Source organism: the organism of the source record quoted next, unplaced genomic scaffold (assembly GCF_019419815.1).
Source record: "Pyrus x bretschneideri cultivar Hongxiangsu unplaced genomic scaffold, Pyrus_bretschneideri_v1 Contig72, whole genome shotgun sequence".
NCBI lineage: Eukaryota > Viridiplantae > Streptophyta > Magnoliopsida > Rosales > Rosaceae > Pyrus > Pyrus x bretschneideri.
The window spans coordinates 1913919-2058097 of NW_025999812.1; the positions used below are offsets into that span (position 1 = coordinate 1913919).

Genomic DNA, 144179 nt, shown 5'->3' on the forward strand with positions numbered 1-144179 from the left:
GATTAATTCTTGAATATTTAATCTTACTAGTATTATGGCTGCATCTAACGTCTCGTTAGACTGCCTACATACCCTAAACAGGAATCAAGCCATTCGTAGCTCACAAATTCCAATTCAATTAAACTTTGATATCTCTACACATAACTAACAATCACCATCTAGCTTCAAACAAATGTATTACATTAAATGCTTAAAAAATTTAATTCCAGAACAACAATATTAGCCTAAAAATACGGCGTCGGCCCCCTGACCACACACCGCCGCCGGTGGCAATCAACCGCCCCGATTCACCGGAAAATATCAACTATCTCCAAAAATTACCAAATTTTACTGGAAAGTAGATTTCGGTGAGAGGAACAACTTTCATACCTGCGCCCAAGCCCAATTTGTCCGGAAAACACCTCAAATCGGCCACGAACCGCTGGAAACCCTTGAATTTGGGTGTGTTCAATTCGACCTCAAAGTAACTCCGACACCCCTAAAATTGTTTAGACTTTGTTCCACACCTCAAAGGGAGTCTAATGGTGGTAGTAATTTGATGGAAACATTTCAAAATTTGGGGAATCTCGAGCAATGACTGTCGCACCCCTCAGTGCGTTTTTCCTAATTTCAAGGCCAAATCTATTATTTTGGGGTGTACTAGGAAGAGGGAACGATTGGGTTTGAAGTAAGGATCAATTTGACACCCTTCATGTCGTCTAAGGTGGTTGAAATCAAAAGATTCGACTGGGTCGGGTCGTGGGTATGACTAGGTCGAAGGATTCCCTCCTTCTCCCCTCTCTCCTTTCCTCTCCTTCCACTCTACCCCCATTGGCCATCCCCCCTTGATTCCTTCCTCCTTATCTCCTTCTTATGCTTTTCTTTCACTCACAACCGTCCATTTTTATTTCTTCCTTTCATCTCAGCCACATATGTGGCATGTCACATGGCTCCAGATTTTCTGGAGCCTTCTAAAGATCTTTAAAATTACCAATTTATCCCCGACTTTAAACATTAATAACTTCTTCATTAAAACACCGTTTCACGAACGGTTTGTGCCTACGCATTCGTGAGATCGAGCTCTATTCAAAAATATAAATTTTGACGTTGAAAGGTCTACGTATTTTAAATAATTAATGTCCAAACTTTAAACCCTATAACTAGTTTAATTTAAAGCTAAACTTTTATGAATTAATATAAATTCTCAATTCTTTTCGCATATTCATGATTATGAATATCCAATTCATATATTTAAATTTTCCAGGGTATTACAATGCTATTCAATAGACTTTAGGAGAGAATTTAATTTCTAGTTTTTATTATTTCCGTTTATTTTTTTCTTTTATTTAATAAGGATTTAAAGGTCCATTAGAGCTAAGATTAGTGGTAATTTATTTGACCATTTCTACTTGGTATTTTCAATGCTTGCCATTGGTTTTATATATGGACATTGGTTCTCCATTGTAAAAAGACTAAGCCACAACACAAAACCAAAAATTAGTTATTTACATAGGCGGCTACGGCAATGAAGGCCAAGAGGAGAGCTACTTTGGAGTTCTTCTTTGCTAGGGCTATGATGTAGCCTAGTCATGAATACTTATTGCCTTGTGGCATAGTTATTATCAAGTTTTTCATCTTTATTGAGTATCTTTTGCTAATCGTAATGCGCTTAATTTTTATTTAGATGCTTGATCACCATCTAGGTTTAAATTAGGTTGACTTGATGCAAGTTAGAGTAGATGCCATACTTAACTTGGGTTTAGCTTCTTGCAATTGATACCATAACCATCTATTTGTAGATGCCATGCAATTAGGGTTTGTGAAAATTTCCAACGATTTCCATAGAGCTTAATGGGTTCATACTTGTTTAAATTCATCTAGATACCATAGAGGGTTAACATGTAAAGATACTTTTGATGCAACCAGATGCCATGGCCATTGAATAATTTAGGAAAAATCGATCATCAATATTGGGGAACTAATTGAGCATAACATATAAAGGGAATTAAGTAGAATTGGTTATGGTGAATTTGGATGCCCTAGGTTTTATTTTCTCATGTTTTTAATTTTATTATTTCATGCATTTTATTTTAAAGTCATATTTCATTTTTAGCTTAATTCAAATCTTCTATCTTTTCCGTGAAAGCTTCTCCACTATAATTTGTTTCGATTTAGTTATTAAGATTTTAGAATCAATTCAATCTATGTGGGACGATATCCGTGCTTATATGTTATACAATCATCTTATTTGTATACTTGCGAGCACTAAAATTTGAGACTTAATGAATTTAATTTTTATTATCTAATTTACGCAATAATAGGTTGGGTGGCAATAGGCCTCAAGGCGGACCAACATAGTTGTGCACAAGATTGCACAGCCCTAGGCAGAAATCGAAAACTTGGTGCGTTCACTAAGGTCCGAGTGATCATTTAAAATGCGCTTTATGATCATTATGCGAGGCTGTTTTGGGATGAACATGGGAATTTGATGTCCAATTATAAACCCAAAAGACATCCAATACTTTATCGAAAATCATCGATATAAACTCTTCGGCATTATCTAGTCTTCCAAACTTTATGGGATAAGTAGGGTAGTGCACCCTTAAAATTGGCCAAAAGGTTTAGCAGTAACGTATGTGGACAAACATGTGACCAGTTTGTCGATTCATTAACCAAAACAATAAATACTTATATGGTCCGCATTTTGGTTGGATTAGTCCACATATATTCCCTTGAATCCACTGTGAAAAGAGGGTCGTTTTGTATCTTTGCTAAGGATGATGTAGAAAATCAATTTCTCCAACGAGCAAGCTTGGAAATTTGTGCTTGTAAGCACAAGATCCTTACTTCGAGTAAGGAGAAGCATCGTAGCATCATTGTTCCCGGTCGTGCCAAGGCAAGCAAACTGCTCGAATCATCAGGCTCTAGGCTGGCCACATGTGGCATTCCTAATCGAGAAGTAGCCCATTGGCCCTAAAATAAAGCTTCAGGCTCATTTTTCAAGGTGGTGCAAAGATATTTCACTCTATTTTCCATTAGTGGTTTCATTCATGATCATTGTCATCTCGAATATCCTTAATGCTCAATGACGTTCTTCCAGAATGAAAAGAATATAAGGTTTCTGAAATGGTAATTTAGTACCATTCATGCAATGAGAAACGTGCCAATACTCTTAATCAGGTTGGATAAACTTGAAGTCATTGCTAGAGATGTGATTTAGGTATAAAGTTAGTGTGCATACTATCGCATTCATCTAGACAACTAACTTTCCCACATTCATACATAATCACGTATTTAATTGAATTCGGCCACATGTTTTAAGAAACATGATTCAATTAACTCATATTCGAGGACAATATCAATAAGATTATCCATAACTAAAACAAACACCAAATGTGAATCCAAGAACATAAAAAAAATGTTCACAAAGTAAATGGTTTACTAAAGGGATTTGGCCAACAAGGCCATCCATGTCAAAATTCTGCTCTTCCAACGATGTTTGGTGAAGCAAAATTAGTCTCACATATTGGCTATAAGAATGGTACTCCTCAACGACATTGGTTGGGGCATGAACATATGCATAACCAATGATCAATTCCATTAAGACGAGAAGAGATTTTGCAGGATTAACGTTTGAAAATATTATCCTTTATTCTTGAAGTTTTAGGTCTTAGGTGCCAAAGATCATGCTTCGGGCATGATGCCACACCTTGGCATGCCTTGATTCTACCATATGTTGTAAAAACAAACTCGAAATTGGATTATGAGAGACACAAACCCAAACTTAGGTTCGGTGGCTCCAACCGAAGTTGGAAGGGTGTGTTCAGTAAGCCTCTGCTGAAGCAAAGCAATACCGTTCGGTGCATCTCTGTCGAAGCAGAACATGTCTTTCGATGCATCCCTGTCGAAGCAAGGCATCACCATTCGATAGACTCCAGCCGAAGCTGAGTTTATACCGTTTTCTCACATTTATGGTAGTAATCAGATCCAAGAATTTGGTACTTTTGTTCTCCACACCGTTTCTTCGAGAGCGAGTTAGAAACAAGGAACGACGAGAAAGGTATTCTGCAACCAAAATTCGATCGGATTTATAAACTTCATAATCGTACTCATTTATGGACGTAATCATGGTATGTTTCAGGAAATATCTTGCATGATTAGACAGTTCGTATGGGCGAGCCAAAGTGCCATGGAATCTTCGTTCGGGAGGTATTTCCGTTTGTAATGCTTCGAGCATAAGTCTTCGAATGAAGATCATGGCAGAGGCTTATTCAGCTCTTCCATGCTATTGTTGGCTTCAATAGTTTATCAGCTTCTTGAAAGTCAAGTAGAGATTCACGTCTTATACCCCACATAAAGTGGTTTCTATTAGAAACGTCCAAATCAGGAAAAGCAAACTTGTTACGGTATGACAATCCACTAAATGGAGGGAACAAGATTGTGATTGTTGATATAGAAAATAAAATATCCATAAGTGTCAAAGTTAGAACATTCGAGTTCTAAGACATCGTTTACATGAAAAACGTTGGGTTTTCATGGGTATATTGTTTTAAGGAAAGTTCGGGTTTCAAAGGCACTAAATTTGAAACTACAAGTTCAATTTAGTTTATGAATGTTTAGTTCATAAAAGAGAGGTTCCTGCAAGAACACAAAATACAATATGCTGATTTAAGTGTATTGGATTTGAGTTGCTTCGGGAACTCAAGTGTGAGCGCTTCGGGACTATGAAAGGATGTCAACGGTTCAAAGAAGAAAAACAAATTATTGAATCGTTAATGTCCAAAAGTGATATTCGGGCCAATAATTGTCTTGTCAGATTAATGGACTGCTGGTCACTTTTAATTAATTCAATAGATCGGGACCATACGGGATCGATCGTGGAAGCAAAATAATGACATGCGGGTCTTATTAGCTTCAATTGGCGGCGAGCCAAGTGACAAGTGAATTATAGCTTAATTAGTGTTAACCAAAATATCTCAAAAATTAAATGGGTATGGTTATGAAGCGGGAATGCCAAAAATTAACATTGGGTCGAAAAAACAACACATCCCAGCTTAATTAGGCTGGCTGTAATGCATGGGCAGGGCCCTACAGCATGGCTGCAGGCCTTTAGGGGCCACAAAAAGGCTGTATGCTTTTAGGCAATGGGTTTGGACAATCCCATTAGTTCAAAGTTGCTGGAATTAGGCCAAAAACAAGTGTAGGGAAGGAATCCTAGCTTGGCTGGCTTGGGCTGGTGCAAGATGAAGCCTAGCATGAGTTGGCTTCGGTTTTAGGCCAGAACGATGCGAGCCTAGCAACTCAGAGGTTGCTGGCAAGCGGGCCAAGACACAGAGGCCAACCTAGCAACACATGGGCAGTAAGCGGGCCATATGTTTATGGACAAGGCCCAACAAGCATTTAGGAGTGGGCCAGGGTGCAAGTACAAGCCCAACATGGCTACATGCCTGCTGTAATAGGCTAAAGGCTTTAGGCCCGTGGGAACCCTACCCATGCCAAAAGGCACGGTTGTCAGTGTATGCATTGCAAGCCTAAAGAGCTGTTATTATTGGTCCAGACGTCAAAACGACGTCATTCAATCATGACTGAAATGCGGTGTGGAGTCACAAAAAATCCCAATATTTTTTTATCTTTTTTGTTTTTTCGACCTAGGGCTTGAAAACCCCTAATTGCTTCTAATTTATTTCAATGCTTTTACTCACAAATTCCACATAGCAAAAATTGCATAATGCATGAAACATATATATATTGACAAATATATGAAACATATACAATATATATTGGAAGGTAAATGTAAATGTAGGGGTTCATGCATCATGGGGAATTTTTTCATGCTTCATGGTCGTTTCAAATATCTTACTTTATTTTAAAAGAACTTGATTGGCAGAAAACAATTGAGCCTTTGAATTTGTAGAAGATCCTTCTCGGAAAGCCGGAATTGCATCTCCAATGCGTTGTATTACGTTCAACAAAGAAAAATTAAATTGAATCAATAGCATGTATATCAATTTAATGAAATAATAAATTAACCATAAAAAGAATGATTAAAATATAATACTCCCCTGATTGAATATCAAACTCTCTTTAGCACAGCGTCAAGAGCGTGCTGATAACGTGTTGTAGACATAATTTACTGAACAATTATGGAGGCCAGAGAGAGGGGGCGGCACATAGAGAGAAAAGAGAGAGATGTGTAATTGTGAGGTGTGTGTTGTATCACCCCATTGTGCCTTTATTTATGGTAGTAGGGAAGGTTAAATCCTTACCCTAATAGGATTATAACTCTAATAGGATTAGGGGTGGAAAAAAATACCGAAAATTCCAAACCGAATCGAAAAAATCCCTAAACCGAGTCAAAAAAATCCCAAATCGAAATTTTTTATACCTAATCCCGAACCGATCCTAAAATTTCGGTATGAGAATTGATCTCATATTTTCATTCGTTCGGTAATCCCGAACCGAACCAAAATAATAAAAAAATATATATATATATATATTATTTAATTTTAAATATATATTTAGAATTGTAACAGCCGTTGGATTTGGTTGAGATTTAATCTCAACCGTTGAATCCAAATAAAACCTTCACTTAGTCACTCCCTCTTTCAACCTCACTCACCCTTCTTGCCAATTTCTCTCGATTTCTCTCCTCCTCCTTATTTCCCATCTTCGATTCCAGCCACACCTACATCACATAAATAACTCACCTTTCTCTCAACTAACCTCTCTAATCTCTCTTTCTTGACTTATCATCCCTTACTGTGGAGCCTTCCTTCACCACATAATTGAAGTGTGAGGTATGTATTTTAGCCAAAAGTCATTGTGCTTCATTCCCTTCAAATATGAACAGAAGGTCATTTCTATTTGCTCTAAAACACTCTAATATGTAGGGTCCTTCCCCTGTTAGTACTACTTCGAGAATTTAGTGGTTTGTTACTTTCGTGGATGATTGCACCCATATGACGTGGTTGTATGTATTGAAAAACAAAAGTGAGGTTTTGTGATGTGTTTCGTCTGTTTCATCAAATGGTTAAAACTCAGCATTTCTCTGATATTAAAGTTTTGCGTTCTGACAATGATGGAGGGTACATAAATTGTGAGTTATCCCGGTTTCTACAAGATCGTGGGATTGTTCATAAAACTACATGTCCGCATACTCCACAACACAACGGGGTGGCGAAAAGGAAGAATCGTCATATCTTGGAGATAGCTCCTGTTTTGCTTATTGGTGCATTTGTTCCAAAAGGTTCCTAGCCTAAAGCAATTGTATATGTAATTTATGTTATGAATTGTATACCTTCTTGGGTCTTGAGTTACCAAATACTACTTCAGAAGCTTACTCAAACATTATGTCACCTTTAGCTCAAAATTATTAGAGTAGAAAAATTATTTTTGGATTAAAACTTAAATTTTCTAAATTAAAAATTTTAAATTTTAAAAATGTGGGAGAAAAAATCTCAATTCTAAAATAATGTCCTATTTTTTTTAAAGTGATGTTATTCTCACCGCAATGTCTTATCTTCCCACCCATCTTTTAATAAATTTTTTAATTACAAATTTGTCCATTTGCAAAAAAATTGATAAGGACATTAATTATCTTGTTTTGCTTAATTCAAAAAAAAAAAAAAAAAAAAGGTTGGGCAAGAGAGACAATGTGACAGCCCGTCCCGGATATTTCGTACCGTAGGGGTGAAATGACGGTTTTTCCCCTAGTATGTATGTTTCGTTGTGTGGTTGTTTTTGGGTTTTGTTTGGCTGATTTTGGACCACACACACACTCCTACACTCCCTCACCCCTTCCCTGTCCCGTATCACCGTCCCTTTCCCTCTCTCTCCCCTTTTCCTATCTCCATATGTACGGACAACACCAAAACAAGTCAAAATCGTGGTAGATCGAGGAAACAAATTACATATTCATGCTCATGAGATCCTTAGGAGTTCAACCATACCCATTTCAGGTAAGATACCTTCGTTTTCACGTTGAACTCGGGGATCCCCGATTTTGGTCACTGTTCATGCACACGTTAATTCTTGTGTTTTTGGGAATTTCAAGCTTGTAGGAAGCTTGGTGAGGTCTTTAGGAGGCTCGGGGTGGTTTGTTTGAAGGTTTTCGACGTCGGGATCGTGAGTTGCAGGTTTGGCCGAAGTTGGTGGTGTTTTCCCGATGAGATTCCGTTGGTTTTGGTGCTTGAAAGTGGTATGGATTTATTCCTCTTGTTGTAAGCTTCATTTTGGTACCAATTTTGTGAAATTTGGTTGAAAAACGAAGAAGATACAAGGTTTTGAAAATTTCCCGATTTTTCGGCGCCGGAGAAGACGACGGAATATTTTGTCAGTTTGGACGGAATATTCCTAACGGCGTTAACAGCATCAGTTAGATTTAACATAATATTCCTGACAGCGTTAACTGACGCCGTAAGTGTGCCAGGTACGTGCCTGCGCGTGGGGGCGCGTGCGGCGGTGCGTGGGGGCGCGTGCGGCGTCGAAAATTTTTTCTAAAAATATGGAGATGTTCGTGAGGTTGAATAGATCACGTTGGTGTATTCATACACCCCATTTGAGCATTGTATGAGAAGTTATTTCGTGTTGTTGGTTATGTGCTTTAAAATTAACATATTTATAGTTGTTTCGCATATAGGTGAGATATATCCCGAGGATGAGCGCGGTCACTCGAGGCAATGGGGTTACGACCCTTCTACATATCAGTGAGTGGGCTTTTGGTTTTCCGTATATACCTATATACTTATGTTTTTCCCAGAAAATGAAATGAAACGTTTATACGTTTATATGCCATGCATATTGTTTGCCATTTATTTATGCATTATTAGTTGCATATGTATTATGTGTTGGTGCTGCGGACGCACAGGTAAATGCCAGGTGAGTTATGGTTTATGTTTATGTTTAGTAGTGATTTGAGATGCATAGAGAGCTCATAACCTGCACCCCCGGTGTTAGTGCTCCCGCCCAGAGTTAGGCATAATCTTTCACGTGATGTTCACCTCCCGCACCACACGCTCATCTTGGATCCAAGTTAGGTGCACAGTCCTGTCGTACAGACCACTTTAGATGGTTCCGACTCGTAGGTGACCCGTGATTATTCGCCCAGTCTTCACGTGATCGTAGCACTTGAGCGTACTTATTATACACTCAGTTCTGTCGTACGACCACTTTAGGTGGTTCTGACTCGTGTGTAGGTATAGTTAGTGAGATGGAGATTTGAGCTCTAGATTCAGCCGTATAGGTCACGTTAGGTCACTTCGGCTGACAGGTTACATGGCATTGTTTTGGCGTTACCTGAGTACTTGCATTTTATTTCGAGACATTTGGCATGGCATATTTCTGAGCATGACTTATATATATGTATATATTCTATTTTCTAGGAAGTATACAGGTTTTACGGCGAGGGGTTAGAACTTTGTTATGAAATGGTTTTTGAATAGCTTTGTTTTTGCCCACTCACGTTTTCTGTTTTGCGCTCCTCCAGGTTCTAGTTTGGCTAGCCTTTTTGGTGGCTCCCCAGAGGATTTTCCCGGCATATCTGACAGATTATCACCAATGTAAGACCACCTTTGGGTGTGTTTATGTAGTGTTGTTTCTCCCGGACTGCACTAGGTATTCCGTGCTCTGAACTTTGTTTTTCACACTTACGCTTGCACATATATGTTCTTACTTTGTGTATAGCTGGTTTTTATTTATTTGTACTTTTATTATTATTTATTAGCTTCCGCACTGTGCACATGGTTACGTCACTTCCACGTGACGGCCAACATGCCCTGATCTCGGTCGGGGTGTGTCAGTTTGGTATCAGAGCATAGGTTTGGCAGTCCTGTACTTTTGTGAGTATTCTAATGGTTTTGGTGTCTTCTCTCAGAATTACGCCGCCTCATCGGGAACCACGTCGCTCTGCTGAGCCTAGTTTCCTCCATGTAGCTCAGCTGGGGGAAGTTATCGCTACAACTATTCATTCGGCGCTCCGCCCTCCCTAGAGGACTCCTCTGGAGACTATGTACAATCTGAAGTTGGATAAATTTGAGGGCCACGAGGGCTTTAAGGGTGTGGAGCGGTGGCTAGAACATATTGAGAAGACCTTTCGTGTTCTGCATAATCAGGGGAATCTCTCTGTTGAGAAGTGGGTTGAGATAACATCGTGGTTTTTGGGTAAGGATTCTGCATCCTAGTGCTAACAGGAGGTTTGTCATTTATCTCCAGCGGAGAGGACTGATTGGGATGTATTCAGAGAGTTGTTCAGGAGAAGGTTTGTGCCTCCTGAGTATATTGACCGCAAAAAGCAGGAATTCACTGAGTTGAGATAGGGGAAGTTGACAGCAAACGAGTACTACTAGAGGTTTACTGATCTATCTCGCTATCATCTAGATGTTGCTGGCAATCCGACAGAGATGCTTCGTCGTTTCCGTTTGGGCACTAAGAAGAAGTGGCGTTCGATGGCGACCACTACCCCTTGTGACACCTACTAGGAATTTTATGAGATTCTGTTGAAAATTGAGGATTCTGAGAATATGCACAGCGAGAGTGATGAGGAAGAAAAAGACGGCAACCAGAGGAAAGATGACAAGGGCAAGGGTCAGGCGTCGCTCGGACCTCGCAAGTCCCAGAGCTTTAAGAGGGGTGGCACTAGTTCTAGCTCTTCTTGCGATGGTTTTAGCGCCACTGGTCAGGGTCGTGGTGGTAGGTTTGCTGGTGGTGCTAGAGGCCAGAGGCAGGGTGATGCTGGTAGAGGCAGGGCCCCAGTTTGCCGCAGGTGTAATAATCAACATTTTGGTGAGTGCAGACGAGGCAACAGTGGTTGCTTTACTTGTGGGCAGATGGGACATCGGACCGCAAATTGTCCCCAGAGTCAGCAGAGGCCCCAGCAGACTTTCTTACCGCCAACTGCACCGATTCAGCAGGTTCTTGGTCCTGGTAGTTACGGGCAGACGGGTCGAGGTGGTGCCTATTACTATCAGGGCGATGCTGTTCCTTATGCCTCTGGATAGTATCCATATCCCATGATCCATATTCTCATGGTGGTTATCCCCAGTATTTTGGTGGCTATATGTCATATCCTTCAGTTCCAGCTGGCGGGTCTCAGTGGTTTTAAGGAGGACAGTCTCAGCAGGGGGAGATTGCTGCGAGTAGTGCAGGGTCTTCGAGGCAGTCTGGTCAGCCCAGTCAGGGGCGTGGTGCATAGAGTTGTGGTGGCCAGACGAGTAGAGGTCGTGGTGGACAGCAGCAGACCCAGGGGCGTATTCACAATATCTCTCTGCAGGACGCTCAAAACAATCCAGACTTAAATCATGGGTACGTTAAATATCCTTGGTTATTTTGCTAGAGTATTAATTGACTGTGGTGCTACATATTCTGTGATTTCTCATACCTTTGCTCAAGTGACGCAACCTCGCCCTACACCTCTAGGGTATGATTTAGAGTTTGCTATGCCTAAAGGGGAGAGATGTATTGTAGATTGTGTGTACCCAGGATGTCCAGTGATGGTAGAGGATGTTATTATGCCAGCTGATCTTATTCCGTTGGATATTGTTGACTTTGATGTGATTCTGGGTACGGATTGGTTACATTTCAATCGTGCCAATATTGATTGTTACGGGAAAATAGTTACTTTCCATCGTCCTAGACTACCTGTGGTTACTTTTGTGAGTGAGTAGAGTGGAGTGAGACATAACGTTATTTCAGCTGTGCGAGCGAAAAGGTTGTTATCTAAAGGTTGCCAGGGGTACTTAGCTCATGTGGTGTTGGACGATGTTGTTCCTAGTAGTGTGGAGGATGTACGGGTAGTCAGACATTTTTCTGATGTTTTCCCTGAGGATTTACCTTGTTTGCCGCCAGACCGAGACATGAAGCTCACCATTGAGTTGTTTCCAGGTACTAATCCTATATCTTTGACTCCCTATCGTATGGCTCGTGCTGAGTTGAGGGAATTGAAAGTTCAGTTGCAGGAATTATTGGATAAGGGTTTTATTCAGCCTAGTACTTCACCTTGGTGAACTCCAGTGTTGTTTGTGAGAAAGAAAGACGGAACTTTGAGGCTATGTATTGATTACCGACAATTGAATCGGGTAACGATTAAGAACTGTTATCCGTTGCCGCGTATTGATGATTTATTTGATCAGCTTCAGGGTGCTTGTGTATTCTCCAAGATTGACTTGAGGTCTGGATATTATCAGCTGAAGATTAGTAGGGATGATGTTCTTAAGACGGCTTTCAGGACTCGTTATGGTCATTACGAGTTTTTGGTTATGCCATTTGGTTTAACGAATGCACCAGCTACTTTTATGGATTTGATGAACCGAGTATTCTAGCCATTTTTGGATAGGTTTGTTATTGTTTTCATTGATGACATTCTGGTGTACTCTAAGTCTAAGTCAGAGCATGTTCAAGGTTGAGGGAACACCAATTGTATGCTAAGTTTAGCAAGTGCCAGTTTTGGTTAGACCAAGTTGCATTTTTGGGGCACGTTATTTCAGCTCAGGGTACCTTTGTGGATCCTCAAAAGGTGGCAGCTATAGAGAAGTGGGAGCAACCACGAACCGTCACTGAGGTGAGGAGTTTCCTTGCTTTAGCAGGGTATTATCGACGGTTTGTTAAGGATTTTTCTGTGTTTGCTTTACCATTGACAAGGTTAACGAGGAAAGATGTTAAATTTGAGTAGGATAATAAGTGTTTCCAGCAGTTGAAGTATTGTCTCACTCATGCACCTGTTTTGGCGCTCCTGGACGATAGTGGTGATTTCGAGGTCTATAGTGATGCTTCTTTGAATGGTCTGGGTTGTGTGTTAATGCAGCATGGTGAGGTAATTGCTTATGCTTCACGACAATTGAAACCTCATGAGTTGAATTACCCTACACATGATTTGGAGTTAGCCGCTATTATTTTTGCGTTGAAGTTGTGGAGACATTACCTTTATGGAGAGAAATGCAAGATCTTTACAGATCATAAGAGTCTTCAATATCTTTTTACGCAGAGGGATCTTAATCTTCGTCAGCGGAGGTGGTTGGAACTTCTTAGTGATTATGGTTGCACGATTGATTATCATCCTGGTCGTGCAAATGTAGTGGCTAATGCACTTAGCAAGAAGTCTCAGGGCCGTATCAATGCGTTGTACGCTAGCCGCGTTCCTCTTTTGGCAGACTTAAGATCCACAGGAGTGAGGTTGGAGGCAGAAGATCAAGAAGTGGCTTTACTTGCTAATTTTCAAGTTAGGCCAATTTTAGTTGATCGGGTGCTTGAAGCTCAGGTAGCTGATGAGGAAACTTAAGAAATAATCCAAGCACGAGATCAAGGGAGGAGGAAAGACCTCAGAGTTCGTGATTCGGATGGCATGTTGATGCAGGAGGGTAGGATGTTTGTGCCTAATAATTTGGATTTAAAGAAAGCAATTCTCAATGAAGCACATATCTCGGCTTATGCTATGCATCCAGGAGCTACTAAAATGTATCATACCATTCGACCATTTTATTATTGGCCGGGTATGAAGAGGAAGATAGCTGAGTATGTGAGTAGGTGTGCTGTTTGTCAGCAAGTTAAAGCGGAAAGGAAGAAGCTGTTTGGGTTATTGCAGCCGCTTCCCGTTCCCGAGTGGAAATGGGAAAATATTACTATGGATTTTGTTTACAAGCTTCCGCGTACACATAATGGTTTTGACGGCATTTGGGTGATTGTTATGATCGGCTTACTAAGTCAGCACATTTCATTCCAATGAGGGAGAAGTATTCTTTGGGCCGATTAGCTGAGTTGTTCATCTCGAAGATCGTGAACTACCATGGTGTCCCTGTGAGTATTGTCTCAGATCGTGACCCAAGATTTACATCTAAATTCTAGGTGGCGTTTCAGGAAACGTTGGGTACAAGACTACTTTATAGTACGGCATATCATCCTCAGACGGACAAACAGTCAGAGAGAACCATTCAGACATTGGAGGACATGTTGTGATCTTCGGTGTTACAGTTTGGTGATGTTTGGCACAAGAGGTTGGATTTAATGGAATTTGCCTACAATAACAGCTTTCATTCGAGTATCGGCATGGCACCATTTGAGGCGTTGTATGGTAGATCTTGTCGCACACCCTTGTGTTGGTCGGAGGTCGGAGAAAGAAGTTTTGGTCGGCCCGGAGATTGTTGAGGAGACTACTCAAAATGTTTAGGTAATCAAGTCTAACATGAAGGCAGCCTAGGATCGGCAAAAGAGTTTAGCAGACCGGCATACTACTGACAGAGTGTATGAGGTTGGCGATTAGGTATTTCTGAAGCTTTCACTGTGGAGAGGCGTTGTACGGTTTGGAAAGAAAGGTAAACTAAGTCCCAGGTATATTGGACCATACATGATCACCGAGCGAGTTGGTGAGGTGGCTTACAGGCTGGAGTTGCCTCCTAAGCTAGCTAAAGTACATAACGTTTTTCACGTGTCTATGCTTCAACATTATGTTGCAGATCCGTCCCGTGTGATACCTCCTTAACCCTTGGAAATCAATCCGGATTTGACTTATGATGAGAACCAGTGACGATTCTTGATTGGAAAGAAAAGGTTCTGAGGAACAAGACAGTGAATTTGGTGAAAGTTTTGTAGAGGAATCATTCTGTGGAGGAGGCTACTTGGGAAACTGAAGATCGGATGAGAGATTTGTATCCTGGGTTGTTCTTTGATTGCTAGGGGTTGCTGTGAGTGGTTATTTTGAATTTCGGGATGAAATTATATTAAGGTGGGTAGGTTATGATAGCCCGTCCTGGACTTTTCGTACCGTATGGGTGAAATGACGGTTTTGCCCCTAGTATGTTTGTTTCATTGTGTGGTTGTTTTTGGGTTTTGTTTGGCTGATTTTGGACAACACACACACACTCCACACTCCTCACCACTTCCCTGTCCCGTATCACTGTCCCTTTCCCTCTCTCTCCCCCTTTCCTATCTCCATATATACGAACAACACCAAAATAAGTCAAAATCGTGGTAGATCGAGGAAACAAATTACATATTCGTGCTCGTGAGATCCTTAGGAGTTCAACCATACCCATTTTAGGTAAGGGAACCTTCGTTTTCACGTTGAACTCGGGATCCCCGATTTTGGTCACTGTTTATGCACACGTTAATTCTTGTGTTTTTGAAAATTTCAAGCTTGTAGGAAGCTTGGTGAGGTCCTTAGGAGGCTCGGGATGGTTCGTTTGAAGGATTTGGATGTCAGGATTGTGAGTTGCAGGTTTGGCCAAAGTTGGTGGTGTTTTCTCGGCAAGATTCCGTTGGTTTTGGTGCTTGAAGTGGTATGGATTTGTTCCTCTTGTTGTAAGCTTCATTTTGGTACCAATTTTGTGAAATTTTGTGAAATTCGGCGTTGGCGCCGGAGTTTGGCTGGAGAAGATGACGGAATATTCCGTCAATTTGGATGGAATATTCCTAATGGCGTTAACAGCATCAGTTAGATTTAACGGAATATTCCTGACGGCGTTAACTGACGCCGTCAGTGTGCCAGGCACGTGTGGCCGTGCCTTGGCCGACGTGTGGGGGCGCATGCGGCGTCGGAAAATTTTTCTAAAAATATGGGGATGTTCGTGAAGTTGAGTAGATCACGTTGGTGTATTCATACACCCCATTTGAGCATTGTATGAGAAGTTATTTCGTGTTGTTGGTTATGTGCTTTAAAATTAACGTATTTATAGTTGTTTTGCATATAGGTGAGATCTATCCTGAGGACGAGCGCGGTCACTCGAGGTAAGGAGGTTACGACCCTTCTATATATCAGGGAGTGGGCTTTTGGTTTTCCGTATATACCTATATACTTATGTTTTTCCCAGAAAATGAAATGAAACGTTTATATGTTTATATGCCATGTATATTGTTTGCCATTTATTTATGCATTATTAGTTGCATATGTATTATGTGTTGGTGCTGGGGACGCACAGGTAAGTGGCAGGTGAGTTATGGTTTATGTTTATGTTTAGTAATGATTTGAGATGCATAGAGAGCTCATAACCTGCACCCCCGGTGTTAGTGCTTCTGCCCAGAGTTGGGCACAGTCCTTCACGTGATGTTCACCTCCCGCACCACAAGCTCATCTTGGATCCAAGTTAGGTGCACAGCTCTGTCGTACAGACCACTTTAGGTGGTTCCGACTCGTAGGTGACCCGCGATTATTCGCCCAGTCTTCACGTGATCGTAGCACTTAAGCGTACTTATTATACACCCAGTCCTGTCGTGCAGACCACTTTAGGTGGTTCCAACTCGTGTGCAGGTATAGTTAGTGAGATAGAGATTTGAGCTCTAGATTCAGCCGTACAGGTCACGTTAGGTGACTTCGGCTGACAGATTACATGGCATTGTTTTGGCGTTACCTGAGTACTTGCATTTTATTTCGAGACATTTGGCATGACATATTTCTGAGCATTACTTATATATATGTATATATTCTATTTTCTGGGAAGTATACAGGTTTTACGGCGAGGGATTAGAACTTTGTTTATGAAATGGTTTTTGAATAGCTTTGTTTTTGCCCACTCACGCTTTCTGTTTTGCGCCCCTCCAGGTTCTAGTTTGGCTAGCACTTTTGGTGGCTCCCCAGAGGATTTTCACGGCATATCTGACAGATTATCACTAGTGTAGGACCACCTTTGGGTGTGTTTATGTAGTGTTGTTTCTCCTGGACTGCACTAGGTCTTCTGTGCTCTGAACTTTGTTTTTCACACTTACGCTTGCACATGTATGTTCTTACTTTGTGTATAGCTGGTTTTTATTTATTCGTACTTTTATTATTATTTATTAGCTTGCACACTGTGCACATGGTTACGTCACTTCCACGTGACGGCCAGCATGCCTTGATCTCGGTCGAGGTGTGTCAGACAATTTGTCTACATTAAACCCTAACTCATATTTTCATCTCCTTTCATTCAAAGAAAGTAAAAAAAAATATCAATGAACTTAGAATATGACTTTTTCATTGAAGAGGTGGAAGATAACGCTTCTATGGAAGAGGTAGAAGATTATATTTCCATTGAAAATGTAGAAGAATAATTTGTGTGTGGGTCATTTGAATTTGTCCATCGTATTTTTGAATTTGTCGTTGTCGAATTCTTTTGAAATTGGATACTTCTGTCGTTTCCATTTGAATTTGCAGATCTTAGTGGTTTTCATTGATATATTATTTGTTTATATTTTTTAAGAGACAATTTTATAATTTCACATGTATGTATATATTAAAGGTTATTTTGAGAATAATAATGAGTGGAGAAATAGCATTTTTTGCAATCATATTAGATTAGAAATGTGATTGTATAAATCCTAGTATATCTTGGAATATCTCTTATATTCTTATTAGGAGTATATTACCTATTAAATGTTGTAATCCTAAAGGCAAAAGTTTTACCTATCCCACTATTATAAATAAAGGCCCAATGGGATGGAATAATAGACACCCTCAATTACACATCTCTCTCTTTCTCTCTATCTATGCCGCAACCCTCTCTCTCTGATCTCCATAATTGTTCAGTAAATTATGCTTACAACACGTTATCAACACGCTCTTGATGCTGCGCTAAAGAGAGTTTATTGTTCAATCAAGGGAGTATTACGTTTTAATCATTCTTTTTATGATTAATTCATTATTTTGAATTGATCTACATGTTAGTGATTCAATTTAATTTTTCTTTGTTGAACGTGATACAACGCATTGGAGATGCAATTCTGGTTTTCTGAGAAAGATCTTCTACAAATTCAAAGGCTTTTGTTGTTTTCTGTCAATCAGGTACGCTTAAAATAAAGGAAGATATTTGAAACGACCTTTAATCATGAAAACATTTCCCATGATGCATGAACCCCCTACATTTATATTTACCATCTGATATATATATATATATATATATATATGTTTCTTTTTAATCAACCTGAGTTCTTTTTAATTCAATATATTGATATGCTACTTTGTATTTATATGTTTTACTTCCGCACTCTGAATTCTATGGACGGCTTTGCCGCCTGCTGTTGTTAGTTCTGCCCCATTTGGTATCAGAGCCAAGTGGTTGGTAATTGCTTTAGCATCTATTTGATCTATTTCTAATTCATACATTCTTATATTCTATCTGCATTTCTTAATCGTCAGTCCTCAGTTCTTCTTTCTTCCAGCCAAAAAGTAAGGCGTGGTCCAAACATATTAAATCCCAGGAGAGGCATGAGCAGGGGAAGAGTCTAGACATACGAGGAAGGTGAATCTTTTAAGTCTTGCATATAGCATATTTGTTTTTGTGTGCATCATGAGTAGATTATTTAGATCTAATTCAATAGCCAACACTAGCTCTAGATCCAACTTAGGAACTATACCTGACATTGTCAACGAAGAACAAAAATTAGATTTTCAAACAGACGAAAGTATTGATTTTTCTGAGTGGAACATTCCAAAGGTTTCAACCCAAAATATTTACAAGAAAAAATGGTCTTTGACCTCTTTTAAATTAGAACATCACGTCAAAACAGTTGAGAAGGCTTATGCTCTTAGCAAAGAACATGAGACTTGTCAATTATTTTCTCCGGAACAAATCAAAGCGCATCGCAAAAATGGTCATAATTATCTTCATATTGGTTTAGTTCAAATCGCAGTTAAACCATTAACTCGAAAAGGTCTTAACACTTCTATCCTTTTATGCCTACGCGACGCTAGATTTACTGATTTCAACGATAGTATACTCGGAATGATCGAATCTAGTCTTTACAACGGACCTATCCATTTTGATTGTTTTCCCAATCTCACAATAAGTCTTTCAGATCCACATGTTTTAAAAGCTCTTACTCTTAATATCAAAACCTCCGGGTACCAAGTCCTGGAAGGAACACAACCTTTGGCACTTATTTTTAGAATTTATTACAAAGTCACTAGCACAAACATGAATTTTCAAGCTTTGAACAAAAGTCCTCGCGACCACACTCTTTTGATCCAAACAACTCAAGAAAGCGCAAACATAAGAGCACCAAGAACCATTAGATGGTCAGACATTAGTCTCCCTTCAGATTGGTGTTTATTTAATGAAAGTAAGCCGGTTTCCGTCCAAAACAGTCTTGTTAATCTTGACAACATTGAACAATATTTTGACGGCACTGTAAAAATCAATTTTGATAAACCAGCAAGAAAATCTTGTGAATCAGTACATTCACATAAATCTTTTACTCCAAGCAGACAGTCTTTTTCTGGATCCACGTCAACCGATAGACTGGGTCGAGATCAAGATTTAATCAAATCTTTAGTGAACAAAAAGTTAAAAGAGCAGGAAACTGCACAACAAGATTTAATCAATGATTTGCTCAAATTAAAGTCTGTCGACACTTCTTCACAAGTTGCACATCCTGTTTATCATCCTCCAAACCAAGAAGAACCCACTTCTCCAACTGCTTCTGATTTTGAAACAACATCGGTGAATCACCCATTACTTGTTTTAAACAAACTACATAAAATCCGATGGAGGAAGCTTAAAGCTGACATCGCTTCTGAGGAAAACATCCCCAGAAGAAATATTTTTCGAAAAAAGTATTGTGATGAAGAAAAGCTAGCCATTTATGCTGAATAGAAAGCTTTTGTAGAACAATACCAATTTGAAATATCTTTCTTTGATTTCATTGAAAAACATTATGAAACCAAAAATAAAGTTACGGTTGTTACCAAAGAAAATTGGGTTAGGAAAGACAAAACTTTGGTTTCCTCTAGTCATCCTCCCAAAAAAACTATTTTAATTTCTACTGGTAATACCAACATTCCCGCAACCCCTTTCAAAATTCCAAAAGAGGATTCTGGTTTTAAACCTGTCATCGAGCAGAATAATTTTACAAACCAAAGCCTTCACACTATTGGAAAACAGTTAGATAAAATTGAAACAAAAATTGACAAATTGTCTCAACCAAAATCTTCTCAAAAAGAAAAACCTTTAGTAAATTTTATTGATACCGCTTCAAGTTCCACTGCTTTAAAGTCTATGACTACTTTCCAAAAAATTGTTCATATGCTCACTGAGCTCAAAAAAGAGAAAGTTGTCAATGTTTTGCAAAACAATGATGTTTCTGTTGAAGAAGAAAACACATATGGCCCAGATTCTTCTCAGGACACGGAAACTAGTTCTGCTATCCAAAATATTGAAAATGCTTTTCAAAACATTGATCTTCAGCCAACTTTTGATTTAAAACGCATTCATACTCATCCTGTCAACTCAACTTCTCTTACAAAAAACTGGTATCCCAGGCCAACTCCCCCTGATCTTCAGTTTGAAGAAAGAAATATCCAAAATCAATTTTCAGTCTCTGCTGACAAACTCTATGAATGGAATATAGATGGATTATCAGAACAAGAACTTTTGAACAAACTCCAACATATGTCCATGGTTGCTAATAGCTACATTTCAAATCACAATTTTACACAAACACAAATCGTTGATCTTCTCGTCACTGGTTTCACTGGAATGCTTCATTCTTGGTGGGAGAAGCACTTAACTTCTCAGTCCAGAGATGAAATACATTTTGATGAAACGATAGGACAATGAATACCCGACGGAGTAAATACTTTACTTTATACGATTATAGAACACTTTATAGGAACACCCAACAATGTCACTACTCGTATTCACGACCAACTGAGTAATTTAAGGTGTCCAACCTTAAGTGATTTCAGATGGTATAAAGATGTTTTCCTATCCAGAGTTATGCTTAAAGAAGATAGTAATCAACCCTTTTGGAAAGAAAAATTTATCAATGGTTTACCAAATCTTTTTGCTCACAAAATCCGAAATGTTTTAGTAAACGAAGAAGGTGTCATACCTTATCATACCCTTACTTATGGTAACATAGTTAATGTTATACAAAAGGAAGGATTGAAAATGTGTATTGACATGAAGATTTCAAAACAAGTTAATAAGGATAAATCTATTGCTAAATACGAATTTGGAACATTTTGTGAACAATATGGTTTACCTCCGGTAGCTCCTTCGAATAAAAAGAAAAAAGCCCAACAAACCAGCAAATTTTCTAAATATCAATCCAGATTTTATAAAAACAAAAAATCTTCCAACAAACCTTTTCAAACAAATAAATTTTATGAAAAACCATCTCCAAACAAAAAATCTTTTCGAAAGCCTAAAAAGGATTTTCAAAATAAAAAGGGAAAATGGCAAATTGGTCATTATGCAAATGAGTGTAGGGTTAAAAAGGTTATTAACCAACTAAAAATCTCTGAAGAGGAGAAGGTTCAACTTATTCAGGCTTTAGAAATTAGAAATACCGACTCTAGTCAATCTGATAAAAATCCCGATTTTTCCGTCTCTGACTCTAGCAGTTCTAGCGAAGTCTCCTCGCCAAACATTAAGTTTGGGTGAATAGACACTTGTTGTAATAAAATTTCAGTGCTTAATAAGCAAGAAGAACAAGAAGAGTTTTTAATAGAATTAATTAGTAAAATCGATGACCCTGATTTAAAATCTTTTTATTTGAAAAAACTCAAAAATTTGATTTCTTCTCATGAACCTGGCACTAGTCAAACTTCTTCTCAAAAGATTTCTCTCAGCACCACTTTGGAACGGTTTAATAAACCAAAAAAGGATTTAACCATCAAGGATTTACAAAAAGAAATTAACCAAATTAAATCAGAAATTAAGTTTTTAAAATCCGTAAATACCGAAATTCGTTCACAACTCAGTAGAGCACGCACACAAGCACTTGTAGAAGAACAGGGCAATTCTTCTTCACATTCCGATTCTGATGCCCAATCAAGCAAATCCTCTTCTTCAAAAGATCTTGTTTTAAGTCTTTTAGACAAAATTAGAATTAGAAAATGGTATTCTAAAATCAAAATAGTAATTGACGATTTTTCTTTAGAAACTATCGCTTTAATCGATTCAGGCGCAGATTTAAATTGCATTCAAGAAGGGTTAATACCTACAAAGTATTATCACAAATCAATTGAGGTACTTAGCGCTGCTAATCAATCCCCAATGAATTTAAAATATGAAATTCTCAAAGCTCATGTTTGCCAACAAAATGTTTGCTTTAAAACTTCATTTGTTTTAATTAAAAATATTTTTGATCCAGTTATTTTAGGACTCCCTTTCATCGCATTAATTTATCCTTTCAAAGTTCATCATAACTGTATTACAACTGAGGTTTTTGGCCAAGAAATTACTTTTGAATTTTGCATTGAAACAGATCTTAAAAAGTTAAAACAACTACAAAAGGATAGTGTTTCAAAAACTCTCAACCAAATTACTGCAAAATCCCAACAAATTGCTTTTTTACAGGAAGAAATTCTTCACAAAAGAATTTAAGAACAGTTAACAATCAAGTCTTTATTAGATTCTATTCGCCACTTTTCTGATAAGCTTACTAAAGAAATTTGTTCAGATCTTCCAAATGCTTTTTGGCATAGAAAACAACATATTGTTAAACTCCTTTATGTTAAAGATTTTGTTGAATCAAAAATCCCCACCAAAGCACGACCGATTCAAATGAACCAAGAAATTTTAGAGTTTTGTAAAACCGAAATTAATCAACTTTTAGAAAAGGGAATTATCCGTAAAAGCAAATCTCCACGGTCTTGCCCTGCTTTTTACGTCCAGAAAAATGCAGAATTAGAACGCGGCGTTCCACGATTAGTTATTAACTACAAACCATTGAATGATGTTTTAGAATGGATCCGATATCCAATCCCCAACAAAAGAGATTTGATAAAAAGACTTTCTCAAGCAACTGTTTTTTCCAAATTTGATATGAAATCCGGCTTTTGGCAAATTCAAATTCATGAATCTGATAAGTACAAAACCGCTTTTGTAACTCCTTTCGGACACTATGAATGGAATGTAATGCCTTTCGGCTTGAAAAATGCACCAAGTGAATTTCAAAATATCATGAATGAGATTTTTAATCAATACAGCCATTTTTCGATTGTTTATATTGATGATGTATTAATTTTCTCAAAATCAATAGATGAGCATTGGAAACATTTGCATGCATTTGTTAGGATCATTAGGTCTAATGGGTTAGTCGTCTCGGCATCTAAGATTAAGTTATTTCAAACCAAAGTTAGATTTTTAGGATACCATATTTACAGGTCTACCATTCAACCAATTGATCGAGTCATCCAGTTTGCTGATAAGTTTCCAAACCAAATTATAGACAAAACCCAGCTTCAGCGATTCCTTGGATCTCTCAATTATGTTTCAGAATTTTATCCTCATCTTCGTCAACAATGTAAACCTTTGTTTGATCGTCTCAAGGAGAATCCTCCATCATGGACTCAAAATCATACTTCCATTGTCAAACAAATAAAGAATTATGTCAAGACTTTACCTTGCCTTGGCATTCCAACTCCCGGCTCTCTCAAAATAGTCGAGACCGATGCTTCTAATATCGGTTATGGAGGTATCCTCAAACAAAAAACTTCTTCCAAATCTCCTGAACAAATTGTTCGTTTCCATTCAGGAATTTGGAATCTGGCTCAAAGTAACTATAGTACTATTAAAAAAGAGATTTTATCAATTGTATTATGTATTAGCAAATTCCAAGATGATTTATTAAATCAAAAATTTTTAGTTCGTGTTGATTGCAAATCTGCAAAACATGTTTTACAAAAGGATGTTCAAAATATTGCATCAAAACAAATTTTTGCACGCTGACAAGCCATATTAAGTATTCTTTATTTTGATATTGAATACATTAAAGGCAGCCAGAATTGCATACCAGATTTTCTGACCAGAGAATTTTTGCAGGGGAAGAATGGGTTTCAACCCTAATCAAAGAAGGCTTCCAGCCACTTTCACCTAAACCCCAGCACCAGTAAAACAAGAGTCTATTCCCGACTCTTCATCGGCCCTCGCCATTACAAACAGATTCACTCCATTAGGATCCACAGTAGGAAATATCCGACCAAATTACCAAACAGCTTTAGCTACTCCTTTTGATCCCTACTCTTCAGTACGTTCTCCAGCACCTTCATAACCTAAAACACCTAGCTATGCTAAAACTTCTCCATATATCCAAAACCCCACTACTGAAAAACTTTTTTGCATACCTCTTGACATTGATAAAAATCAACCTCCAGAACGCATTGCTAAACTGCTTTTGCCCCCAAATTCTCACTATCTCCCAGCAGCACCATACAAAAGCCTCAAATACTACCAGGCCATTCTCTCTGAGACCGAAAGCATTGCTATTAAACCAATCTACAGCACCACTCACCAAAATAAAATTTTGTACCATTCACTTCATATTGGAAAATTTCTCATTGAACAAGATTGGGGTCTCCCCCTTTATCATACCAAACCCCTTCACACCCAGCATGTTTTCATCCTGAACAACAATTATAATTATTATGATTACATTCAAGCGTGGACTAATATTTTTCTTCATCAAACGGAAGATTTTAGTCATTCATGGTTCGTGACCTTTGATAAAAGTTTCAGATTGAGATTCCCAGCATGGTTTCCAGACTGGTGGGCTACTCATGGCCCAAATATTTCACTTGTCCCTGATGATCTTCGTCAAGCACTAAACAATAGTTTCAAGACTGGTTTTGACCGCAGCCGTTTTGACAGCAGAGTTTCCTTATTCTCTTTATTCATGGCCAAGTACAAAGTTCCATGGATCTTAAAATGGAATTTCCAGTTAGACAACGGAGGAATTTTCAGGACCCAGTGGGTGAAATGGTGGGACAAATTCAACTACCAAAAGATTATTGATCTAGTTCGTGCAGAATTTCCCCAGAGTTCGTCCCCAACAATTGCTGTATCTTCTTCGCAGGCCTTGCCAGACACTCAGCAATTTCCTGAACTCCCGAAAGCTCAAGAACCAGTTTAATCTCTATCAGACATTAGTCTATCCTCCTCCCTTAAAGGAAAATCCAAGTCAGCCAAATCCTCTAGCTCGAAGAAAGAAAAATCTTCAAAGACTACCCAGCTTCTGGACATGGCCCATCAGCTCATGGCCGAAGCAGCAATGCTCCAGAAAAAGAAAGGTTCCGATTCGGACTCTGACGCTTCTGATGCAGGGTCTCAGCCTCCCGCCAATTGGGCTGATCAAGTAGATCTTCAAGATGCACAAGATCCGTTTGATTTTTGAAACTGCTTTATTTGCCCATGTGATTGTGTCAGCCAAACAACATCATCAGCAGTAGCTGCTTTCATCTCTTCCGCAAAAGACAAGACATTATTCTTCAATAGTGAAAAACAAAAAGGTCACTGTTCATCTAGCTTTTATAAAAGTAACAATCGTGATTCCACAGTAAAGGCATCATCAACAGTGAAAAACAAAAAAGTCACTATTCATTCAGCTTTTGTAAAAGTAGCATCATGACTCCACAATAAGGATTCTTCAGTCAGCCAGCTTTGCCAGCTTTCTCCTTATGCCAGCGGGATTCCCGGATTAAAATTGCATTCCTCAATCATTCTCTTCCCTCTATAAAAGAGGAATTCATCTTCAGAAGAAGGACATGGGTTTTTAAACTCAATAGCTCAATTCAATATCATCTCTCTGCTTATCCACAAAGGACAGAGATTATTTTCCAAACACTTGTAATATCTATATTATTCAGGATGCCTGCGAGCTCCACCTTGTTTACTTGTTTCATCTGCCATTAGGCAACATCTGTTTGTAATCTGCATTGCAGTAAGTTTTCAATAAAACTTATTTTCAAAATATATTCATATCATTACATTTAATTCATTTTTTTCATGGAATTATCTTCTATGATTAATTTAATCCTTTCTTTTCATGTTATTATCAGTCATCCTTGGATGTTTCTTTTTAATCAACCTGAGTTCTTTTTAATTCAATACATTGATATGCTACTCTGTATTTATATGTTTTACTTCCGCACTCTGAATTCTATGGACGGCTTTGCCGCCTGCTGTTGTTATATATATATATATATATATATATATATTGTATATGTTTCATATATTTGTCAATATATATATTTGTTTCATGCATTACGCATTTTTTGCTATGCGGAATTTGTGAGTCTAAGAATCAAAAGAAAATAGAAGCATGATTTTTTTTGGGTTTTGAAAACCATAAAAAAGGGCTAAAAAAAAAAAAACAAAAATTGAAGTGGGGGTGGGAAATAGTCGCATTGACCTCTATGTGCGTCATTGTGACGTCAATGTGAGGCAGCACCTTTTATAGGATTTGTTGCATGCTTGGACCAGGCCCCTGGCCTGCGTTTGACTTGCTGGGCTTATTGCCCTTCCATACCCACAGAGCCAGCACCTTTTTTATTCGTTGGGCTCCCTCACGATCCAGCTCGCACTAGACCAAGCCAGCCAGGCTTGTCCCGTGAACTCGGCCCAACCAACTCGCCTACAAACTTTTGTTTACTAGGCTTGTATGGCGCCGAACTGAAGCCAGCGAAGCTGGGCTTCCTTCGCACCGTGGTCCAAAGCAGCAGCTTAACGCTGTCGAGCTCTAACCCCTTCCCTTGGCCCGCTAAACCTGTAGCCACTATAGACTACACAGCATTCCATTCGAAGACTTATGCCCGAAGCATTATCAATGGAAATACCTCCCGAACAAGGATTTCATGGCTCTTTGGCTCGCTCCTACGGACCGTGTGATCATGCGACATATTGCCCGAAGCACACCATGATTACGTCCATGAATGAGTACAATTCTGAAGTTCATAAATCCGATCAAATTTTGACTAGAGAATATTTTTCTTGTCCTTCCATATTTTTAACTCACCCCTGAAGCAGCAGTGTAGAAAGCGGAAGTTTACCTCATAAGCGGAAGTTTACCCCATTCTCGGATCTGATTACTATCACAAACGTGAGAGAAAGGTATGGACCTAGTTCGACTGGAGTCTACCGAATAGCTCGACCCAGTTCGGTCAAAGCCTACCGAATGGTGATGCACTGCTTCAGCAGGGATACACCAAATGGCATATTCTCTCGCAATCCAATTTCGAGTTTGTTTTTACAACATATGGTAGAATCAGGGCCTGCCAAGGAATGACATTATGCCTGAAGCATGATCATTGGTACCTAAGACCTAAAACTTTAAGAATAAGGGATAGTATTCCTAAACTTCAACCCTGCAAAATCTACTTCTGTCTTGATGGAATAGATCATTGGTTATGCACATGTTCGTGCCTCTACCAATGTTGTTAAGGAGTACCATTCTAGTAGTCAATATAGGAGACTAATTTTGCTCCACCAAACATCGTTGGAAAAGCAGAATTTGACATGGATGGCCTTGTTGGCCGAATCCCCTTGTAAACCATTTACTTTGTGAACATTTTTCCATGTTCTTGGACTCAAGTTTGGGTATGTTTTACTTATGGATAATCTTATTGATATTGTCCTCGAATATGAGTTAATTGAATCATGTTTCTTAATACATGTGACCGATTTAATTAAACACGTGATTAGGTTGGAATGTGGGAAAGTTAGTTGTCTGGATGAATGCGTACTACGCACACTAACTTTACACCTAAATCACATCTCTAACAACGACTTTAGGTATATCCAACCTGATTAAGAGCATTTGGCACGCTCCTCGTTGTATGGTACTGAATTACCATTTAAGGGACCTTAAATTCTCCCTAACATTGAGTTTTTAAGGATATTTGAGATGACAATGATCATAAATGAAACCACCAAAGAAAATAGAGTAAAATATCATTGCACCACCTCCAAAAATGAGCCTGAAGCTTTGATTTGGGGTCAATGGGTTGTCTCCTAACTGGGAATACACCACATGTGGCCGGCTTGGAGCCTGGTGATTGAGCAGTTTACTTGCTTTGGCACAACCTTTTGGGACAATGCATCTCCTTATCTGAAGTAAGGATATTGTGTCTACAAGCACATTTTGCCAAGCATGCTCATTAAGGAAACTGATTTTCTATATCATTCCTCGCAAAGATACCACACGACTCTCTTTTCACAGTGGATTCAAGGGAATATATGTGGATTAATCCAACCAAAATGCAGACCATATAAATACTTATGGTTTTGGTTGATGAATCAACAAACTGGTCATATGTTTGTCCACATACATTGCTACTAAACCTCATGGTCGAATAAAGGCTCACCACCCTACTTATCCCTTAAGGTCCGAAAGACTGGATAATGCCAGAGAGTTTGTACCGACGGTTTTCAATAAAGTATTGCATGTGTTTTGGGTTTATAATTTGAACATCAAATTCCCATGTTCACCCCAAATAGCCTCGCCTAGCGATCATAAAGCTCAATTTAAATGATCGTCCGAATTTTGGTAAACGTATCAAGTTTTCGATTTTTGCCTATGGCTATGCAATTTTGTACGCAACTATGTTGGTCCGCCTTGAGGCCCATTGCCACCCAACCTATATGAGTTACAGTTGGTTACTGGGTAGGAACCTGACGATTTTCGTATTTACGCATTTGGGTGTGCATTCTATGTGCCAAGTTGTGCCGCCGCAATGTACCACCATAGGTCCTCAAAGAAGGATTTGTATTTTTTATCAATCATAATTCTCCTTCACACTAGCTCTCTTAGAGCCCTTGCACACAATCTCTTTACCGCTCATTTGCAGGTTGTCACTTTAATGAGACAGTTTTCCCGCTGTTAGTGGGAGATAAGAACATCAACATTTCTGGAGAATGGCGCGAATTTGCGTAGACGTTACCCACTATGTCTCATCTTGATCCCCATACCGCACAAGTGTAATAAGCAAGTGCGATGAATTCTAGCTTTCAGAATGTTGCCCCAGACGCATTCCTCTAATCTAGTTAAGGTGACGAGATCATATACCAGCTGCAAACATGCCTGTAAGGATAGACGTACTTAACGGACGTTGAGTCAACATCCCTGGAGGGTGTGTTGGATAATTTGGACCCTCCTGTTGGATGGTCCGGTACACCGGCGGATAACCAATCAATCTATCTTGGCCTGGAGCACGACAGATAATTCGGTTCGTAGGATTCACTTCCCTGGAAGAGGAAGACATGGCACAACAATGAATCTAAACTCGATCGCTGTCTCAATCATTTCCATCTCATGAGATTAATCCGGATTTCTCCCAAAACTTAAAGTTCTTGGCCCAGTATACTAGTTTGAATGAGCTAAATGGAATTGAAATGAGATTATCATCGATGATGTTTTCACTTATATGGTAGCTACCGACATAAATGAAAAGCGACGATATCGAACCATGTTCTGTTGATTAAGTGACAACGTAGAATTGATTGGACAACTAAAGTTACAATCCAGGTCAAATTCCTTACCAAAGTGTGTATTGGACCTACCGTTCCTACACAGCCCAAGGTAACCCTGTTGTGTTAGAAGTGGGAAAGGAAGCGTTATGAGATGAATGAAATAGTGCGATATGATGCACGCCTTATGGCGCAAGGTTTATCTCAAAACGTCATGTGATTAATAGCAGCATTATGAAATATAGGTTAGTGTTTTCTCCATAGAGGTATAAATATGAAGATTTACATGTAAGTTCTCGAAGAATTACATGGACTGGTTTAAATAGGTCCAAAACCACGGAACGCCCTCTTAAACTTGTTTTGAGGAGTTCACTTATGGTTGAAAAATCTGACGGATGTGGTATACCTATCTAAGTGATTATTTGATCAGTCAGGGATATGAATTATGCCCTTACGTGTTAAACTATGAAGTCTTATTCCAAATTGCTAGAGTTACAGTTTATGTCGTTAACACGAATCTCACTAAGACTCCAGAAGAGCTTAAGAAAACTACCTCACACCTGAAGATGGAATTTGAGATGAAGGATCTTGGGAAACTTGTTTATGCCTTAACCTGAAGTTGAAGCATTGTTCTGACTGGTATTTTGGTCTATTAGTCGAACTGCACTCCGAATGTGTCACCTTTGAGTATACCTTTGATCGTCCATACGTTATATGCAAATGAGACTCTTGAAGAGGTTATGGAATCCGAAATTCATATCTAAGTTCAACTTTGCACTTCGTTGTAATTAGCTCATTATATTTAGACAGGGCATCTTCTTTGCTGTTGATCTCAGTAAAGATGCAGCACCGCACCTACACGCAACCACTGAATTAGTATTAAAGACGTACCCTAAAGGTACTATAAGGGCAAATCCCAACGCATCTCGAGCGGATCCAACCCCCTAATCCTCGAAATGATGTTTGCCTTGTTGTTATGCTGATGCAAGTTACTTATCAAACCCGCACAAGGCAAAATCCCCAAATGGTTATATCAAACCTGCACAAGGCAAAATCCCAAATGGTTATGTCTTTACCTTGAGGGATATCGCAATATCTTGGAGGTCCACGATATGACCTTAGTTGTGAAATCTTTGAATCGTTCCAAGACTTACCTCACTTCACTACGCCACAAATGAGACATGGTTAGGAGTTCTTGTTGAGCATATTTGAAGTACTTACTGTGTTTTCATCCATCGTTGAGTCCCGACAACTATCCATAAAGACTATGTCGCATGTATCCACCCGACCAAGACATGATACATCAATGAAGTCAACGCCAAGACATATTGCACCTACATTTACATCAACAAAGCATCAAGGATTGAAGTCATGCAAGCCGATCCCAAACAACATTGCCGACCTCTACATGACGTCATTGCCGAAGTCAACCTTCCAGAAGCTTGTCCGAGGAATTGATATGCTTAACTATTCATATGCAATGCTTGTAGTTCTCATTTGGAAGTTATGTCAAACTCAGGGGGAGTATCCAGAAGTATACTCACTTGATCTTAATGTACTCTTTTTCCCTATGATTAGGAGTATTTTTCCCACTGGGTTTTTGCTACCTAACTAGGTTTTAACGAGGCACCCATCCTGGGATGATCATACCCTTGAGAGCTCTTCTACTTACGTCCAAAAGACATATAATTTTGACTTAATGCAACTTCTCACTTTTCTCCTTAGACTATGGGTTTTTCCCCACCATGGGTTTTACCATAGCGAGGTTTTGTGAGTTTTACTTTTTATGCATTCTTCCGTTGATTTGAGAGTCGCACTCGCTCATTATGTCGACGACTTCATCAAATGTACTTGTTTCATCACTGAAGACCTAATGCGCCATTTACTTGAGTATTTACACACTCAAGGGGAGTGTTGCAGTCATATTAGATTAGGAATGTGATTGTGTAAATCTTAGTATATCTTGGAATATCTCTTATATTCCTATTAGAAGTAAATTACCTATTAAATGTTGTATTCCTAAAGGGAAATGTTTTACCTATCCTACTACTATAAATAAAGGCACAATGAGATAGAATAATAGACACCCTCAAGTACACATCTCTCTCTTTCTCTCTATCTATGCCGCACCCCTCTCTCTGGCCTCCATAATTGTTCAGTAAATTATGCCTACAATACATTTTAATTTTTTAACTTTTTAAGATAAATGAGATTATAACGTGGATGAGAAAATAAGATAATTTGATGGGTCAAGTTTTTTTTTTTTTATTGTTCATACAATAAAAACTGAAAGGAGTTTGACAGTGGCCCCGTCAAGCCCCAAAAGTAATCCGAAGCTAAGCGCTAGTTAGAAAAGCATTTTTCCAGTCTACCCGTCTCCTTGTATGAAGTCGGCTCCAGAGTTCCTCCATTGCTTCCAATTCCTCTTCTTTTAAGGTTCAATCTCTCTCTCTCTCTCTCTCTCTCTCTCTTCAATTGGGTTAATTAGTTCATTTTGTCTCCACTATTTCCCCAAAATTCTTGTATTTTGCATATTATCAAGCCCTTAAATTGTTCTCGTTCTTACTTGTTCCTGTTATGTTGGCTCACATAAGCATCCTGCTAATAAGTTCTTGATATTTCTGCAATGTTATTACATAATTGTACCGAACGTACTGTTTGGAAGACAATGTACACTATTGGTTCTGCAGATTTTCATGGTGGTTTGTGTTTCCATTGTCGAAATATAGTCTTTTAAGTCAAGGGATTCTATACTTATGGTGATTTACGACGAATTCGAGCCAAATGGGAGTGAAATTTAGTGAAGCCTCTTTCTTATTCAGTATCAACAGTATCAAATTTTGCTTCTTTTAGGCTACATAAGTTGTTATTGTTAAGTTACAAAATCGACATTACCTGGTAGAGATGTTACCATAAAATAAAAATGTGAAATAGGGAAAAAAATCACTAAAATTCAGAATTTAACCAAAGTGAAAGATGTAATCTTGCCAAGATTCTAATTGTTAATGCCAACCTTCTTTGGATTTGGAACTCTGCTAGACATATGTGGCCCAAAAATTTCTTGTTGTGCCACACTGAATTTGGAACATTCAAGCAAGAATCAACTTGATCAGGAAGTCCGGATTCATACCATTTCCGGCACTTACATATATGTATAGAGTTTTAATTCTTTGTACTCTATGCAGACTTGTACTATCTCACTTTGCACCGCAGGTATTGTAATATCTCCCGTTTTGGTGGTGTATATTATACTCTAGCATTGTGTATACACTATTGACAATGCAATTATATTTTTTATTCTCCCAATTTAATTTTTAACACTATTTCTTTAAAGGACATTTTTACTTGTTTTCATTGAGGTTTGAACTGTACACATGCATTGTGCAGGGGAGTGTGGATTGATTCGTACAAGTAAACACCCAATCAAGGATAACCAAAGGAAATGTAAATTCTTTCTCCTTCACTCTTTGTAACTCACAAAATTAACCTGGATAGTTTTCCCACATCTATATGGATTTTTATTTGTTTCCATTTATGTTATTTCCTGGATTACCTGCAATTTCTATGGAGCGGTATTTAGTATCACACGATCATACAGTAACAGTAGTAGTAGACATATTCACCGTTTAATTTTTCCAAACCTGGAATGTGGTCTTCCAGCACAAGTGCTTTTTCGGAAAAGGAATATACCATAGATTAATATTATTGTTTTGTGTTTTAGAGAACGTTTATCCTTTAGTTCAGAAGTTAAATTAAACTATATCCCTCCCTAGTGTTGATCAACCGGATTTTGATGTTACTGCACCCTTAAAATGTCAACTTGCTTGGAAAGCACAAATTGCAAGATTCGTTTTTTTGTTTCTTAATATGTAAATTTTTAGGATTCGTTTTTTTATTCTTAAGATGTAAATTTTTAGTTGCATAATTGCATTAACAGAGATTTTCGTTCAATTCGTTGAGACAATACTTTTGTTTTTCATTAATCATTTTGTCCTTCATTTGGGTAGTCCTTACCAAGTTTGGTGATTAATGGTTAGATTATCTTCTATTACTTATCTTGGTTTAAAATTCTATTTCAGAGCTATCACTTATTTGGGGTACATAGTTGGCCAATCTTTCATAAATTTTTTAACATGCTATTTAGAATTTTGTTTTTGTTTTGTTTTCAGTTTATTCTTTATGCTTGTGTTCTTTCTCTTTTGTCAGTTTATCTACATCTATTTTTTGGTTTATTAAGAATGTTTTATTTCTTAAAATTGAATTAGTTATTGAGGTATTGCTCTTGCATGAATTTGTATTTCTAAAATTCTCCTTGCTTGTTAGCTTGCTTTAACATTTTAGGTATTGTATTTAATTTGTATTGATTGGGTATGGTTGTGGTATTTGGTTCAGCACTGTTATTTCCGTTCTCATGTTTTTTTTTTTCGATTTTGTTGTTCCACAACAGTTTTACAGGTACTGTTATGTTGTGGTCAATAGATTGTATAATGTTGCATCCTAGTGCCAAGAAAATATGGAAAACTCTTGGTTACAGGTTGTTACAGTAGACTGTTTCAAAAGTATTATTGCATTAAGTTTAAGATGGTTGCATTCAATTACATTGTGTCCTTTTTTTTTTTTTGACAAATGATATGATAATTACACTAAATTCATCTAAACTACGGGGGGTGGGATTCGAATTTGGGTGTCGATGGTGGAGCATACTGCCCTAGCCAACTTGGTTAAACCCATGTCTGCCAATTACATTGTGTTTGGTTTGTCTTTTGATAGGACTCATAGGAGTACTTGTTAACGTAGTGGTTTAATGTTTGATTTTGTTGAGAAGCTTGATATTTACTATGGAACGGTTACTTTTAGTTATATGGTAGTTGTAGTTACTGGTTTTTCTTTTTTTTTTTTTTTTTTTGGTTATACTTACTGTTTATCTCTGGCTTTCCTTTTTGCATGTAGAGGAATGGAGAGTGCTAGAATAGCAAGGTGTAGTTATCGTGCAGTTACTGTTGTCATTGCTTTGTTGGAACACAGTAAATATGCAGATATCTGTAAAGAGATATGTTTAAGGTTTAAACAACTGACAGTAGGGAGTTTTGAGCTGACATATTCTCTTCCTGAGCATCCTAATTGCTTGCTGCAATCAGATATGGATGTGCATTTGATGCTTATGTGTTTATCTATGTTGAAGAGTAGTTTTGTTGACATTTCGGTCAAGGATCTTGTAAGTTCAAATAATGAGGATGGCAATATTGCAGCGCCTAATCCTCCACCTCAGTGTCGGGCTGTTTGTAATTATGCAGCGTCTGATCAGACACCTCATAGTCATAGTCATGCAGTTTCTAATCATGCAGCTTCTGATCATGATGCAACTAATCATGCAACACCTGATCATCTAGCTTCTGATCAGGCAGCGTCTAATCATGCAACGCCTGGAGCACCTAATCATGCGACACCTGGAGCTCCGAATCGTACATTGTCTGATGATGCAACATCTAATCGGGCAGCTTCTAATAATGCAACATCTAGTGATGCAACTTCTAATCATGCAGCTTCTCACCATGCAGTGTTTATTGATGTAATATCTAACCATGATGCGTCCAATCATGAAGTATCCAATCATGTAGCGTTTGATGATGTGATATCTAATCATGCATCGTGTGATGATGTAATATCTAATCATTTAGCATCTTCATCATGCATGTTAGATAGCATCTCCAGATTTCAGGAAAGTGATACACACTTGTCTCAGGGTTGGAAGGAATACATTGATCATGTAGGCCAGAAGTTTGAAGGGGGTGCAAATGAATTTCGTACGAAGTTGTGTATGTATGCCTTTGCGATGGGATTTCGTTTTGCTTATGTAAAGAATGATAAGGACCGTGTTATTGCTGAATGTTTTAAGAAGATTTCAGATGGCTGTAATTGGCGTGTATATGCTTCAGGTTGTCGGTTGAATGGTTTTTTCTACATAAAGACTCTAAATAATGTTCACACTTGCACGGGTGTTAACCGTGAGGAGAAAAGTAAGATGATGAATGCAAAGATCGTATCTTCTATTTTGGTGGATCAAATCCGGGGGAAACCGTCTATTAAGCCAGTAGATATTGTCAAGGATTTTAAGCAGAATTATGGTCTTGATATCCCTTACCATACTGCATGGTACGCAAAAGAAATGGCTAAGAGTGAAGTTCATGGTGATGAATCCTCATCGTATAGTCGATTGGTTGGTTATAATAATGTTTTAATGTCAAGTAATCCCGGGTCGCATTGTGTCTTGGATTGTGATCCCGAGACTTCTCGCTTTCGGAGATTGTTTATTTGTTATGGTGCTTGCATTGAAGGTTTTCAGTGGTGCAGACCGTTGTTGTTCATAGATGTGACTGTTCTAGAAAGTAAGCATGAAGGCCAACTAATTGGTGCCACCGGGAAGAATGGAAATCAAGGTATAAGTTTAAGTGATTGTTGACATGTATCTGTGAGATGAAGAAAGGCACTTTCATGGAGCTATTAGTAAAACTGGTTGACAATTACATCTCTATGTTGTATTTATTGGTGATTGACATTATGTTAAATGTATTTGTCAACAGCTATCTTTAAAAATATTGGAATACTCATCATCAATTCTGTTTTTATGTTATTCGTTTGCAGGATCGTTCCCCTTTGCGTTTGCTATTGTGGACTCAGAAAATGAGGAAAATTGGAGCTGGTTCTTTGAAAATTTAGCTAAAGTTTTGACCCCGCAAGGTAGGACAATTACATTTGTATCTGATCAGAACAAAGGTCTCGTTGAAGCTGTTTCAAACATATTTCCAACATCCCATCATGCATTTTGCTTGCAAAATTTGAAACAGAACCTTTTATCTAAATTTCCATCTACTTATGGTAAATTTTTGCGGGATCGAATTGTTGATCTTTTTTCAAAATGCGCTCGTGCTCCCACTAAAGCTGCTTTTGAGGTTAATTTGAGAAATTTGAAACATGAGGGTGGTGCTCCTGTTATGACCTTTCTCGAGGATCTTCCTAAGGAGAAGTGGTCATATGCCTACTTTAAGGGTTATCAATATGGTGAAACATGCAACAATGTTTCAGAAACATTTAATTCTTGGATTTTGGAGCTATGTGGCTTGCCCATCTTTCATATGGTTGATGGCATCAGGATTAAACTCATGAGAATGATGGCTGAGTTGAGTCGTGAAGCAGAGCAATGGTCTTCTGTTCTATGCCCTGAGATGGAGAAAACCTTGAACGAAATATTGATGCTTGGTAGGAATTGGAATGTCAGTCGTTCTACTGCTTCTGTGTATGAGGTGCATGCTGATTATTCTGTTATGGTTGATCTGCATAATCGTCTGTGCACCTGCCATGAGTGGCAAATTAAAGGCTTTCCATGTGTTCATGCACTTGTTGCTGTACAAAAACATTCTGGTAGCATTTATGAATATATTGATGACCTCTTCACGTCAAGCTACTTTCGAAGTTCATACGGGTTTCGTATCTCTCCTGTACCTGACACTAAGAACGCGATGGATGATGGTTCAGAAGATGTTATCATGCCTCCACCTACTAAGAAGAGACGAGGTAGACCAAGGACTAAAATGCCAAAATCTCTTGGTGAAGTTTAAAAGGTTAGTAAATGTGGGTTCTGCTGGAGTACATAAGAAGTTTGTCACAAATATAGTGGTTTATATTTTCATGTTTTTATTGAGGAAACTGTCGTGCTATATTACTTTACTAGCTGTCAATCAAATACAAGATATTGTGCAACACAATTAAAAGGTAGCACAAAAATGAAGAGCCACAAAGATCAGAGAACTTTACGTGATATACTCTTGTATCATACATAAACAATATAACAAACTATACTCTGCATACTTGTCTTACGACTTGATCTTTTTCTTTGTGGAACCAAAACAGGGGTAAATTAATTGTTTTGGCTGCTGAATGAAGATAATAGCTTTTGGAGAACACAGGATGAACTGAGTTTACCGAATCAGTGTAAATTTTAAGAATAACTAAAGGATTTTTTCAGTAAAGTAATCAATTTAGAAACAGAAAAGTAAGGACTCTTCGAGCTCTCTCTTCTTGCAACCCTCAACAATATCCTTCAGTGATAATATTTTCCAACAAACCAGGTAGATGTGCTATACTAGTCTCCTTCTTTACTTCTTAGATCTATATAGTTAGATTCATTCTGGATCTGACATCTTGTTTATTTATTTAGGTGTGTTGATTGATTAAATCAGGTCTCTCTGGCTCTCTCCTAGTCTGGTTTTATTTCTTTTTTTTTTTTAAATATTTTGTGAATAATAACTCGAAATATAGGTTGAATGTATCGTATTTGTTAATTCTTTAGGATTCAATTTCTCACTGATCTTTGTTTCATTTCTGGTGATAGGAGCCATATATATATTTGTACCCCTTGTTTTGTTTGCTGAGAAAATGAAGGAGAATAAGAACAAAACTATGGCCTTAGGATACTTATTCGTTTTGTTTCCTGTGTGAATGGACCTTTTTAGTTCATCCACGCCCTAAAGTTTGTCCTTGTCAGTCAAATGGAGTATGTATTTTTTCAAGTTTCTGAGATAAGAAATATGGATATTAAATTCGAGCTTCTCACTTCACCCGTTGGATCATGGATCTGTTTAGTCGTACACCTGATGCTATGCTTGTATGTCGGGTTAGTGTTCGTTAAGGGGAATTGGATGATAAGTCACGTTTGTTGAGGGTATCAAATGAAATACTTGTGGCATAATTCTTCATATATGTACATTGTTCGATTGATCTGTTAATCACATTCCTTGCTTTCTTCCTGCCAGGTGGGATAAATATTCAAATAATGTGCTGGGACTTGAATAAACTCGAAGCTTATAAGTTTTCGTCTTGTTGGATGGATGATATGTAAATTGTATTTTTCGTTATTCTTATAATCAATTAGAACGCATTGGGGGTCGATTTGGTTTTATGGCCGGTGCAGTACATCCAAGGTAAGATTGAATTCATTCTGTTCGTATTGCTGTAGGTTCCCAGATCCTTCGGAATCTCGTAAACTAGTATTTCAGAACTTGACTTGAGATGGATAGTGTTCATGTTATATTAGCTTTCAACAATCTGGATTTTACCAATTTCGTTGTTGGGGTCATGAACCAGAATGGAGTTTTTCTTTTCCTTATGATTTTCTGTGACTTGTTTATAGCTTCATTGGAAGCTCTCAGAATCTTATTTTAGCAGAATCTCCCACATTTCTTTTGTTTCGGTACTGTCATAAACACATAGAAGCCTTTGTGTGAATGTCAGCAAGTTGATTTTGACTGGGAACATGCTGAACTTGTAGAAGATGAGCATGAACCAATTCACAAATGTAGTGGTAATCAATTTCCACATGTTTAGTACGATCATGGAAAACTGGATTTGATGCCGGCGAAATCACAGACACATTGTCACCCCACATAGTAGGAACTTTGGATAAAGGAAATCCAATGTCTCTGAAGATTTAACGAATCCAGGTGATTTCAGCTGCATTATGAGCTAATAATCGATATTCTACCTCAGTGGAGGATCGAGTAACTGTAGTTTGTTTTTATTACATGACAATATATTGTTGGATCAAGACGTCGTGTAACGGTAAACACTAGTTGAGGATTGGAAGAGCAGGAGAGTAGCAATTCCGCTGTTGCGGATTCTAATCAATTGACGTGTCTGCCAGAACAGTTCTTAGTGTTGTCCAACACTCGTACACGTGTCATGTACACATTTCCACATATCTGTGCCATATTTGGAAGGTTATAACTGAACCAAAATAAAAAGCAATGAGTTCATCTATTTACATGAACTCATTCTAGATGAAGTCATTGCCTTTTTAGATAATCTTTGATCATACTTTAGCCGGAGAGCTTTGTGCTCGAAACATCTGAATTCCACAATGAGGATGCTAGCAACCATTTTACTTGGATCTTATCGTTTTATTTTTTGGTTCTCATTTTTACTTTGTAGTGTTATTTGATGATTGGAATCGTTTACTTTCTAAATTATCCTTTATCAAATATGTTAATCACTAAATCAAAAATCAGTTAACCATTCAATTAACTTGGTTAGAAAACATGATTCGTTTATTTATTCTATAACCGTTTGAAGACTAAATGATTTTAGATTTAATTAATTTTTTGCAAAAACGATATTTTAAGGGTGACGTAGAAGACAAACGGTTCAAATTATCACATGACATTGCAAGATAAGGAAGAGACCCCCCCCCAATAATATCATCATGTTCCTTTTCTATATATATAGAAATCGATTTAATGATGCTGACTTTCGTGCTTTGGTGGGTCTCCGAGATCCTTTCAATGACCTATGTTGTGTGAAAAAAAAAAAGGGAGAAGGTCCAGATAAAAAAGTTGATAGCTGTCACATCCAAGCTCGGGCCCTCATCACATCCCAGGCTCAGCTCCACCGCAACACGATATTGCTCTCTTTGGGCCCCTACCACACCCTCACGGTTTTATTTCTGGGAACTCACACGAGAACTTCCCAACACGATATTGCTCTCTTTGGGCCCCTACCACACCCTCACGGTTTTATTTCTGGGAACTCACACGAGAACTTCCCAGTGGATAGCTCCACCGCAACACGATATTGCTCTCCTTGGGCCCCTACCACACCCTCACGGTTTTATTTCTAGGAACTCACACGAGAACTTCCCAGTGGATTACCCATCCGGGGATTGCTCTCGAGAGAACTCGCTTAATTATTGAGTTCATACGAAACCCAAGCCGGTGAGCTCCCAAAAGGCCTTGTACTAGGTAGAGATGAGCATATACATATAAGGCTTACAGGATCCACTCCCCTGAACGATGTGGGATGTTACAAAAGCATTCCGCATTCAGTAAACTGTAAATTCAATTTCTAATTCATCCAAGTTAATTTACAATATATACCAGACGTAATGGTTAGGACACACGAAAAATGTTGTTGCATTTTATAGGTTACTAAATAAGTATAGTTTATAACAGCATCAAGTGGAATTTATTTCTTGTGTTGCCATTCACATCCCCCTCATAAAATAATAGTGACTAAATTAAGTATAATATTATAACAATCCTACTCAGTTGTTGTCATCTTATGTTTGTCGATATAAGAATATGCGTGATCATTGCCTGACTGCTAAGCTTTTGTGGCTTATGAATTACCTAATACGTCAATACCCACAATCGCCAATGCATCAAATTACTGCTGAATATTTGAGATATATACATTGATGCATTCTATATCATCTTGATCTTCTATATTTTAATTCATCATAAATAAATTATCATTACGAAAAAATAAACTAAATCTAAAATTATTAAGACATTCATACGAAATGAAGAAATTAAATGTATGATGTTATGCAAATAACACTAAAATGACTACCATTAATTAAATGGTTATATGTTTTGTAATTTGAGTGATTTTTGTAGACACGACGTTTGAGAGAATACTTAAAAGATAAATGATTGAATTATCAAAATACATTACAAAGTGGACCATATAATATGAAAAAATATGTATCCATCACTATGTAAGTAAAAATTTAACAAGACGAATATTTAATTTAAAGATCATATTTCTCCTTCTTTTTGTAACGGAAATTGCTTTGCTCCTTCGATGTAAAAAAAGAATTCTTGCGCAATAATCTTGGATGTGATGGATTGAAAAACGTAGAGAGAGAAAAATAAACAAAGAAACAAGAAAATGACGTGCGATGACAGATAACCTACTAGTGTCGTGTACTAGTAGTACATAAGAAAGTTGCAATCAAATGTATACAATGATTTGGTCATCACAATTATCTTGAATTTTCTAATGAAATTCTATTTTGTTTTTCGAAAGGGACATATTGCTTTTCTTTTTGTTTTGGGTAACCAAAAAAGGGACATTTTCCATTAAATTAAAGGAAAAAGAAATTTTATCTTTTGGTGTCGATTTCGATAGATATCTTTGTGGCAAAGGATCGTCAAATGGTCTGCTTAGTTCGACCACATGATCACCATTGCTATGTCATCGCGTATGACATAGCATTTTTGCTCACTTTCAGAATTATAATGTATGTTTCTCGTACGACTAATTATCTTTTACTATTATTTTATTTAATTTTAGTTAACTTTCATATTAATAGTTTTTTTTTTTAATTTAAAAAAGATCAAGATTAAGTGACTAGAAGCATACGCCATAGTTTATAGTGGTAAGTAAAAATGCACCCACGTTATCATACGTGAGACCAGTGCTGAATGAATCGAATACGAGAGAATTTGGAGTGTTTTACTGCAGTGGCGGAAAGTAATCAAGTGCGTGCATATTAGTGTGGATTCATTTCTTATTGATCCTCTCTTGACAATTAACTATTTAACATACTAACATTATGTTGTACTAAAAACAAGAAAAAAATTAATTGTAATAAGGATAAAAACAAAAAAGTGAGCCTCAATTTAATAAAACCTGCAACTAGATTAAAAAAATATAATACCACACATACATCTTAAGTATGAGAGTTACGTGAGAAGTTAAAATAACCAGCTACCATATATTGAGTTTTTTCGGTCCATATAAACACTTGTTTGGATGAAACATTATCAATTAGCAAGAGATTTAGACAACAGTAGTAAAATATGCACCACAAAACATCAGATAAAGAAATTTGAAATGACTAAATACAATGCTTTTAAATAAATTTATAAATAACTACTTGAAAATGAGTCATTAAAGAATTTTTATTTAGTGTCACTTAGTATTACGGTCTAGTGATATTTCTTTTCACTTGTAAGTGAGAGGTCTTAGGTTCAATTCTCGCCAAATGCGAGTTTAAACCATATTATTACTAGCACAACTAGCACATTGTGAGGCTAAACACACCCCTTCCCTTAGTAGTAGATAATAATATTATTTATTAAAAAAAAAACTTTTATTTAGTGGCTTTTTAACGCTTATGCAATACATTTTTCAAGCATCCTATCTAATACTTTACACGCGAAATCGAATTAATACAAAAGTGAGATTTCGTCAAATCTTGGTTGGATGTAGGGATAAACATGTCCAACGCTTTTATCTCTCTCTGCATATCTTTCTCAAAGCCGACTTTCTTTCTTCTCAAATTCATCGTTAATAAATCGACATTCAAGACCAGTCTCATGTCTTCGCTCCCAACGACCTACCATTTTACACTCTCAAGGCCTGCAATCTCTGATTTCATTCTTCTCCAACCAAGTACTAAATTCAATGCTTTTAAATAAAGTTGGCCAGTGGAGTCATAAGGGAAGGCCCATTTTTTGCAATTTGGTTGGAGAAGAATTTTCATGGAACAATGTTATTGTTACGTAGAGTTTTTTATTAAATTGTATATTATCATGTGTAAATTATTTATACATGATAATATATTATTGAATCGAAATGTCTATAGCGATGAACATGTGTTATGTATTAGTTGAGGATTGGAAGAGCTGGAGAGTATCAATTATGCTGATACAGATTCTAATCAATTCACGTGTCTGCCACATCAGTTCTTAGTGATGTCCTAACACTCATCCACGTGTCATGTATTATTTCCACATATATATGCAAGATTTGGAGAGATTTTTTATTGTGATCACTGATCAGCTCGTGAGATAGTACATCACGTATTACTATATAAATTATAGGATATATGTGTTAAAAAGTTAGTAACTTAAACAATAAAATTTCTTGCCACTTACATAAAAACATCATCCATATTCCTGTCACGATAAAAATTTTCTCTCAAATTTGAAAGTTTTAATCGAACCAAAATAAATTGCACTGAGTCCATCTATTTCTTTTTAGAGAAACTCATTGATTTTTTTTTAGATAATCACTGATCACTATAACTATAATTTGGCCGGAGAGGTTTGTGCTCGAAATATCTGAATTCCACGATGAGGATGATATCAATTTTTGTATTTGGATCTTATCATTTTACTTTTTGGGCTTTTATTTTTATTTTACAATGTTGTTTGATGAACGAAACTATCTATTTTTCAAATCACTGTTTAAAAATCAATTATGTTAATCACTAAATCAAAAATCATTTAACCGTTCGACTAATGTGATTAGTAAACATGGTTCACTTATTTATTAGCAAACGTGGTCAATATGCATTCCTCATTTAGTAAAGTGTAATTTTGAATTCTAACTCATCCAAGTTTGTTCACAATATATATACTAGACATAGTGATTAGGACACAAGGATGAATGTTGTCGTTTTGATAGTTACTAAATTAAGTATATTGTATAGCACTATCAAGTGAACCACCATGGGATGGTCCAGTGGTTACGATGAATTTCAGGTTCGTATTTCACACGGCACGTCCTAAATTCGATTCCTGATGCTGGTGAATCGCACAATGGTGACCAGAAAGAGGCTGAAATGCCTATGTGAATCTTTCCAACCCCAAAAAAAATAGACTGTTATATCAAAGCCACCAACTGGTACCTTTAAAAGTAAAAAATAAAAAATTAATAACACTATCAAGTGGAATTTATTTATTGTGTTGGCATTCACATCCCCACATAAAATGATAGTGACTCAGATGTTATCATTTTATATTTGTCGATAAAAGTATATGCGTGCACATTGCTGACTGCTAATAATCGCCACTTTTGTGGCTTATGAATTACCTAATACGTCAATACCCACGATCACATATGCATCAAATTGCAACTAATTTTCAGTTGCATGTTAAATTTAACAAAAATTTGATGATGCACTTTAGTGTGTCTCTTAGAATTTTCACACGATTACATCAGTTGTTTTAATCTTTGAGATATTTTTAATGCATTCCGTATCATCTTGATCAACCATATATTTTCTGTAGAGACCAAATCTTCTGCACTTTGAGCAAATGCAGCCTTATTCTTTGTTTGGATTCAAAATTACATCATCAATCCGTACGATTGATGCCATTGGATGAGCCGAATTCTAGACCGTTGGATGGCAGAGTAATTGGATGATTTTAATTATTATTAAAGGATATATTGTGGTGTTAATCATGATATTATCTTTTAATAATATAAGTTATCTAAACTGAATACGATCAATATCCTAGCGGTTTGTTTGGAATTGGAGTCTTCTATTTGTGGTGCATGGGATAACAGTAAATGGACAATACTTGGTACTGATTGTTCAGTACCCAAAATACTAACCCAATGACATGGCCCAGTAATATTAAAACACCTGTCATTTAAAATTCTTCCCAAACACTTATTATCTTGTTACCCATACACCCATCTTCTTCCTTCTTTCCCAGAGCCGGCACCCCAACCGCTTTCCGTCAATCTCATCCCCACACCTCCTCCCTCAACCTCTCATTTGTCCATCCCAACCGCATTTCCTTCCCCGTCGATCCCACTCCCACCCCCTCCTTCGTCGTCCCGACCGTAATCTCTTCTTCGAGTCTCCTCCGGACCTCTGTTAATCCCATTCCCAAACCACAAACATGGAGAAAAGAAGACCCATCCCCACGGATCTGGAATTATACGTTATTGATTGTGAATGAAAAATATATCAGTAGTAAAGAGATCTAAGGCCCCTGGGGTTGGTAAGAGGAGGATGGTGCCAAAGGGCAACAAAGAGGGAAGGTGCGAAACTTGCCTTCTGGGAGGTAGGCCATTAAAGTGGTCTGTAAAAATGGGCCTGTGTTTCTCCATGGTTGAAATCAGAGAGATGATAGCTGTTTGGTTTGCTATCTTTGTAACCAAACGCAAACCAACCCTTTTAAACCCAATACCAAACAGAACTCTTCTTCTCCGATGTCTGTTAATCTTACATGCCAGGGCTATGGTTTCTTCTTCAGCCCATCTTCTTTCCTCCATCTTCTCTCCTCCATTGATCCCACCCCCGCCCTAATTTCTCTTCCAACCATTGATTCCACCGCTGCAATGAGATTGACGGAGCCCAGCTATGTGGGTTTGACGTGGATGCCGCCGACTTGTGACGACAAGATTACAAATCGTCGATGATCGAGCTTGGCATGGCTGTGGAGGACAAGATTGGTGAAGTCTTGAAGATGATGCCGGAGCCGAGGAGGTCACGGTGGCCGATCTTCACAGACTTGTTGGACAAGAGGAAGATTATTGTTTGGTCACGGGTTTAAAGCATGAATTTGTGTTTGGTTACAGAGATCGCAAGTTCCGTAGATTGACAGATGGTTTAAACTTATTGGGCACCATAGGTGGTCAGTAAAATTCTCTAATGACTGTTCAGTATCTAAGAGCAGTTTGATTGCGTGAAACATCTCCCAGGCAATAACAGTAACTGCCCTTAATAAACAGTAATCATCTTTTGTATCTCTACCGTTGCACTTCAATAACCCTGGTAATAGACAATAAAATATTAGTATTTTATTTATTTATAAAATAATACAAAATAATTTTAATTGTAATTTCGGATAAGATTTTTAATCGTTCTCGTTGCACCATGTGTCATTATCCGAAATGTTATTAAATAATATAAAATAATTTTATTTGTAATTTCGAATAAGATTTTTAATCGTTCTCGTTGCACCACTTGTCATAAAATCCGAAAAGACAATTATTTGTGATGAATTTCCGATAAGATTTTTAATCGTACTCGTTGCGCCACGTGTCATTATCCAAAAATACAATTATTGGTGATGGATTTCTGATAAGATTATTAACCAATCACGTCGCGCCACGTGTCATAATCTGTTTACAATCTTTGATGATAGATTTCTATCAGATTTTTTACGAATAACGGCATGCCACGTGACATTATCTACAACCTAATCCTTTATGAATCCTCCATATAATCCATCATCCATCCTCACAAATCTCACACCAATTTTCTCAAGATCTCTATCATTATTCATAGTTTCTACTTCCTTCTTCACAAAAATTTCTATCATTATTCATAGTTTCTACTTCTTTCTTACAATGTCATCTTCTTCCTCAAGGATGATGTGGGAACTCGATCAGTAAGAGGAAGAATTATTTAACCAATCAGAAGGTACAAATGTGATTGAAAGTAGTTGAGAAAATATGAAATTGTGGTGTAAGGTAGGATGATAATGAGAAGGTATTTATAGAAAAGTAAAAACAATTTTTTTTTTTCAGATTTTTTACAATTTTTTTTAAATTTTTTTAAAAATTTTATTCAACTAATTAATCTCTGCCGTTGAACATAAAAAAATTTGAATTCCAACACTCCAAATTGTGCCACGTGGCACAACGGTAAATTTTCTTAATTTTAAAACTATTTTTTATTTATTTATTTATAAAGTAGATTAATATCAACCGTCAATCTCATATCGAACGGTTGATATTAAATTAGAATTTTTTTTTATTATCGTTGCAAATTGGACGGTCCATTTTAAAGAGCTGTTGAGATCGAACGGACCGTGGGAAGCCACATGGCTTCCCAACGGTAACTGAGGTAGACTACACCACGGGGCCCTGGGGTCTGAAATCTGTTAGCTGACGCGGCACACGCGCCTGACAGAAAGAAAAATTTTAAAATGTGACTGGCGCCAGGCTGACGTCAGCCCTGTGTCAGGTCCACCTCAGACTCGCGGGCTAGCAATTCCTCACAGGCCTATTTAGGGGTGGTTCGGTATGGGATCCCATATCGAAACCCTTGTCCTGATTCCCAAACCGAAATTTTCGGGAATCCCAAATTCAATACCAATCCTAAACCAAATTTTCGGGAATCCCAATTTTCGGGAATCCCGAAATAATTTCGGGATTTCGGGACAAATCGGGAATCCCAAAATGCTTTTGGGCTTTTGGGCTTTTGGACTAAAATTTGACATATTATGCTTTTGGGCCCAAACTGCCAATTTGTTATTTCTACTAATTTGCCTACTGCCCACTGCACAAATTTGACATAGTTTCATAAATTAAGTTTCAATCTACCCACTACCCATTTGTGCACAAAGTTTCAATAATAACAAAGTTTCAATCTGCCCACTACACATGCATCATGCATGCAATAAAAATAAATTAGGTACCAAACCCAAAAGAAAAAATAATAGTTACAAGCCAAGGTTTTAAAATAAATAAAGTAACAAACTCAAAAGCAAAAATAATGGTTATAAGCCAAGCTAGGTGGTGATTCTGGTGAAGGAAGGCTGGTGGCACAGTGGCTGCGCTTCAAGCTCTTGATGGAAAGGAAGTGAAAATTGAAATGGGGGATATGACCTAAAAACAAATGAACGGCACAGATTAAATCTAAAACAATGAACGGTTGAAATAATTCTCTTATAATTAAAAAATAATATATATATATATATAATATTTATTTCGGTTCGGTATGGGAATACCGAAAAAATGGAGATGCAATACCGAATCCCGTATCGAAAATTTCGGTTTGGTTCGGGATGACATACCAAAAATTTCGGGAATTTTGGTTTGGGATCGGGATTTTTTCGGTTTGGTTTGGGATTTTTGGGATTTTTTTCCAGCCCTAGGCCTATTGCTTAAGCCTGCCCAATCCCTCGGGCTCCCCACGCTGGAGGGCTTCAGCCGGGCTATCTTGCCCTGTTTGGTCCACTGTCCCCCGAGCATTCCATAACGGTGGACTTTCTCGAAGTATTGTCCTCTTCACAAACATATACGTGTATATTTGTTAGTGGGCCATGTTAGAGTTAGTATACTTGTGGTACTGAATAGTCGTTGCCCAAGTATTACCTATAGTAAATGAGAATGGTTATGGAATAACCCATAACCATTGGTCAGAGGAAGGCCAGATCCTTTTCCTAGAGATTCCATGATCGTAATTGTGATCATTCATTGTATATCGTGTTGTCAGAAATCATTTTAAATTTTAAATTTTAAATTAAATATAAATAGTACCTAACAAAAATTGACCGCATTATATACAATGAACGGTCACAATCACGGAATTCTAGAGATCCCCAAGAAAAAGATCATATTCCCAAATGAAGAATTGCAATTGATTTGCAATTTTTTAGTTAACACATGCAGACACGTGGAAGATTGGGAGGCTACTTCCCCTATAATTTTGTACCACATGTTTGGCGATGATTATCTCCAAAATGTAACCACGGCGGTGCATGTGGATTGTTATTTGTTCAAATCCATGCGTGCGGGTTTTATTAGGATTTGATGTGATAAGGCTAAAGCACAAGGATTGAATTTGGTTGCATTTTTCACTAAGTTCAGAGTCTTGGCAGTAGTAGGATTTATCCCAAGCTTGAATGGTGGAAGAGTTCTAGTAGCATGGCAAAACCTATATCAGCTTATCAACCAACGCGTACTCATCTCTATAAATACAAGAAACTGTGCAACATTTCAGGCCCCTCCAATGTTCAACACATAATTGCTCTACGCAAACCTCTCAAACACCTTGAGATTTTTTTTTTTCCGCTAACACATCTTCAATTTGGATAAACAGTACTATGAAGGCAACCGGTAACATCTTCAGTTTGGGTAAACAACACTGGAGCCGTAGAATCAACCGATCGATGAGCACCTTGTTTGGGTAAACAACATTGGAGCCGTAGAATCAACCGACCGAGAATCACCTTCAGTTTGGATCAACAACACTGCTTCGAGATCGACTAGTTATTTATCTAAATCTCGGTCAACAAGGATTTCCGAGTCCTTGTTGGTAGAGGTCATCTCATCAGCCTTCTCAGCAAAGTAAGGTGTTACCAGGTTACTACATTCGGCACACTGAAAGCCGAATTTGATATTAAACTTCGTAGAATTAGCAGCCTTGTCTTTAGGCTCTAGAACCTGAAGACCGAGACATGTTCCTTCCTCGGCCGCAGTCACGAGATCAATAAGACATTAGCGCACCCAACGCCACATCAACATACATTTTACTCCCCGCCCAACTAGTTAGCATGTCTCGCATTCAACCAAAGGACATAGTTAGTTTATTAGTTACTCGACATAAGCGCCACGTAAGCTAAGTAGTTTTTAAAGTCAACACTTTCATAATTTAGTTGCATCTACCCATTCATATAACAATGTTAAGTTGCTGGTATCTCCTCAAATTTATAAATAAATTATATTATCCCGTTTAGAAATTTAAGGAGATAACAACAATTTTAAATTGTTAAATAGTTTAGATTTTGTTCCAAAACTAAGATTGTTAGATAGATGTTACTAAATAATAAAAGCCATAGAGAGGTCACATCTATTTTGGATGCAGAAGATTTGAACTTTTTTGTCATATCCCATACCGACTCCGTCATAGCATGATATCGTCCGCTTTGGGCCCCAACCACTCCCTCACCGTTTTGTTTCTGGGAACTCAGACGAGAAATTCCCAGTGGGTCACCCATCTTGGGAATGGTCTCGCCCGAACTCGCTTTACTTTTGAGTTCCGATGGAATCTGAAGCCAGCGAGTTTCCAAACGGCAACGTGCTATATGAAGGTAGACATGTACATATAAGGCACATCACCCCCTCTCCGTTGATCGATGTGAGATGTTACAATCCACCCCCTTGGGAGCCTGACGTCCTTATCGGCACACTTGCACCACACGGTAGAGTGGCTCTGATACCATTCTATCACATCGCAGACTAGCTCCGTCGTAACACGATATTGTCTGCTTTGAGCCCTGACCACGCCCTCACGATTTTGTTTCTGGGAACTCACACGAGAACTTCCCAGTGGGTCATCCATCTTGGGAATGCTCTCGCCCGAACTTACTTAACTTCGGAGTTCCGATGGAATCTGAAGCCAATGAGTTTCCAAAAGTCATCGTGCTATATGGAGGTGGGCATGCATATATAAGGCACATCACCCCCTCTCTGTTGGTCGATGTGGGATGTTGCAATCCACCCCCCTTAGGGGCCTGACATCCTCATCGGCACACTCGCACCACATGACAAAGTGGCTTTGATACCATTTTGTCACATCCTAGACCGGCTCCGTCGTAGCACGATATTGTCCGCTTTGGGCCCCGATCACGCCCTCACGGTTTTGTTTATGAAAACTCACACGAGAACTTCCCAATAGGTCACTCATCTTGGGAATACTCTCGTCCGAACTCGCTTAACTTCAGAGTTCCTATGGAATCTGAAACCAGTAAGTTCCCAAAAGATCTCATGCTATATGGAGGTGGGCATGTACATATAAGGCACATCAGTCCCTCTCTGTTGGTCGATGTGGGATGTTACATCTTTTCCTGTACGGCGTCGCAATCGGGGTCTACATTTCAATTCATCATAATAAATTATCATTGTAAAAAAAATTAGACAAATTCAAAACTTTAAGACATTCATTTACATCGAATAAAATAGACGAATAAAATTATATAAATAATAACATTGTGGTGGAGACCTTAAAAAAGAAAGAAACAAGAAAGTGATGTGTGATATCATACTAGTGTAATAGTGTACTAGTACATCAGAAAGACAAAGGATGCAATCAAATCATGTATACAATAATCATCTTGAATTTTCTAATGAAATTCTATTTTGTTTTTCATGTTTTGACGATAAGAAAGGGACTTTTTTCTAATGAAAGACAAATACTTCTCTATCTCTCTCTCTCTCTCTCTCTCTCAAAGTCGGCTTTCTTTCTTCTCAAATTCATCGTCAACAAATCGACATTCAAGGCCAGTCTCATGTTTTCGCTCCCAACGGCCTGCCCTTCTTTTACATCTCTTGGCCGATTTCTCAGTTGGGTTGTCTGCAATCTTTGATTGCATTTCACACAAGGATCTGTTGAGCAAATCGAAGAGTTTGATGTCTCTAATATTTTATAATTATTATCTGGCTAAGTTTCGGCGTGCCTCACTAAGAGATTGAAGAAGATTGAAATAAAGGCCAATCTATCAGTCTCATCATCTCTGCTATCAGCGAGTCCTATTAATTATCCATCAAAATTAAATATTAAATAGGTTTTTTTATGTATTTGTATACGTATGTATGTAATGAGATGACCTATTGGTATGCTATCATCTCTTAATATTTGTATGTACGCTAAGAGATTGTATATATGCATGCTATCAGTGATTCCTTTTAATTATCATTTGACGGTTAAATAAAAAATAAATAATACACTTTTAGTGTTTTAATATTCACTCTTAATATTAACTTTAACCATAATGACTTTAAATGTTTAATCAACAGATGACCGAGGTAACGAGACTCAAAAAATAGTGTACGTAAGGGCTAAATAAAGCAAAATTGGTGAAACTATTGAGGGTATAAAGGTAAAACCACACGGGAGGCATTTCCTTCGTTCATGGAGGAGTATTCTCGTCAGAGCCCGGTCATACACAAAAGAAAACATAAAAACCAAAGATACAAGAGAAAGACCTCAAATGAAGCTGCAGCAATGGCGTTAATGGCAACCAGAACAAACCTCTTTAGGCTTCTCACTACAAAAGCACCGATTTTGGGATTTAGGTCTTCCTCCAATGGCCTCAAGGGACCCGTTCGGGCCGACCGGAGAGGTGGAGCGGTGTCAACTTCGTCGTATTCGACCTCTGCGGTGGCGCAGCAGCCTGAGTCCGGGACCATTGGGTCTAGGCCGCCGCACATGGGGCTGGAGATATGGGGTGTGAAAGATTACGAAGATTATAGAAGGTCTTTGTATGGTGAAATCACTCACAAGGCTTTGCTAGTTGATGCTGTTGGTACCCTTGTTGTTCCTTCCCAGCCAATGGCTCAGGTCCTCTCTCTCTCTCTCCAACGCTTTACATGCACACAGCCGGCACATATCATTTCTTAATATTTGTATGCATGTAAATTGTAATGAACGTTTGGGTTTCTGGTTTTTATATATATGAACTGAATTGTCTGGGTTTCTGGGTTTGTATATCAATGGATTGAAGCTTTTGGAGCTTGTGTCCTTTCTTATTTTTGTTTCTTTATTTTGTGTTTTGGGATAGTTCCATAAATGGTAAAAATCCAAGAACATCCTGCTCATATTTCCATTTTGAGATTATATGTAGAGATATTGATTATTTTTGCATCTATTGAATTTCTGGGTTTTGTGTGAGAGAATTAGATTCCTGGGAATTTTCCTTTAAAAGTTATATTTTGGTTTTGGTTTGTAGCGTTTGCAGGTTTTGGGATTTCTTTTTGTTCTTTTTTTTTTTTTTTTTTTTTGTTCTCTCTCTCTCTCTCTCTCTTATCTGTCTGTATGGCTGCTGACATATTGAATATTTTTCTGTTTGCATAGATATATAGGAAGATAGGTGAGAAATACGGAGTGGAGTACTCAGAGACGGAGATTTTGAACAGATACAGAAGAGCTTACGAGCAGCCTTGGGGAAGATCTCGTCTCAGGTCTCTTCCCATCTTGTTTTCAATGTTTCTATTTTCCCTTGTATACTGGGGTACATATGGTTTTCGATAATCCATTTGCTGTCGTTTGAAGTGTAAGTTTTATGTCTTTACTTTTTTTACTCACTGGCCTTTTATCGAAATTTACGTCAATTTTTGCCTTTAATACCTATTATTTGGCATTTTGGAAGTTGGCTGGGAAGCTAATTCATAACCTCTGTGTTCTTAAGTTTATTGGTAGAGATTTGATGCTTCATGCAATCAACTTCACTTTGTTTCTCATAACCGAGTATTGACCGGGAAAGATCTAACAATCTAATGGTCTTGTGGTTCCTTGTATTTTGGAAATATATTGAGAGTCCCGTCAAGTCTAGCGTAGAATTTTCCCCCGTCTAGCCATTGTGTTTTCAATGGTAATCGGTCAAGTAGAAGTGAATCCTTTCTTTCTGTTTCTTTTCAGTGTCCCCCTTAATCTCAATTAGTTAATGCAGAAGTTTAGCAGTAATTCTGCCATGTTTGGAGTGAATTCTCTGATTTTCTCTTTTATCTTTAAAGTGAGCATTTTCTCTTTTTTCATTGTAGATATGTAAATGATGGGAGACCCTTCTGGCAATATATAGTCAGTTCTTCCACTGGCTGTTCCGATTCTCAGTACTTTGAAGAGCTTTATAACTACTACACGACTGACAAGGTTGGGTGATTTTTAAGTACCATTTTCTGTATAGCAATATAGAGGTGTGAAGTGGGTTATAATATTTTTCTTTGTTTTCTCATAGGCTTGGCACCTCTGTGATCCTGATGCTGAGAAGGTGTTTGAAGCTCTGAGGAAAGCAGGTGTTAAAGTAGCTGTTGTATCAAATTTTGACACCCGATTAAGGCCTCTTTTACATGCTCTACATTGTGAACATTGGTTTGATGCAGTAGCAGTGTCAGCCGAAGTAAGTGAATTGCTTAGAAATTTTCTACAGTAACTCTTTGCGTCGTTCTCTCTCTCTCTCTCTCACACACACACACACAGGGACCACAGACAGACACATATTCTAGGATCTTCTGCAGTACGTACGGTTCTTGAATCAAGTGATTGGTTGTCCATATTATCCATCGTTCAGAAATTAAGAAGTTTAAGTCCGACAAAGTTAGTCTTTATTTTGTAGTAATAATTAAAAAAAGTGATACTGTACTTGTTGTTTAACTCCCACCCTCCCACACAAAAAGAGAATGCAAAAGCTAAATGGGATTTTCGGGAATTCCATATTTGTATTATATACATACAAAAAGATTTGAACTCTTTTTCTTCTCCACATAATCCGTTGGTCTGATGACAAAATAACTCTCTTGTTGGTATCATTGTGTCACTGTTGATGCTATGATTATTACTTATTTGAACAGGTTGAAGCAGAGAAGCCAAATCCAACAATATTTCTTAAAGCTTGTGAATTATTGGGAGTAAAACCTGAGGATGCTGTGCATGTAGGTGATGATCGTAGGAATGATATATGGGGTGCTAGAGATGCAGGCTGTGATGCTTGGCTTTGGGGAAGTGATGTTCACTCCTTCAAGGAGGTATATCCCCGTCATGTCTTTTTATGCTAAGGAAATTTTAGGCAAGGGTATTATGCTATATGATTTAGTCCCTAGATAACTTCATGGAAACATTTAATGGGCATATCGTGGTTGCTCCCAACGCAACCTTTGGATTAGGGAACTTTGCTCTAATTTTTGTGGTTCTCCCTACGGTGTATCATATGATATACAGAAGACTTGGAGTGCCGATCTAGCTTTGTTGAGGTGGGTGGTTCCAGCATCTTGCATGGCATTTTTCTGAAAGAAACATAAGGTACTAGGAGGAGGGAAATAAGGGTATAGAGGTCCTGTGCAGATGTAGTGTGATGGCTGTTCTTCGGGGTGGTCGGTTTGAAAGCAAAAGAAGTATCTTTTTACAGCATTAGGGAGAAGGGAAGGAATTTTTATGAGATAAAGTTCGATTGAAGTCATCCTTGTTGGCTCGGTTTCTTCGGAACTCTGGGGACGGACTAATTTTTTTAGGCATCTGTGCTGCTATTATTAATCAGGGTTGGTTCCATTATCTTGCCACATTTCAAACGTCTTCGTGCTAACTGTTTGGCTACTTTAGTCGAGTTAGAATACTATCATTAAGAGAGCACCAGCTGCAGGACGAATACATGCTTTGTCTGTCTGTAGCATTAGTGTATTGGTTCAACAACAACAACAACAACAACAAAGCCTTATCCCACTAAGTGGGGTCGGCTATATGTATCCTATAATGCCATCGTGCTCGGTTGTGCCATGTCTTCCGTTAGACCCAAGTAGTCCAAGTCTTTTCCTAGAGTCTCTTTCCAAGTCTTCCTAGGTGTTCCTCTACCCATTTGGCCATGAGCCTCTATCTCGTAATCACATCTTCTAAACTTGCAGACCCGCTTAATTTATTATCTAAGAGCCTTGGAAATGTGTGTCAAACTTTCTTGGCGTTCATCTTCGTTGTCGATGTTGATGTCCTTTTCACCCTTGCTTTTGACATTCTGTTTTTTTTGTAGTCATCGTCTACCATGTATTTTATGCGTATCTTTTCTAGTCATCCAAAAATTGCACGTTATTTCATTTGTGTAAACTAATTACTTATGTGCTGCTAATGCAGGTGGCTCAGAGGGTAGGGGTCCAGGTTTAACATGACGTCGTAACGACCTGAATGATGCTCGCTCTGTACAGGTTTTTATTTATCTTCTTCGATGTGGGGCGCTGTGTAATTACGCTCTTGGTGTAATCTGTATAAGAGAGGCGTAAAACCTAAGAGAATTATCATGCTGAAGTGTCGATTTCGTACTAATTTAAAGTTAATGAAATGGTAAGTTACAGTTGCATCACATTCTAATAGCATAAGAGAATTATCACGTTCTGATAGTGCTAGAGACCTCACACTGATTTCTGAAACTTACAGTACAAGAAAACTAGGCTTATATTTTCGATTGGAGCCCCTCTCGTTTGGCAGGCCTTGGCGGATGAACAGTCTGGGGCTGTGTGCACCCGCGCAGCCCCAGACCTGTCGAAGAAAATTACTGATGTGCTGCTAAAGTGATTGTGAGAATTTTCGTCTCTCCTAGAAAGTCTGGGGTGGGTTTGGGTTTTTCCGACTGAATGTTCCATGAATTATTCACTTTCAGAAAGCAAAAATCATATTTTTATTTTATCAGGAAAGAAAAAGAAAATGAAAAAGATGTCATTTAATACTATGCTCTAGTGATATTCTTCTTCATTTGTAAGTGAGAGGTTTTAGGTTTGATTTTTGTCAAAGGTGAATTTGAACCAGATTATTACTAGCCCACATTATATACCATCCCCTTCTTCTTAGTATAAATAATATTGTTCGTTAACAAAAATAAAAATAAAAATAAAAAACCGGAGTTTTGATGTTAAATTTCAGAAAAGATGCGCTCATTTAAGCAATGAAGAATATTGATTAAGGTTTATAATCCCGGAATAGGATCCTCTCCTGAGCAAATATGCTTGGGATCCTCTTGACCAACCAACATGGGCTGTTGGATTTTGATCCAACTACTACAATTATTATAATTTTTAGAGGGGTTCCCTGTTTGTAACCGTTGGATCAAAATCCAACGGCCTGTGTTGATTGGTCATGAGGATCCCGAGCATTTGCTCAGGAGAGGATCCTATTCCTATAATCCCCGACTCCCCTTTAAATACCATCTAGCTATAGTTACTAGTATTTGTATTAAGAGTAATTTTTAATTTTTTGGTGTACTCAAACACAATCACGTGGGCAAGTGGCATGCTACCGCAATGGTGAAAAGGTGTTGAGCCCTTATATGATGGCGTGGATTCGTACTCATCAGTGGCAAATCTAATATCTAATCTAACAAAATCTATCGTTTGAAGAAAATAAAAAATAAAATATAAAAACACGGTCATATAGTGTTGTTATTCTACTTAAATTGTAACACATGAGTTAGCTTATTATTAATATACTTTATAAGTCGAACATATGTATTCTATTGTTGACTTGCATTATAACATGTGAGATAGTATACCACATAACTTGTGTTTTTAGTATCCATAAAAATTTCACGTGTTAAGTAGACTAGCCATTATTGACTATAGTACTATTTTCATATCTAATCAATTTCTCAATTATCACATTATTATAAGGAATATGCTCGGAAGGTGAAGTGATTAAGAGTATTTATTTATACACATAAAATGTTATGTCATGTTTCTTCTCTCCATACTGCTTGTACAAAACAAAATATATGAATAGTTAAGAAAAGTTACAAGTAATGGTGTTTAATTAAAGTGTTAACCATGTTATTTTGAAAGGAAAGGTTAAACATGATAATTAGTTCGAGTGTCACCAATCACGCTTTCTATTTTATAACAAAGTTTTAACAAAAATTATTTTAGGAGCTATTTAAAAAAGTTTTGCTCAAACCATAGAGTTAAAACGACTATGAGTCAATAACTAGTCAATAAATTAAATATATATATTTAAAATTGTTTTAGGCCTGATTTAACTAATGAATTATAGAGAGAATAGAGAGGATGCGGCAAGCATAGAGAAAAAGAGAATTGGGTGAATTCTGAGGTGTGTTTTCTCACCCTCCTTGTGATAGTAGTAGGGAAGGTTCTTTAACCCAATAGTATTACAACTCTAATAGTAGAATCCCATAAGAATTTCCTAGGATTTACACAACCATATTACTAAACTATTAGGACTGCAACAAAAACAATATTAATTAGCATTAATTATAGAGAGCCACTAGGAGCTCCTTCCTTCCTATGTTTAGGAGATCCTAGATGAATTCCTATCTTAGAAGGTAAGCATGATTGGAGTTGATTTTTTTGAAATCTTCCCTAACTCTAGTTAGAAGCTCATTTAGAGAGCGCGTTGAAGATGTTCTTTTGGTTTTTCTTAAATTGGGAAGGAAAAGACGTGTTGTACTAGACATCCATTTTTCTATCATTGAAGGGAGTCGAATCATATACTTATTTTGATCCTAACTCATTACTCCACCTCAAATCGCTAAGCTAACTGACCAAAATGACTTATGTATTTAACATCTTTCCACATAGAGAAACAGACTTCCATCTTTTTCAATAATTGATGAAATAATCAACCCTTACGGTGGATTATTACTTGGCTTTGGAAAGGGAGACTGGACAAGATTTGAGTGGGCTCATAAATGGCATGCAAAATTACGAATTTCGTGTAGGCCAAGAGAGTAACTAATTTCATCATAGACAAGCAAGATTGAATTTGAAACTTTCTAACATATTTCAAAAACCATATTTTTGCTTAATCCCTTTTAACATAACATTAATACAGGAAACAAAACAACCTCTGCTCACACCGAGTATACGCCCGCCCAAATCTGTGATGCGGCATTCCACAAATCATAAAAATTGCCAAAACTGCAAGACCTCTACAAGTTGTTCCTAGAAAAAGCTCTAAAGTTTCCAACGGGGAGAAAAATACTCCCCTATCACCTGGTTTAACCAGATGAAGGTCCAGCTTGGTGTCTGCTCTTCTTGTAGTACCTCCCAAATCTTTGGGCAACTGCAGCATCGTATGATGTATCCCATACCTGAAAATTCAGTCATATTAAATTAGCAATCGTGATCCACCGTAGAAAAGCCGGCCTTTCAAAATAGTGCAACGATGAACAAGATACAGAAAGACGGCTCACTTCCAGTTTCCCTTTTGAGCCTCCTATGGCCAGCAAAAAGGGGTTATCTTCTGCAAACGAAATAGAAAAGACGGCTCCCTGACAATATTGAGAGCAGAGTCCAACAATCAATCTCACATTAAACAAAAGAAAAAGAAGAATAACCCGTCGCACTAGAATGATGAACTACAATCAATCACTTACTGCTTTAGGATTCCTGGATGAAATGCACGAAGGTTGGTTGTTTGACAAATCCCAAAGCTTTACCTGTAACAAATGATAGTGGAAACATTACAAAACATTCAAATCTGCCCAGTATACGAGTGTGCAGGTAGTGAGAAACCTTCATACCATTTTATCTGTGGATCCAGTTGCAAGAAGCTGGAAAACAAAAGGCACAGAGGTGAGATTACACAAACTCAGTAATAAAAAAGTATGCCAAAGTAAGGAGAACAAGAGAACTGTACATTAGGTGCTGCAGGGTTATATGAGATTGAGCAAACAGCTTTGTCGTGTGCATGAAGAGTAAAACTAGGTTTAGACTCAAAAGTAGGAGCAGATGTGGCAGCCCGAATATCAAACCCTTTGATTGTGCCGTCTTCAAGGCTCACCTGGATGGATTTAAAAAATGTTGTGATCAATAAAGGATAATTCTTATAAAGCCAGAGAGCATCTGTATCCACACGTTAACAAATAACATGAATAGGGATTAACAAAAAGCAAATACTATGTGATTAAGTACGAAAAAAAGACTGTCTTAAGAGCCAAAGCACACACCACAAATGAATGCTCAGTGTGTGGATCCCATGCTAAGCTTTCTACATCAGCTGTGACAGTCCACTTATACCCAGAATGTGATGGCACCCTCCCATCTTTCTGGAATGAATAACAAATGTAAATGCACTAGTCAATTTCTGGAATGAATAACAAATGTAAATGCACAAGTCAAAAAAAAATTTCAAACAAATAAGTTCCTTAGGTTCGCTTAAGTTCTAGGATAACAAATAAATGCCAACAGAGTAACATTTGTAAAACATTAAATACCAAGACTACTGTATGATCAAAAGAACCACTGAGAAGAACTTGAGGGGCAAAATGATTCCATGCAACTGCCTGAACCTGTAAAATAGCATGGATAAGGTTAAATTTGAGTTTAAATGGCAAAAGTTGAAAGGAAAAGTCAGCTGAACTCCTTAAAATGAAGATCTCAAGATTGCGTTTGTTCTATAGCACACCATTGAAATCTTGATTTCAGGTGAAAGCATAGAAAATTCTTGCCTTGTCGGTATGGTGCTCCATGGTAATATTACATTTTCCGGTAACCACATCCCAAATCTTAACTTGTTTGTCAGCACTTGCACTAGCAAGTATATTTCTGTTTATAGAAGAAAAAAAACAACAGAGTTTATGGAACCTTCCACTGAAGCAACAACACGTAGTACAAAACTGTAGAAGAGTACAAACCTGTACTCCTTATTCCAAGCAAGACCGAGAACTGAATCTCTGTGACTGTCTTCTTTGTATTTGATTGATACCTAATACAATGCAAGTTTCAGGATTGGTAAAGAAAGTGAAAACGAGTTGCAGGATTATCAAAGCCCAAAGGGTGAAAGAATTGAGCATCAAACCTTCTTTCCTTTCTTTTTCTTCTTCTCAGCAATACCACCCAATATCACACATGGTTGTACTTCATCAATCTGAAAAACAGCAAAAATGTTTAGAAAATACAATAACATTTCCATCAATTACCCACAGAAACCTATGTAATGAGACTAGTGTCCATGAACTACATACGATGTCAAGATCCCATATCTCAATAGATGGTTCATCCATTAAACCAACAGCAATGAAATTCCCTGCCAACATATAAAATTATTGGACATCCGTTAAATATAATGGTAAAGCATAGCCAAAACTAATGATTGAAAAAAAAATATACAAGTTATGATAAAATTGCATCGCTATAAAGGAAAACATCACAATACACAAGATAATTGTCATTAAACTTCACTGTAAAAGAGAGCTCACTGTTGCAGAAATTTTGAGAGGAATAAATCTAATTTTAACACGATTGTACTTGCTATCAAAGAAAAAGACAAGTGAAAACAGAAATTAAGTAGAAGAAGATCTTACATTTTATTTTTTTTTAAACAGAAGAAATTATAACTATAAATATAATTCACGTATACAAGTGACCTCCAGATGTTTCAACCAAAATGCATATGTAACACATGAATCGCACCTTTATCTCCACCTTTGAGAGGACAATCAAGCCATGCTGTGCAAAGGGGAAATGATGAAAGGATGACATCATGGTGAACAAAAACATCTGCTTCACCATCTTCTGATTCAACATACAGCCAAATCTGCTCATACATAATTCAATTACGGTCAGTGGAAAATAGACAAAGAAAAATGAAACAGATAACTTCAAAAACTATTACATGCCTCAAGCTGGCTGACTTCATCTTCATTGCGGGCACAAACTATGACTGCATCACTCGGACTAATGGTCATGTCATCACTGTCTTCAGAATCCTCATCCTTTGAGAAAATAAAAATGAAAATGAAAAACCAGGTTACTCTCCTAGCCTCACAAAAGAAGGAAAGAAAGCAGAAAGAATTACATAATTGAGTAGTAAAAACTTACATCATCCTTTTCCTTCTTTAGATATGGATCCATATCGTTACTTGGGTAGTAAAGGTCCCCAACCCCACTACTAAATACATCAATGCCTGAGGCCAGATATAAGAAGATGCAATGTTAGCTATAAATCGTAATCAACACTCATGAGAGGAAGCATATGGTAAATTTAACAAATTACAAGTAAGTAATTTCAACAATGCTCAAGTTCAACATTGCATAATACGTCCATTTTAACTGACATGGTAAAACCATATGTACTAACAAAACCTTCTAACTGTAAACTAAAGAAAAAGAAAATTTTACAGGTCTCACAAGGACTCAAGTTTATTGACCAAAAAAAAAAAAAAAAACGCTTTCAAGTTTAACTCTGAGCAACCGTTTGATTGTCCATCCAACATGTCCAGCTTAAGCAACACGGTAATTAAACCCCTCATATGCTCCAAAAATGAAATCAAGAAAATAAAGAACAAAGGGAAATACCATCATCCTCGTCGTCATAATGTTCCATGTCGAGTTCCCTCAATCCATCGGCTATGTCATCAAATTTGGTTCCTGGCTCGGTAACTTTGGGAGCTCTTCCGAGTGCCTTTGCTACCTCTAATGCTTGGGAGACTTGATCACCCTGTTTGGGGTTTTCAACATCCATTTCTCCGTCATCGTCCTCGCTTTCAGCATCTCCACTGCAAAATCAGCATCCCATCAAAACCAAACAAGTCAGTGAGTCGAAAATCAACACCCGAACCGAACACAGCTTCATGGTCCCAATCCACAAACACATTACACATACATTAAACTGAAAATTCAACCCTTTCCCACTTGCTTCAAGAAATAAACCGCCAACCCTCCACAAAGTTTTTCACTTTTCGGAGAAAAAGAAAATTACCCAACAATTATTTTTGGTTAAAACAAATTACCAAACCATTAGTTTCAAAGAAAGTGAACGCCATTGGCACAAAATTTGAACTTCCGCCAACAAATCACCAAGTTCAGAAGTTTCACCTTTTCTCCAAGGCGCCGGTTTTAATTAGCTCTTCGATTTCCTCTTTGGTGGGCGGGTCGGCGACGGAGGGGACTGGCTTCGAAACCCCTTTGGGCACCCAAGAAATTGCTGATATCATTTTTTCTTGTTCTTCTTCTCGGAACTGGGTTGGATTTCGATCGCTGTGTTTTTGGTGGAGGTTTTGGAGGTTTATGAAATTTGGCGGTGGAGCAAACTCTTTTCAGCCGCCTGGCATTCGACTAGGTGAGAAGTAGGGTATGAATTCAAACTTCGTTTTTGTCTCTTTTTTATGAGTTAATTCCACATGCGCCTAATGAGTTTTGGCGCTTATTTCACTTTGATCCTCAGAACTTTTTTTCATCCCGATTTTCTCCCTAAACATTTTAATCATATTCTAATTAAATACATAGCAACGTTACTAATTTATAAGGGTAGTGCTACCCACACACTCATTTTTACTTCTCACACACCTCTCTTAATTTTTTAACGTTGAATCGAATAAATTGAAAAAGATCAATGAACAATCAATGGTGTGTTAATAGCACTACCCATTTATAATTAGACTAGCCTTTCTGTGTGCATTGACGCGTATGGAAAAGTCTAATCATTGGTGCAAGTGGCTTGTAACTTGGTATATTCAATTAGGAATTTGAGAGTTTTCAATAGATTTATAAATTCATGGATTTTTATGGAGTCTAATTGATTTGTAGATATTTTATGTAAAATTTTGATTCAATTCCCTCAAAATCTCATGAGGAGATGTGAGATTTGTAGATGTTTAAATTACACTACAAAATATCTCCAACTCCCTCTAATTCCTCAACTTTTTCAAATTCTTTAAAATCAAATTCTAATTGAATACATCTGGAATGTTATAAACTTCTTTAAAATTTTAATTGAATACACCTGGATTTTTAAGGATTTTAATAAACTATTTTAAAATCTTGATCGACTTCACATTGAATTTTAGAAAATTACTTAAAATCATAATTAAATACCCGTAAATTCATTAAAAGAATTAAAATCTCTAAAAATCCTAATCGAATACAACCCTTAAATTGGTTAAGAATTTTTTTCTTTTATCGAAAAAAATTTACATACAAATTAATCACTTTTTTCCATTTACTCAAATATCTTTTTCCGGTCACTCGTTTTTCCTTAATTTCCACTCTCAAATCTCAGTCGGTTAAAGTGAGTAGTGACACTTGTTTGTAATTTTGCTCTAACTCTATCTTCGGCTTTAGAAATCCATAATGTGCCATTTCTCCCCCTATTTCTTCTTTTGTTTTCTACTGGTAACACTTTTCCCTTTTCTTTTCCTCCCACATTTTACTCATAGAAGCAAAATTAAAATGATAAAAAAATGGTAGAAGGTGTCTTGTACCTAAAAAAAGGAACAATGACACAAACCAAATCAAATAGTGTAAAGAAAAGAAAACAACCCCAATTGAAAATATATTAAACAACAAAGTCACAAGAAAAGCTAGCGTATGAACAAAATAAAATATGTTACCAATCAACGAAGATAGGTTCACATTTATTTGCAGTAAACATATCCTGATGTGTTCCTGTAACATGAATTGTAGCTACTGAATTTGTCATGGCACAAGTAATCCCAATGCGTTCGGAGTGTGATCGGACCCTGTGGACTTGCACAGTCGTTGCAAGGTTTAATGTAAGCGTTGTCATGGTGAAGTTTTAGGATTCGAGCCCTTACTTCCTTATGCACGCAAAAACCCAACAAACACTACCAGAACCTCTCTCGGCATTCCATTACACTCAACCATTCCGAGTTGTGACAATTAAGAGAATAGAGAAGTTTGAGCCCTTCATGCTTGGAATCTCACCCACGGCACACTAAGATGGCATCATACATATACGTTGCTACTTGATGGCCCTCAGAGATTGCACTCTTAAGCTGCTCAATTCTGGCTTCTTCCTTATCGTATCGGAAGAAGTATCGTATCCTCACCATGTAGAGGGCCTCAAGGTTGTGGCCAATGGCGAAGCTACATGAGGGTGACAAGTGGCGGCTGCCCTTCCCCTCGTCGAAAGGGATGAAATTCTGTTTGGTTTTCGGCCTTTTGGGTTTCCTTGCTCTATTGCAACACAGACTGATCGTGTGCTCTCTTATTTTCCAAAAAAAAAAAAAAAAAAAAAAACAAACCCAGGCCAAGGAAAGGAGGAACGAAGATCTGCATTTTGCAGTTTCTGGAGACTGGAAATTCAGTTCTGGAACTCTGGTTTGGTTTTAATGAAGAAGAAGAGAAAGGAAGAAGAGAGATACTTTCCCTCTCTCCCATCCCACCCCACATGACCTTTCATAATTACAACTTGTTTTTTTTTTTTTTTTAAATATTGGCCAATCAATTTGCACCACCTAACCTACTTTGTTTTATTTTTTTAATTATTGTCTAATTAATTTGACCACTCTTTCAATATTTTTAAGCCACTTGTTTGACACTGTTATTTATCTTAAAATTCACTATAAATTTATACGAGCTTCAAAAAATAATTTGTAAAATATTACGAACTTGTAATTATTTTTTTTCTTTCTCTTACCATCAAATTCAACAAAGTAATCAAGAAAATTTGTCAATATTTTTATATATTATATGTTTTATAATCAATGTGTTTTTGGATATTATAAGCTATATAATAAATAGACAATTATTTATACGGTATATAATAAATTTATTCAAATTTGCCTAGGCCCTCGCCTAAGTATAAAGTCATGTCTATCACTCAATTAGAGCTTAGCATCTTTTAAAACTTTGCTAATTATATAGTTAAGTAATAGGACGATACAACGAGAAACAGTGCTAAATCATCCTTCAAATAATATTGTTGTTGAAACCCTCCTTCGACTATTTTGAGTAGTCCAAATCCTCTTTTGAATACTTCGGTTAGTGCAAATTCTCCTATGGGTAGTTCAAATAATCTTCTTGCAAATCTTGGACTTAGACCTCGAATGAATGTTCACATTTTTTCAAGACCCTAAATTTTTTTAAATTTCGCCCCTCCTCCCAAGAATTCCTGGCTTCACCATTTGTTGCAGCATTGGATGCAGCGATGGATGAAGTTTGAGACTTTGTCAGATGTGCCCCATGATTTAAGCGGGTTGACGGTCTCAAGGTCTGTAATATTGATGTGTTGGTAAATGAGAGGGTCTTCGGCTATTTCCTTAAACTTCTTCGAGGTCATCTTCGTTAAAAAGAGGATCCTTAACGAGAAGGCAACAACGATGATGAGAATTTTGAGAAGAACATCATCAAAAATAGATTGCATGGAGGAAGATGTGGTGCTCCTAGGCTGGGCTATCCTTTGGACACCTCACCCACACCTCACGCTTTTAATACATTGATCTCTATACATAGATTGACCTCACTCAATATATGATGCAGGGGACATGTTCCATATCGAGATAGCAAACTGACGCCCATATTGCAAACTGCTTTGGGTGGAAATGCAAACACAGCTATAATATGCAACATCACACTTGCACAGGTAATGTTTCCTATAGTCCTTTTTTAGTGAGAAGCAAACTTTATTAATAATATTCCAAATACAAGGAACAAAGACTCGGTGCGCTTAGGTTCCGCTATCATCGTGATAATTTCATAGAAAAAATGAAACCAAACTATAGCTCTGTCATCTAAATGAAAAAAACTCTACTCATATAATTATTTTACGCCAAATGTTACTTTACGTTTTCCCAACAATTCTTTCCTTCACCCCAAATTTTTTATTTCTGTACAACAAAACTATCAAAATACAGTTCACAGTATCCTTTCATTTCAACCCCAGAAGTCTTAAACATTTCACAACGAATCTCTGAGGGTGGCTGAGGAATAATCCAACTAACCCTAGAAAACTGAACCAACCACCACTACATTCCTAAAACAGATGGCAATGGAAGGTCAAGTGAGTTTCAGATAGTATGTATTTGTAACAATACGCATATGTGGATATGTATACTCAATACAGTTGTGGTGGAAATTGTTCCAGGAAGTTAGAGCAAGTTGGGTTATTTCAAAGGGTTTTTTTTTTTTTTTTTGGGTCAAGGAAAGGGGAGGAAAGGATTATTTCAAGGGGTTGTTTTGAGCTTCTAAGCACCAAGTTCGAGGCTTTAGGAAAGGGGAGGAAAGCCAAAGGTTGGTGGAGCTGTTTGGTGTTGGCAGTTTTTTGGAACATTTGGTTGGAGCGTAATAGAAGAGTTTTTAGGATTATAATGGAGTGGAGGTAGAAGAAATATGGGGTAGAGTAAGGTACTGGGCAGCCCTTTGGGCATCAGTTTCGAATGAGTTCGGGGATTATTCTCTTTCTCATATAGTGAGGGATATATTAGCAGCTGTAAAATGCAACAAACTATTTAATGCATTAGTAGCTTTCACCTCTGTTGCGTTTGTGTACATTTCTGTAACTGGTGCAGTTGAATTTTTCTTTATAACTTTTCAGTATTACATTTGTGTGTTCTTCTTGGTTTCTCATGCCTTTGTTTTATGTCAGGTTCATGCAGACGAGACTAAAAGCAGTCTCCAATTTGCAAGTCAGAGCATTACGTGTCACGACTTGTGCTCATGTCAATGAGGTTTTCGACTCACTTTATTTGTTGCAATCTTTCTTGGGTTAATTTTAAATGTTCCCTTTCAGATTCTCCCAAGTTTGTATCTGCTGGATGTAGGAATTGTTCTTTTATTTCTATCTGTTTTAATTGTTAGTATTTCAACGTATGTCCTTCCTTGCAGATTCTAACAGATGCTGCTCTTCTCAAGCGTCAAAGGAAAGAAATTGAGGAGCTTCAAGCCAAGTTGCAGGTTGATTTTTCTTTTATATTAATTTTCGCCATTCATGTATGATAATATTATAAATATTGGTCGTCTACGTAAAATGAAGTAACTTAAACATTCCGCATGTTTCAGGAATCTCATTCAGAACATTGGGCAGAGGAAATCCTCACTCTGCGAAATACGTTATTGCAGGTTTGGAAATGTACGCTTTATGTTTATTGTAATTAGTTGAAAGCAAGTGTATTCTGGAATATACTTACTTTCTGTGCAGACTGAGTTAGAGAGGGAGCGTATAGCTTTGGAGTTGGAGCAGGAAAAGAAAGCCCCAACTAATGTTTGTTTTAGGCCCTTACCCCAACTAATGTTTGTTCGGGTACTGAGGGTGACAGTATCCCGACCATGTGTACATCTATAAGTTAACTTGTCCCTCCCTGTTTGTCTGTCTGCCTCTCGTTCTCCTTCTCTCTGGTTCTCTAAAGTTTTCCTGTTGGTTGCTGCAGGCGAAGAGGCGTGATACTTGGTGTCCAGGTAAACTTGGAATGGAGACGTTGGCAGAGGTCATACTTTATTCTTGCGAAGTTCTGTATATGGTTATTTATTCTCATTTTACATTTAATTACAAATATCAAATTTTAATACATGCATGAAAGATATATTCTTGCACACGTGACAAAATTTGTTTATTATTCAAATCAATGCAAAGCTTAGCTAAAAGATCTTCACCACCAATGTGCAATCATGGAAAATTCAATTTCCCCAAATAATACAGCCGCGAAAACTTCTTAATTTTGATTGGAAATATGTTTTGGTAAAGGAAAAGGAGATTACACTAAAGATTGGACAAGATGGGCCACTGAATCTAAGATCTAACCACCCTGATTCAAGTTTGAACATCTAACTAAAGCAAAAACATCCTCATATGCATCATTGACACAGAAGATACTGAAGCCTAAAGTGATATTTCCTCCCCTCCAATTGCAGCATAATCTTCTAAAATTCTTTCATAGGAAAAGGGAGAAAGTGTTACCATCTAGAAAATTGATGGCATGGGATGGATATGACCCCAAATAGAGCTAGAAATTAGGATAAGGGAATCTGCATGCAATCTTAAGAAGATGGAACATTACATTTTGTGGAGTTGAGCCTTTTCCCCATATACTAATCTTTACCTCATTTAGAGAACTTCGAGTGAAATACAAATTGATTGCTTGACACGGAAGCTTGCTGAGGCTGATATGTTTTCTGGAGCAATGTGTAATGATTACTCCAAGTCTTATCTTAATAAAGGTACCATTAATGGGGAAAATAACGTTAGTTTAAGAGCACCAGATGCTATTCTTGTGATTAAGCGACTTCAAGAACAGGTAGTTCTCCTGTTCTTTATTTTTTTTTAAACGATTTTTTTTCTAGTCTCCTTAATTTTTAATCTTTATGCATGTTAAATTTCTGATAATTCAGTATCTTTTTAATTGTGCTTTTTATTTGTTTTGACATTATTATCATTTAATGTCTGTCCTTACATGCAGATTAAGATGCTTGAAACAGAGAAGCCTTCAAGCCAGCAAAATTTACATAATGTAGTTGAGCTGGCAACCGAGCAAAACATTTGTGCTCGGGAGAAGTTTGACGAGGTAATCATAGTTTATGTTAGCCAGTTGTTCTATCTAAGCCTGTAATAGATTTTATTCTATGAGCAGCTTCATCAAATCGTTTAGAGAGCTACTCTTCTGGACGTTTTTAGGATGTTACTATGTTTAAACATTTACGTCAATAATTGCATTGACAGTCAATTGCACAGTTTTTTTTTTTTTTTTTTAATTTTTTTTATATATTTTTAGAGCTAATCTGCTGCAAACTTAAGCTTCAAGCTTGTCATCACCACCGACCTGCAATAACGAAAGAAGAAAAAGAAAGTCGTTCACAATACATGTTTCTTAAATGTGGGATTCAGTTTCTGTAGAAATTCTTTTATCTAACTTTTCTATTTAGTTTATTTTAAGTACTTAAAGCAGCTTTGATATCTCTCTCTCTCTCTCTCTCTCCCTCTCTCTCCCTCTCGCCACCGCTCAATATGCCTCCATATGTGTATATACTACACACCTCTATGCGCCCTCATGTGTCAAGATGGACTAGCTACAGTTGAAGGACTGTATATTGAAAGTATTTTAGGTAAAAGTGCCTTGTGTGTTCTCTCTTGTCAGGCTCACAAGAGCCTGTTTCAAAAAACTTAGCCTTTAAAAATAATCAAATCTTTTGAGCTTTCAGCACTGAGTATTACACATGAAGTCAAATTATTGTATCTGTTTTAAGTTACCGTTTATGTATGCACAAGCCTGCCCACTTCCTGTTGTATGGTTTCTTGGTTAGAATGATTCTGAGAACTCATTTCTTTGTTTTAATTGTTTAAATCTGTTATTAAGATGTTCTTTATGTCTCATAATTTTAAAATTGGCATGTATTTTTAATGTACATAGCTCTATGAAGAGCTTCAAGTTACACGTGAGGAGGCCAGGGTAGCTCGTGATCAACATACTTGGAACGAATCTGTAACAAAAGTTGATGTATGATCTCCTTCTTTTGTGTTAATCTCTTTGACGAGCATTATTATCTATTACTCAAAACTTTAATGGTGTTCGTACTATAGGGTTTGGTTGAATATACATGTTCTCTTTTGAAGTATATGCAGCTAACTTTCAATAGCTTCATCTAGGATGGAAGTTGTGACTTTGTGATCAAGCTTGCAAAGGAGGTCCAAGAATTAATATTGGAAGTTCGAAGCTCAGAAATAGCCATTGAAAGTGCATCTTCAGTTTTGGATGAGGTCTCCAAGAGTTTCTCTGTGCTATTCGATACGTTCCTAGTGAGTATTTTTGAAACATCATCTTACGATGACTTTTCTTATATTCTAATACTTGCCAAAAGAAATAGTTTGTAGATGTCTTAAGATGTTATTTATGAGTTTATCTTGATTTATTTTCTGAAGCTGCTGTGGTCTTTATTCTATGAACACTAGAATTCTTTTAGACCATCATATGGCCTGATTTCATTGTAATGCAGGATTTTCAAGACCTTAATGTGGGATTTTTCTTTGAAACAAAATAATTATCAGTGACCATGAGAAGTTAAACTCTTATACGATGCAGAAGGTTTCTGGACTTGAGAATGAAAGGTTAGCTCATAACTTTACTTATGTAAGAGATCCTGAAATCTTTTATTTCCGGACCACATTAAAAAACGGTATTAATATCTGGTAACAGTTTTTATACCATCAATCAGTTAATCTTCAGAACCAGATAGAAGAACTGAAACTGCAGACTCAAAATTCCGAGAACTCTTTCAGGGTAAGCTTTTATGTTGGCATTAATTACGTTAAAAGCAATATTCTTACCATTATTAGTATCTTTAGTATCTGTGCTAGTAAGTCTTCTTCACTGATTATTATTTCAGGAACTTTTGGAACACCAGGATTTGGAAAAGGGAGAATATATTTCTCATATACAAGTTTTTGAAAAAGAAATATCAGGTTTATCATCCTGTTCTTTGGCCGAGGAAAAGGAAAATCTGCGCAAAGATGTTGAGAAAATAAGAATGAAGTTGAAAGAGACAGAGTTTAAGCTGAAGAATGCCATACAAGAGAAAACCAAACTAGAGGTTTGATACTATGTGCCTTTGGCTCTAGTCATTGATATCATAAAATCACAGGCTCTCACTTTCACCAACATATTCGCCTATTTGCAGGGTGAAAAAGTGTCTGCTGAACGAGAAATAAAACGATTGCACAGTCTGAACTCTCTTCTTGAACATGACATGAATACACGCAACGTGATTCAGTTAATGATAAGGGTGTGAAGACATTGGATCCTAAAAGAGCAAAAAACCTTGCCTTCGAACAGACGTTACAGGTGCTGACAATGATGTCTAGTTTCTGTTCCTTTACTATGTATCAAGTTTGTAATGCAATGCAAGTTATTTTATTTTTAAATGTCAATATGCTGAAGTGATGAGAGACTTCTACAAAAAGAAAATAATTGTCAATGCTGACGAGAGAATAACCCAATAGTTAATATTTTGTTGAGGTTTTAAGGGAAAATTTACATGAGTTTACTTGCTATGTTCTCTGGTCATTAAGTTACTCTTCTTAAGCATTTGTAGTCTCGTATAAATAAAATATACCGTGTAGCATCGTAGTTTTGTTTTGTATTCAATGATGATAACTCTATTTTTCGTTTTTTCTGTTTTTCAGGAAGAATACAAAAAGATGGAAGTTGATGTTTTTGAAATGGAGACAAAGATTAATGCTCTAGAAGAAGAGTTATGAGCTAGATACAGAGAAAAAGAAGATGCTATGTCCACCAACGAAGCTTTAGCATCTGAATTAGAAAACCTGTCCGAAAAACTGAGTACATCAAGCTTGGAACTCGAAGCATTGCAGGAAGAGCTTTTGGCCCTGGTAAGCTTGTCTTTGTGTCTCTTTCACACTAAGTCTTTGTCTACCTTCGTTTGAAAGAATATATGGTTAGTGTTCTTTATTGTGTGAATTTTTCTCATTGTCTTTGTTATCTTTGTGTATATCCAGAAGCAGAGGTTAGAAGAATCTACATTTGAGCAGCAAAAGATGGAAGGCTCCAATAAAATGTTGCACTGAAGAAAAGGAAGACTTGGCGATGGTAGCCTAATTTTGGGCAGTAATTATTACCTAGATTATAAAATAAAAACATCAATTTTTATTTGAGTTTCTGTGTGTAATATCAATTTTTATTTGAGTTTCTGTGTGTAACTATGTTTCTTGGTGCATAGTTGCTCATTTAATTTGTATCTTTCATTGGCAGCAACTTACAAATTCCCTTTTGGAAATGGAGGAGGAAAGAGCAATACGGTTAGCTAAGGAGAAGGCTTCCCTTGAAGCCATAGAAGGAAAAACAAAGTTATACAACATGTAGATTACATCATTATCAAGGGAAATGTCCGAGGTGGCACTCATCTCCTCTCTTGTCTACACTCCGAAGAGTTTGCTTGCTAGTCTTCAATATGGTTTCTACCCAAAACTTTGAATTCGAGAGAGAATTGAGTAAATTTGGCCTTTACGTTTCACTGTTCTCTCCACCCATAGAATTGACCTTGGATTACCCTCAGTTTGATTCTCTGCTGCTGAACTCCTTCGTTGAAGCTTTGGTTGTGGTAACACAAAAGATGTCTTTTTATCTAAATTGCTTGTTTAAACATATCAATTTTCTTTCTCCCATTTGGCTATTAGGAACGATATTTTGACCATATGGTCCAAGTATTCGCAACTATTGTGATTGGTCTCTTCTTGTTGCAGATGCATACAACTGTGATATAGAATGTGCAAAACCACATTATTTCTTACTTGATTATTGGTTGTGAGGTGAGGAATGAGTTGGAGTCTTGTAGACAAGAATGCAAGTTCCTTATGGGAAGATTAACTTGTTGCGAGGAAACAGCTGGACAGAAGACATTCAGGTTTGTTTCAGTTTTTATTCCCCCCATTTTTCTCCACTTCACTTACGTCTTCTTAGATACCCTCTCTCCGTCTCTCCCTCTCTCTGCTACAGAAAAAGGTCTAGTGTTTTTGCAGCTCTCAATGCTTGAACTGAGCTGCTTGGCAGAAGTTTGGTGACAAAATTGTGGCTTTGCCACCGTTTCTCACCATCTTGGTCATGGTCTGGTCTTTGTCACAGATTTTCATGGTCCTTTTTCAGCAAACCTACTTCAATCCTAGAGCAGTTTAGCAAACTCTTCTTTTTATATTTTTAAGTTTCAGCTCACCCTTCTAATAGAAGATAAAGATGGTATATGTCTTCTAATCTATACTTCGTGAATTGTATGCCTCAACTTTCAGAAACTAGTACACACACTTTATTATCGGCTGGTTTCTTCTGCTGCTCTGTTGGGGTTGGGTGTTGTTACCTTGATATAGGTTGTTGCCCTATTCCCTTGAAACTCGTGTTCCCCTTTTAAGGTTTGTTATTCCATTTATCCGGCAGGTTTAGGACAAAGTTTCTGCTTGCCAAAATATTTCTGCTCTTCTGTGATTTTCTACCTTCAGAAAATGTTAAAAGAATGTCCAAAGATGGGATAGATTTGTAATACGTTTGTCTGGAATCTGGATAGATTTGTAATACGTTTGTCTGGAGTCTGGACAATGTCACAAGTTAACATGTAAATATAAAATTACTCTTTTCTTTTTTGCTGGATGTAATGGCACATCTTGAATCTGAATGTCATAGATTTGTAATACTTTTGTCTGGATGTATTAGAAGACCAAAACATTATATTTTGTTATGCTTCTGTTGCAGTGTGGAGAAGTCTTTCGGGATTGATCAACTGAATAAGGACGATATTACAGATCATGTTCTGAGCAAACAGTCCCAAGAATTGAGTTATTTGTTTTAGCTCAAAATATGGTTAATACACATTTATCAGTGTTTGTTATGCACCTTTTTTAATTTTAAACCATTTAGATGTTGAGCTCAAACTTGGAGACATGCGGAATTCAGAAGGAGCTTAGATGTCTGAGTAAAGAAAGAGAAGGCTTGTTGATTCGACTAAAAGAGTTATCGGAACTTTCAAATGACAGCCAGGTAATATCTCCATTTCTGTTCTTTATGAGCCACTACATAATGTTCAGGAAAAAAAGTATAGTGGTTAGTAGCAAGGGAGAAACTAACATATACAACATCAACAACAACAAAGCCCTTTCCCACTAAGTGGGGTCGGCAAGGGAGAAACTAACATATATTCTTGAAAATTTATTCAGTTTGTTTGATTCATTGGTTTTTGTCTGCAGAGTCTCAACAACAAGCTCTGGAAGGGGATAAACTAGTGACTCAGATCCAAGAGCAGCAGAAATTTGCAATTGAAGAAGAAAGTCTCAATAAACATTACAATGACTTTGCTAAACCTTATTAACAATTAAGGTCCAAATCAGAATTCTGTTAGTCTTCCAGTTGCAAGTTCATATGCTTCATTCTTCAAGCCTAATTACAGCAGCATTATTCACATATGTAAAGATATGGAAAGACCCCAGCATCTACTCGTTCCTAAAGTAAATGGCATGCTTGATCTAACCTCCGCTGAATGGTAAATCCCTTTGATAATGGCAGCATGTACTAATTGTCGTGTATAATGTAGCCAAATACCATCATCCCAAAGCCTCTTACTCTGTTGACTCTCTTCTATTTGATCATACTCTTGTGCGTAAACTTGTCAACCATCTTGTGTTTGTATCTTTGGACCTTCTTCAATATTCCTCGTCTTGCAAAACCCATTGCAAACTGTGATTAGGGTGCTCGTTTGAAAGCGTTGTTAAAATGACTGAAAGTGATTTTGCAAAAATGTTTTTAGGTTCCAAAAGCACTACAAGAGCTTTTATAAGTTTCACTTGCATTTTTATTAAGGATTGGTCTCAAATATTTTTTCCAAAAGCACTTTAAACGATTAGGGCTCAAGCCTCACAATTTGTGAAATTCTAATTTAAAAAATTAGCAAGTCGCGAATTCTCTAGTTAGTGCACGACCTACTCTAACTCTTATGCTCGTGGCTTTTGACTTACATCATTGTTTGAAATGACGATTTTAACCTCCATTTTTAATGGAAGACTAACAGAATTTTGATTTGGACCTTAATAGCTAATGGCGTTTACCACAAATTTTCTAACAGAATTTTGATTCGGACCTTAATAGCTAATGGCGTTCACCACAAATTTTCATTACACCATATTAAGAGTGTGGTCTCAACACAGGGACTGTAAAAAAAAAAATGCAACCTAAAATATACAAATGTAGTAGTAATTTTTCATGTGGAGTCGTCGAAAGGGAATTATTATTAGTACTTCAAAACCCCTATTTTGCACTCCAAACTTTTTATAATTAGAAAGAAAATTATATTTATGAAGAGCGTAGAATGAGATTCTTAAAGTACTAATAACAGTTCTTTTATCGAAAATCACAAATCTAAAACCATTGTCAGAAATTGTATCCTTTCAAGAAAAGAAGTAATATTATCTTTCTTTGGTGAGTCCTTAATTTGGCCTACTATACTTTGAACAGGATTAAGTCGAAAACAGCGCAGACAAGGCAAAGCTTCGAACGAGGCTTCGAGGGGCACAAGCAAAGTTAGATGCCTTCAGAAGTAGTTACAAGGACGCTTTGGACGAGTCCTACCACATGAACAGCAAGTATGAGGAGGCTACAGTCAAGCTAAAGGAACTGTTTGCTTCAAAAGGAGTAGAGGTCCTCAGCCTTAAGAAGCAGCTTTCTGCTGCAAAGGGGTCTCATGAACAAAAATAAATCCATAGAAAGTTTCTTATGGGTTGCTAATTATATTAGTGGCTTGTTCACTAATCCGTAATCAGAATGAGAGGAATTGAATTGAGGAGAAGTTGGAATTGGATTTCTATTGAAACTGTTTAATTAAATTTTTTGGAATCGAAGTAAAAAAAAGTACCGATTCCTTTAAATGTTTACTAATTCACTAGAAGCGGAATATAATTCAATATGATTACAAAAATGCTCTTATTCAAATTCTATAAAATAAAATTGTATATAATAATTCATAAAAAAAAAAAAGTGAATATTTATTTACTTAAATAAAAAATAACTCAACCCCAAACTCATCTTTTCTTCCCAAGGCACCCACTCCTCACTGCCACCTCTTGCTATCTCAATCTATTCCATTATGATTTCAAGTTTATCTATTTCAAGTCTTGGGCATCTGATGGCAAATAAACTTCACTGTAACTCCCTCATGGCCTCTCTCTCTTCCTCTTCTTCTTTCTCTCCCTCTCTCTCTCTCTCTCTCTCTCTCTCTCTCTCTAACCCAGTGCATTTGATTTCAAAATTTTCATGGGGAAACATAGAGATATGGCGGAGAGTGGGAGTAGTGAGTTTGGGTTGCGCTGCTGGGCATCAGTGGTTGCGGTGTTGGGGGAGGGAGTGGCACTGGACATTAGCGTTGAACGGGCGTGTGGATCTTCTCTGTTAATGTAAAGGGTAGTGCTAGAATTTTAAAAATAAAGTGAGGATATAAGTGGTAGAAAATTTGTATTCCGGATTCCTAACAGCAGGCGGAATTGAAGTACGGTATACCTCATATATCTCAGGAGTCCAATTAGTCCAAAAGAAGGAATTGAATTTCAAAATTTTTGTGGATCCCACCACTTTTTCAATTCCTAGTAATTTAGGAAAAGCTGGAGTACTCCGTAATTGGAATTCAATTCCACATTTTGATTCTGATTACAGGTACGTAAACACGTCATAAATTTATCATTAATCAGTGCCTCTTGTGCTTTTTAAAGAATTTCTAGTTACTGTCGATGAATGTAGTATAGTGCCAACTATGGCTCTCAAAGTATGTACCATGATAGTTAGTGTCTAGTGCAAAATTATGAAATGAGTAGACATGGTGATGGTGTCGTGTTTGTCATGTTCGTGTCGTTTTTATGTCTTGTCAAAGTCGTTAAAATAAACGGGTAATATAACCTGACTCGAACTCCACCCATTAAATTAACGGATAATATGACCCAACCTATTTTCCATTAAAGAAAATATATTTTACTTCAACAAATAATCAAATAAAAACGTCATACTAAATTAGTATCTACATACTATATTGTCACATAAATTTACTTCAAAATATAAAAAAAAACATTTACCTTTTAAGTATTATATATCTCAAAAAAAAGCCTAATGAAAAAACACTAGTACATTACTATAAAATATCAAACGTAAAAAGATATTCAAATTGCAAAATGAAGGAAGTTTATTTTTAAGGTTGCAGAGCCTTTCTCAAAAGTCCGAACCCTGTCAATGGTTGAATGAGGCTCAAAGCTTGCACATTATTGCAAAATCCTTCAATTTTCATCAATCACAAAGGAAAATGGAAATGATATTAGAAATTTGGCTTGATACATTGTCTTAAAGAATTAGATTGATGAAGTTTTCAGTAAAACTTTTCACATTAGCACTCCCTTTCACATAAACTAAGCTTCATGGTTGCAGGAGTTTGCTGTATGAATTTTTCTAGTGGAGATTTGAAGAAGTGAATTTCTTCTATTGGGATTTCGGCAAAGAGGACAACTGTGAAGTTTTACTCATCAGTTTTGTTTGCGGAGGCAAAGAGGAAGGGGAAGAAGGAAACCTTGAGGCGTCCAGATAAGTTATGATTATTGATAAGTGTTTTTTTTTTCAAAAAGGGAACAACAATTGACAAGTCACGGTTATTCATATTTTTTTAAGATTGAGAAGACTTATGAAGACATTTCAGTCTCTTCTGACCATAATAAAAGTTTTAAGTGTAAAGATTAAAAATGAAATTCCAAATGAGAAAATAAAGCAAAGTTCAGGTTGGGCCTATCGCTAAAATTCAGAAATGTTGCCTTAAACCCTAAACCCTAAACCTCTGATAAGTAGTTGTCTTCTCCAAATAGGAGTGTAAAGTGTAAACAATCTCCCTGCAAATACTCTCCATTTAAACCAAATATTCTGCTCGCATTTGTCTCTGAGAAACTGATAAACCGTGACTGCAAGCTACAAAAATGGTGAGGCCATATGCAATGAAGGGAAAGAAGCGGAAGAAGAATGCAGATGTATACGACAGGGCAGAGGAAGAAGAATTAGCAGTAGTAGCAGCAGCAGCAGCTGAACCAGAAGAACCAGAGGCAGAGGAAGCCGATAAGAAACGGATCAAAGGAAATGAATCAGAAGAAAAGGAGGGCAACCCAATTGAGCTCGAGGGTATTCCATTGGCCCCAGCAGAGATTAACCCCAAGAACGGACCAGGTGCTATCTTCATCCTTGAGAAAGCGTCTCTGGAAGTTGCCAAAGTTGGAAAGGTTTGATTTTTCTATGCTATTTGTATAATTTTGTGTGTATATTTTTTTAATTTTGAGCTGGTTTTTTTTATATTTTTTATTGTAGACTTATCAGCTATTGAATTCTGACGACCACTCAAATTTCCTGAGGAAGAACAACAAGGATCCTGCTCTTTACAGGCCTGATATCGTTCATCAGGTTAGCAAACTCTGGCCAATTTCTGCTTCTCTATTGAATTTAATGAAACTTCTCTGCATGAACTTCTGCATTCAACTTTTGCTCTTGGTTTTTTAGTTTTATTTATTTGTAAAGAAGCATAAATTGAATTAATTTGCACTTGTGTGCTGCTATAGAAGTTTGATTTCAGCTCTACTATAAGTTAGAAAACAAATTAGGATCAACTCCAAACCGTACAAAGCAGCTGTTTCAAAATTGAATTGGCATTATATTGCTGGCCATTACATGAAATGAAGGTGTGGCCGAACCGTATAAGTTCTATTGCTCGTCATTCTGGTTATGAGGAACCTTTTATACGAAGGTGTGGCAGCAGGGAAGAAAGACCACCATGGGATGTGGTTTCTCAAAGTGAATAAGGGTGTTTGATGATGGTAGGGACGTAATAGAAGGGTGTATGAAAGTTTGATGGAGGGGGAATAGGAATACTCGTGGCATAGAGTTCAATTTTGGCTTTGGAATTGTCAAGAGTTTAGGAGCAGTTATTTCTTTTCTGTATTTTGTGATGGGATAACTGCTGCTTCCTTGTGCTTTGTTCTGTTATTCTGGAAGCTTCTTTTTCTGTGTTTTTCGTTTTCTAGCTTGTTAGGAGCTCTTTAGTGTACTTGGCTTCTTGTCCTCTGTTTCGGTTTTGATTCCTTCGATCCATGATTCTCTTTCTTATAAGAAAAAAGAAAAAAGTGATTCTAGTTTCTTATGAAAAGTAAATGGAAATGTGAAAGTGTACAGAAGTAATAAGATCCCAACTATTGTGGTCTGCAGGCTCTCCTTATGGTTTTAGATAGCCCAATTAATAAAGCTGGGAGGTTGCGAAACGTGTATGTGAGAACTGCAGCAAGTGTTCTTATTGAAGTTAAGCCATATGTTCGTATCCCGAGGACATTTAAGCGGTTCTCTGGTGTGATGTGTAAGTTCATCTATTCCCATATTCTTATGCAAAATAGCACTGTTATTTGCTTTTAGTGAAGGCCATTTGTCATTTTAATCCTGCCAACCATCTTGCAGTGCAGCTGCTACAAAAACTGAGTATATCTGCTGTTGGTAAGCGTGAGAAACTTATGCGTGTCATAAAGAACCCTGTGACACAGTATTTACCCATCAACTCTCGTAAAATAGGTGAGTTTATTAATGACTAAAATCCTACCCTTACGCCACACTTTAGCCTTGACCTCACCAACCATTATGTCATCTATTTCGAAAACTGAAGACGTATTCTTGCATTCCAGGCTTCTCATACAGTTCGGAAAAATTGGTTAACATACAGAATTATGTTGCTAGTGCTGAAAACAGTACGGACTTTGTTTTTGCGGTATGCTCAGAACTATTGCTATGGCTTTATATTAGAATATTAACTGTTTGCACTTGTAGCTATTCTAATACTGTCTTTTCAGGTTGGTGCGATGGCTCACGGGAAAGTTGAGACAGACTGTAATGAGGATTTCATTTCAGGTATGTCCTTGCTTTTCATCTGTATAATATTTAATTTTTCAGGCATATTTTTCTTCCCCTGTATCGGAGTTAATGGAACCCTTTGTTCAGTTTGACTACAAAGGTTAAAGAGCCACATTTAGGATTTGATGGAAGGATTTAAAATTATGACTAGAATTTGAACATAAGGATACTGTAGATACAATGTATTTGAACATTTGATTGACTAAATATGGCGTAAACTTTTGAATCATAGGTACATTGACATATTCTAAGTCACCAATTTATTTTCTTTCATCCTGTATCCAAAGAAAATGTATATCCATTGCTAACATTTCATTCAAGAAATTTAACTATTTATCTAAAATTTGATGATTTGAGATCTCACTTGAATTCAAGCACATGATTGTTCATTTAGTAGCTTGATGCTTGAATTTGAGCTTCCTGCTAAGAATGATTATCAAGCCGAGCCTGCTTAAGTTTACATGTTAAAACTCTCTTAAGCATTTGCGTGCAATTGATGTTTCTGTTAGGTGAAACGCGGATTATGTATGAAGTAATTGGTTTGTGAAAATCAGTAATATTGTTTGCATATTTCAATGCTTTGGTACGCAAAAGGTCCGTAATCTTCGACTTATTTAATTACTATAGTAATTCTCATGATCAATGTCGTTAGAGTGGAATATTCGGGATCCTTCGGTTGACAACTCTTGCTTCAAGTTTTTGAATAAACCCTAGACCTGAGCTAATTCTCTGAAGTGATATTAACACATGATATTTCAAAATTTTTGCAGTATGTAGTTATCCACTGAGCGCGGCATATTGTATCACAATGATTTGCCAGGCGTTGGCTGGAAAGTGGACTGTTTTGTGAACAATGTTTGAGTGAGAATCTCGATGCTTGCAAGCTCATTGGGTTTGAGGGTTCTTCAAAGTTTTGTGTATCCGGAGTTGTACGATGTCGGTCTATTACTTGGTCAAATTTTGTGAGGGTTGTGGTAGAAAATCTTATACTTTAATCTTTATATTAATTCATATTTGTTGATCGTTCCATGACAAAGACCGTCCTTTTTTCGAAGGCAAAGGGCAAAACTCTCGTCGCAGCTTGGCATAATCGCGACTGTTGAGTCTTTTGAATGGAGCACTGATCGCATGAGAGCAGAGCATACTACCGTAGTCGCGACTGTGTCATAGCTCTTCGGTTCGAACCATCCAGAGAACAAATTCTCTTAATCTGTAAAAACAAATCTCTACGGGTATCCAAGGCATCGACATTGTGCCACCAATTGTAATATTCCGATAGGCCCTCAATTATAGTACGATGGCATAATCCAAGCGGAATTCTGTTCAACTCGACCGGAAAACCAAAACAGAATTCCTTCAAACTTGGACTAGTACAACAGTAGGCTGCAGTAATACGAAAATACTGTAAACCCCAGAAATATTAGAGCACAAGGTGATTGGATAAATGACCCAAAGAAAATAATTTCAAGGTGTCATTCAAGCACAAAGTAGAATAAAATAAACATCGACGAAAATATCTTGGTATTCAAACAGAAACAATTAAACAAAACTGCTATTATCTCGTAATACAAAATGCCATCTGCTCTTAACATCCGTTCATTTAAGATTGATTAGAGCTAGCGGGACCTGCACCAAAACCACCAGCTCCGCGACCAAACCCAGGTCTTCCACCGGGCCCCTGAAAATACAAACGCAACAAGAAAGATGAGTTAGGAGGTTTTCATATGATGCGCTTTAACACGGAACAAGGAAAAAACACAGATGCATACTATCTAAACCGACGCTTAACAAGTCCACGGTACAAATCTTGATGGTATCAGATAAAAAATGGTTATAAATTTCCCAAGTATAAAATTTTCAGTTGACATAGAAGTGAAATTGACCCCCTATCCGACAAATGGTAAAACACAAACAGAACCTGGGAGTTTAAATATGAAACAAATTATTCGCAGCAGAAAAATTACCCCAAAAGAAGGTCTATAATCAGCGGGAGCTCCCCCCTTGTCCCCAAAGTCACCCCCAGGGGCACGAGGTCCTCCACGGTACCCATCCCTGTCACCACCGAATCTGCGTTCTCCATCAAAGCGAGATGGGCCACTGTTCACAACATCACCAAACCAAAAATTATATTCCAACCAAAGAAAGCATTCAAAAAATGGACCATAAAAGGAAGCACAAATCTGTCAGTCCATTGGCAGAATAAAAACCAAAGATATAAATGTGTTGTGATTCGGTTACAATTAACTTCTTCATACACGGCCAATATTGGATCAACTCGTGAACTTACTAGTTCAACCAGGTCAAAAAAAATATACTTCAATAGTCCATTAATCCTACTCGCATTTCATTCAATTCCCGCTTATTGCAGACACTCCAAACCCAATACAAGCAGTGTATCAATCTTGTCAATCAAACTAAGAACATCCAATCCGAATTAAACAAACATAACAAATTATCAGCAATACAAAAACAAGCCGAACTTCATAAACAACGAGCAGTGCATCAAAACTTATCAATCAAACTAACAAATTCTGATACGAATTAAACAAACATAACAAATTATCAGCAATACAAAGGAAAACCAAATTTGTATAAGCATTTAAGAATTAAAACAAACTGAACTTCATAAACAACGAGAAGTGCATCAAATCTTGTCAATCAAATTAACAAATTCCGGAACGAATTAAAGAAACATAACAAATTATCAGCAAAACAAAGAAACATAAAGTTGTATAAGAATTTAAGGATTAAACAAGCCGAATAGCATAAAACAACAAGAGGAGCTTGAACAAAACGACTTACCGGGGGCGGTCACCGGATGGGCCCATGGGCGGCCAGGAGGCTTGGCCTGCTTCTTCAGAGTAGCAGGAACGATCTCCGAGGGGAGATTGAGGTAAGTCCTCAAAAACTCGATACCGTCATTGGTGAGGTACCAGTAGTAGTGCATCCAAGCAAACGTCTCCCTCACATACTCCTTGGACTTGAAGCTCTGCATCAGCTTAATCACCTGCAGATTCGGCACATCGATATCCGGGTGCTTCGCCAAGTTATAGTCCTTCTTCGCGTAGCAAACTCCCTCTTGGAACAGGTACTTCGAGATCTCCCGGCGATTCTTCTCCGAAATGATCTGCAGATACGATACAAGAAATTTAACTTTCTCTTTTATTTTCAGTTTCTCGGGAAACAAACAGAAAATAAGGAGAGGGAATTGGAGGGAGAATTACCATGGTTGCGGTTGCGAAGAGGCGGCTGCGACTGAGGAAGAGGAAGAGACGGCGGCAAACAACTGATCTTTTACGAGGCTGCGCGCTGTGAAGTAAAACCCTAGAGAGAAGCAACTTTGTTTATAGGAGAGGAGAAGGCGGCATTCTCTCTCTTCTTGCGGGGTTCTAAATTACGTTTTCGACCTTGAAAATTAATTCTTGAATTATTCGCAGAAATGTTAAAGGCTAATTTGGTATTGGAGAATTTTTTTAAAAAAAATTGTTTTTGCTGTCCTGTGATAATAAATAGTTGTAAAATAAAGTTATTAAGTGTTTGGTAATCTATTTTTTTTGTAAAAATACTTTTAACAAGAAAAAAAAAATAGTGCCTGGGTGTTTAGTAAACTTTTATACGAAATTGCTATGGATATGTTTGAGCATCTCCAAAGGAGATGTCAAAATGTCCAAATTAGCAATAACAGTAAAAAAAGACAGCTATAATGTTTTCCAACCGAGAAGCTAAATATGATGTGGCAACATAGAATAGCAGCTCTCCCCCTTGCTGTCAAATTTGAAAGCAATTTTAAATATTTTTTAATTAATTTTTAAATGTTATTTTATTAATTTTTTTATCAGATCTGCAACTCTCCTCTCTCACTCGAACCATAGAAGCGTCGCTCGTCCTTCTTTTTCCCTTTTCTCAAAATCAAACCCATAAACTAACCTCACGATCTCAACCTAAAACCCAAATGTAAGACTTTATTTCGCCGATGGATTGCAATCCCTAGGCTACAATTCCTCCACCTGCAAATCAAAATGGGAGAAGTCGTTGTCTTTCCTTGTCGGTAATTTAAAATCCCACACTTTCTCAACATCCAAACAAATTTTATAAAAAATTGAAATTAAAAGGTTAAAAAAATTTGGTTGTGCCCTTTGGATTTGAGGTGAGTTCAAGTATATCGATGTGATGGTAGAGGGCGACAGTTTGTTGATGGAGAAGAGAAGTAGGTATACAAAGATTCAAAAAATAGAGAACGAAGATGATAGGAGAAGTCTAGAAAGAAGGGGGCATAAAATAATAGTTTAATAAAATAAAAAGAAAAGAAAATAGTGTAATAAAATAATATTTAATTTGACATACCGGGTGGAGAGCAAAATTTTGAAAAATGTCAAAATGTCAAATAGGCTGTCAAATTCAAAATTTATGTTCAAAATTTGACATCTCCTTTGGAAATGCTCTTAAAGGACTAAAAATATGGTATTTAATGTGATATAATAATTGCCAAAGAGAGTAATGTAGGGGTAGATATTGTAATTTTGTAAAATATGCGGGGTATTTGCCATTTGAAAATTTTATTAAGGGGTGTGCTATCCACACACCATATTTTACTGCTCACACACCATTTGTTTATTTTTTTCCTTTGATGTTCTTCAATTCATCCGATCCGACGGTCGAAAATTAGAAGGGTGTGTGGACAACACACCTCTTTTATTAAATGGCCATTCTTCATTATACTTTGAAAAAAAAGAAAAGAAAACATTTTTGAAAAGCATGGTAGAGTCTGCTTTTGCTTTTCTACAACCATTGACAGTAATTTAAAAAACATAAACACTTTTTTTGTTCTACCAAACACATTTGATGTTCTAGATTTTTTAAGAAGCCAATTTTTTTTAAAGCACCATAACCCCAAACCAGCCTTTAGTCTTTTAGCCAATTTTCGTTACTACTTTCGTCTAAATTTCACTTTAAAAAAAACATGTGATAATTTGTTAAGCAACACAATCTAAGTTTAAAAGATGGTGATATCATATGCTTCACATGTGCGCAATTTAGGTGAAAACACTAATAAAATTGGCTAAAGGAGCAAATGCTCCAGAGTGAATCAAATTCAACATAACTTGATTCACCTTTAGAGTCTCTCCAATGCGCTTTCTAAATGAGCTCCTAACTAGAATATAAAGATGATTTAAAAAAAAAAAAAAAAAAAAAATCAACTTCAATCATGCTCCCTATCCACCTCATGAGTAGGAATTCATCTTAAGAGATCCTAAATACATGGAGGGAGAAATGAGTTCATAATGGTTCTCTATAATTAATTTAATATTATTTTAAATAAAAAAATAATTTTTATTGAGTCATAGTCATTATGAATTTTTAAAGCAGTAGTATGGTTGAAGCAAAACTTTTTAGAGAGCTCTTAAAATAACCTTTTGACAATTTTAACTAAAACTTTGTTACAAAATAGAGAGCATGATTGAAAATGCTCTTAGCATTTAGCCATTATGGAGAGGCCGAAGAAATCAAAGAAAAAAGGGATAAGTACTTAGATTTCGTGAAGATGACAAAAATAGAAAAGTACCTGAATTATGACCAAATTGGATCTTTGGTCTCTGAATTACAATTTTGTGACGTTTGGTATGGAGCATTGGCCCTTTTAATAATTTCCATTAGTATTTTCTTCTAAAATGCTCACATGTAAAGCACATAATCATTTTTTAAATTGAAGTTGTGTTGCTTAAAATATATGATATCGTGTTTCTTAAGACGTAATTCAGATAAAATAATAACTAAAGTGGCTAAAAAAAACCAACGCTCCACGTTAAATCAAAATTATGTACAAAATGTCAGGACTTTTAATTTAGAGATCACAACTTCAATTTCAATTTGCCAAATCATTCAAAGATTATATCTCCTAATTTGCTTCTTTATTAAAAAACAAGGCTCAAAAGTTGCATTTCATAAATCGCAAGGTCGAAAATGTAATTTGGTAATTCGTCGAAAATGTAATCTCAATTGTACATACTCATCCCATATTTCCATCCGTATGTTTTACAACCGGATCTTTTTGACCCACCCACCAGAAAATCTATAACCCGTTACCGAGACGGCGAGACCGAGAGTGAGCTTTGAATCTCTCTGCCGCGCCTTCACTACCCAAAATCTCCAGTCTCCTCTCTCTCTCTCTCTCTCACACTCCCCACCAGAATTAGCGGTCACCATGTCCTCTCTGCTGCTGGCTTTAGGTTCTGTTTGCTTACTGAGAAAATACTTGTTTACTATTTTTTAGCGTTTCCAATTAATTACGTTGATTTTAATTTTTGAGTTGGTTCAAGTTTTCACATGTGGAAGTGGAATCTGTATATAATTTAGAGTAGTGGGCATGCTGGTGGAATATGAACATTTTGATTTTTATGGGTCTAAATTTTCTGCATACCACAAATGCGATGTCCCAAATTCCTAATGCAGCAAGAGCAAGCTTGTATTTTTATGTGTTTTTCTTGCTTTTAATTTGTTGTGGCTGGTTCTTTTGATTGTTTGTAATTTCCTCATAATTCGTACTGGACAAATACAGAATTTGGATGGGTTGCTGTCATTGCATAATACTTGCACAAATGCAAAATTTGGATGTTACAACAGCTCCAGGGCTTTGAAATCTCCAGCATTACAGGTCCTCTCTCAACCCATTATCCGAATTCATTTCAATAACTAAGTTTTGCCCGTTTTGTTTCATTTCGATTCATGCATATCCCAATCGACAGAAGAGATGTCAAATTGCAAGTTTTATATCAAGGTTTGGAGGCCTAGTCTGGTATCTGATATTGATCTCAGGCAATTTGCAATTGACATTGTCATTCTCAAGTAACAACCATCCTGTTGTTGGATATGTCAATGCAGAAAAACTAGTTAGGAAAATACAAATAGAATAAAAAATGAATTTTTTTTTGATGTTGCTGATAGTTATTCTCGTCCGACATGTTTTATGACTTGGATTCGGTACATATACATGGTCGTATCAAAATTTGGGTGGGGTAAAGATGGATTCTGCTGAGAAGAATGGTCTGCATAGGTTGGCAACTATGTTGCATCGATACTTCAAATTTGGAGAAGGGTGAGTATCGGATACGTGCACCCCCACAATACCTCCCAATACGTAACGGATACTCAATTCGGAGTATCGTTGACTTTATTGTGTTGTTGACTATGGGATACGGCTCGGATACGGTTAAGATACTCCCAAGATATGGTCATGGTACATAATCCAAGTTAGAAATTTGGGTTGTAGTTTCTAAATTCAAGGTGTTTACTTTGTTAATGTTGGAAGATAAACATGTATCTTTCGTTCTTTGGTGATATAATTTATATAGTGAATATGAACTGACGAAATATTATTCTAATTGTCGTATCCTTGCCATATTGTATCTTTGTTTTTTAGAGATTTACCATATCACCATACCGTATATAGCCACCTGCATCTGTATCCGTATCGGTGCAACATAGGTTGGCAGTGATAGGTTAAAAATTTTAAATAAAATATAAAATCCAATAATAAGAATCTGGTTGCTCTTACCATGTATATATTTTTTTTCCTTCAATGTTACGCACATGTTACATTTCAAACTACAAACTGTAGAGTCATTGTGTGTTTACTTCTACAATTGCTAAGGTCAGCATCGGTTATCCTGGTTCCTTTGCATAGGCATGTTCTTTTTGTTTACCCATTGGTGGTTTGTGCATAATGTGGTTTTCTGTCTTTTGTCTCCTAATTCTTCCAAAATTGAGTGTCTCTATCTTTCAATAAGATTTGAAACTTACATGTTCGAATGAATTTGATCATAGTCAAAGGGACTGTCCGCAATCTTAGTTCTTTGGGTTCCTATTATTGTAGGTTTTAATTATGCTCAAGTGATTCCTGTGATTGGGTTCATTTACGATTCTGAATTTTTGGTGGGCTTTTACTGTAGGGAGTTGTGGATGTAGGTCGTTTAGTTCCAGATAAAATAAGGTAAAAGGAAAGGAAATGAAGTTTTAAAATTATTAACACTTTATGCCACTTTCTTGAATGCTGAAAAATGAACACCGCCTGAGTGGCTGAGCCAATTACTTAGCTGAGTTGCGGTTTTTGTTTATCCAGGTCCAATTAATAAAAGCTGAATAGTCAAGTTTTATTTTTTGATATTATCATTACATTTTCCAGCAACTAATCAGAATGGTTAAACCTGTTAATTTTTAGTTTATTGTTTCTATGGCCACTCAAATTCAGAAAGTGTTATTGCTTACAGTTTGTGGAATTCTCTTGTTTCTTTAATTGGTGAAGTTGACCGAACCTAAATTCTAGGATTGTGTTGATGGATTATTATGATCCAAGTGTTCAATAATCTTATGTCTAATTATATTTATAAGACTGCACATGTTTAGAAGTTAAGATTGATTAAGATTGAGCAAGTTCGGTTTAAACTTTTAACTTTTGGTGATTGTAGGTCATGGGCCTCTTAGAATGAGGTGATATCAATGGGTTGCCATTTTTTTTTTTACTCAACTCTGGTGATCTTTTACTATAAGTAAAAATATAGTTTTCTCTAAAATCATTTGTTTTTAGATTTATTTTCCACATTCGTAACTCCTTTCTTGTGAACAGTAGGTATACTTCGAAGCTGCAAACAACAGTACGGTTGGGGTTATTTTTCCGGTGGATTATAGAAACTCTGTGGAACTTAGGAGGACTATTAACAGCAGGTAGAATGAAACCTCTACTTCTTATAACCACGTGTTCAGATCTGATCGCTTCCCAAGCTGATGACTACTGGCGAACATGAGAATTGAGACAAGAAGTGTTTTGTTTGATTCTTGTGAGCCAAGGAGAGCTCCAAATGTTTGCCCGGTTACAAGTGCCAATTACCATGATACATCTTAGCAACACAACTAGATTACCTCTCTTGAGTTATGCCCAGGCTATCCTTCCCATGCGATGTAATCTCAAATGTCTATACCATTCCATGAACTACAATGTGACACCTAGAATCACATCCCCTGAGAGAGATTTTAGTGCCAATTTTAATGTGGCACAATCCAACTGGTTGATTACCAAACTAAGCAGAGATGGAAAGGTTGGAGAAGCACGTCAAGTGTTTGATGAAATGCCTGACAAAGATGTGGTGACATGGACGACAGTGATCACAGGGTATATCAAGTGTGGGATGGTTGAGGAGGCTAGGAGGCTGTTTGATAGAGTGGATGCTAAGAAGAATGTGATTACATGGACTGCGTTGGTTAGTGGGTATATAAGGCTGAAACGAATTAAGGAGGCAGAGAGGTTGTTTTATGAGATGCCGGAGAAGAATGTGGTTTCTTGGAACACCATGATTGATGGGTATGCACGGGATGGCCAGGTGGATAGGGCTTTGGACTTGTTTAAGAGGATGCCAGAGAGGAATGTGGTTTCGTGGAATACAGTTTTAACCGCTTTGGCACAGTGTGGCAGGATTGAAGAGGCAAGGTCACTTTTCAAACTGATGCCCGCAAGGGATATTATTTCCTGGACAGCAATGGTTGCGGGATTTTCAAGAAATGGCATGATTGATGAAGCTCGAGAATTTTTTGAGAGGATGCCTAAAAGGAATGTGGTGTCGTGGAATGCAATGATTACGGGCTACACCCAGAGTTTGAGATTGGATGAGGCTCTTGAATTGTTTGAGAGGATGCCAGAGAGGGACATACCTTCATGGAATACAATGATCACTGGTTTTATTCATAATGGGGATTTAAAGAGGGCAGAGGAGTTGTTTGTGAAAATGCCATGGAAGAACGTCATCTCTTGGACTACAATGATCACAGGGTATGTACAAGATGGGGAAAATGAAAAAGCATTGATGACTTTTTCAAACATGCTGGCAGATAATGGAGTGAAACCTAATCAGGGAACTTTTGTGAGTGTGTTAAGTGCTTGTAGTAACTTAGCTGGTTTTAGTGAGGGACAACAGATACATCAGATGATAACTAAAACAGTCCATCAGGAATGTGCATTCTTGGTATCCGCACTCATAAACATGTATTCAAAATGTGGGGAGTTAGTCACTGCTAGGAAGATGTTTGAAGATGGATTGACCATTCATAGGGATGTGATCTCATGGAATGGTATGATCGCAGCCTATGCACATCATGGATGTGGCATTGAGGCGATTAACTTGTTTAATGAAATGCGGAAATTAGGATTCAAACCTGATGATGTTACCTTTGTGGGGCTGCTTTCTGCATGCAGTCATGCTGGTTTGGTGGAGGAGGGGATAAAATATTTTAATGAGCTTCTTACAGATGGGTCAATAGAAGTGAGGGAAGATCATTACACATGCTTGGTTGATCTCTGTGGTCGGGCAGGGAGGCTTAAGGAGGCTTTTGATGTCCTTAAGAAGCTGGGAACTAAGCTATCAGCATCTGTTTGGGGGGCTCTTGCTGCTGGATGCAATGTTCATGGTAACATAGATATCGGGAAGCTGGCTGCCGAGAAGCTTTTAGGGGAGGGGCCAGAGAATCCAGGCAGTTACTTGTTGTTGAGTAACATATATGCTTCATCTGGGAAATGGAGAGAAGCTGCAAAGATGAGAATGAAATTGAAAGAGAAGAGGTTGAAGAAGCAACCTGGGTGCAGTTGGATAGAAGTTGGAAATAAGGTGCATGTGTTTGTGGTTGGCGATGAGTCTCATTGTCAATCTAAAGTTATATATTCTTTACTTAGCAATCTTCATGAAAGAATGAAGAAGATTGGGTATGTCCCGTACAATGACTTGATAGTAGATGATTGTTTTTCAGTAACATAAATTAATTTCTCAATTAGCAGACAGTTCAAAAGATACTATTTGAAAAGTGATGTGCAGATTAGATCAGATTGACAGTAGAGGAAGATTTGTTACTGTTGGGTACCCAACTTTTCTTGGGTCCAGGAGATTGGCATTGGACGAATTGCAAAATGCTTATGGATAATGCACCAGAAGCAGTATTTTTCTTTTTTCTTGGGCAGGATAAAGCATTCAAACTCATCTTTGGCCATCAGATTGATGGACTGGATTAAATGGAATCAAACCCCCCTCAAATAGCTTATTGATGGTTGGTTAAGTTGTTGAAGTTCAATGGTTGGGACACATTGTTTCATCAGTGGCCCCATATAATTAGATTGTGCCCTCATCTTTGAGCTTGCACCCTTCTACCCCTGCCGCCAATCTCTAGCAGCAACCGGAGGTCATCTCTGGCCATCCCAATACTGGCTGCAGCAAGACCATCTCATATCCTCTCATCTCCAGGTAAGTTATCTTGCTTACTTACTAAATTAATCAGCATTATAATTAAACAATAATGACAAAGTAATAGCCTATAGATTAACGATGCTGCTAAACTAGGTCTATATATCGGCCTTCGATATTCTAGTCTAATGTAATCACCTTCTGTAAATCTAATGATGGTTTATGTTATTTTTCGTACAAGCTTTTAAATGTGTGATGAAGTGCAATTTCTGAGTTCGCTTGTGCCTCTGATTTCATTTCGCTAGAGTCCCTTGAGGTACACAGATTCGTGGAACAGATGTCTGACAAGCTTGATGCTCCACCTCCTGTGTTTGAATCACCGAAATACTTGACTCGCTGTAAGGATTGTGATAAGCTGTCTGGCTTGCTTGAGTCTCAACAAATTCAGTGTACTGTTTTCCCTTGGTTATGTGAGAACCATGTTTTTCTCAGAATGTCAGACACCGAAATGACAAAATAACTAGAAATAAGTGAAGTCGAATTCCCGTAGAGGGTTTGGATTTTGTTGTTGTTATTGACATATTTTTCATTGAGGCGGTTTAAAGGGTTTCTGTGTCTCGTTAATTGGTATATTCTACTTGCTGTCCTGTATTTTGTTATGGCGATGAATGTTTATTCTTTTGTTCGAAAACATTACGTATGTCGTACTGGTTTGTTAAGTTATGTATTGTCAATGATTGATGAACTCAATACATTGTTGATCGAATTCAAGGGTGCTCATATTGGTTCAGAAAAGAAAACCGAAGTTTTGAGGGACCGCTATCCTATCAATTAGAAAGACTCTTAATTTTAAGGTTGAATAAGGCTTCAACATTGTGAATCTGAGATGTGCGGACGTGCACTCCGGGTTCAGAGTGGATACTATTTACTGAACGTGGGAACAATGTCTACTTTATACAAAACGACGTTCTACTTTAAACTAACCTAAATTACGATGATGGAGAGTCAAACTTTGTTGCATGGGCGAACAAATCTACTCAAATCACCGAGTCTGCAATGAGTAATTTGATTTAGGTATTCATGTCTATAGACCCTGATGCGGGTTTGATTCCCATAGATTTTCTCTCACTTATACTTTGGTTTCTATTCTCCGCTTATTCATCTTTTGTTTTGATTCCAGTCAAATGTAAAACTATTGATTCATTCTATATCATAGTGTTTTGATTTGTATTGAAAAAACAAAGAAAAAAAGAAGAATTGAGTAAAACGGTCATATTCACAATATACTGAGATCAATAATGCGGTATAAAGTAATTCCCGAGATCCAGTAGAAAAATAATATAAACAAGCAAAATCATGCAAAACATATAGTGTCATATTTTGGTTGGTTTAATTACAATGCAGGTAGTGGAATGCCTTGGTGTTTAGCGTTTTCTTATTCAATCCATTGGGTTTTGGGTTCAAACCCTCTCTTTTAAAAGGTTAAAATTGGAACTTTACGTGTTAAAACATTTTGCTCACACAAAAAGGAAAGGACAAAATCCTTGGTATGAACTCTTTCCGATTTCTTTGACTTGAGTCTACCTCAAATGGTGGGAGGGGATTGATTGGATTCTCAGATGCAAAGGAAAGTGTAGCAGAAGAGAGATGGCAATGCCATGGGGCGTGACTGTTTGGATGGCAAAGATGGTGTGGTTGGCTCTCACCGGCTGGGTTTCGTCTTGCTTGGCCGTTGCCGATGAAGTCGCCGGCTCCCTTAGAACCGGAGATATTGGCCCTTTTCATGTCGGCTGAATGATTCTGCACCACTCCAAGCACCATAGCTCTCTGGTTTGTTCTCCTCCTCCTCCTCCTCCTCCTCCATCTCTTCGTATCCGTAAATTTTGTTGATTGCTTGATTTCCACACTACCCATTTGGGATAGCAAAGGTACCTATGTTTGTCAAGTTTTGTCTCGTTGTTTGGCGTGATGGGTTTGTTGGGTAATCTGGGTAATCAGTTTTTTCTGTTACAAACGATATTACTACTGTAAGCTATACTAAGGGGAAGGGGAAGGGGAAGTGGAAGGGGAAGGGGAGGGTTTGAACGCCGGACGCAGTGGGTTGAATAGGAAGGCCCTAATCACTAGAACAATCCACCATTTAAGTTTTAGTTATTTGATGAAATGCAAATAAACACGAACAAGAAATGCACGGGATGATTCTCAGTGTAATTACAAGCATATAGACCGAACTTATACAATTGGAGAATCCCGGACTGTAATCCATTTAATGACTAGTTTTAAGAGGTACTTCACAAATTGGAGAAACCACACCCTAGGCAAGAACTCATGCTTATCCCATTTGGAGCCAGCCAATCCACTTTATGATCTGCTTAGGGCCTGACCATAAGATGTGTTGTTTAGGGTTTCCAAGAATGACAAACTCATGGCTTTAGGGTTGCTGTGAATGGTAAACAAGAAAATTACCTCAGTCACCTTTTTCCGGGACGAAATTTGAGGTTTTATGTGGATTGAATTGGATATAAACTGTAGAGTTTTGGTTGGAGAAGAAAGAAGGATTTATAGAGTTTTGGTTAGATTTGCATCATTGAAAGTCTTAATAACTTCAGAAATTACTTGTTCTTCATTGGTTAAGTCAGGAAAGAATCAAATAACTGTGATTGTTTAGATTGTTTTACCTAAAGCTAAGAATCGAAATCAAACTTAATTCAAAGAGTATGTTCAAATTGATTTATGGTGAGTTTCTTGTTGTCTTTAATAGATTACTAAGGGTGTTGTATCCTGCAGACATGATCTCTTTGGGGATATGTGGAATTTAGAAATTCTATCATATATCCTGCAGACATGATCTCTTTGGAAAGCAGGCTGTTTGTAAGTCTAGTGCCTGTACCCATATACAAAAGAAATCCCAAGTACCTAGCTGCCATATAAATTGAGATTGTAACTGGCCCTTGTTTCTTCTGTTTAGTGAGTCACAACGTGGGTAATGATGAGTTACACAATTAGGTAGCCATCAATTTTGTGTACATTAGCAACCTTATTTGAATCTCATCTACCTTTACCTTGACGATTTGCCCTTTTCTTTAGCAACGTTACCATTTTTTAACGACATCAAAGGATGTTAAATAACTTTTTGAATAGTTTGATTGCAAGAGGATCATCAGAACGAAGAAGATAACCTTGATAATCTTTCCGAGCATAAGCCAGGTTGATCAAGATTTTGGGAATGGTTAATAAGGACAAAGCATTTAGGACAGAGCCCGCAAGTTCATTTATTTTGTGCATGTTATGGTTGCACTTGAGTTCTTTTACATAACTTTACTTTAGTCTTGTGCTGGGCAAGCCTTATATTTTTGAACAATTTTGTTTCTCTTCCTGCTAGTTGTCTGTCTTTACAGAGTTCCTGCTCTACATACTTTGATATCAGCATTAAAATGATAATTGTTTTCTAATGAGATGGCAGATTTGTCATTGAATTTCTCGATCTCTGACAAGTGAACTTAAGAAATGAAACTGTTGCAATGTTTTTATAGATTGTTTAAATTTTTATCTTGTAACTTTGAAACCAATGCATGCACTCTTTTTCCTCTAAGGGCACGATAATTAGTACATCAGAGCTGCGTCCTTCCCTGTCCTGTCGTACTAGGGAAAGGTCCTCGTCTATTTCCACAACTGTAGATATCGATATTTTGAGAATACACCTTAACAACCAATGGTTAACGATGGCTCTGATGGGTGGTTCTCTAAAATTGATAAAATCCTCAAAGTCACCGTGCCCGTTTGATTCACAAACCTAAAATTTCAACCAACCCAAGCTATCACCTTATTTTTGCACTCCAACACAACAAACAAACATGATGCACCAGAGAGGAATCTCGATTGAGATTTTTGCTAAGAATAGAAGCGAAAAATAGAATCAATATATTCTGAGCAATATTTTTAAGAGAGAATGTGTCTTGGAGCTATTTAGTACGTAACCTTGGTACCCTATACAACTTTATTTAGGGCAGGTTTTTGGCTCCAAATATTAATGTTGATGCAACCCGAATTTCTTGTTATTGGCCCGATTCAGCCTGTATCATATTTTAGTGATAGATATAGCTTAGATACTTGATTAACTGATTTCAATTATGCCCCTTTACTTTCCTAATAATAAAGTTGAAATGATCCTGCTGTAACTGGGTCATTTGATCTTTCAATCTGAATAACAGCAACTCCTTTTTTCCTGTACAAGTGCAGAAGACGGTGAAAGGGACGCGTGGATGCATGGCCTGGACATCCAGAGCTGCTAAGTTTATATTGTGAATACTGAGTAGATTATTTTTATCAATGGCATTGTGATCCGTTGTTTGATATTAAATACAAAATCGTAGTTAGGATTTCCTTTGTACTTGAGAGTTGTATTGGAGTTTGTTTTTGGTACTGGAAAGTTGTAATTTTCTCATATTTTTTTGGAAATCACTTGGATTGTTGGGTGCTATGCTTTAAAACCAAGTCTCGTCGCAGTGGGCAACATTGTACAGAAAAGTTTCCTAAGCTCAGACTCAGACCATAGTTTTATGCTAATTTTGTCCGGCCTTAAAGTGTGGGACTTAATGGCTGCTTCGCTAAAGTACGAGTCTTTTTTCCTTCTTCCCAGCATCTAATATGCAATGCCCAGATGGTTGATGTGAGTTATCTTAGATGAATCTATCCACTTTAATGGCCTTGCCCACCACTTGCCCTTCTAATTTGGACCCGTGGAGGCATGTTTAGGCCGTGGCCCGTGCCTTGCACGGACAGTTGGACCGTGGAAATGCTTCAAGCCCAAAACGGAAAGAAACACACACATGATACCATCCCCTGGGTTAGCCACACGGTAGCATTCCCAGAACCCCAAACGCAAAGTAGTGTACTTTTTCTCAGTTGAGTTCAAGTCTCTGAGACTGGTGTCGGGAGAGAGAGAGATGGACGTGGAGGGAGAGCCGGCGAATGGGGAAAGCAACGGGGAGATTCTGGGGCCTTGCTTGACCAGCCACATAGACGAAGGTAGCGCAGAGAGCCACAGATACTACCTCTCACGGAGGACGGTGCTGGAGATGCTGAGGGACAGAGGCTATTCTGTTCCCGCCTCCGAAATCGACCTCTCTCTCCAAGACTTCCGCTTCCTCCACGGCCCCACTCCCGATATCGAGCGCCTCCGCTTCTCCGCCACTCATTGCACCGACCCTTCTGACAGGGTAACCAATTCATGCTTTTTTTCCCTTGTATTTGTTTTATTTTATTTACCGGAAAATTGAAGAGAATCAAAGAAAGAGGAATTTCTGGTACTTGTATTATGTGTCGGATATCGAAATCTTTGTGCTTACGAATTTGGAAATTTTGAGGTTTTGGGTTTAAGATTTTAGCAATATGCGTCCTTGTTCCACAAATTATATGGTATGGTTTTTTGGTGACTTATGAATTTTGTCCGTCTCTGTTTGTGAACACAATAAAAGCAAATGTTCATGCAAATCTTACTTTGCATGTCATATAACTGCTTTATCCATTGACCGAGAATCAAAGAAACAAGACTTTCAGGGTTCCGGGCGGTTTTCTTTTTCTTCATTCTTGCACTTGGATTAATTTCTTGTCGAGTTTCGAAATCTATACGTTTACGAATTTGGCAATTTTAAGGTTTGAGCTACCATTGGGTGTAGCATTATGTGTAGGATTGCGCTACTCATGAATACGTCTCAGATTTTATGTCTGTGGTCGTAAAAGAAGAAGTAAGGCTGATTCAGTGCTTGTGACTTCTTCCGTGCGATGACCTTTGTCTGCTTTTGATAAATCTCAATACAACCTATGCATGCATGCGTAGTTGTAACCAGATTCTTAGCAGGCCACCGATGGTGTAATTTCATTTCAAGATTACAGTAGATGATATAAGATTAAGGATTTTACAAATGTCGTGTGAAAATAAAAGATGTTGGATTTTCCTTTGAAGGATATGAAATTACTTGATATTAGAATTGAGGTTTTACAATTAGTCAGAGGTTTACGATTAGACCTTTATTATGTGTTTTAGCATTGTTTTGTTTGCCAAGCAGTTCACGCACGTTGTTTGCAGTGTTTATTTCATATTTAGAAGCTTGTTTGATTTTGATGTCTGTATATCATGTAGAAAAGTGATTCCTTTTTTCTTTTGGATGTTTGACCCCCGTAAACTTCAGAATCTTTTTTTTGGTATTCTTCTTCATGTTCTTCTGTCCCTATTTATGCTTTATCCCTAAACTGTTTGTTCATTTGGACAGATCTATGTAACAGTTGGTAGAGATTTCTGATTTGTCTTTAGAATTGCATCTTAAGCGATGGTTACAAGTTACAACTTCCCTGATTGACTTCATATGGACAAAGTCATATGGAGTTAATAGTTTTTCGTATTCTATAATGCTCAATGTGGATGTATTAGTATACTGTCATGCTTTGTTATCAATCTGTAGTGTCATATTTTAATATAAATGAAATGATGTGGCCAATTACATACTAGACATACCTCGGAACTGCTGGAGGGTCCTCCTTACAGCTTATAGGGGATGTGGAGGGAGAGTCCATGTTAGATACGTCGTTAGTGATGTGCATGCAGACTTTATCCAGACCAGATATGACTGCTTAACCTCGGCTGCTTCCACACTTCCACTTACACTTTGGTCAATGTGATTTTCAACCACTTACCATCGAATTGAAATGTTAATTTTATGCATGGATGCTAGACAAAGGCATAAACAGTGGCACTGATATATTTGCTATGCTCTTCACTTGAAATTTGGTGTGTGTGATTGTAGTAATAACTTATGAGCAATTGGTATTTATGATTAGTTTTTGAATTGCAGATGCTGGTCATTTACTGTGGCCCTGGTATTGTGAAGGTTAATGTGATTCGTGGGCTACACTCTCAGATTGCTAATAAGGACACTTTGACGGGGCTCATATTAATTACCCAAAACCAAGTAACAAACCAAGCTCTAAAAACTCTGGAACTTTATCCGTTTAAAACTGAAATATTCCAGGTTTGTTTCCAAATGTCAATTATGTTTTTCATTTCATTCTTTTACACATAACAAGTCCTACAAGACGATTACATTTGACTACGTTTCTGATTTTGTAGACTAGCTTTATGGATGGATTATGATTGGAGAGGGCATTACTATTGATGAACTAATTGATGTTTAAGCCTTTAAGGATCAAAATGCATTGATAAAGTTTCTTTATAATCTAGGCATAAAAAAATAGTGGGAAATGAGATTTAGGGAGGTCAACTGCAAGTTCAGAAAATTTGAAATGTTATATATGCATTTTAAGGAAATTGAAAATACTGTAATGATGGACTTTGCAATGATGAAGTGCAAACAGAACCTTTTAGATTTTGACTCTGTGGATTGCGTTTTAATATGAATGTTTTTATTTTTGTATCCTTGAAAGACCTCAATTAATTCCTTGGTTAATTTTTTATGAAGGTACTTACAGTTGTGTTTTTGTTGGTTCTTTAGGTGCTTTCAGAAAGCATTTCACAATATGATTTTTTACAGCATTTATACTGAAACACTTACTGATAACTGTAAAGTGTTTCTTCCTAATAGTTTTTCACTTAGAAGTTCTTCTCACTCCTCTGATTTTCTATATCTTTCTTTGTTTGGCAGATTACCGACTTGCTTGTTAACATCACAAAGCATGTCTTGAAGCCAAAGCATCGGGTGCTGACGGACAAAGAGAAAGGAAAACTCCTAAAGAAGTACAACATAGAAGAAAAGCAGGTTAGTTTATTAACTCAATTTAAGAAAAACCAGACTCTGATTTTCTTTCTCTGGAGATCCTTCATATTTTTCTTAATTACTGAATAATCTTGAATATATTTGAATTACTTATCTGACTTTGCTGTGGTATGCCCTCTGTCGTTTGAAATTTCTTCTGATATGGTGTTGGAAAAGAGTGTTACGAATTTTATGTGTGAGTGGTTGTCAGGGATCGTTTGGAGAGTGAATTGGGTTGGACCCCGTTTATATGCTTTGTCATCAGTATTAAACCCATGTTATTGGAAGTGCTTTGGTATAATCCTAAATGACTACATTGAAACTTTATTATATGTATGGACCAAAACTCACTATGTGTAAGGACATTCAAGCGCTCATTATATTTTAATGGCCACATACTGAAGGAATTCCCTGATTTTATTGTTGCCCAATGTGTGATTCTCTAATTTTTTTGCTCTATTTGGGAACTTCAGCTGAGATCACATATCGAAATTGCAACTGATAAGACTTTGTGCCTATAGACCTCTACTATGCAGAGCAAACTCAAAGAATGAACTGGCCTTATTGACCCCAATCTAGAAAACCCTGACTGTCCAACCTAGTGATTCATGGATCTCTCTTCTTTTGGTCCTATAGACATACATCAGAGGTCTTTTGCCTATAAGCCCTCTCTCTCTCTCTCTCTCTCTCTCTCTCTCTCGCGATTCACGGATCTCTTCTTTTGGTCCTATAGATATACATCAGAGGTCTTTTGTCTCTCTCTCTCTCTCTCTCTCTCTCTCTCTCTCATTTACTGTTGTAGACTGTCCCAGTAAGAAGCGCCTCCATTTGTATTGGAAGTGCTTTGGTGTGTTCGTCTATCAAATGTTGCATTTTATTTTATTAAACTGTATATTACCATTACATTTCACGTAGATGGGTTGGCTTCTGATTGGTAACTAAACTCTAATGTTCGCGCTGTTTTAATTTCATCAACTGTTCTTCCTGCAGCTTCCCCGACTGTCACGAAAAGATGCAATTTCACGGTACTATGGACTTGAGAAGGGGCAGGTAGTGAAAGTTACTTACACTGGTGATATTACCGAGTCTCATGTTACATACCGTTGCATCTGGTGATGCAGTCTTCTGGGTGCAGTTTCGAGGAATGGCACCTTTCTGGTTTCTAGTGTCTAGTTTATGTGATCTGGTGTATCTGCAAACCTTGACGAGTAAAATCCTTTTATTTTGTGTCCTGTTTGTGTTATGAAAAAGGTTCATTTCTCGTTTCGGCCTTAGCTAATGAACCGTTGATTCGTGATTCTGGTAGCTTCTAGCCTTTTACTGCTCCAATTCTTTGTTCTCTAGCGAGTTTTATTCAGTGACGGCTTGTTCGAGCGTTCCGTTATTTTTAAGTTATAAATGGTTTCGCGTACAGAGCACAGACGCTCGAACATCCGTCACTGAACAAAGCAATTGATTGTGTAGTGAATTCCTCAAATTGGGACTTATCAAGATCAATATGATATATGGTTTGTAAATTTATTGGCAGTCGATGGCATTTGTAGCTTGAAAAATGACAATTTCAAATATATCCAAAATATCATTTAAATAGACACAAATACCCTAAAATTTGAACTTAATAAATTAAAAAATCAAAACCTTATTAGATGAAGAGTTCTCACGACAAAACCTAAAACCGGTGCTTTCTCTTATACCAGTCTTTCTGCTGCTAGTAACCGAATGAGTCTTCCTTTGGAAATCCAGTAGTTGACAGGGAAGATGCAACAATACATCAAGCAGTGGTAAAGATAATCAGGAATAGATTAAGAAGTGATGAAGGAGGCAGTATACCAGAGTGATCAAATAAAAATAAATTGACTTTTACTTGTCACAAATTTAAAGGATTGTACAACCAATATAAACAATAAAATGATAGAAAGAAAATTTTATTCATTAAACTGTAAATTTAAAAGGGTTATATAGAGTAGGATGAAGTTGAACGGGATTCCTACAAGTTTGCTTATAATGGTCATTTGAACCACATTTTGAACACTTTTGAATTGATTTTTCTTCTCCACGTGATGGGATCCTTTTTTCTTTGCACCTACCATATAATCTTTGTGTAATTGTCATTTCACCCACATCATTAGTTACTATTCAATCCGTTTGATCACCAATTGGCCATATAGTTTATGCATACGCAATGATCAAGGAGTTTGTAGCATAATAATGAGAATACATAGGATAACATGAAATTTGTCGGTTTCTACATATAGCACAAGCAAGTGAGCAAGGTTGGTCAACATCAAATTGCCTGCATGTGCAACTCTTTTTCTCTAAATTCACAACTTCAATATATGAAATGAGTAAGATGCGATGGGCGATACCTGCATATTCACACACACACACACACACACACACACACACACATATATATATATATATATATATATATTACTCAAACAAAAGAAGAACTAAAGAACCAAAAAAAAAAAAAAAAAAAAAAAAAATCCGTATAAAAAACTACAAAAAGCAATTTGCGCAAAATTACGTTGAAGTTTACATTAGATATAGGATTTTTTTGTTTTGTTTTGTTTTATTTTGTCAAACCCTTGTTTTCAACTTTAGTTTCTTACGTTGCAAACATATAGATATTTCCAAGAAAACTTTATTCTTTATTAAACATGGTACTGATGGACAAAATTACAGATTATTTGATATGAGAATCAGTAAAATAGTTCAAAAACTTGAGGACAAATCAAAATGTGCCAAAATTGAATAGACAAATTAAAATAAATTCTAGTTAAGTGAATGAAGTAAAATACTTGGAATGATAATCCTTGTTTGTTATTTTCTCGCACCAGCTTGTCTACCCAATTTGTCAAATGTGTATTCATTTTGGCTGCCTTGGTTTGACGCTCATAAAACTACTTATGGAGAATATTCATTCTTAAATACTCAAGAAATTGTGTGATAGGTAGTTTTCGAGCATCTCTGGTGATTGCATCGAGACATTCAGCAATATTTGTTGTCATGATGTTGTACGTCTTTCCATCAAAGTACGCATGAGTCCATTTTTCATATCCAACTGAATTAAGATAATCACCCACCTTAGAGTCGACTTTATATATTTTTGTCATGAGACGATGAAATTTAGGAACTCTGTATGCCTTAGTAGCTGTAAAATATAGTTTATGTGCTCTCTCATGCTAAAAATTGTGCCTAATGTTTTGACTTATATGAATTATGCATGCACCATGATGGGCATTGGGAAAAAGAGTTGACAGAGTAGTCCAAATGCTTTCATGTTTATTAGAAACGAACACCAAGTCATCAATTTCGCCATTTGCTCCCGTACTTTTGTGAAAAACCAATTCCATGATGCGTCATTCTCTGAATCTCCAACTCCAAATGCTAGAGGGTATATTTGTTTAAGGAAGTATTATTGGCACTCCAAAAATCACATTTTATACTACTCACAAGTGTATTTTTCTTTCTAAATATAGAAAGTTCGGAGTGTAGAATGAGAATTTTGAAGTGCCAATAACAATTCCCTTTGTTTATTGTCGTCCATGGATGTGGCAACAAACAGATGCCAAGATATTTACCCTTTAAAAACATCCCATCAACCGCTATTACCAGCCTAATAGCACTTCTAAAACCTCTTATGTATGGTCCAAGTGACATGAAACAATACAAAAAATGATTATTCTCATCCGTTTCAATATGTGTTATCGTACCTGGATTTTTGGCTTCTAACATAGCAAAATGAGATGGAAGTAATGTGTAAGATTCCTCTGGTAATCCCTTAACCAACTCTATTGCATGTTCCTTAGCTCTCCAAGCCTTCACATAACTTAGACTCACACCCATGTCCTTCCGCATATCTTCTATGATGTCATGTGGTCTATGTACTCGTAATACACCCTCGTACTTAAACTTTATGCATTGACCAATAAGAGAACTACTTGCTTGTCGATGATGACAATTGATAACGTCTAATGAGCATGAGTGCATATTAACGTATTTCCTGACCTTGAAATATGATGATTTTCGTAATTTAGAAGCACATAGTTTGCACTTGCATTCATCGCCAACACAACCAACTCCAAACCTTTCTTTGCTTGATATCTTCACTTTGAATTCATAATTGTTCTTCATAGCATCAATACCCAACCTTTATTTTTTATTTTTTTATTTTTAAATCCTCCTTAGTCTCGTACAATTGACCTATAACTATATCTCCATCTAAATTGCACAGTTCCGCCATGTCTGATTCATGTACAATATTTTTACCCTTGTGAACATCTGATTGGTTAGAGTTGGGTTCATCAGATTGCACATGACTAGATATTTTTCTGAAATACAAGCAAAACAATAAGCAAAGAAGAAAGTGACATACACATTGAAAAAATTAATTTAATATTGTCTAGATTATTGATACAATTAATCGACAATTTGCATACTAAAATAAAAAAAAATAAAAATAAAAACACAAAAAAATAAAACTATTTATATCGTAAAGTAAACCCTAAATTTTCTAAATGATTTAAATGAATTTCAATGACTGATTGGCAAATGGTTTAGCAATGTCAATCTTCCATTGACAAAAGAAACCTAATTTTTCTAATATATTTTTTTGCACTTTCTAAGAACACAATCGTCTCTCTATTCATTACCAGTCAATGATAACCTTCAAAACAGAATTAGGACACGGACAACACCCTTAATAATGCAAAGGTGTGGAAAATTAAAATATGAAGCACATATAATCCAAAGGAAAATTGAGATAAATAACGTTACATAGGTTGATAGCTCATTCTTCGATAAACATTCAATCGAAGGAAGAAACTACAAAAACAAAGAGGAGACGTAGACGAGGAAAAATGCAAGAAGTTAACCATCTACACTCACCTTCGTTTCTCCACCAACAGTTGATGCCTTCACTAGGTCTCCACCATTTTTAGGTTTTTCCATGAGAAATCTTCATCTAATAGGGTTTTGGTTTTTTAATTTATTAGGTTTAAAGTTTAAGGATATTTGTGTCTGTTTAAGTGATATTTTTTGTTAAACAAAAGTGATATTTTGGATATATTTGTGTTATAAACTTCTTATTTAAATGTGATTGTGTAAATCTTAGATTAGATTTTATTCTAGTTATTCTTCCCTATTAAGACTCGTATTCCTTGGAGGAGAATGATTTCTTCCTTCCCTTATTACTACAAACACATCTCTCTTTCTCTCTCTTTCTTTCTCTCTCTCTCTCTCTCTCTCTCTCTCTTTATATTTTCTCTATGATACCTGTCAGATAAATATAGGCCACAACACGTTATTAGCACGTTCCTACCACTGTGCTTAGGAATCTGACGTGGAAGTTTTCTGCATCAAACTAATTCATCAATATCATCACGCAATCATGTTCTTTCAAAACAACGATTTTTATCTTGACATTTTTGCATCCTTGATAGCCTGAATACTCACCATAATGCATGACCCAACTTTACGTTTTTCGAGTTTTAGATTCTACTTAAATTGTCTATGCATTATATCCATAATTGTTGAATTATGTGAATTTGATATTGCCATGAATTACATCAATTATATTTCTATGCATTAAATTATTTAATTGAATATACATTGAATTAATTTGGAAATTAAAAAAAAAAAAAAAAATTAGGGTTTGTCGAAATTCAAAACTCGAGCTCACATGAGCCTTCTTGAGCAGTGATGCACCAGAGAAAAACCCACAATGTTCCATCTGAGAAGACTGACGCCGTTTTGGCATCGAACCCACGAACCCAGCTGCCGCTTGCAATCGGCCACAGCCTTACCACTGTCTCTCTGGGACATTACGACCTGTAATTGTGTTTTTGGGACCCAACCATCATCGAAGATGATTGGTTTCTCAAAAAATTTGATAACCATTGGCGAATTTTTGAAGGATTCTTCAAATCTTCATGGTTTCTTGGACCCCCCCCAACGTTGAAACTTAGGTTTCTGTCCAAAATTAGGGTTCCAATCGAACCCCCTTGCATTGCCGTGCTGTGACCGACGGAGGGAAGTCGCCTGAAACGACGTTAGAGATTTTTCCGGTTTGAATCCCACACCCAGTGTCGCTAGGGTGTTCTGGGTTTCTCGAACCGAGCCCTAGTGGGCCTCAGACCCTTTGGCCTACATTGCACATCACCTTTTTTGGGCTGCTGGTTGTCTTTGCTACCATGGCTCAAATCTAACCAGCCCATTGGGCTGAACTGGACTCTCGGCCCGCAAATGACACTAGCCCAATTGGGCTTTAGTGTCCTTGTGTCCCCATCGTAGCCGAATCCAGCTCTCGTAGGGCTCATCGGGTTCCTTACATCGAGCCGCATTTGCTCCCAGCCAGCAGTTGGTAATTCGGTGCATCTGGCCTGCGACGCATTAGATTGCATCCTTTGGGAACACCTGCGCTACAAAACAGCGAATCCGTGCCTCTTACGGTCCCTCTTTGTCTTGGGCCTATAGCCTAGCCGAGCCCAACCCAGCCCAATTCTTTGGCCTAAGCCACACAATCCTATTTACTTAGCCCACCCTGTGGGCTTTGGCCTATTATTTTGGGCCCCCAAGTTTAAATGCCTATATTTTTTTAGGCCTTATGAATTTTATAATTTTTCACCCACACTTTAATTTTTGGCCCAAAGTCCAAATAATTAATTCGATTCTAATTCTAGACCTGAAGATCTATTTGCATATTTTTGTATATATATTTATGTTTGTCAGCAGGAACATATGAACCTAAAGTTCATAATTCATTCGAAACTTGAAGTTTCTAAGAAACATGCTTTGTTTGAAAACCTAAAGTTTTCCTTAAAAACATCACCCATGAAAATCCAAAGTTTTTTCATGTAAATTTAAATCAATAAATGTCTATTAGAAACTGAATATTCTACTCCTATGTGAATGAATTGATTTTTGCTCCACTACACTAACCACATTCTTGTCCATTGATTTTGTGATAGGGACATATCGAATTTGAACAAACTCAACTTCACCGCTTTAGAGTTCTCTGGAAGAAACTACCTCAAGTGGGTCCAAGATGTGAAGCTCCACCTCACTACAAAGAATTTGTGTCCCATCATCGAATATGAGACAGATAACCCGATTGGTGAAGTTGAGAAAGCGTCTGCCATGATCTTCATTCGAAGACACATTCATGATGCATTCTAAACCGAGTACCTTGCTGAGGAAGATCCACAAGCACTTTGTGTTGCTTTGGCTAATCGTTTTGATCACCAAAGGGACACCTTCTTGCCTGAAGCAAGACATGAATGGAAGCATCTGTGCTTCTAAGAATTTAATTCTGTGAATGAATATAATTATGAAGTTTGTTGAAATCGATCACTTCTCAAGTTTTGTAACGAGAACTTGACCGAAGATCTTCTGGAGAAGACCTATTTGACCTTCTCTACTACTAATATTGTCCTGCAACAATAATATAGGGTTTATAAGTTCACTAAGTTTTTAGATTTGATCTATGTTTTGCCTTTCGCTGAAAAGCAGAATCAGTTGTTGATGAAAAATCATCAAGCTCGACCTACTAGGCGACTGATGTGACTGAAGCACATTATAACATAAACCAACGCCCAAAATGCCAACACAGGTGTGGTAGGGTGGCCAGAAGCCACCCCCGTCAAAGTTAATAGAGCCAAGACCTATCTAAGGGAGGAAATTGAGCCCAGAAGCTCCTTAACCTTGCTTCAAAGGCCCCAAACTTCAAGAATAAGGGCAAAACACTTAAAACCATGGATGCGGACATGTGCTACCGCTGTGGTTCAAATGACCATTGGTTCCATGTTTGCTGTGCTCCCTATAAGGTTGTAGCTGAATATCATTCTCATCGTAAGAAGTTTGAATCAAACTTTATGCAAATGGATGAACCGAAGAGTACCAAGATGGAGGTTTCTGACTTTCAGGAGCATACCACCCTTATGGAAGATTAGAATCTTAGACATGAACTATTTTTAATTAAATTTTAGAATAATAGGGCTGAATTTCACATAGTGGCTGAACCACCCTTGTTTTTTGGTTTAAGTTTGAGCAATTTTCCTTTACGTTTGGATTATTTGTTGGTGATTTGTTTTTAGATATTAAGTTTTTAATTAATTACTACCCTTGAATACTTAAATTATTTTGAATGGATATTTGTTTTTAGAACTTTTATGCATGTGACCGATTTAAATTAATTTTTATTTCTAGGTATGACTAGTGGGAAAATTAGTTGTCTGGCAGATAATGCAACCACGCACATCATTTTACGTGAACGCATATATTTCACTAACTTCATACCTAAGAATGCACCTTTGACAACCCTCTTAGGACCATCCAACCTGATTGAATGACACGGTAAGGCACGTATACTGTTGTCTAATGGTACAATTTTGACCATTGATGAGAAACTCTATTCTCCACATTCCAGAAGAACGTTGTTGAGTTTCAAGGATAATAATTACCACGCTGAAACCTATGTAGAAAAGAAAGTTGAATTTCTATGTATCACTTCCTACGAATATGGCCATAAGTGTATTCTAGAGAAGATGAAGTGTATCCTGAGTGGTCTGTATACTACGACTATACGCCATATAGAAAGCCACTATGTGGCTGACCCTACCTCTAGGACCGTGCACGAAATTACACTTTGACATGATCGTTTGGGACACCCTAGATGAACAGCGATGCACCGTATCCTCAAATCATTACACGGGACATTCATTAACCTGAAGTTTAGGTTCGATTCAAGTAATTGCATGTTAAACCTACACAATGGAAAAACTTATTATTAAGCCTTCTTGTGACAAGATTTATTCAAATCCTCCTATTTTTCTACAAATGATTCAGGGGGACATTTGTGGACTGATTCACCCTCATGCGAACCATTTAGATATTTTATGGTTTTGGTTAACACCTCCACACGTTGGTCACACGTGTGCTTGTTGTCCACAAGGAACGCTGCATTCTCCAAATTGTTGGCTTAGGTTATTAAGCTCAGGGTTTACCACGCTAATTATCCAATCAAATTTATTTGATTGGATAATGCTGGAGAATTCACATCTAAAACTTTTTTTGATGACTATTGCACATTGGTTGGGGTTGGAGTTAAACATCCAGTACCCCATGTTCATACCCAGAACGGCCTAGCAGAGGTATTCATTAAGCACTTACAAATGATTACTCGATTGTTGGTTATACGTACCAAGCTCCTGATCACTGCTTGGGGCCATGCAATATTGCACACAGCCATGTTGGTCTGCCTGAGGCCTGTTGTGACCCAACCATATAGCGCATTTCAGTTGGTTGCTACATACAAACCTAACATATCGCATTTGCTGCGTTTTTTTATTGTTTGGTCTATGTGTCGATTTCACAACCTTTACGTACAAAAATGGGGCCTTATCGAAGGAAGGATGAAATCTATGTCAGATATAATTCTCCTTTGATCATTCGTTACTTAAAACCTTTGACAGATGGTCTGTTTACCGCTCGTTTCACAAATTGTCACTTCTATGAGACAATCTTTCTGTCGTTAGGGGGAGATAAGAATGTCAACGTTCTTGAAAAATGATGTGAATTATCATGGACGACTCCCACTTTATCTCATTTAGATCCCCGTACCGCTCAGTCTGAAACTGAAGTGCAACGCTTATTAGATCTTCAGAGTGAAGCTCAAAGCATGTCAGATGCTTTTACTGATCTAGCACGAGTGACAAGATCATATATTCTAGCTGCGAATGTGCCTGCAAAGATGGATGTACTAAATGTTTTCCCTCCTGAAGGCCTAGGACGCCACTTTGGCCGATCCACGTACATTAGTGGCTAGCCAATCATCTGCCCCTACATTAAAACATGGCAGAACAATTGGTTCAAAGGATTCACACCCTCAGAAGAAGAAACCCACGACACAGGCTCATCTTGAGCCTACAATGAATCTAACTGTCACCTACTCATTCTATCCAACTCATGAGGAAATTCTAGATTACAGAAGCGTCTTTGAAGAAACACATCCACTTCTTGAGAATTGAGAGATTTCGGTCCACTATGTTAGCTTGGATGATGTATGGTGTAAAAATGAGATGATCATCGACGATGCATTAGCATATGTAGTAGCTACTGCGATCATGTTGAGTGATGACATTGAACCTCGTTTCGTTGATGAATGTCGACATAGAACTGATTGGTCAAATTGGAAACAAGTAATCCAAGTAAAACTTGATTTACTTGTGAAACATAAGGTGCTTCGACCTGTAGATCCTACTCCTTCAACTCGATTCACTCGTGAAACATAAGGTGCTTCGACCTGTAGCTCCTACTCCTCCATATGTGAAGCTCATTGGCTACAAGTGGGTTTTCATTTGAAAGCGTAATGAGAATAAAAAAAATTGTGCATTACAAAGATCGACTTGTTGCACAAGGCTTCTCACAACGCCCCGGTATTGACTATAACGAAACTTATTCACCTGTTATAAATGTGATTACTTTTCGCTACCTTATTAGTTTGGTAGTTTTTGAAAAACTGAGTACGCAGCTGATGGACGTAGTAACTGTGTATCTCTATGGGGATCTTGATACGGAAATTTATATGAAAGTTCCTGAAAGACTTACATTGATTGGATCAAATATTTCTAAACCTCAGAACACGCTCTCAATTTGGCTGAGGCGTTCATTCTACGGTTTGCAACAATTCGGAAGAATGTGGTATAACCGGTTGAGTGATTATTTGACTAGTCAGGGATATGTGAACAATGAACTATGCCTTTGTGTGTTCATTAAGGAGTCACACTCTGGTTTTGCGATTATTGCAGTTTATGACGATGACATGAACCTCATCGAAACTTCCGAAGAGCTCGAGAAAACTGCTGTGCACCTAAAGTCGAAGTTTGAGATGAAAGATTTAGGAAAGACTCGATACTGTCTCGGTCTCGAGATAGAGCACCGTTCAGATTAAATCTTAGTACATCAATCGAACTACACCCAGAAGGTGTTGCATCGCTTTAATGAAGATAAAGTGAAGCCTCAAGTACTCCTATGGTCGTTCGATCGCTAGATGCAAAACAAGATCACTTCAGTCCTAAGGGGGATGATGAAGAGATTTTGGAGCCTGAAGTTTTTTATCTAAGTGCGATATGCACTTTATTGTACTTAGCTCAATGCACTAGACTCGACATCTCATTTGCTGTTAATCTTTTGGTAAGATACAATAATGCACTAACACACAAACATTGGATTGGCGTTAAAGACATTTTCCGCTACCTTAAGGATACCACGGATCTGGACTTGTTCTATCCCTATGGATCCTCGAGTGATGGCGCACCTCCTTATCTTGAGTTGATTCTCGCCTTATTGGTTATGCCGACGTAAGATTATTAACTGATCCTCACAAGGTGCGCTCTCAAACGGGTTATGTCTTTACTGTTATAGGCATCGCAATCTCTTGGAGGTCAACTAAATAGACTTAGTTGCCATTTCGGCTAACCATTCTAAAATTCTCGCCCTACATGAAGTAACTCAGGAATGCTTCTGGCTGAAAGCAGTTGTGGGCCATATTTGAATCTCTTGTGATCTTTACCTCGTCGTTGACATCCCGACAATGATCTATGAAGATAACGCAACATGCATTGAACAACTCAAGAAGGGTTACATCAAAGGAGACAACACCAAACACATTGCGCCGAAGTTCTTCTTCTCACATCAATAGCAAGAGCATTAAAAGATTGAAGTCATGCAAATCCGTTCACAAGACAATCTGATCGACCTCTTCACCAAATCACTACCGAAGACAACGTCTTAGAAGCTTATTCAAGGAATTGGTATGCATAAACTTTCTGAGTTGTAACATTATTAGTTTTCTTTGGAATTATGTCAAACTTAGGGGGAGTATCTTGAAGTATACTTGCTTGATCTTAATATACTCTTTTCCCTACAATTATAAGCATTTTTCCCACTAGATTTTTGCTACCTAATGAGGTTTTGACGAGGCACCAACCTTGGGTTGATCATATCCCTAATGACGTCCCCTAGATGTTTCATTTGACTTTGCATTACTCACGCATTTTTCCTGAGGCTATGGATTTTGTCCTTACTCGGGTTTTTACCATAGCCATAGGGTTTTTTGTGAGACTTGGTTCCATATGCAAGTTCCTACATTATTTGAGACTAACGTGTTCCCAAAATCAGTGCCGACGAGTCGACTTCCTCAACTCTACATGATCCAGAGTCTACTTGAGTATTTACACACTCAAGGGGGAGTGTATAAACTACTTATTTAAGTGTGATTGTGTAAATCCTAGATTAGATTTTATTCTAATTATTCTTCCCTATTAGGACTTGTATTCCTTGGAGGAGAAGAATTTCTTTCTTCCTTTATTACTATAAATAAAGGCACTGGATAGGGGAATAACACATCCTTTACACAATCCTACAAACAAACATCTCTCTCTCTCTCTCTCTCTCTCTCTCTCTCTCTATATATATATATATATATATTCTCTATACCACCGGCCCCTTCTCCCCTATTGGATAAATATAGGCCACAACAAATTGAAAGTTTTTATAAAAAATGACATTTTTGAAGTTAGGGGCTATATTGACTATATTTGATAAATACTCGTCGGCCAAATTTGGCCTGAATGAAAGCTTTTGGTGTATTTTAAATGCGTCTTGAGAACTCAAATTATCAGTTTAAAATCCCTTATTTGAAAATTGAATTGTCATAAAATGACAATTTGTCTATATCATACAATTAATCTCAATCTATTGAAGGAACCCTCACCAACTTTCATCTACTTGAGATACATATTCATTATTACCACCACCACATACATTTATCGATGTCCTAATATTTTACCACACGATCATGCATGTGATAACTTGCTCTTTTACATCTGATTTTTTTTAATTTAGTTTGGATTTTTTTAATTAAATTTTAGAATTCTAATTATGAAGGGGTATTTTGGAGATTATGAATGATTCACCTTTTTGTTTTATATATAGAGAGATTAATTAAAGTTACTCACCCATGTTTTGGAAAAGAAGGTTGGAGTGCCTTAGAGCAACTTTAGCGTGGGCTGGTGCTCTGGGGACAGGGGATGAAATAGGGCCAGATAGCCCGGCCTTGAAGCTCCAGCATGGGTAGCCCGAGGGAGAGTGGAGGCCCGAGCTCCGGGCCTATGAGGAATTGCTAGCTTGAGAGCCCGAGTGGATGTGACGCCAGGGCTGACATCATCCTGGTGTTAGCCTAATTTTATATTTTTTTAAGACCAAAAGTTGGCCAGAGCTTGTTGGAAAATCCCCTGAAAGTGACGGCCAAAGTTGGATTTCTTTGTTTCGTCGATTTCGAAGTGGATTCAAGCATGCAAGCTCAAACCCGTGGTCTAGGGGTCGTGCAAAATCATCATATGCCTTCAACTTAACCAAACCAACGGGATTTGGCTGGGTTTGGCTTGGGAATCCTACAAACTTTGATGGGAAAACAGAGTAAGGAAATTTTTCTTTCAAATGCACTGAAAAGTGCATGCATGCTAAGAATATTTACCAAAAACTCGAGGGAAATTTTGAGAGTGAGAAATCTAGGCTTATCGTGGTTGAAGGAGTAAAAGTTTTGCCAACATTCATCGAGCTACACAACCGAGTTTTCGTTTTCCATTGGGTTTTCCCATGGTCAAGGGTTAAGAGTGAGTTGCATAGACCCTTGGAAAAATTTGAGTGAATTTTGGGGAGTTTTGGCGACATTTGGAGATGGTGTGGTGGTTATTTGGCTTGCACCACGGGGAAGATAGTGAGGAGAGCTACAAGAGAGAAAGCTGAGTGAAGAGAGAGAGAGTTTAATGGGTAGAGAGAGAAAGGGAGAGATGTGAGGGAGAACGATGAGATGTGGTGTGTGTGTGTGTAAAAGAGAGAGAGAGAGAGAGAGCTAGCTGAGTAAGGGAAAGAAGGAAAGAGTGATGGGGAGTTATAATGTCTGATGGAATTGATGTCACAAGAGTGTGGGTTTTAAAACCCATTAAAATATATGTTTAATGCAACTTGCACATTAAAGCCATCATAATTATTTTGTACTATTTTATAAATTAAAAAAAAACTAATATTTAATTGCCTATTGGCAGGGCTATTGATATGAACCGGTGGAGATGCAAAAGACGATTACTGTTCATTAAGGGCAATTACTGTTCACTAGGTGGATAACATAGTGTATTGCCTAGGGGGAGGGTTCCCATGCTGGAACTGCTCTTAATAAATTGGGAAATGACAATTAATTCCAAAGAAGGTGATAATTGACAATTTGACGCTGAAGTTGGTTTAATCTAGTTTGCTAGATTCATTACAAGAATTTGATTATGACTCCAGGCCATTCAAACTCCTCTTTAACACAATTTATTTTCAATTTAATTTCATTTTAAAATGCTAGAAGCGCTTTAAGAGAAAATGTTTTTCGGTTTCATAAACACTTAACGTGCTTCTTGCAATGTGTTTCTTGTAGGAAGTAGTTCAAGTGCATTTTCAGGTTTCCCTTGCATTTTCACTAAGAATTGGTTACAAAAACAATTCAACAAAAAATATTTAATTATTTTAAAAACACTTACAAACGAGTTTTTAGGACTCGTTTGGATGTGCTTTTAAAATGATTGAAGGCTTTTTTAGAGAAAATGTTTTTTGATTCCAAAAGCATCTGAAGTGCTTTATGCAAGAAACACCAGTTATGTGCTTCTTCAAGGAAGCATTTTAAGTGTTTTTCCAGAATTTACTTGCATTTTTACTAATGATTGGTTCCAAAAATATTTTTACTAAAAACATTTTCAATGATTTTAAAAACACATTCAAACGAGTTGTAAGAGCTCGTGCGAAAAAAAAAAAAAAAAAAAAAAGAGCAACTTTGGGATTTAAAAATTAAAAAGCAAACAAGTAAACGTTTCAATGTAATACAGATCAAATAATTCCCCAACTAACGAGCCAACGATGCACTGAGTCGACTCAGCAATCCCTCCGCACAATGGCCGACCCCTCTCTAATCGAAACGACGTCGAAGAGCAGCAGCGCCGGCGGTGGCGGTTCAGACGCATCTCGAATCGGCGACGTAAAGCAATGGCTCACTCAAGAGTTCTCCCAAGCCGGAAAAGAAGTGCCCGATTTCGAATATACCCCTCGTTCGGTGGCGTATTTACACAACCTTGCCACTCTCTCCCAAGCCCAAACTCAAGCTTCCAAGATTCTCGCTTCCGATTTCCGCCTCAAAGCCTCCGAATACCGAGCCCAAGGTATCTGCTGTTTCAATTTTCTTCGTGTGTGTCTGTGTATGTTGTTTAATTTGTGTATTTGTATGTGTTTTTCTACTCAAAATTTGAATTTTTGTGTTTGTGTGGGTGTTAGCTGCGAGGATCAGAGAGATATTGGAGAGTGTGGGTTTGGCACAGGAGGGTTTGGGTTCGAACGTGGTGTCTTCAGCTCAGGTTTTAGCCAATGTAGCCAATTTGTTGAATATAAGAGACACTGAGCTCAGCAGGTGTGTATTTTCGAATCCCGGGTTTTACATTGTGCTTCGAATACTGACTCGTTGTGCTTAAATAATGATAAGAAATGTCGGTTTTACATTGTTGTTTGAGTTCTTAAATGACATATGAAATGTGGGTTGTACGTTGTTGTTTGAATGCTGAACTGACATAAGAGATTTGCGTTTCAGTTTTCTTGTGGCGATGGGGGATATATCGTTGAGGAAGACGGGTGTGGAGGAGAAGAGGGCTAAAGCGCAAAAAGAGTCTAATGTTCTTCTTGATTATACTCGAAAGGCGATATCCAGGTTAACTTATTTGAAAAGGTATGATCTTGTTGGATATGTTCCAAGAACTGTAAAGTTAAGAGTATGGATTTTAATATGTGGGATATTGGTTTTTCTGAGTGTCTTAAGTTTTCAAACTTTGGTAGAACACTTGCCCAACTAGAAGATGATGCAGGCCAGTGTGAGGAGCATGTTGAGCATTGGAAGAACAACTTGGCGCTGATGCTTGGCAAGGAGAAACAATACAATCAAGAGACTGTCCGTTTCAAGGTATTTATTTTCGGTTCCTGCATTTTCTTTTTGTTGGTGTCAAAGTTTGGTTAATGACTAGTAGCAAATGAATTCAGAGAGAATGAATGAGTCCTAAAATGTATTTTGATGCAAAACACTCCCATAACTGGTAGATGAAATTAGTGAGAAAGCATTATTTTAAGAGGTCAAAGAACCGGTGATAGCTTTTTTCCATGCAGATGATGCCATTGGAACTAAGTTTTTAGGGTTCAATCTAGTAATGACATCATCCTGTTAACTTGATTGAATGGAGAGCTAAATGCTGTTATACCCACTAGTTCTCTCTTTCTCTCTCTCTCTTTCTCTGTGGACCTGTGGTGGTGTTATGTTGGTTCTAAATGTTGTAATTTAGTTTATTTGGAAGGAATATATGCTCTTAAGCACTCAAATCAATTTTTTTTTTTTAAATGGCGAGATAACATGAAATGGCTAAGTCTCTGGAACAGACTGCGTAGATGGTGCTGTTACCATTTGTGTTTTGGTGTGTGAATAGTAGGAGGTGGTTGTACGAAGGTGAGGATAAGGAATCTCTGTTTAAGACACTCATATAACAAATTGCATTATCTGCATGTTCCAGTTCATCTGGGTGGATATTTCTTGAGCGTCAGTATGTAAGAGTATAGAACAAATTGCATTATCTGGAGAGTATCTTGTTATACATCCAAACTGAAGCTATAAATTTTGGCACCATTTCAGTGAGGTGGTGCCTATATATATAATATTCATGCATCCATGAGTTTTTTGGGTGGTGCTAGTGGAGGAAGAGATGCTATACAAATGCAGAATTGCCTCCTATGAGGTCAAAGAAAATTTGGATTTGGAAAAAGAAGATATATATTTAATGGTGTATAGAAATGTGATAAGAATTCCAGTATCTTACAAAATTATGAATTTTTTAACTGTGGAAATTGTTAAGCTCAAGTTGCAAGAAGTTGAGTAACAAATTAGGGCTTGTTTGGAAGTGCTTTTAAAATGACTGAAAACGCTTTTGGTGAAAGAAGTCACTAGAAGAATGCATTTTCTCATCCAAATTTTTTGCTTTTTATAAAATATGGGCTTTGAAAACCCAATTTTCTTTATTTATTCCAAATAAGAGTTGTGCTGTAAACTTATTGGACAGGATACTCTTAATCGCGTGGGCTACACACCAGAGATTAGCCACGGGGTGCTGGTTGAATTGGCTGAGCGCCGAAAGGAATTAGAGAAGAAGACAAAGCCCGTCCTTGATACTTTGAGAAGCTACCAAGACTTGCCTCCGGTAGTTTTCTACTTTGGTTAATTTTGTATCACAGTTTCTTCAGGTCCTAGAAAGATTGGGAGGTTGATGAGATACGTATGTGTGCAGGATAAAGCTTTGGCTGCTTTAGCAATTGAGGACAAGAAAAGGCAATATGCTGCTGCGGAGAAGTATCTCGAAGATGTATTGCATTCAGCTTTAGCCACTTCAGAGTAATGCACCAGTAAACTTATTGTTGTATGATTGTAAAAATATATATAGTTGTTGGACTGGTAAACGGGTCAATGTTTTTTTTTTTGTTCTTTGACAAACAATAGGATAATCTACACTAATTCATCTAAACTACGGGAAGGGGGTTTCGAATATGAGACCTCGAGTGCAAACGAGTCAATGCTTCTGTGTCGATCCGATGATTGTTGCACTAGTTGTGGTCTCATTATTTCCGCTTCTCTTATTTTTGATTTGTTTAACACTCCAATTTAAGTTTGATGGAAATTGTCTTTTATAGGGTTTGTTTGTATTTTTTCATATTTACATAAAAAATGTCTTAACTAATTTCATATTACATATTGATCCAGAAGTAAACGGTCATATAATAAATATTGTTTACAATATTTTTCAATATTAGCATTTTAGGATGGGTTAAATTAAACTTAGTATCTTGGGTATGAATGAATGCGCTTTTTATATTTTTTTTATTTTTATTTTTTATTTTTTTAAGATTAAAGCAATTTTCTTTGACTTACTCTAACCCTTGAAGTAAAACTCAAATTTTAAGTTCTAAATCTATTGCTCCAACCGTTGGGCCAAATATGAGTTTTGACCCTAAATTTATTTTTGAGGCAAATTTAGCTTAAAATTCTTCCTGGGTTAGTGAGGTGGCTCACCATATATTTGCATTTTTTTAGTTTTATAATTATAAATTCATTGAATTCAATAGTTAAGATCTAATATGATCAAATCTAATGGTAAAAAAAGAAGAAGATCTAACAGTTCAAATTTAAATCTAACAGCTAAAATAAGTAGAAAAAACCATGTGTTTCATATTCTTTTATAATGTTCCACGAGTTTTATAGTGTCGGTTTAGTGATTTTTCAGAATCTAAATGTTCATAAAATTAAATTAGGATGGTCAACATAATCTTTTTGTTTTGGTTTTTTTTTTGAAGTTATTTTTAGAAAAAAATTATCCTAAATACATTTTTTAATAATCTACGCTAAAAATTTAACCCAAAAGGGTTGGAGTATAAAAATTGTTTCTGGGTTAAACCTAAATTTTCTAGGTTAAAAATTTTAAAGTTTTAACTCAAGGGTTGGAGATGGTCTAATAGTCTAACCACGCAGGCTGTCTGTTAAAAAAAAAATGGTCGTTAGTCTTTCCACTAGTGGCCAAGCGTTAGTAAGTAGGTCCCAACCACTATTCTTAGCTCATTTTCTGGGTTAAATTTGGCCGAGTTGAAAACTTAAATTTTGGGTTTTAACCCAACCATTGAATTGGTCTTAAAAATGCAGACTTATGTAACGGGTTCATGATGGTGTTCTAGTCTAATAATACAAGGTCGTGTGTAAGTTTATTTTTCCATATGAGATTTGATTATTGTGCTGGAGGCTAGTCAACTCATTCCATGCAAGTTCTCTGAAAAATAATGTATGCACAACATACGATCAAATTTAGTGGCAGAGATTAAAATGATGTGCGGAGCAAGTGGGAAGCAAATGTGGAGGATGACCTTGCTCGATTTTGAACATTGAGGAGCAAAATGGTGACTTTTGAAAACGTCAGAAATGTTAAAACCTAAAATAGATAAATCAAATTTCAAATAAATACAATGCAATCTTTCTACACAAAGTAATAACGATGAACAGATATTTTTTAATTATCAAAAGTTCATCTACTTCAAAAAACTTATACAACTGAAAATAAGAGTACGCATAATAAACATACAAACCGAAGAACAAACGGACAACAACCGAATATAATTTTATAAACTGAAAAGAAAAATTGTCATGATAGTTACAAACTATATTATCATGAAAATTTAACCGAAGAACAAACGGACAACAACCGAATATAATTTTATAAACTGAAAAGAAAAATTGTCATGATAGTTACAAACTATATTATCATGAAAATTTTCCAAAATCACATTCTTTGTCTCCCAAATTGCATATATTCAAACCAGACACATCAAACTACATACAATCAAAATCTAACATCTTTATCTACCCAATACTAGCCTAAAACCATGCTCAAAATCAACTTAGAAAATCTATAATCACAACAAAGCCTTATTCTATTAGGTGAGGTCGACTGTATGAGTTTCAAAACATTATTGCTCTCATTTTTGCGCAAGTTTTCTGTTAGCTCCAACTTAGAAAATCTGCCAGCACAAATTTCCTTCCAGATACAGCAAACTCCGAAATTCACCATAAAAATATATGTAACATATTTTTTTGTATTATTTTTTCAAATTTTCATTTTTCTTAATTTAAAATAAGGAGACAAAGTTAAGTTTGTAATGATGTAAAAGTTAGTATGTTCCACATATATCTGCCAGATGATGATAATGATATAGCAGTTTGGTTGGTTGAACTTGAACCCTAGCTATTAATTTAAGGAAAACTAATGAAAATGACTTGAAAACTTTGAGTTTTAACGATAAGGACAAAATAAAGGGTAAAGTGAATGGAGGAGGATTCTCTCCCCTTCTAATCTTTCTCCCATTCCCTCCCCTCCTATTTGAACGGTCACGGTTAAGCCACGTCAATATCTTATATTGATTTTTTTTATAGAGATAATAAGACAAAAAACAATGTGTGAGAGGAGGGGAGGGAAGGGGATGAGAATAGGACGGGAGAGAATCCTACTCCAAAGTGAATAGTACCATGATTGACTTTTTAGTGTAAAAATGTGATTTTTCGTTAAAGTGAACAATATCATGAACTTTTCTTTAAAGTTCCCATTAATTTACTCATTTGGATGGGTCACCATTTACTCAAAGAAAATGTGTTTGGTGGCAAAGTAAGAATTCAATTCAATGACCTCTTCAGCAGCTAGTAAATGCATTGTACAACTTCCCTGCTTGCATTGGCCTTATATGCCCTAATGCAAATTCCATTTACTATTTTTCATTTGAAAATCATGTGGTTGCAGTGTTTAAAAAACGTTCCCCAAAGTGGGGCAAGGCGGCTTCAGAGGTGGGGTGGCGGTGAAATAGCCTTTGTCCAGTGGTAGTAGGCTAAAACTTGCGTAGACGTGGTCAAGATGAGCCCAAGGCGTTCAATTGAGCGTAATTTTTTTTTTAATTTTTTAAAATGGCCCATATCTGAAAGTTTAGTTGCATACGTTGCACTTTGAGTTTGAAGAAGATGAATACCACGACGACAACGTTTGGAGTGCATTCTCTTGCTGATTTTTCTTCTTTTTATTCTCTCTTTAAACTGACCCATTAATAGGTGTTCCCCAACTATCCAGCATAATCTCCAACAACCTAGCATATTCCTTAGTTATTCTCCCAAGATATATTTTTCTATTGGATTTTATTTTTAATATTATTCTATAGATTTTTAAGTAGAGGAGCTCGCGTATCCACTATAGTCGTACCTCAGCTTTGTTCCAGCAAAACTTAAATTGTAGACCCGCATAACCACTTAAGGAGTCATCCTTGGCTCTAGAAGGCATTTTAGGCATGAGGTGTAGGCGAAATCGCGCCTCAGAAGCCATATCCTTTTGAGTCGCGGCCTTGACTCCGTAGGTTGCTTAACTTGTATTACAACAATTTAAAATCAAGCCACTTCATGAAGATTTGCACGTCGAGGACAGACCATCTTGTCATGAGAATTCTTTCATGGGCAGGGGTCCTACACTTAGCATCTCTTCCGGTTAGAGACTCGGGATCCCGCAGAATTGAATCCTTCAGTTGGCTAAGTCTATTCCAGGGAAGGACTATTGTGGCCAATTCTGGGAGTCGTCCGGCGCGGGTAGTCACTGCATTCAAGGGAAACTGAGTAGTCGTACCCCCATCCACGTCTGGATGTTCCAGATTAGTTTATCTTCTCGCACTGGAAAGCTTACCCAGATGGGTGTTGGGGAATTAATTTACCCTATTACGCTAGATAGCTAACCCAGATAGGTGTTAGGGAATTAGTTTACCCTATTACGCTGGAGAGCTAACCCTAATGGGTGTCGGGGAATTAGTTTACCCTCTCGTGCTGGAGAGCTAACCCGACCCAGATGGGGTGTCAGGGAATTAGTTTACCCTATCGAGTTAGAAAGCTAACCCAGATGGGTGTCGGGGAATTAGTTTACCTTCTCGATCTGGAAAGCTTACCCAAATGGGGTTTTGAGTAGGTGTTGTAGGCAGCAGTTGAGCTAGGTTTGTAAATAACTTCTTGGATCTTCATTGAGAATAAAGAAATACATCAACTATGCTGGAAGGTAGAAACTGCATAACAACTAGGATAATCCTTGGCCTGTGAGGTCTTGTTCGCCGAACTGCTTGGGACTTCAAACTTATTGGGAAAGGTTTAAACAGAGTTCGGGAGGTGACATACCAAGGTTCTCTGACTTGGCAAAGATGCCATTAATCCTCATTGTCTTCAATGAGGGTTTAATGTCAACTTCTGCTGCTTGTTTAGGCCGTGTAGTTGGCTTGTCGAGGTATTCGTCGCACCAGCCTTCCCTCGTCAGCTCCTCGAGGTACTGCTTCCATTTTAGGCAACTGTTGGTAATGTGACTCGGTTCTTGGTGGAATGCGCAATACTTTGTCTGATCCATCTTGGTAAGATCACCCTTCACAGGTGGTGGCAGTTCGAACCATGGTTCATTCTTGAGTTTACGGAGAATCTAGCCAATTAGAATTGTGAACTTGGTGAACGCCTTAGGTATTGCGTCATCTCTATTTAGGGAACGGTTTATGTGCTTATTTTTTGCTCATTCACGCAGAACTGTTTGGCCTCATCCCACAGTGTGTGCTTCTCTACCAAAGCGTAAGAGTTTGATAGGGTTATGTTCTCACCCATGATCAATTTTTCGAAAGGTGGGTGATCACTAGGAGCCCTTTTCGAAAAGCTAAGCATGCGATACTTCACACTTGACTTGAACCTCTTAACGTATGTGCGTAGTGACTTTTTTGGGTCATTCTTCATGTTGAAGAGGTGATCATACTTCTTCTTGATTGAACGGTAGGGCGAATACTCCTTAAGGAAAGCCAAGAAAAATTCGCTGAAGTTTCGGATTGAGTGTGGCAGCATGGTGTGGAACCAGTCTTGTGCCTCGCCTTAGAGCGTCATGGCAAAGATTTTGCACATGAGCGCGTCGTTGTTGACATGGAGGGTCATGGAACTTCGGTAATATATCAAATGCTTATCCAAATCTTCATCTCCCTTGAATAAGGTGAAATGTGGTAGCCTGAACTTCCGTGGTGGCTCCGTCTGCTCGATCTTGTCTGAAAATGGTGACCTGCTCAGGTTGGCCACGTCTCTACGGAAGACATCATCGGTAGTGTCAATGCACTGGAATCCACAAAGCTGTCCTGCTACGAGCCTTTGTACTTCCTCCTGGATTTGTATCTGGTGGGGGCAACGGAGCCTCCAGCTGCCCCCGGTGTTTACCTACCGGTCCATATTGCTTTTCCGCACGTCCTGCTCGTCTGTGCCGCGGTTGTGGTGCACATGGTTCACCTTGTGCTGCTCGCCGTCATTTTGGGCAGAGGCTGCCAGTGGAACTTGAGTTGGACTACTCACGTGCTTTTCTCTAGTCGTCATGCGGCTGCCTACTCCGTTACCTTGTAGGAAGATCTCATTGTGGGCCTAGGCTCGTGTGGAGGTTTCTCCCGGAATGTCTTGAGTGCTCGTCGGAGTATGGACCCAACCTCGAATGCATACTGACTCGTGAACCTAGTCGGGAATGAACACTTCTCTGTGCATTTAGGCAGGAGAAGACGTTTCCCCGATGGCCTAAACGAGAGTGCACACTACTCAAACGCACGGTTCGTGGCGGGCTGAGTGATTCTTTGCTGGGATGTCGCTGGAATAAGTCATATTCTTCAGCCCTTGTCTTGCTTTGGGACACCTCATCTGGGGCATGCTGCATCTTGATGCGTTCGAGGAGTTGGTTCACCAAGGTGGTTTACTATGCAAGGACGTTTGTCAAATTGGCAATCTGCTGGGGCAAGTGGTGTTCGCCATTTGGATTGAAAGAGCCTGGATGATGGGCGTCTCCATGTGTGGTGGAAATATAGTGGACTGCAGGTACAAAACTTGAGCCCAAAGCGGGCATTCATGCAGAAAAGTGGGGTGTAAGTAATCTTGAATTGATCGTGGGACCTGTGGTCTGAATCTGGATTGCTTGAGGTGGCCTTAGAATAGATTGGGCCGCAGGCCGGGTTGTAGGGCGCGTTGGACCTACGCCTACTTATCTTTGGACTGCATGGCCGTTGGGCTGCCACATCTTAACCTACTGGCTAGGTAGCTTGGGCTTGGGCTCGTTGAGTTGCTTGGCAGGTAGCAGCTGCCATGTTCTGGGCTTGGATTTGGGCCTGTTGCTATGGTGGGCTGGGCCTCCTGCCCTGGGCTTGCTGTGGCAGCTGCTAAGTTCTGGGCCTTCTGCCAATGGGCCTGGAAATGGACCTAGGCCTCCTGCCTAGGGTTTGGTAGGGAGCGACACTGCAAAGGTAATGATGGTGGCAATGGTGTCGTGGCTGCTGGGTCACAATGATGATGGTTGTGGCACGACTCTGCGGTGGTAAGGCTCATCTTGCCATCGCGTTGAGCCTTAAGGACCTCCGTCGTGGGGCTATGTCTTCGTCTCCACTCTCTAGTCTAAATCCTTGCACGTATGAGGTTTCGTTCGTCGTAGTTTCTGAATTTCCTACCATTGTATCCTTTCTCCAAGGATTGATCAAGAAACTTTTCTAGGAAAAATTAATTGATAGTATGTGTGAGAAATTCAGCGTAATAGAAAATTCAAGAAACAAATGTGAGAGGTTTCTTCGACTGTTTTGAATCAGCTCTCAATGAAAGCACCAATTTGTTGATGCAAATTTCCGCCGTTTTCAGTCTTGACGAAAATGCACCTACAAAACAATTAACACCTTTGATCAGAGACGTGCCCACGAGGTGGAGGGGGGGTTAGGTCAACGAATCTCTGATGCCTAAGTTAGTTTCTTTGAGAGAGTAAAGTGTTTAGGGCTTTTTTAGGGTTGCGAAAGCTCTACAAATTTGGTAGAATATGGGGTATTTATAGGGCTAGGGCCGACCAGTATAGTGTTTAATGGAGAGATATTCTCTAAATATTCCCAAGATATTAAATAGGAAATAATATGTTGTGATAATGGTGTAATTATCCCTAATTGATTTAAATTAGGATTACTTACATGATTGGAGTCAATCTTCAATTAGGAATGTATTAAAGATAAGATTTGGGTAATTAATCCTTATCTTTAATTCCTTGCCAAGGGCACATGAGTTGTGGGTAGTCGTATTCAGCTGCTGAGACCTCCAAGGGTATGAGCTACGTGTGGGAGCATCTGAGAAGCCTACCCATTTATTGAGGGCAATCTTGTCTTTCTTGAATAAAAGTCCACATGTCATCTCTAGAATATTTGGGATTATTTTAGGCTCCACAACGTGGCACAACATGAACAGTCGAGAATTTTGGCAAAAATCTACGACAATAATGACATGCAAACGACAAGACGAAGAAAACGTTCAAAATTTTTAAAATATATTTATGAATAGTAATCGCCACTGCCTTGCCCTTCCTCCTTCCAAATTGGTGGACTTATACAAGGGCAATTACTATTTAGAGTGAAAAGTAACGACAATTTTATTGCCCTTGCCCTCCAATTGCTATTGCCCTCCACTAACTGGTGAAGATGCTCTTAAGGTTCCGCCATAAAATCAACTGGTAAGGTCTCTCATCTCATCAATGTGTGATTCATTCTCAACAATTTGTATATAATTGATACAAGCTATGATCTATGTTATCACTATGGATCTTGCAAATGTTGAATACTTCCTCAAAACAAACTTTGTGAACTATGGCAAGGTACTATGGAGGATTTAGGATTCGAATCTTGGGGGGGGGGTCCTAGTGTTGTATACAAAATTTTAAAATAAGAATAGAGCATGAAGTGCGTAATTTTTTTTATTCTTTTTCAATATATTCACTGAGGCATTTCGTCGAACACTTGGTGGGCTTGTTGTCATTAGCCAAAGTAAGTTACGTACACATCAACATATATCAGCATATGTTGAAGCAATATGATGAGTAATATAGAAAGAATGTGTCGAGTTTTGTTGACGCAATTGATCGAGATATGCCTAGCATGCATTACATCAAAAATTTCATTGGCACAAAAAGGACCCGTACCAAACATTCGAAGGGTCCTCGAAAGACCTTTACATGTATATTTTTCGAACACTAAGTGGTACTCGGACCACATAGGCCCCGATTTCCATCCACATCTGGCAAGGCATATATAATGTCATATAATACTAATTTCAATAAGAAGTTCATGTTAATCATCATACGTAATTATTTAATCATCAAAGTTGGAATTTCTTAGCTGTTGTACAGGTCGGTACTACTACAACGTTTTGTCAGATCTTTTGGGTACGAAGTCTTCACATTGGGCTTCTGTTGGTTGCTTCTGCTGATATGATCTCAAAGTGTGTCCAACTATGTAGGAGAAGTTAAGCAAGGTTAGTTGTAGTGACTCTACACTCATAGATTATCTTTCAACCCATCTATCAGGAAAAAAAAAGATCTTAATTAATTTTGGCTCAAGCTAAGTTCATGGAAGAAGCACTCGCTATATCGAGATGTAAGAGCAGGATGCAGGGTTGAAGGCTTTCTTTGGGACATACAGTAATCACATGCATCTACTTACACAATTCCATTTTTCCATTTTTTTTTTCTGCTGATGACTCTTGCAGCTCTACTATCAGAAATTATTATTTGCATGACCAACGATTACTTGTTGGGCAAATAGTCTTTACTCGATAGAATAGTTATGTTCGTCGATCAAAATGGTTAATATTTTGGTTTCTTCTGAACTTTTTACTAGATGAAATCGTTTGATGGGCCAAACTATTTTTGGGTAAAGCTTTGGCCCCAAGGGAAACTTTGGTATGTAAAATGACACGCTTACCGCGACGAACCATCCAAGTTTCATCGAACAAAGGTATACTTTAGGGTTTAGGCTTTTATTTCGTCGGGCAAAAGTGAGAGACATGGGTAACATATCTAATTCCTTTGATGATTTTCCTAGTCTACAAAATTAATTTCAACGATCTAACTATCAAACTTGTTTGTATATACTCCAATATCACATACACCAAAAATAAAAAAAGAACAAATATTCGAGGATTAGGTAATGGGAAAAAATTATTCGACTGTTAGAAACATAAAAACATGATTTAATGGTCATTTTGGCTCAAACTTTGTGATTTTGTACAACTACACTCCTCAACCCTACTACCACAGGGTGGTAACTTCGATGAAAGGAATCAATAATCATTACATATTTAAATAATACTACAACCAAGTGGGGATACAAGGTATGATGTGTAAGTCCCACATCTTAGGAGTACAACAATAATCTACTATTTAACAAGTTACTATGGCTACTAACAATATCGAGGCCTTTTATTCGATATACAATTAATTATATAGAAAATCTTGGACTAAATGTTTATAGGGCATCTAATGAAGGAGAAGTTTTTAGAGAGTGCCATAATACAATTGGATGGAAAATTTATTTTCCAAGATTCCAATCAATGGTATTATACCACACTGTGCTCCCAGCAAACTGAAAATCTCTCCTAATTAAGGTTTTTTGGAAAGGCTTGCACATAAAGTCCCCCATCAATATGGAGGGTGATCTTGGTCCGGTAATGAGCCATTTTGTTCTCATCACTCAGCTTGAATATGTAGCTCCTCAAAAGCACTGCACAAACGATCTTTGCCTGCCGATAAGCGAAGTCTTTCCCTATACAATTTCTTAGTTCCGCCTGTGTATGTAAGCCACAAATTAAAACTCATCACAAATATAATTTAGTCTTCTCAATTTTGTATCCTTAAATTGTTCATATGTTTATTCAAATGGGCATGTGTTGTATGTGATCAACTTGCTCTTTCTTACATTGAAGGCAAGGAATTTGAAAGGGCTTTCTTGCTGGAAAAGACCATTTTCGTTAAGCCATCTCTATGGCCAAAATTCTTCTGCATTATCTTCCCCATAAATATTTCATCATACCCGTAGCATAAGCATCATATCTGACAAAACTCCCTTTCTTGACACTAAATCCATCTAGCCATGTATCATCAGCTAAACAAACCCAAGCATCCTGTGCATCACAAATTAACTTATTAATCAGAAAATAATAATTTAAGCACGATTCAAATTCAGAAAAAAAAAAAAAAAAAAAAAAAAAAACCAGCTGGGAAGCGTCCCTGGCTCGAGCACACAGCTCCCCGAGGAGTTGGCACTTTTGGTTGGTTGTCGGGCTCTGACTTGCTGAGATGCTGCAAGATGAGGACAAAGTTAGTTCTGAAAGGTGCCTTTGTGGAGCCTTAGGTGTAGCCTTGAGGCTCACAATCAAAACTAACTAAGTGCTTAGGCGTGCCATTGCCATCTCAGTATGGCAGATGTAGAACAAGTGTGTTTAAGCCGATCACTTGCACCCCAAGTTCTTCTGACTCCTTTTTATCAAATGATTGTCATAGATGGGTTAAGTCTATAGTAAGTTCTTTTTTATGCCTTGAGATCAAGGACTTGTAGTTGGTTATCTTGTATGCTTAAAGGGTGGAGGTCCAGATTTGATCAAGTCATCAGTTTAATTCATATTTAGTTTTCTTATGATAGTAAAACCAATAAGTGAACCAGATCTGAGAATTGATGGAACTTTGGTTCATCAAAAGACTGGAAATGACTTGAATATATACTGGGGAATACATCATAACACCAGATTTATTAACTTAAAGACAAATAAAGAGAGTTGGGCAAGATTTCACCTTGTCGGGCAAGGTTTAAACTAGGGGTGGGCACGGTGCGGTTCCACCCCTAAACTGGAACCGAAACCGAAATATATTAACGGTTCGATTCGGTGCGGTTCCACTTAAATTTATTACTAGAACATTACGGTTCGGTCTACACCGGTTCCGATTCGGTTCTTGCCAGTTTACGGTTCCTAACAATAAATTATTTGAACACCAAATCATTATGCATTCAAATACATCTTCTAAAATTGATTACATAAAGTTGCATACAACACATCTTTTTTAATGCAAATGTCTTTGGTAGTGGCACTAAGTCAACAAAAAGAGACAACTAAAATACATATGCACTGGTCAATCAGTCAACAAACAAAAAAATGATGAAGCAAATTGCAGGTTTTCAGACTTCAGAGAGCAAGCAAGAAGCAGCAGCTCCTATACACAATTTTTCAACCTATTTTTCAACCTATTATACCATGACATGTGTGTGTGTATATAATTTATTTATTTATTATTAATAAAACGGTTCGGTTCGGTTCGGCTTGTTCTTGGTCAGGTAGTAAGTCATCAACATTTTTACATGTTTTGCCATTCAGAAAGTGCTTTTGGGCCTAGATTAGGTGGATTTCCATCGGTTGTCACTTCTCTTGTAACCACCTAGCCTTTGCATTAAATGGGGAGCCATCACATTGTCTCGAGTTGGGTATCTGGGCTTGACTCTGGGTGTCGGGCAAAATCTCCTTTATTGAGTTCTTTTGGGCTTTCTTTCCTTGAAGTCCAAAGTTAAATATTAACCTAAACAATGCCCCCTTCAATTGTTGTTAAGCTTGCAATCCGAGGTGCTAATAATGATTGAACAACTGCTTCTCAGTAACCACCGTTGTACGTCTTTACTCGAAACTTATACCTTTTTAATGCAGCCGTTTGTGAACTGGGCCCTTTACACTAACCCACGATCTCTTGTAACTAATCAATTGCTTATTACATAATCTTTTCCTAATCCCTTTAAGCAATTTCAAACCTTTAAATCCTCAAAACTTCCCAGAATTCCCAAAAAATCTTTCTTGTTTTCGGCTCCTCCTTCCTTCTGACTTGAATTCTTCTTTTTCCTTTCAATCTCAATCAATAGCCCTAAAAACCACCCAAACTTGATCAATCACTCAACCTCGATCATCTTATGAATCTGGTGAAGGTATTACCAACTTGCACCGTTTGCTCAACGCCCTTCATCGCCCTCAAGCAGGTCTACTCTGAACTTTTCTTTAAAGAACGGGGGTGCACTTACTAGGACCTACATGCACTTCTCAAGTTCTAATTGCAGTAGAGACCAGCATGCCCAAGGCCAATTGATTTACTCCGAACCTATTCCTGGCTAAGTCGGGTATTTCCTCATCTAAGTGGTCAAACCACCGCCGCGGCTTTCCTCTGATGAATGATGAGTCCTGGGTTAAGTGGATAAATGAGCTTGAGTCTACCTTTGAAAGGAAATGGATGAACAATGGCATCTATGAACTGATAATGCTCTCAAAGACTACTGTGGTCGCTAAGCCCGAGTTATTGACCACTGCTCTTCATTTCTGGAACTTGGGCACCAACACTTTTGACTTCAAGGTAGGCCTCATGTCTCCAATTATCCTGGATATGGCGCAAGTTTTCAGGCTAAGACCATTGGGCAGAATTATGGATGTGACTCATGATTGGGCTCTTCCTTCTCTTTCGACCGTTGAAAGTTCAGGTACTTCGGCTTACCCAGTTCAACTGGTATATAACTACAACTTTAAAAAATTATGGGACATCTTTCAAAGGTTTCATCCCTTTTGTGAAGAAGAACTTTGGTGCATGTTCCTCTAATGTTAACTTAGATCAAAAGCACATGTACTTCCTTCCATACTGGCTCAACAAGTATGTCTTCCCCAACAAATCCAAGCGAGTGAAGGTTAAATGAATCCCTTTAGTAGAAACTCCTCATAATTTTGACGATGTCACTACGGGCCCGTTCCTTCTTTCCCATCTTTACCATCTTCTTTTTGAGATGACTCGGGGTGAACCATTTGAGACCAATCTTAATGGACCAATCTGGATGGTCCAATTATGGCTACAGTGGTACTTCCCAGAATTTAGGGCAACTAACTTAGAGTTCCCAGAAGGTGTGGCCCCTACCCAAATTCTAGCCTAAGCTCTTCCCACTAAGCATTCCATGTTTGCCTGCTTTTATTTCTTCAGAGTTTGTATAACTCAGGCAGACTTGGAGTGGGGAGCGTTTGTTCTTAGAAGGTATCCGTGGTTTTCTGATCAAACCTTCCAAGATGCCTTTGGAGAAGATGCTAATCCTTTTTGCAAAGAGAAATTTATTAGTTGCATTCAACCATGGGACTTAGCTTGGGGAGTTCGCAGTGATCATTACGAATGCGGGTTGGAGGTTGATCATCTAAACTTCTGTAGCAGGCAATTAGGCTTTAGGTAAGCTGTTGCAATGCCATTCTTTGACTTTGTTCACTGTGGTACCTTTTATCGCTTCCATTCCTCTCAAGAAATCACTTTTCGAGTTGCTCGACATAGCCTTAAGGTTATAAGCAAGGTTGTCCGAAAGCCTTTAGCTCTTAACCTTGAGTGTTCTTCGATTTTCTCTACTTGGTGGGAGGCTAAATGGATCAAGAAGTGTGGAAGAGACTTAAGGGAAATTCATGACCGTCTCTTTAGCCAACTTTCTTTTAGATCTTATTCTAGCTAGGGTGAGCTTGAGAATTGGAAGGAAACGATCAATCAAAAGAACCAGCTTCTTCTGATAGGTACTTCTTATTCCTTTAATTTGTATTTTATTTCTAACCTCAAGACTCTGTCCTCTTTTTGCCCTTGTTCATTTCTTAGACTTGCAGCTCAAGGGAATGTTGAGATAACAAGCATTGGTTCAGATGAAGAAGCTGTCGACATTCTGATTTTTTAGAAAGCTGCAGTTGAAGCTAAGAGGCGAGAGGCTGAAGAAGGTGGAGACACCTCTGAGTTATTTGGAGATTCAGAGCCTGAGGAAGAGTCTGAGGTGAGAACTCAAGTATCTAGTTGGGCGATGGCAATAGTGGTGGAAACTTCTGAATCAGAGCTCGAGAAACAACCTGAGCCTGATCGAGCAACTCCTATTAGGATGAGAACAAGAGCTCAAACTTCCAAGATTTCAAAAACCTCCACTGATTCCATTGTTGCTTCACCTGTAACGGGAATGAAGAAACAAACAACTTCTAGTTAGTGAATCCTATGTCTAACTTCTGCCCTGACTTGTGTTCTATATGTTTGGGCTAATAACTTTGTTTTCTTTAAATATAGGACCCTGAGCAACCAAGAAACCCATAACTGTTTCACTGGATGAACCATTGGGTGTAGAAATGCAACGGAGGGCCAGAGATCATCAAAATGCTGCCCTTAAAGAGTTAAAGGTATAGCCTACCATTTCTTTGAATTTTTCCTCTCCCTCTTCTCTTTTTTAGTAACTCTTTGCCCAACTGTCTGCAATAGGAGATTCGGGTAGAAAAGATCTCATCGCCCGAGGCTTCTTTTCCTTCATCCCGATCAAAGCAACCTTTCTATTTCGAGCAAAATCCATTCCTTTGGAGGTGACTCCCATTTCTCAGTTTGATCATTTAACTAGGAAGATGATGCACTATATGGAGGATGATAGTAACTCAGTAAGTGCCTACTTCTAATACATTCATACTAAGAATCCATTTTCTTTGTATTCATCATCTTCTATTCTTTCTAGCCTTCTCGAGCACAAGAATTCCATCAAACACCAATTTCTATCTTTGGGGAGCCCATAGTGTCCCTGAGATTCCTGTGGTTTCAAAGAACTAACCTACAAGCTTCTTAGGCAGATCCTACTGATGTACCCGAAGCTTCTGAAGTGCCTGCTTCCCAACCTCAGATTCCCCTTCAGGTATATCATTACTTAGACCTTTTGCTTTTCTTCTTCATAAGTTAATCACTGACTTTTATCTCTACTTCTGTTATTGGTAGGTCTCTGTTAAAGGTTCGAGCATTATCTCTCCTCACTTAGTAAGTCATGACAGTCTTCCCCAGCACTCAGGAGAAGTAACTCCCCCTCCACCTTTTTCCAAGGCTCTGGGCTTAACTCAGGTAGATTTACCTTGTTTTCTTTTGATTGGTAAATTTTTTTTTTTGAACATGTCTGTCTTGGTTGCAACAGGGTTCTGGAAAAGGTTTGAGCAAATCTCCACTGCGCATAGTGCGTAAAGGAGACCTTCCTCATCCTTCTTCGATTTTTGGTATCACAAGAATCTCCGTCCCTAAGTATGTGAGTAAGCGAGCCAAGACTTTTGCAACATCTACTTTCATTCATGCTCCTACTCCTCTAGCTGAGGTTGCCCCCACTGTTACGGTTGAAGGTGCGAGGGAGGCACCTTCCGCTTCATCAGCGTCATCTTTGCCTGACCTGGTAAAGAAGTTCGGACAAATCAAAACTAAACTGCAGTCACTTTCCACATCTTTTAAGTCTTATTCTTTTCAAAATGCTCGTCAAATCTTCAAGGATTGGATGAAAGGGGACTTCACATCTTCTTTCAGCCTTAAGACCCTCAATGACTTAGAGAAGGCCCTTATTGAGCTTTACTAAGCTTAGTTGTTATCCCAGGCTCAGTACAAATCTTTTCTGAGTTTCTTCGAGAATTTGCGAGCACTAAGGGATCAGCATCAAAAGGCGGAGCGGGTATCAAATCGAGTGAAGTGCTTTCAGGAAAAACATGTGAAGAGTACAACTGCACTTCATCAGTTGGTGGAAGAAGGGTCAGTGATGGAAGAAAGGATTGCAGTGGTTGATTCTGAAATCCAGCGCTTGGAAGAGCAGTTGTCTTCACTCAAAGCTGAGAAAGTGACCCTCACCAACCACCTTTCCCAAAAAGTAGAAGAGATGGAGAAGATTTCCTAAGAGGTTGAGGATTCCAAAACCTAACTTGTGAATAACAACATGTATTTAGGAAAACCAAGCCGAATTTTCACTATCATGCAAACTTACTTCTCTAGAATAGTTGCTCTAGCCGAAAATGCAAAGTTCTATGTAAACTATGGGTTCTATGGATAAGAGTTCTGATACGTGACTGAATAATTGTTCTAGGTAAGGATCGTTCGTGACATCTCGATATTCGTGCTTGGGAGTTGTAGCACGAACCTAAGGTGAGTGGGTCTTTTCCCTTCTATCGTGTGTGTGTGTATATATATATATATATATATAAAAGATTGACATCTCCACAAACATTTAAAAATTGAATATTTCATATAATTTTTGTGAATGCTTTGGAGGACTAGTACAAACTACGAACAGTTTGATCCTTGTTTAGGGTATGTAGGCAGTCTAATGAGACGTTAGATGTAGCCATATAATAAATGAGACTAAATAATTGAGACAATAGCCTTGTTTGGGGAGTTGAGCAATGTGAGGGACATTGGTGGAAAATGTGAGATTTAACCTTATGATTTGGTGGTTAAATGTTGGTCATAAATCAATGTGTGAAGAATCAAGAAATTAAAGTAAGGAAACGTAAGTAATGATAGTTAATTAAACTAGTGTCTAGTTGGCCTTATCACCGATAATTATTCCCAAAAATAAATAGTTTGGAAGTGGGGCGTTATAGATTATGCATTTCATGCCATGTTGTATATATATTTGGAAACACTATGTTATAGTTAAGTATTAGATTGCATCATGGCATATCCATATGTATATTATCTGCACATAATTATTGTGAATGCTTTGAAGTGTAAAGGTGAACGCATGACACACAGGTAAGTTCAAGTGAGTTTATGGTATTAGTTGAAATGATGGAGTTATGACATGACCACATTTATGTTTTAGGCAACTCCGACATTGTCGTACAGATTGCAATAATAGGCAACTCCGACCTTGTCGTATAGGTTGCCCATGAGTCGTACATGTTATATTAGATGCAGTTAGAGCTCATAAACCTGCACCCCGGTGTTAGTGCTCCAGCCCGTGGCCAGCGCACAGTCTTCATGTGATGTTCACCTCCTGCACCTTACTCTCACCTTGGATCCAAGGGAGGTGCACAGTCCTGTCGTACAGACCACAATAAGTGGTTCCAATTCATAGGTGACCCGCGATTATTCGCACAGTCTTCACGTGATCGTAGCACTTGAGCGTATTTATTTACACCAATCCTGTCGTACAGACCACTTTAGGTGGTTCCAACTCGTGTGCATGTATACTTATTAAGCTATTGGCTAGCATGTTTTCGAGCTATTGGCTAGTATGTTGATGAGCTATTGGCTAGCATGTTGATGAGCTATTGGTTAACATGTTATTGAGCTATTGGCTAGCATGTTGATGAGCTATTGTCCAGCAGTGTTGTTGAGCTATTGATTCAGCCGTACAAGTAACGTGAGGTGACTCCAGCTAGCATATTGATGAGCCATTGGCTAGCATGTTATTGAGCTATTAGCTAGTATGTTGATGAGTTATTGATTTAGCTGTACAGGTCACGTGAGGTGACTCCGGCTAGCATATTGATGAGCTATTGGTTCAGCCGTACATGCCACAATAGGTGGATCCAGTTGACATACCATTTCATATTGATTTATTTCACCTGGGTTACTTATTCTTGTTGAGATATTTGACACTGGCATAGCTGTGAGACTGTTATTTTGGTTATGGTTTTGAGTTATAGTCATGCCTGTTATTTTCTGGGAAATTATACAGGTGTTACGACGAGGGGTTACTGCCTTTGGTAATTGAAATTGATTTGAAAAGTTTTGTTTCGCTCACTCACATTTTCTATTTTTGCACCCCTCCAGGTTCTATCAGCAGAGTTTCGTATCGACGAGGATTCGTGGCACTTTTCAATACAAATGTCTTTTTATGATGGTATAATCATTATCTTACCGTACTATACTATACCTATGCTCTGTATCACGCGTGAAATGGGTCCAGACCCACTCATCACGCATTTGTGCACTTAAGTACTTTTAGGTTTTAATTTATTCACATTTTATACACTAGCACACTTTATGGCTTCGTCACCTTCCAGGTGTCGGCTAGCACAGCTTGTTTCGAGATCCTAGTGGACATTCTGGGTTGGGGTGTATCATTTTGTGTATTTGCACTTTGACCCGAAAATTTACATTTTTACGTAAAGGCCTAAAATCACTAAAGGAAAAATTGTTTTGCTCCTTTAATGAAGTGTTTGCATTTGTTGAAATTTTTGGGTTCTAGTTGTAATTACATGAAGTAGTGGACTTTTTTGTTTTTACAAAGTGACCTCAAAAGTTTGTGTTTTGCAATATAGCCCAAAAGTTGAGGTTATTGCATTTTGGCCCAAATTAGTTGAGAACAAAATAGTTTTGTATCTTTAAATGAGAATTTGGTTTTCATTTCATTTAGCTCCATCTAAATCAATTCTATGGATACAAAAACCAAATGACAATGTTACATTCAAGTTTAATTAGTTAAGGCGTTAATTAATTAAAGAAAGGGTGATTATGAACCTAAGCCTACGATAATTGAGCTATGTGAAAGGCCGTCTCTCAAATTGTTTGAATCATGGGAATGTGTAGATTAGATTTTGGTTGTAATTTGATATGATCAAATGTTGTAAAAGAGCATAAGCTCTTCTTTACTTTGAAGTACTCCTTTCTTGTTTTATTTGATATGCATGAAATTGGAGTAGTTGGGTCCAACGCCCAATAAGAAAACACACCTTAATGTGATTAAACGAGTAACTAAAATCAATCACCATTACTAGACCGAGATCCATCACTAGGCTTGTGTTGGATCGAATCAAAGGTTCATAGTCATCCTAAGGCCCTAAGGCCCTAAGGCAACTATATAGTCCATCAATGAATGCAAAGGTTATGTTAGTAGTACCATATATTCTTGCTTTAAAAACTGTTTAACAAGCATAGTGGGAGTATCATATAGTACTAAATCAATCACATGGACCAATAGTTGTAATAGGACCAAATTGTTTTGATAAGATTAAAAAGCATGCTTATATGTGATGAGACCTAAAACCCTCAACAAAACCATTATTAAGTTGACAAGCGTGAGAGTGATTTGAACACATTTTCATGGCCTTCCACCGTGGTAAGCTTTGATCGTTAATGACTCGTACACCAACTTCACCCTATCATGCGGGAGTTCAAAGTGCGTGCTTACACTCAGGAGGAGTCCTATACGCATACATGATGTTGTGAAGGTAGGCAACGAGAATGATCAACATCATATCATTGTGAGGTTGTTCTTGAACCCCTATCCGAACTTGCATGGTGAGAATGACTTAACTAAGTGCAATGAAGCCAACATCATAACATTGTGAGGCATCATTCTCTAAAGGCCAAATAAGATGGGTACTTACATGAGATGTAAATGAGTAAACGTACTCTCTCATTATTATTGTTGCTAGCCAACGTCATACCAGTGTGAGGTGGGCTTGGTAATAGTGAGTCTCCCTTACCCTACTAAGAGTTTCCTCCAAAACTCTTGAATTCCGATGAGGGATATGGAATTTGCCAAAAATAATAGGTGGTGCTATTTGATTTAAAGACCGAGCTCAAATAGCTTAAAATCAAACAATTTATATTCGTTATGTATTTATTTACCGATATCTAAAACTTGACAAAGAAAAGTCGAAGGCTTTAGTTTCTGGACTTGGTACCACAATCCCATAGATTGTCTTGAATGGATTGTATATGTACCTAAGTAGTCTCATTCTCACAATCTTCCTATTGATAATGTATCATTGGAAGAACATGTTAGATAAGTCTATAATAAAGAGGACAACACTTTTAGTGTCATGATTCTTCACTTACAAATCATTGTATGAAGAAATAAGAGTTGCTTTGAACAACCCTTAGTTAACGCAAACACTAGTGCTTGTTTCTTTGTTAAATGAACAAGGAACTTGAGAAGTAAGCACAAAGGCATGAACACTTTATGTGCCATGATTCTTCACTTGCAAATTGTTGTACGAAGAAATGAGAGTTGCCTTGAACAATTCTTGAAAGTTTGTAATTGTGTTTAGAACATAATGGTTGATTGACAAAAATAGTCCATCAACATGGAAACCCAGGACACAGGTTAGTGTGCTGACCATGAATCTGACCATCGCCCACTCATTTTATCCAATGCATGAGAAAATTTTAAACTATGGAAGCATCCTAGAAGAAACGAATCCATTATGATAGTTTCCATGATATTTAGAATAGATATGAGATGATAATCAATGATGCATTATCACATGCAGTAGCTACTAAGATCATGTTGAGCAATGACATTGAACCTCGTTCCATTGATGAATGTCAACATGGAATGGATCGGTCAAACTGAAAATAAGCAATCCAAGTCGAACTCAATTCACTTGCAAAACACAAGGTGTTTGGGCCTGTAGTTTCTACACTGCCACATGTGAAGCCCATTGGCTATAAGTGGGTTTTTGTAAGGAAGCGTAATGAGAGGAATGAAATGGTACGATATAAAGCATGTCTTATGGTGTAAGGCTTCTCTCAATGCCCTAGAATTGATTATGATGAAATGTATTCGCTCGTAATGGATATGATTATATCCCGCTACCTTATTAGTTTGGTAGTTTCCTAAGAACTGGATATGCAGCTTATGGACGTGGTAACTATGTATCTCTATAGGGATCTTGATACGAAAATCTATATGAAAGTTCTTGAAGGATTTACATTGACTAGATCAAATAGTCTAGACCATGGAACACCTTCTTCATTCGACTAAGGTGTTCACTCTGCAAATTGAAGCAATCTGGGCGGATGTGGTATAACCGTATAAGTCAGCATTTAATTATTCAGGGATATGTACATGAACAATGAACTATGCCTTTACATGTTTATTAAGAAGTCACATTCCGAATTTGTGATTGTTGCAGTATATGTCGATGACACAAATCTCATTTGGACTTCTGAAGAGCTTGAAAAAACTGTTGCACACCTGAAGTTAGAAATGAGATGAAAGATCTTGGGAAAACTCAATATTAACTCAGCCTGGAGATCAAGCATAGTTCGGATGGAATCTTAGTACATTAGTCGAACAACACTCAGAAGGTGTTGCATCATTTTAATTAGGATAAAAGCGAAGCCTTCGAGTACTCCTATGACCATTCGATCACTAGATGCTAAAAGAGATCCTTTCCGTCCTAAGGAGCATGAAGAAAGATTTTGGAATCCAAAGTTCCATATTTAAGTGTGATAGGTGCTTTATTGTACTTAGCTCAGTGCATTAAACCCGACATTTCCTTTGCTGTCAATCTTTTGGCAAGATACAGTAATATGCCCATACTCAAACAGTGGACAGCTGTTAAAGACATCTTTCAATTCTCGAGTCAATTCCCGCCTTGTTTTATCCCTATCAATACTCAAGAGGTGCCATAGCCCCCCTTAATTCTCAAGTCGATTTCCGTCTTGTTGGTTATGCTGATGCAAGGTACTTATTTGACCCGCACAAGGCATACTTTCAAATGGGTTATGTCTTTACCATTGGAGGCACTGCAATATCTTGGAGGTCAACCAAACAGACCTTAGTTGCTACTTCTTTGAACCACGTTGAGATACTCACCCTACATGAAACTACTCGGGAATGTTTTTGGTTGAGAGCAGTTGTGGGACATATTCGAAACACTTGTAAACTTTCTTCCATCGTTGACGTCCCTACAACGATCTATGAAGATAATGTATCATGTATCGAACATCTCAAAAAAGGATATGATAATTGCTCAAAAGTGCAAGTCTAATGCGCTTTGATTATACCCATTACATGTTTTTCTCTAGTAATTTATCAAATTTGTGCTTTATCATGTATAACTGGTCAAATAGGTTTTATATCTAATTTGTTTTAATTTTGACTTATGTTATATTAATTTTAATGTGCAAGACTATGAGAATGATGCAAGGCAATTAAAAGATGAGGCACAAGACAATCAATTGGTGATAAACTCTATGTCGGTTACGAAAAGGAAATGAAGAAAGGAGAAGGCAAAGAAGAAGAAAAAGAAACGGCAGCCATTACCATTTCAATATGGCATTAAGGCTTATCATTGATCATTATTCAAGGATTTAAAACAAAGGTTGGATGCGGCTGCAGCACAACCATTCCCATTTTTATGTTTTCCATTAGTTTTGCTCTTTCATAATTTTAAGAGTTTCTTATTTTTCTATTTTGTTATATGGAGAACTAATCTCTCTAGCTAAGGCTAGGAGGAAAACCTTTAACTACTATGTGATTTTATTAGTTTGATTCGAATTGTAGTATCAACAATAAACTCTTGTTATTGGTTTGTTCAAATTAATATCTAGTTTTTCTTTATTTGTCGATTGATGAATGTTAGTTAAAATTCATAGGTTCGCTCATGTTTTTCCCGGTGTGTGACGGTGCATAACACCATCATGGTGGCACGTGGTGGCGCATGGCTGGAGCGTAGCAGCATATGGCGGCATGTGCAAGACCTGTGACCTACCCTCAAATGTTTTGGTGTTTTGAATCATGTGGCACCCTTTGTTTGTGCAAATTCATTACCTAAATGGTAGTTTTGGAAACCCCTTCAGGACGTAACAAGAATAAGGAGAACACCAGTGGTGATGAGTGGGCTTGGTAGTGAGGCTTTCATCATTTGGATTTATGGTGATGGTTCATTTACTGTAATTTTATCTTTGTTGTAATAATTGCATGATCGCACTTTTTATTATGCATAGCACTGCACTTTTATGTGTTTACTATTGTGTGAAACTTCTAGATACACTGATGTGAAGTGATAATAACGGGAATTAATCCCAAGATAATTTGTGTCCCCAGTGGAGAGGTTGATAAGTGAACTTTGTAGCATCTTTGGATTTATTAATGATGAATGTTTTTGTTCAAATTCTTGCACATCATAAATATCTTACGATGGGGTCATATGGTTAATTTAATGTCGGCCAGCACATCACGACCTCGTAACTTGTATTATTGGGGTTAGGGTGTCAAAATTTTTCATTGTGCTGGGAAAACCGGCCTGGTATATCAAGTGTTATTATATAATTGGGGTGATATTTCCTTTCCAACTTTCCAACCAATTATATTAGAGTAATGCTAGGGAGACTAAATTTGTAGACTAAATTTTCAAAACTAAAGGACATGGAAGTTGATAATTGTTTATTACTTAAGCGTTGATAAACATGCTCATTTCTATTGGTGACACATCGTTTAGTTTGCAAATTTAGTCTACAAATTTAGTCTTCCTAGCATTATCCATTATATTATGGCACTTAGTACACTGGGTTGTCTTCCCAACAAACAGAAAAATTTCTCCTAATTGAGGCTTATTGGGAAGGCTTGCACATAAAGTCCCCTATCAATGGATTGTAGCTTCTTAAAAGCACCTCCCTATAAATACCTCATATCCCCTATCAATTAAACCATAAACACTCGCTCTTTTTAGAGAAACTTTCTTAGGCATAGGAGATCCGTTGGCCAACCCCCCCTCCCCTACCCTTACACCTGGTGGCGTGTGAGGGTTTGACCTTGATCAAATGTGTTATTTTGTTTTGTAGATACAATTTCGTCAAGACTAAAGACGGCAAAATTTTGCTACCACATCAATAAATGGAGATGACCTATATATTCAGAAACTAGAATAAATATTATAGCACAACAATTGGAGATGGCCTTTTAGAGAAATTTTTCATAGTGCTTGGAAAATGGGTAGTACACCACGTGTCATTATATAAGTGAAGGGAAGTTTTAATTTTTAAGTTGTTAAATTTTTAACACAAGTATCGCACCACTTGTATAGTGACATATGGTATACCATTCTATGTTCTGGGCATACTAAAAAATCTCTTAATTTCAACATACTATTTTAGTGAGGTGTCACACGCTAATTGGTAAGACCCCTTAATTTAACCACTTTTGTTTTGTTAGGATAAAAATGAAAATTTAAAGAAATTTTATTTGAACTTATATAACCTGTTTCTACACTCAACTTACTCCCTACACCATATTATTATGAATTAAAGAATTAATATCTCTTTAAACTCAAATTTACTGCCTAAACTACTCTTACAAACCTAATTCAAAATAAAAATTTATCCGTACACCCATTCAAAATGTAAATTCATCAAATTTGTTTTCTCCAAAATACACTTTAATTCTTTGTTTGAAACCTCAACCTGCCCAGATGTCTGTGGATGATAAGGTGTAGCCACACGATGTTTAATCCCATATTTGGCTAGAAAAGCATCAAACTATTTATTAATAAAATGCTTCCCCCCATCACTAAGAATTATACGTGGAATTCCAAAACGCGAAAATATCACCCCCTGGAGGAATTTCAGGACCATTGATCCTTGATTAGTTGGTGCTGCAATGGCTTTGATTCATTTAGAAACATATTCCATAGCAACTAAAATATACTAATTCCCATGAGATGATGGGAATGGCCCCATGAAATCAATACCCCAAACATCAAATAACTCAACAATTAGAATACTTTGTTGGGGCATCTCATTCCTTTTGGACTGGTTGCCGACTCTTTGACACCTGTCACAAGCTTTGCACCAATTATTTGCATCTTTAAATAATGTAGGCCAAAACAACCCACTTTACAGAATTTTCTCTGTTGTCCTTTTCTGTCCAAAATGTCCCCCATATGCATAATGATGAGCAAAACGTAAAACATTTTCTTGTTCAACCTCAGGAATGCACCTGCGAATAATTTGGTTTGGACAATACTTACATAAGTATGGTTCATCCCATAAATAATGCTTTACATCAGATAAAAACTTCTTTTTCTGCTGAAATGAAAAATTAGGATGCACCACACCCTTAGCCAAATAATTAATAATATTAGCAAACCAAGGCGTATTAATTTGGACAGCAAGGAACTGTTCATCTAGGAAACTTTCACTCGATGGGAGTGAATCTTCTTGTGCAGCCACTGGAATAATTAATCTAGATAAATGGTCAGCCACTACATTTTCACTACCCTTTTTGTCTTTAATCTCTAGGTTGAATTCTTGAAGTAAAAGAACCCAACGAATCAATCTTGGCTTTGCATCCTTCTTAGACAACAAGTGTTTGAGTGTAGCATGGTCTGTATAAATAATAACTTTTGCCCTAACCAAATAAGAATGAAACTTTTCTAAAGCAAACACAACTGCCAATAGTTCTTTTTCAGTGGTAGCATAGTTCAACTGTGCATCGTTTAAAGTTTTGATGGCATAATAAATTACATGCAGAAGTTTGTCTTTTCGTTGTGTCTTTTCGTTGTCCAAACACTGCTCCAACTGCATAATTTGATGCATCACACATCAATTCAAATGGTAAACTTCAATCTGGTGCAGTAAGGATGGGTGCTAAAGTTAGGAGTGACTTCAACTTGTTGAATGCTTCTAAGCAAGCCTTATCAAAATTAAATGGTGCATCCTTATCCTATAAATTGCATAAAGGTCGGCTAATCTTGGAGATATCCTTGATGAACCGACGGTAAAATCCTGCATGTCCCAAAAACGATCTAACACCTTTTACTGATGTAGGGGGTGGTAACTTTGCAGTCACATCAATTTTAGCTTTGTCAACTTCAATGCCTTTGCTAGAACTTGAATAACCCAAAACAATGCCTTGTTTCACCATGAAATGACACTTTTCCCAATTCAGCACTAAATTTGTTTCTTGACATCTCTCAAGAACTAATGATAAATTATGTAAGCACTGATCAAATTAATCCCCAAACACAAAAAAATCATCCATGAAAACTTCCACAATTTTTTCAACCAAGCTAGAAAAAATACTTATCATACAACATTGAAAAGTAGCTGGTGCATTGCATAACCCAAATGGCATCTTCCGATAAGCAAATGTCCCAAACGGACATGTAAAAGTTGTCTTTTCTTGATCCTCTGGTACAAATGGGATCTGATTGTACCCAGAATAACCATCCAAGAAAGAATAGAAAGCCCTCCAGCCAATCTTTCCAACATTTGGTCAATAAACGGTAGAGGAAAATGGTCTTTTCTTGTGCTTGCATTTGGCTTCCTATAATGCACACAAATCCACCACCCTGTAATTAAACTCGTAGAAACAAGCTCATTGTTGTCATTTTTAACCACTGTAATGCATGTACGTTTAGGAACAACCTGCGTAGGACTCACCCATTTACTGTCTGAAATAAATTAAATCATATATGCATCAAGTAACTTCATAACCTCTATTCTAACAACCTTTTTTATAATTGGCTTAAGGCGGCATTGAGCATCAACTGTTGCCTTCACGTCGTTTTCCATTAAAATTCTGTGCATACAAATTGCTGCGCCAATATCCTTGATGTCGGCAATTGTCCATCCCAATGTATTTTGATATTTTCTTAAAACACGAAGCAATTTATCTTCTTCTATTTGAGTTAAATCTATTGCAACAATAACTAGCAGCGTCTCTACAGCCCCCAAATGTGCATATTTTAAGTGATTTGGCAAAGGCTTCGGCTCCAATTTTGGTGGCTGTTGTCTAGACAATTTAAGGGGCTGTTTAGGCTCCCCTAAATTCTCATAAACATTTCTCCACCTTGGCAAATGTGTTGGCAAGCTATCCAATGCGTAAATGTACTCAAGAACCCCTTAATCTATAGAATTTGTCCCAATTTCCCTTTGTAAAACGTGCAGTAACTAATCTATATTTGAACTGGCATAAAAATTGTCCTAAACCATACTGTCTAACACATCAATGTGCATACATTCTTGCTGTTCAACAGGACGTTTTGCTGCCTCAAACAAATTAAATAAAACAGATTGGTCTTGAATTCATAAAGTTAATGTTCCAACTTCCACATCAATTAAAGTCCTAGTCGTTGCCATAAACGGCCTCCCCAAAAGGATACGCATTTGAAGGTCTTCATCCATGTCTAAAACCACAAAATCTGCCAGTAGATAAAAATTATCAACCTTAATAATTAGATCTTCAATAACACCTCTTAGATAAGTGATTAAGCGATCAGTTAGCTGGAGAATAATTAATGTAGGCTTTAAGTCTCCTTGTCCTAATCTCTAAAAAACAGAAAAAGGCATCAAATTAATACTTGAACCCAAATCAATTAAATCACTTTTAAAATCAGAATTCCCAATAGTACAAGAAATATTAAAACTCCCTGGATCTTTTTTCATAGGTGGCAGTTTGTGTAGTAATGCTGCACTGCATTGCTCTTTCAACACAACTGTCCAAATCTGCAAGTTTCTTCTTACTACTGCAAACCTCTTTCAAATATTTGGCATATGATGGAATTTTCTTGATTGCGTCTAACAATGGAATGTTGATCTGAACCTTGGATAATGTTTGCATAAAATCTTTGAGTTGCTGATCTCTTGCTTTAGGAGTTACACTTTCTAGATAGGGTAGTGGAGGGTCATAAACACACTAAGAAACCTGTTTTGGGACAGTTTCTATACTGGGTAGATTCTGTTTTTCTACAGAATTTGCAGGTTCTGCTGCTAATATTGCAGATTCTGCAGAAATTTGCACAGATGGCAAATTCCTGCAGTTTTTATGATTGTCATAACTTTTTCCACATCGTAAAGTCCAAACAACATTGCAGTCTTCACGTCCTCTTGGATTAGGCACTGTTTGACTAGGAAATTTGCCTTTTTCTCTGTCTGAAATCTATGCAGCTAGTTGCCCAAATTGTTGCTCCAAATTTTTAATTGATGCTTCAACATTTTGAATTCTTTGATTGTTGCCATCTATGAATGATTGAGTTGTTGCTGCCGATTTAGCAAGTTGATCATCCAAAGATGGTTTGGATGGTACAAATGGTTTTTGTCCATGCTGAAATGGTTTTGAATTAGTCTGATTATCACCCCATTTGAAATCAGGATGATCCCTCCATCCTGGATTGTAATGAGTTGTATATGCATCATTCCTAGGCCTTTGATAACTATTCATCATATTAACATGTTGTTCAACTAGCTCCGGGTAAGACCCTTTATGCAGGCAACCCATGATGTCATGCGTAGCCAGGCTGCAGATTGTGCAAACTGTTGCTGCAAGCGGCTGTTGCTGTGTAGAATTTGCTATCTGTTGTAAAATAATGTCAAACTTTGCATCAATTTTCTTCTCCATTTTCTCCATTTGTGCAGACATATTAAGAGAACCTACTAATAACTCAAAAATGTCCCTTTTGTGGGAATGTTCTATTGCCCACTGTTGAGATTCTATAGCCATCTGTTATGTTCCTTTTAAGTGCAAAAATAAGGATAGTATAGTGGCACAAGTAAGGGTGTCAAACCACAGGGACTGATTAGAACTCTACAAATTACTAGCTTTATGTAAACCCTAACTAAATAATGAAAATGTAAACTGAATTTAGATTTTTCAATTGAAAACTAAAATAACTTTAAAATGCAAGAAAGATAAAAATAAATGATAAGTTGATTTAGAAATAATGGGATGGAACTAGGGATACCGATTTCACCGTTCCAAGCCAATTCCATGAAAATTAAGTCAAAACACATTCAACTCTCCAACTGCAACTAAGGTTCGTTTTACTTATTTATGATCATCCATTTGATGTGTGGTTTTGATCAAGTACTCCTAATCATGCAACCTAGTTGTGATGTTCAACTTAGATTACCAAATAAGAATCCATTAAGAACAAAAAACTTCCAAGAACCAAAGAAATCACATGACAGGATGTATGCATAGCAGTTTCTTCATTCATTCACATGTCTACCAAGATTAAGCATGATGTGTACTATAACCTTGATCAAATAATTCATAAGCAGCCCTAATGGTGATCAAACATTAAGATTAACAAACAAATTATATTATAAAATCAGTAAATGAAACAAGAACACA

At 37.4% G+C, this 144179-nt stretch overlaps 9 protein-coding genes and 1 pseudogene across 15 annotated transcripts; 8 read left to right on the forward strand and 2 right to left on the reverse strand.

Annotated features, from left to right (window-relative positions):
• The first annotated feature begins 31407 nt into the window (after positions 1–31407).
• Positions 31408–38344, forward strand: LOC103932163. 3 transcript variants are annotated; one of them, XR_664928.3, is made up of 6 exons: positions 31408–31556; positions 32508–32564; positions 34071–35557; positions 35763–36739; positions 37029–37246; positions 37931–38344. XR_664928.3 is itself a non-coding variant. In XM_009341713.3 (5 exons), exons 3-4 carry the CDS (start codon positions 34075–34077, stop codon positions 36734–36736), a joined length of 2457 nt encoding a protein of 818 aa, XP_009339988.2. In that variant the 5' UTR covers positions 31408–31556; positions 32508–32564; positions 34071–34074; the 3' UTR covers positions 36737–36739; positions 37931–38344. The 3 variants fall into 3 exon arrangements, 1 of the variants encoding a protein (XP_009339988.2); XR_007254652.1 differs by lacking the exon at positions 37029–37246 and having other exon boundaries at positions 37931–38008; positions 38134–38344; XM_009341713.3 differs by lacking the exon at positions 37029–37246.
• Positions 38345–51188: 12844 nt separating this feature from the next.
• LOC103932165 (haloacid dehalogenase-like hydrolase domain-containing protein 3) lies at positions 51189–55264 on the forward strand. Its single transcript, XM_009341715.3, has 6 exons — positions 51189–51768; positions 52282–52388; positions 52968–53076; positions 53162–53323; positions 53775–53948; positions 55042–55264. The coding sequence occupies exons 1-6, from the start codon at positions 51340–51342 to the stop codon at positions 55069–55071; spliced, it is 1011 nt and encodes a 336-aa protein (XP_009339990.2). The 5' UTR covers positions 51189–51339; the 3' UTR covers positions 55072–55264.
• A 2402-nt stretch (positions 55265–57666) lies between these two features.
• Positions 57667–61973, reverse strand: LOC103932166 (periodic tryptophan protein 1 homolog). The gene is made up of 16 exons (XM_048574521.1): positions 61728–61973; positions 61209–61408; positions 60732–60817; positions 60530–60625; positions 60324–60447; positions 59876–59937; positions 59710–59778; positions 59546–59616; positions 59360–59456; positions 59126–59200; positions 58859–58957; positions 58549–58692; positions 58433–58462; positions 58286–58348; positions 58103–58180; positions 57667–58000 (listed from the first exon to the last, which is right to left on the reverse strand). The coding sequence occupies exons 1-16, from the start codon at positions 61844–61846 to the stop codon at positions 57908–57910; spliced, it is 1506 nt and encodes a 501-aa protein (XP_048430478.1). The 5' UTR covers positions 61847–61973; the 3' UTR covers positions 57667–57907.
• A 2831-nt stretch (positions 61974–64804) lies between these two features.
• LOC103932176 lies at positions 64805–73798 on the forward strand (annotated as a pseudogene).
• Positions 73799–76863: 3065 nt separating this feature from the next.
• LOC103932168 (ribosomal RNA small subunit methyltransferase nep-1-like) lies at positions 76864–80715 on the forward strand. Of its 2 annotated transcripts, XR_007254654.1 has the most exons (8): positions 76864–77370; positions 77456–77548; positions 78347–78491; positions 78590–78700; positions 78811–78893; positions 78976–79033; positions 79807–80010; positions 80092–80715. XR_007254654.1 is itself a non-coding variant. In XM_009341718.3 (7 exons), the coding sequence occupies exons 1-7, from the start codon at positions 77074–77076 to the stop codon at positions 79884–79886; spliced, it is 867 nt and encodes a 288-aa protein (XP_009339993.2). In that variant the 5' UTR covers positions 76864–77073; the 3' UTR covers positions 79887–80063. The 2 variants fall into 2 exon arrangements, 1 of the variants encoding a protein (XP_009339993.2); XM_009341718.3 differs by lacking the exon at positions 80092–80715 and having other exon boundaries at positions 79807–80063.
• Positions 80455–82421, reverse strand: LOC103937882 (40S ribosomal protein S10-1-like). The gene is given in 5 exon segments (XM_009347854.3): positions 80455–80714; positions 81001–81133; positions 81839–81863; positions 81866–82163; positions 82261–82421. Coding segments are annotated over 5 exon segments (537 nt in total). The 5' UTR covers positions 82264–82421; the 3' UTR covers positions 80455–80636.
• Positions 82422–85040: 2619 nt separating this feature from the next.
• On the forward strand, positions 85041–90989 carry LOC103937883 (pentatricopeptide repeat-containing protein At2g35030, mitochondrial). 3 transcript variants are annotated; one of them, XM_009347856.2, is made up of 4 exons: positions 85041–85263; positions 85593–85688; positions 87657–90312; positions 90494–90989. In XM_009347856.2, the coding sequence occupies exon 3, from the start codon at positions 87889–87891 to the stop codon at positions 89830–89832; it is 1944 nt and encodes a 647-aa protein (XP_009346131.2). In that variant the 5' UTR covers positions 85041–85263; positions 85593–85688; positions 87657–87888; the 3' UTR covers positions 89833–90312; positions 90494–90989. The 3 variants fall into 3 exon arrangements, with proteins under 3 accessions (XP_009346131.2, XP_009346130.2, XP_048430454.1); XM_009347855.2 differs by having other exon boundaries at positions 87660–90312; XM_048574497.1 differs by having other exon boundaries at positions 87660–90312; positions 90558–90989.
• A 752-nt stretch (positions 90990–91741) lies between these two features.
• Positions 91742–94732, forward strand: LOC103932171. 2 transcript variants are annotated; one of them, XM_048574498.1, is made up of 2 exons: positions 91742–92082; positions 94464–94732. In XM_048574498.1, the coding sequence occupies exon 1, from the start codon at positions 91900–91902 to the stop codon at positions 92044–92046; it is 147 nt and encodes a 48-aa protein (XP_048430455.1). In that variant the 5' UTR covers positions 91742–91899; the 3' UTR covers positions 92047–92082; positions 94464–94732. The 2 variants fall into 2 exon arrangements, with proteins under 2 accessions (XP_048430455.1, XP_009339997.1); XM_009341722.3 differs by having other exon boundaries at positions 91759–92082; positions 94492–94732.
• Positions 94733–95103: 371 nt separating this feature from the next.
• LOC103932172 (DNA-directed RNA polymerase V subunit 5A-like) lies at positions 95104–99282 on the forward strand. The gene is made up of 4 exons (XM_009341723.3): positions 95104–95471; positions 97104–97280; positions 97911–98024; positions 99012–99282. The coding sequence occupies exons 1-4, from the start codon at positions 95199–95201 to the stop codon at positions 99135–99137; spliced, it is 690 nt and encodes a 229-aa protein (XP_009339998.1). The 5' UTR covers positions 95104–95198; the 3' UTR covers positions 99138–99282.
• Positions 99283–112934: 13652 nt separating this feature from the next.
• Positions 112935–115834, forward strand: LOC103937887 (AUGMIN subunit 1). The gene is made up of 6 exons (XM_009347861.3): positions 112935–113281; positions 113394–113526; positions 113704–113838; positions 113946–114069; positions 115211–115348; positions 115436–115834. Exons 1-6 carry the CDS (start codon positions 113017–113019, stop codon positions 115541–115543), a joined length of 903 nt encoding a protein of 300 aa, XP_009346136.2. The 5' UTR covers positions 112935–113016; the 3' UTR covers positions 115544–115834.
• The last annotated feature ends 28345 nt before the right edge of the window (positions 115835–144179 follow it).

Coding starts and splice junctions, on each gene's coding strand:
- LOC103932166 (XM_048574521.1), bottom strand. CDS start 61,846: ATGATATCAGCAATTTCTTGGGTGCCCAAAGGGGTTTCGAAGCCAGTC. Junction 60,818..61,208: donor TTATGACGACGAGGATGATG/GTATTTCCCTTT, acceptor ATCTGGCCTCAG/GCATTGATGTATTTAGTAGT. Junction 59,201..59,359: donor TGGAGCACCATACCGACAAG/GCAAGAATTTTC, acceptor GCTATTTTACAG/GTTCAGGCAGTTGCATGGAA.
- LOC103937887 (XM_009347861.3), top strand. CDS start 113,017: ATGGCCGACCCCTCTCTAATCGAAACGACGTCGAAGAGCAGCAGCGCC. Junction 113,282..113,393: donor CTCCGAATACCGAGCCCAAG/GTATCTGCTGTT, acceptor TGTGGGTGTTAG/CTGCGAGGATCAGAGAGATA. Junction 115,349..115,435: donor GCTACCAAGACTTGCCTCCG/GTAGTTTTCTAC, acceptor GTATGTGTGCAG/GATAAAGCTTTGGCTGCTTT.
- LOC103932168 (XM_009341718.3), top strand. CDS start 77,074: ATGGTGAGGCCATATGCAATGAAGGGAAAGAAGCGGAAGAAGAATGCA. Junction 77,371..77,455: donor AAGTTGCCAAAGTTGGAAAG/GTTTGATTTTTC, acceptor TTTTTATTGTAG/ACTTATCAGCTATTGAATTC. Junction 77,549..78,346: donor GGCCTGATATCGTTCATCAG/GTTAGCAAACTC, acceptor TGTGGTCTGCAG/GCTCTCCTTATGGTTTTAGA.
- LOC103932171 (XM_048574498.1), top strand. CDS start 91,900: ATGGCAATGCCATGGGGCGTGACTGTTTGGATGGCAAAGATGGTGTGG.
- LOC103937883 (XM_009347856.2), top strand. CDS start 87,889: ATGTTTGCCCGGTTACAAGTGCCAATTACCATGATACATCTTAGCAAC.
- LOC103932165 (XM_009341715.3), top strand. CDS start 51,340: ATGGAGGAGTATTCTCGTCAGAGCCCGGTCATACACAAAAGAAAACAT. Junction 53,077..53,161: donor ACTACTACACGACTGACAAG/GTTGGGTGATTT, acceptor GTTTTCTCATAG/GCTTGGCACCTCTGTGATCC. Junction 53,324..53,774: donor CAGTAGCAGTGTCAGCCGAA/GTAAGTGAATTG, acceptor TTATTTGAACAG/GTTGAAGCAGAGAAGCCAAA.
- LOC103932172 (XM_009341723.3), top strand. CDS start 95,199: ATGGACGTGGAGGGAGAGCCGGCGAATGGGGAAAGCAACGGGGAGATT. Junction 95,472..97,103: donor GCACCGACCCTTCTGACAGG/GTAACCAATTCA, acceptor TTTGAATTGCAG/ATGCTGGTCATTTACTGTGG. Junction 97,281..97,910: donor TTAAAACTGAAATATTCCAG/GTTTGTTTCCAA, acceptor TTTGTTTGGCAG/ATTACCGACTTGCTTGTTAA.
- LOC103932163 (XM_009341713.3), top strand. CDS start 34,075: ATGGAGAGTGCTAGAATAGCAAGGTGTAGTTATCGTGCAGTTACTGTT. Junction 35,558..35,762: donor CGGGAAGAATGGAAATCAAG/GTATAAGTTTAA, acceptor ATTCGTTTGCAG/GATCGTTCCCCTTTGCGTTT.